At 29.4% G+C, this 124,932-nt stretch overlaps 9 protein-coding genes and 1 pseudogene across 9 annotated transcripts; 5 read left to right on the forward strand and 5 right to left on the reverse strand.

The window, feature by feature from the left end:
• The first annotated feature begins 43,751 nt into the window (after positions 1–43,751).
• LOC132923674 (uncharacterized) lies at positions 43,752–44,379 on the forward strand. The gene is made up of 3 exons (XM_060987597.1): positions 43,752–43,990; positions 44,077–44,150; positions 44,229–44,379. Exons 1-3 carry the CDS (start codon positions 43,895–43,897, stop codon positions 44,359–44,361), a joined length of 303 nt encoding a protein of 100 aa, XP_060843580.1. The 5' UTR covers positions 43,752–43,894; the 3' UTR covers positions 44,362–44,379.
• Positions 44,380–45,313: 934 nt separating this feature from the next.
• On the forward strand, positions 45,314–47,721 carry LOC132926482 (uncharacterized). The gene is made up of 7 exons (XM_060990849.1): positions 45,314–45,642; positions 45,764–45,895; positions 45,968–46,179; positions 46,266–46,443; positions 46,659–46,994; positions 47,075–47,415; positions 47,486–47,721. The coding sequence occupies exons 1-7, from the start codon at positions 45,356–45,358 to the stop codon at positions 47,641–47,643; spliced, it is 1,644 nt and encodes a 547-aa protein (XP_060846832.1). The 5' UTR covers positions 45,314–45,355; the 3' UTR covers positions 47,644–47,721.
• A 1,466-nt stretch (positions 47,722–49,187) lies between these two features.
• On the reverse strand, positions 49,188–54,110 carry LOC132925285 (uncharacterized). Its single transcript, XM_060989693.1, has one exon. It carries the CDS (start codon positions 54,108–54,110, stop codon positions 49,188–49,190), a length of 4,923 nt encoding a protein of 1,640 aa, XP_060845676.1.
• Positions 54,111–61,159: 7,049 nt separating this feature from the next.
• LOC132925287 (uncharacterized) lies at positions 61,160–61,948 on the forward strand. Its single transcript, XM_060989694.1, has 2 exons — positions 61,160–61,491; positions 61,567–61,948. Exons 1-2 carry the CDS (start codon positions 61,160–61,162, stop codon positions 61,946–61,948), a joined length of 714 nt encoding a protein of 237 aa, XP_060845677.1.
• A 13,329-nt stretch (positions 61,949–75,277) lies between these two features.
• Positions 75,278–77,142, reverse strand: LOC132925288 (uncharacterized; annotated as a pseudogene).
• Positions 77,143–78,295: 1,153 nt separating this feature from the next.
• Positions 78,296–79,882, forward strand: LOC132925289 (uncharacterized). Its single transcript, XM_060989695.1, has 4 exons — positions 78,296–78,392; positions 78,581–78,781; positions 78,824–79,777; positions 79,863–79,882. The coding sequence occupies exons 1-4, from the start codon at positions 78,296–78,298 to the stop codon at positions 79,880–79,882; spliced, it is 1,272 nt and encodes a 423-aa protein (XP_060845678.1).
• A 15,499-nt stretch (positions 79,883–95,381) lies between these two features.
• Positions 95,382–96,979, reverse strand: LOC132925290 (zinc finger MYM-type protein 1-like). Its single transcript, XM_060989697.1, has 2 exons — positions 96,124–96,979; positions 95,382–95,665 (listed from the first exon to the last, which is right to left on the reverse strand). The coding sequence occupies exons 1-2, from the start codon at positions 96,977–96,979 to the stop codon at positions 95,382–95,384; spliced, it is 1,140 nt and encodes a 379-aa protein (XP_060845680.1).
• A 4,037-nt stretch (positions 96,980–101,016) lies between these two features.
• Positions 101,017–102,657, reverse strand: LOC132925291 (general transcription factor II-I repeat domain-containing protein 2A-like). Its single transcript, XM_060989698.1, has 2 exons — positions 102,633–102,657; positions 101,017–101,483 (listed from the first exon to the last, which is right to left on the reverse strand). The coding sequence occupies exons 1-2, from the start codon at positions 102,655–102,657 to the stop codon at positions 101,017–101,019; spliced, it is 492 nt and encodes a 163-aa protein (XP_060845681.1).
• Positions 102,658–105,970: 3,313 nt separating this feature from the next.
• LOC132925292 (uncharacterized) lies at positions 105,971–108,844 on the reverse strand. The gene is made up of 8 exons (XM_060989699.1): positions 108,727–108,844; positions 108,230–108,325; positions 108,089–108,169; positions 107,957–108,025; positions 107,537–107,812; positions 107,112–107,350; positions 106,900–107,059; positions 105,971–106,080 (listed from the first exon to the last, which is right to left on the reverse strand). Exons 1-8 carry the CDS (start codon positions 108,842–108,844, stop codon positions 105,971–105,973), a joined length of 1,149 nt encoding a protein of 382 aa, XP_060845682.1.
• Positions 108,845–111,381: 2,537 nt separating this feature from the next.
• LOC132924023 (zinc finger MYM-type protein 1-like) lies at positions 111,382–112,163 on the forward strand. Its single transcript, XM_060988079.1, has 2 exons — positions 111,382–111,761; positions 111,851–112,163. Exons 1-2 carry the CDS (start codon positions 111,382–111,384, stop codon positions 112,161–112,163), a joined length of 693 nt encoding a protein of 230 aa, XP_060844062.1.
• The last annotated feature ends 12,769 nt before the right edge of the window (positions 112,164–124,932 follow it).

Here is a 124,932-nt window from a genome sequence, read left to right on the forward strand (position 1 = left end):
ATTTAACAATTTTCTTAACAAACCCCCCATAATAAATGATTAAACACCATAAATTTCCTTAAAATTAATTAAAAATACCATTAATTCATCAAAAAAACCGCTTTAAAATCCATCAAATAAATTAAATTTAACATTTTTCCTTAACAAAACACCCATAATAAATGATTAAAAAACCAGAAATTTCCTTAAAATTAATTAAAATTACCATTAATTCATTAAAAAACTGCTTTAATATCCATCAAATATAATAAATTTAACATTTTTCCTTAACAAAACACCCATAATAAATGATTAAAAACCAGAAATTTATTAAAAAATACCATTAATTCATCAAAAAAACCGCTTTAAATCCATCAAATAAATTAAATTTAAACATTTTTCCTTAACAAACCCCCATAATAAATGATTAAAAACCAGAAATTTCCTTGAAATTTATTAAAAAATATTATTAATTCATCAAAAAACTGCTTTATATCCATCAATTAAATTAAATTTAACATTTTTCCTTAACAAACCCCCATAATAAAAGATTAAAAAACCAGAAATTTCCTTAAAATTTATTAAAAATACCATTAATTCATCAAAAAAACCCCATAAAAAACCGCTTTAAATCCATCAAATAAATTAAATTTAACATTTTTCCTTAACAAACCCCCCATAATAAATGATTAAAATCAGAAATTTATTAAAAATACCATTAATTCATCAAAAAACACCGCTTTAAATCCATCAAATAAATTAAATTTAACATTTTTCCTTAACAAAACACCCATAATAAATGATTAAAAAACCAGAAATTTCCTTAAGATTAATTAAAATTACCATTAATTCATTAAAAAACCCCATAAAAAACCGATTTATAACCATCAATTAAATTAAATTTAACAATTTTCTTAACAAACCCCCATAATAAATGATTAAACACCATAAATTTCCTTAAAATTAATTAAAAATACCATTAATTCATCAAAAAACCCCATAAAAAACCGCTTTAAATCCATCAAATAAATTATATTTAACATTTTTCCTTAACAAACCCCCATAATAAATGATTAAAAACCAGAAATTTATTAAAAATACCATTAATTCATCAAAAAAAAACCGCTTTAAATCCATCAAATAAATTAAATTTAACATTTTTCCTTAACAAAACACCCATAATAAATGATTAAAAACCAGAAATTTATTAAAAATACCATTAATTCATCAAAAAAACCGCTTTAAAATCCATCAAATAAATTAAATTTAACATTTTTTTCTTAACAAACCCCCCATAATAAATGATTAAACACCATAAATTTCCTTAAAATTAATTAAAAAAAACCATTAATTCGTCAAAAAAACCCCATAATTATTGATTTAAATCTATGAAATAAATTAAATTTAACATTTTTCCTTAACAAACCCCCATAATAAATGATTAAAAACCAGAAATTTATTAAAAATACCATTAATTCATCAAAAAACCGCTTTAAATCCATCAAATAAATTAAATTTAACATTTTTCCTTAACAAAACACCCATAATATATGATTAAAAACCAGAAATTTCCTTAAAATTTATTAAAAATACCATTTATTCATCAAAAAAACCCCATAAAAAACCGCTTTAAATCCATCAATTAAATTAAATTTAACATATTTCCTTAACAACCCCCAATAATAAACGATTTAATACCATCAAATACATTAAATTTAATATTTTTCCTTAACAAACCCCCATAATAAATGATTTAAAACCAGAAATTTCCTTAAAAAGTATTAAAAAAACCATAAATTCATGAAATTTATTAAAAATACCATTAATTCATCAAAAAACCGCTTTAAATCCATCAAATAAATTATATTTAACATTTTTCCTTAACAAACCCCCATAATAAATGATTAAAAACCAAAAATTTATTAAAAATACCATTAATTCATCAAAAAAACCGCTTTAAATCCATCAAATAAATTAAATTTAACATTTTTCCTTAACAAAACACCCATAATAAATGATTAAAAACCAGAAATTTATTAAAAATACCATTAATTCATCAAAAAACCGCTTTAAATCCATCAAATAAATTAAATTTAACATTTTTCCTTAACAAAACACCCATAATATATGATTAAAAACCAGAAATTTCCTTAAAATTTATTAAAAATATCATTAATTCATCAAAAAAACTGCTTTAAAATCCATCAAATATAATAAATTTAACATTTTTCCTTAACAAACCCCCATAATAAATGATTAAAAACCAGAAATTTATTAAAAAATACCATTAATTCATCAAAAAAACCGCTTTAAATCCATCAAATAAATTAAATTTAACATTTTTCCTTCACAAAACACCCATAATATATGATTAAAAAACCAGAAATTTCCTTGAAATTTATTAAAAATACCATTAATTCATCAAAAAACCCCATAAAAACCGCTTTAAAAATCCATCAATTAAATTAAATTTAACATATTTCCTTAACAAACCCCCATAATAAATGATTAAAAACCAGAAATTTCCTTAAAATTAATTAAAAATACCATTAATTCATTAAAAAAACCCCATAAAAACCGATTTAAAAACCATCAATTAAATTAAATTTAACAATTTTCTTAACAAACCCCCCAAAATAAATGATTAAACACCATCAAATACATTAAATTTAATATTTTTCCTTAACAAACCCCCATAATAAATGATTTAAAACCAGAAATTTCCTTAAAAAGTATTAAAAAAACCATAAATTCATGAAATTTATTAAAAAATACCATTAATTCATCAAAAAACCGCTTTAAATCCATCAAATAAATTATATTTAACATTTTTCCTTAACAAACCCCCATAATAAATGATTAAAAACCAAAAAATTTATTAAAAATACCATTAATTCATCAAAAAAACCGCTTTAAATATCCATCAAATAAATTAAATTTAACATTTTTCCTTAACAAAACACCCATAATAAATGATTAAAAACCAGAAATTTATTAAAAAATACCATTAATTCATCAAAAAAACCGCTTTAAAATCCATCAAATAAATTAAATTTAACATTTTTCCTTAACAAAACACCCATAATATATGATTAAAAACCAGAAATTTCCTTAAAATTTATTAAAAATACCATTAATTCATCAAAAAAACTGCTTTAAATCCATCAAATATAATAAATTTAACATTTTTCCTTAACAAACCCCCATAATAAATGATTAAAAACCAGAAATTTATTAAAAAATACCATTAATTCATCAAAAAAACCGCTTTAAATCCATCAAATAAATTAAATTTAACATTTTTCCTTCACAAAACACCCATAATATATGATTAAAAACCAGAAATTTCCTTGAAATTTATTAAAAATACCATTAATTCATCAAAAAACCCCATAAAAACCGCTTTAAAATCCATCAAATAAATTATATTTAAATTTTTCCTTAACAAACCCCCATAATAAATGATTAAAAACCAGAAATTTATTAAAAATACCATTAATTCATCAAAAAACCGCTTTAAATCCATCAAATAAATTAAATTTAAACATTTTTCCTTAACAAAACACCCATAATAAATGATTAAAAACCAGAAATTTATTAAAAATACCATTAATTCATCAAAAAACCGCTTTAAATCCATCAAATAAATTAAATTTAACATTTTTCCTTAACAAACCCCCATAATAAATGATTAAAAACCAGAAATTTCCTTGAAATTTATTAAAAATACCATTAATTCATCAAAAAAACTGCTTTAAATCCATCAAATATAATAAATTTAACATTTTTCCTTAACAAAACACCCATAATAAATGATTAAAAACCAGAAATTTATTAAAAATACCATTAATTCATCAAAAAAACCGCTTTAAATCCATCAAATAAATTAAATTTAACATTTTTCCTTAACAAACCCCCATAATAAATGATTAAAAACCAGAAATTTCCTTGAAATTTATTAAAAATATTATTAATTCATCAAAAAACTGCTTTATATCCATCAATTAAATTAAATTTAACATTTTTCCTTAACAAACCCCCATAATAAAAGATTAAAAACCAGAAATTTCCTTAAAATTTATTAAAAATACCATTAATTCATCAAAAAACCCCATAAAAAACCGCTTTAAATCCATCAAATAAATTAAAATTTAACATTTTTCCTTAACAAACCCCCATAATAAATGATTAAAATCAGAAATTTATTAAAAATACCATTAATTCATCAAAAAACCGCTTTAAATCCATCAAATAAATTAAATTTAACATTTTTTCCTTAACAAAACACCCATAATAAATGATTAAAAACCAGAAATTTCCTTAAGATTAATTAAAATTACCATTAATTCATTAAAAAACCCCATAAAAACCGATTTATAACCATCAATTAAATTAAATTTAACAATTTTCTTAACAAACCCCCATAATAAATGATTAAACACCATAAATTTCCTTAAAATTAATTAAAAATACCATTAATTCATCAAAAAAACCCCATAAAAACCGCTTTAAATCCATCAAATAAATTATATTTAACATTTTTCCTTAACAAACCCCCATAATAAATGATTAAAAACCAGAAATTTATTAAAAATACCATTAATTCATCAAAAAACCGCTTTAAAATCCATCAAATAAATTAAATTTAACATTTTTCCTTAACAAAACACCCATAATAAATGATTAAAAACCAGAAATTTATTAAAAATACCATTAATTCATCAAAAAAACCGCTTTAAATCCATCAAATAAATTAAATTTAACATTTTTTCTTAACAAACCCCCATAATAAATGATTAAACACCATAAATTTCCTTAAAATTAATTAAAAAAACCATTAATTCGTCAAAAAAACCCCATAATTATTGATTTAAATCTATGAAATAAATTAAATTTAACATTTTTCCTTAACAAACCCCCATAATAAATGATTAAAAACCAGAAATTTATTAAAAATACCATTAATTCATCAAAAAACCGCTTTAAATCCATCAAATAAATTAAATTTAACATTTTTCCTTAACAAAACACCCATAATATATGATTAAAAACCAGAAATTTCCTTAAAATTTATTAAAAATACCATTTATTCATCAAAAAACCCCATAAAAACCGCTTTAAATCCATCAATTAAATTAAATTTAACATATTTCCTTAACAACCCCCAATAATAAACGATTTAATACCATCAAATACATTAAATTTAATATTTTTCCTTAACAAACCCCCATAATAAATGATTTAAAACCAGAAATTTCCTTAAAAAGTATTAAAAAAAACCATAAATTCATGAAATTTATTAAAAATACCATTAATTCATCAAAAAAACCGCTTTAAATCCATCAAATAAATTATATTTAACATTTTTCCTTAACAAACCCCCATAATAAATGATTAAAAACCAAAAATTTATTAAAAATACCATTAATTCATCAAAAAAACCGCTTTAAATCCATCAAATAAATTAAATTTAACATTTTTCCTTAACAAAACACCCATAATAAATGATTAAAAACCAGAAATTTATTAAAAATACCATTAATTCATCAAAAAACCGCTTTAAATCCATCAAATAAATTAAATTTAACATTTTTCCTTAACAAAACACCCATAATATATGATTAAAAACCAGAAATTTCCTTAAAATTTATTAAAAATATCATTAATTCATCAAAAAACTGCTTTAAATCCATCAAATATAATAAATTTAACATTTTTCCTTAACAAACCCCCATAATAAATGATTAAAAACCAGAAATTTATTAAAAAATACCATTAATTCATCAAAAAACCGCTTTAAATCCATCAAATAAATTAAATTTAACATTTTTCCTTCACAAAACACCCATAATATATGATTAAAAACCAGAAATTTCCTTGAAATTTATTAAAAATACCATTAATTCATCAAAAAACCCCATAAAAACCGCTTTAAATCCATCAATTAAATTAAATTTAACATATTTCCTTAACAAACCCCCATAATAAATGATTAAAAACCAGAAATTTCCTTAAAATTAATTAAAAATACCATTAATTCATTAAAAAACCCCATAAAAACCGATTTAAAACCATCAATTAAATTAAATTTAACAATTTTCTTAACAAACCCCCAAAATAAATGATTAAACACCATCAAATACATTAAATTTAATATTTTTCCTTAACAAACCCCCATAATAAATGATTTAAAACCAGAAATTTCCTTAAAAAGTATTAAAAAAACCATAAATTCATGAAATTTATTAAAAATACCATTAATTCATCAAAAAAACCGCTTTAAATCCATCAAATAAATTATATTTAACATTTTTCCTTAACAAACCCCCATAATAAATGATTAAAAACCAAAAATTTATTAAAAATACCATTAATTCATCAAAAAAACCGCTTTAAATCCATCAAATAAATTAAATTTAACATTTTTCCTTAACAAAACACCCATAATAAATGATTAAAAACCAGAAATTTATTAAAAATACCATTAATTCATCAAAAAACCGCTTTAAATCCATCAAATAAATTAAATTTAACATTTTTCCTTAACAAAACACCCATAATATATGATTAAAAACCAGAAATTTCCTTAAAATTTATTAAAAATACCATTAATTCATCAAAAAACTGCTTTAAATCCATCAAATATAATAAATTTAACATTTTTCCTTAACAAACCCCCATAATAAATGATTAAAAACCAGAAATTTATTAAAAAATACCATTAATTCATCAAAAAAACCGCTTTAAATCCATCAAATAAATTAAATTTAACATTTTTCCTTCACAAAACACCCATAATATATGATTAAAAACCAGAAATTTCCTTGAAATTTATTAAAAATACCATTAATTCATCAAAAAACCCCATAAAAACCGCTTTAAATCCATCAAATAAATTATATTTAACATTTTTCCTTAACAAACCCCCATAATAAATGATTAAAAACCAGAAATTTATTAAAAATACCATTAATTCATCAAAAAAACCGCTTTAAATCCATCAAATAAATTAAATTTAACATTTTTCCTTAACAAAACACCCATAATAAATGATTAAAAACCAGAAATTTATTAAAAATACCATTAATTCATCAAAAAACCCGCTTTAAATCCATCAAATAAATTAAATTTAACATTTTTCCTTAACAAACCCCCCATAATAAATGATTAAAAACCAGAAATTTCCTTGAAATTTATTAAAAATACCATTAATTCATCAAAAAACTGCTTTAAATCCATCAAATATAATAAATTTAACATTTTTCCTTAACAAAACACCCATAATAAATTATTAAAAACCAGAAATTTATTAAAAATACCATTAATTCATCAAAAAAACCGCTTTAAAATCCATCAAATAAATTAAATTTAACATTTTTCCTTAACAAACCCCCATAATAAATGATTAAAAACCAGAAATTTCCTTGAAATTTATTAAAAATATTATTAATTCATCAAAAAACTGCTTTATATCCATCAATTAAATTAAATTTAACATTTTTCCTTAACAAACCCCCATAATAAAAGATTAAAAACCAGAAATTTCCTTAAAATTTATTAAAAATACCATTAATTCATCAAAAAAACCCCATAAAAACCGCTTTTAAAATCCATCAAATAAATTAAATTTAACATTTTTCCTTAACAAACCCCCCATAATAAATGATTAAAATCAGAAATTTATTAAAAATACCATTAATTCATCAAAAAAACCGCTTTAAATCCATCAAATAAATTAAATTTAACATTTTTCCTTAACAAAACACCCATAATAAATGATTAAAAACCAGAAATTTCCTTAAAATTAATTAAAATTACCATTAATTCATTAAAAAACCCCATAAAAAACCGATTTATAACCATCAATTAAATTAAATTTAACAATTTTCTTAACAAACCCCCATAATAAATGATTAAACACCATAAATTTCCTTAATATTAATTAAAAATACCATTAATTCATCAAAAAACCCCATAAAAACCGCTTTAAATCCATCAAATAAATTATATTTAACATTTTTCCTTAACAAACCCCCATAATAAATGATTAAAAACCAGAAATTTATTAAAAATACCATTAATTCATCAAAAAAACCGCTTTAAATCCATCAAATAAATTAAATTTAACATTTTTCCTTAACAAAACACCCATAATAAATGATTAAAAACCAGAAATTTATTAAAAATACCATTAATTCATCAAAAAACCCGCTTTAAATCCATCAAATAAATTAAATTTAACATTTTTTCTTAACAAACCCCCATAATAAATGATTAAACACCATAAATTTCCTTAAAATTAATTAAAAAAAACCATTAATTCGTCAAAAAAACCCCATAATTATTGATTTAAATCTATGAAATAAATTAAATTTAACATTTTTCCTTAACAAACCCCCATAATAAATGATTAAAAACCAGAAATTTATTAAAAATACCATTAATTCATCAAAAAACACCGCTTTAAATCCATCAAATAAATTAAATTTAACATTTTTCCTTAACAAAACACCCATAATATATGATTAAAAACCAGAAATTTCCTTAAAATTTATTAAAAATACCATTTATTCATCAAAAAAACCCCATAAAAAACCGCTTTAAATCCATCAATTAAATTAAATTTAACATATTTCCTTAACAACCCCCAATAATAAACGATTTAATACCATCAAATACATTAAATTTAATATTTTTCCTTAACAAACCCCCATAATAAATGATTTAAAACCAGAAATTTCCTTAAAAAGTATTAAAAAAACCATAAATTCATGAAATTTATTAAAAATACCATTAATTCATCAAAAAAACCGCTTTAAATCCATCAAATAAATTATATTTAACATTTTTCCTTAACAAACCCCCATAATAAATGATTAAAAACCAAAAATTAATTAAAAATACCATTAATTCATCAAAAAAACCGCTTTAAATCCATCAAATAAATTAAATTTAACATTTTTCCTTAACAAAACACCCATAATAAATGATTAAAAACCAGAAATTTATTAAAAATACCATTAATTCATCAAAAAAACCGCTTTAAATCCATCAAATAAATTAAATTTAACATTTTTCCTTAACAAAACACCCATAATATATGATTAAAAACCAGAAATTTCCTTAAAATTTATTAAAAATACCATTAATTCATCAAAAAAAACCCCAAAAATAAAACCGCTTTAAATCCATCAATTAAATTAAATTTAACATATTTCCTTAACAAACCCCCATAATAAATGATTAAAAACCAGAAATTTCCTTAAAAATAATTAAAAATACCATTAATTCATCAAAAAACTGCTTTAAATCCATCAAATATAATAAATTTAACATTTTTCCTTAACAAACCCCCCATAATAAATGATTAAAAACCAGAAATTTATTAAAAAATACCATTAATTCATCAAAAAAACCGCTTTAAATCCATCAAATAAATTAAATTTAACATTTTTCCTTCACAAAACACCCATAATATATGATTAAAAACCAGAAATTTCCTTGAAATTTATTAAAAATACCATTAATTCATCAAAAAAAAACCCCATAAAAACCGCTTTAAATCCATCAATTAAATTAAATTTAACATATTTCCTTAACAAACCCCCATAATAAATGATTAAAAACCAGAAATTTCCTTAAAATTAATTAAAAATACCATTAATTCATTAAAAAACCCCATAAAAACCGATTTAAAAACCATCAATTAAATTAAATTTAACAATTTTCTTAACAAACCCCCAAAATAAATGATTAAACACCATAAATTTCCTTAAAATTAATTAAAAATACCATTAATTCATCAAAAAACCCCATAAAAACCGCTTTAAATCCATCAATTAAATTAAATTTAACATTTTTTCCTTAACAAACCCCCCATAATAAATGATTAAAAACCAGAAATTTATTAAAAAATACCATTAATTCATCAAAAAAAACCGCTTTAAATCCATCAAATAAATTAAATTTAACATTTTTCCTTAACAAAACACCCATAATAAATGATTAAAAACCAGAAATTTATTAAAAATACCATTAATTCATCAAAAAAACCGCTTTTAAATCCATCAAATAAATTAAATTTAACATTTTTCCTTAACAAACCCCCATAATAAATGATTAAAAACCAGAAATTTCCTTGAAATTTATTAAAAATACCATTAATTCATCAAAAAACTGCTTTAAATCCATCAAATATAATAAATTTAACATTTTTCCTTAACAAAACACCCATAATAAATTATTAAAAACCAGAAATTTATTAAAAATACCATTAATTCATCAAAAAACCGCTTTAAATCCATCAAATAAATTAAATTTAACATTTTTCCTTAACAAACCCCCATAATAAATGATTAAAAACCAGAAATTTCCTTGAAATTTATTAAAAATATTATTAATTCATCAAAAAACTGCTTTATATCCATCAATTAAATTAAATTTAACATTTTTCCTTAACAAACCCCCATAATAAAAGATTAAAAACCAGAAATTTCCTTAAAATTTATTAAAAATACCATTAATTCATCAAAAAACACCCCATAAAAAACCGCTTTAAATCCATCAAATAAATTAAATTTAACATTTTTCCTTAACAAACCCCCATAATAAATGATTAAAATCAGAAATTTATTAAAAATACCATTAATTCATCAAAAAACCGCTTTAAATCCATCAAATAAATTAAATTTAAACATTTTTCCTTAACAAAACACCCATAATAAATGATTAAAAACCAGAAATTTCCTTAAAATTAATTAAAATTACCATTAATTCATTAAAAAAACCCCCATAAAAACCGATTTATAACCATCAATTAAATTAAATTTAACAATTTTCTTAACAAACCCCCCATAATAAATGATTAAACACCATAAATTTCCTTAATATTAATTAAAAATACCATTAATTCATCAAAAAACCCCATAAAAACCGCTTTAAAATCCATCAAATAAATTATATTTAACATTTTTCCTTAACAAACCCCCATAATAAATGATTAAAAACCAGAAATTTATTAAAAATACCATTAATTCATCAAAAAAACCGCTTTAAATCCATCAAATAAATTAAATTTAACATTTTTCCTTAACAAAACACCCATAATAAATGATTAAAAACCAGAAATTTATTAAAAATACCATTAATTCATCAAAAAAAACCGCTTTAAATCCATCAAATAAATTAAATTTAACATTTTTTCTTAACAAACCCCCCATAATAAATGATTAAACACCATAAATTTCCTTAAAATTAATTAAAAAAAAACCATTAATTCGTCAAAAAAAACCCCCATAATTATTGATTTAAATCTATGAAATAAATTAAATTTAACATTTTTCCTTAACAAACCCCCATAATAAATGATTAAAAACCAGAAATTTATTAAAAATACCATTAATTCATCAAAAAACCGCTTTAAATCCATCAAATAAATTAAATTTAACATTTTTCCTTAACAAAACACCCATAATATATGATTAAAAACCAGAAATTTCCTTAAAATTTATTAAAAATACCATTTATTCATCAAAAAACCCCATAAAAACCGCTTTAAATCCATCAATTAAATTAAATTTAACATATTTCCTTAACAACCCCCAATAATAAACGATTTAATACCATCAAATACATTAAATTTAATATTTTTCCTTAACAAACCCCCATAATAAATGATTTAAAACCAGAAATTTCCTTAAAAAGTATTAAAAAAACCATAAATTCATGAAATTTATTAAAAATACCATTAATTCATCAAAAAACCGCTTTAAATTCATCAAATAAATTATATTTAACATTTTTCCTTAACAAACCCCCATAATAAATGATTAAAAACCAAAAATTTATTAAAAATACCATTAATTCATCAAAAAACCCGCTTTAAATCCATCAAATAAATTAAATTTAACATTTTTCCTTAACAAAACACCCATAATAAATGATTAAAAACCAGAAATTTATTAAAAATACCATTAATTCATCAAAAAACCGCTTTAAATCCATCAAATAAATTAAATTTAACATTTTTCCTTAACAAAACACCCATAATATATGATTAAAAACCAGAAATTTCCTTAAAATTTATTAAAAATACCATTAATTCATCAAAAAAAACCCCATAAAAACCGCTTTAAATCCATCAATTAAATTAAATTTAACATATTTCCTTAACAAACCCCCATAATAAATGATTAAAAACCAGAAATTTCCTTAAAATTAATTAAAAATACCATTAATTCATCAAAAAACTGCTTTAAATCCATCAAATATAATAAATTTAACATTTTTCCTTAACAAACCCCCATAATAAATGATTAAAAACCAGAAATTTATTAAAAAATACCATTAATTCATCAAAAAAACCGCTTTAAATCCATCAAATAAATTAAATTTAACATTTTTCCTTCACAAAAACACCCATAATATATGATTAAAAACCAGAAATTTCCTTGAAATTTATTAAAAATACCATTAATTCATCAAAAAAACCCCATAAAAACCGCTTTAAAATCCATCAATTAAATTAAATTTAACATATTTCCTTAACAAACCCCCATAATAAATGATTAAAAACCAGAAATTTCCTTAAAATTAATTAAAAAATACCATTAATTCATTAAAAAACCCCATAAAAACCGATTTAAAAACCATCAATTAAATTAAATTTAACAATTTTCTTAACAAACCCCCAAAATAAATGATTAAAACACCATAAATTTCCTTAAAATTAATTAAAAATACCATTAATTCATCAAAAAACCCCATAAAAAACCGCTTTAAATCCATCAATTAAATTAAATTTAAAATTTTTCCTTAACAACCCCCCAATAATAAACGATTTAATACCATCAAATACATTAAATTTAATATTTTTCCTTAACAAACCCCCATAATAAATGATTTAAAACCAGAAATTTCCTTAAAAAGTATTAAAAAAACCATAAATTCATGAAATTTATTAAAAATACCATTAATTCATCAAAAAACTGCTTTAAATCCATCAAATATAATAAATTTAACATTTTTCCTTAACAAACCCCCATAATAAATTATTAAAAACCAGAAATTTATTAAAAATATACCATTAATTCATCAAAAAACCGCTTTAAATCCATCAAATAAATTAAATTTAACATTTTTCCTTAACAAAACACCCATAATATATGATTAAAAACCAGAAATTTCCTTGAAATTTATTAAAAATACCATTAATTCATCAAAAAACCCCATAAAAAACCGCTTTAAATCCATCAATTAAATTAAATTTAACATATTTCCTTAACAAACCCCCATAATAAATGATTAAAAACCAGAAATTTCCTTAAAATTAATTAAAAATACCATTAATTCATTAAAAAAACCCCATAATAAAACCGATTTATAACCATCAATTAAATTAAATTTAACAATTTTCTTAACAAACCCCCATAATAAATGATTAAACACCATAAATTTCCTTAAAATTAATTAAAAATACCATTAATTCATCAAAAAAATCCCATAAAAAACCGCTTTAAATCCATCAAATAAATTATATTTAACATTTTTCCTTAACAAACCCCCATAATAAATGATTAAAAACCAGAAATTTATTAAAAATACCATTAATTCATCAAAAAAACCGCTTTAAATCCATCAAATAAATTATATTTAACATTTTTCCTTAACAAACCCCCCATAATAAATGATTAAAAACCAAAAATTTATTAAAAATACCATTAATTCATCAAAAAAACCGCTTTAAATCCATCAAATAAATTAAATTTAACATTTTTCCTTAACAAAACACCCATAATAAATGATTAAAAACCAGAAATTTATTAAAAATACCATTAATTCATCAAAAAAACCGCTTTAAATCCATCAAATAAATTAAATTTAACATTTTTCCTTAACAAAACACCCATAATATATGATTATAAACCAGAAATTTTCCTTAAAATTTATTAAAAATACCATTAATTCATCAAAAAAACCCCATAAAAACCGCTTTAAAATCCATCAATTAAATTAAATTTAACATATTTCCTTAACAAACCCCCATAATAAATGATTAAAAACCAGAAATTTCCTTAAAATTAATTAAAAATACCATTAATTCATCAAAAAAACTGCTTTAAATCCATCAAATATAATAAATTTAACATTTTTCCTTAACAAACCCCCATAATAAATGATTAAAAAACCAGAAATTTATTAAAAAATACCATTAATTCATCAAAAAACCGCTTTAAATCCATCAAATAAATTAAATTTAACATTTTTCCTTCACAAAACACCCATAATATATGATTAAAAACCAGAAATTTCCTTGAAATTTATTAAAAATACCATTAATTCATCAAAAAAAACCCCATAAAAACCGCTTTAAATCCATCAATTAAATTAAATTTAACATATTTCCTTAACAAACCCCCATAATAAATGATTAAAAACCATAAATTTCCTTAAAATTAATTAAAAATACCATTAATTCATCAAAAAACCCCATAAAAACCGCTTTAAATCCATCAATTAAATTAATTTAAAATTTTTCCTTAACAACCCCCAATAATAAACGATTTAATACCATCAAATACATTAAATTTAATATTTTTTCCTTAACAAACCCCCCATAATAAATGATTTAAAACCAGAAATTTCCTTAAAAAGTATTAAAAAAAACCATAAATTTATGAAATTTATTAAAAATACCATTAATTCATCAAAAAACTGCTTTAAATCCATCAAATATAATAAATTTAACATTTTTCCTTAACAAACCCCCATAATAAATTATTAAAAACCAGAAATTTATTAAAAAAATACCATTAATTCATCAAAAAAAAAACCGCTTTAAAATCCATCAAATAAATTAAATTTAACATTTTTCCTTAACAAAACACCCATAATATATGATTAAAAAACCAGAAATTTCCTTGAAATTTATTAAAAATACCATTAATTCATCAAAAAACCCCATAAAAACCGCTTTAAATCCATCAATTAAATTAAATTTAACATATTTCCTTAACAAACCCCCATAATAAATGATTAAAAACCAGAAATTTCCTTAAAATTAATTAAAAATACCATTAATTCATTAAAAAACCCCATAAAAACCGATTTATAACCATCAATTAAATTAAATTTAACAATTTTCTTAACAAACCCCCCATAATAAATGATTAAACACCATAAATTTCCTTAAAATTAATTAAAAATACCATTAATTCATCAAAAAATCCCATAAAAAAACCGCTTTAAATCCATCAAATAAATTATATTTAACATTTTTCCTTAACAAACCCCCCATAATAAATGATTAAAAACCAGAAATTTATTAAAAATACCATTAATTCATCAAAAAACCGCTTTAAATCCATCAAATAAATTATATTTAACATTTTTCCTTAACAAACCCCCATAATAAATGATTAAAAACCAAAAATTTATTAAAAATACCATTAATTCATCAAAAAACCGCTTTAAAATCCATCAAATAAATTAAATTTAACATTTTTCCTTAACAAAACACCCATAATAAATGATTAAAAACCAGAAATTTATTAAAAATACCATTAATTCATCAAATAAACCGCTTTAAAATCCATCAAATAAATTAAATTTAACATTTTTCCTTAACAAAACACCCATAATATATGATTAAAAACCAGAAATTTCCTTAAAATTTATTAAAAATACCATTAATTCATCAAAAAACCCCATAAAAACCGCTTTAAATCCATCAATTAAATTAAATTTAACATATTTCCTTAACAAACCCCCCATAATAAATGATTAAAAACCAGAAATTTCCTTAAAATTAATTTAAAAATACCATTAATTCATCAAAAAACTGCTTTAAATCCATCAAATATAATAAATTTAACATTTTTCCTTAACAAACCCCCATAATAAATGATTAAAAACCAGAAATTTATTAAAAAATACCATTAATTCATCAAAAAAACCGCTTTAAATCCATCAAATAAATTAAATTTAACATTTTTCCTTCACAAAACACCCATAATATATGATTAAAAACCAGAAATTTCCTTGAAATTTATTAAAAATACCATTAATTCATCAAAAAAAAAACCCCATAAAAACCGCTTTAAATCCATCAATTAAATTAAATTTAACATATTTCCTTAACAAACCCCCATAATAAATGATTAAAAACCAGAAATTTCCTTAAAATTAATTAAAAATACCATTAATTCATTAAAAAACCCCATAAAAACCGATTTAAAACCATCAATTAAATTAAATTTAACAATTTTCTTAACAAACCCCCAAAATAAATGATTAAACACCATAAATTTCCTTAAAATTAATTAAAAATACCATTAATTCATCAAAAAAAACCCCATAAAAACCGCTTTAAATCCATCAATTAAATTAAATTTAAAATTTTTCCTTAACAACCCCCAATAATAAACGATTTAATACCATCAAATACATTAAATTTAATATTTTTCCTTAACAAACCCCCATAATAAATGATTTAAAACCAGAAATTTCCTTAAAAAAGTATTAAAAAAAACCATAAATTCATGAAATTTATTAAAAATACCATTAATTCATCAAAAAACTGCTTTAAATCCATCAAATATAATAAATTTAACATTTTTCCTTAACAAACCCCCCATAATAAATTATTAAAAACCAGAAATTTATTAAAAAATACCATTAATTCATCAAAAAAACCGCTTTAAATCCATCAAATAAATTAAATTTAACATTTTTCCTTAACAAAACACCCATAATATATGATTAAAAACCAGAAATTTCCTTGAAATTTATTAAAAATACCATTAATTCATCAAAAAAACCCCATAAAAAACCGCTTTAAATCCATCAATTAAATTAAATTTAACATATTTCCTTAACAAACCCCCATAATAAATGATTAAAAACCAGAAATTTCCTTAAAATTAATTAAAAATACCATTAATTCATTAAAAAAACCCCATAAAAACCGATTTATTAACCATCAATTAAATTAAATTTAACAATTTTCTTAACAAACCCCCATAATAAATGATTAAAACACCATAAATTTCCTTAAAATTAATTAAAAATACCATTAATTCATCAAAAAATCCCATAAAAACCGCTTTAAATCCATCAAATAAATTATATTTAACATTTTTCCTTAACAAACCCCCATAATAAATGATTAAAAACCAGAAATTTATTAAAAATACCATTAATTCATCAAAAAACCGCTTTAAATCCATCAAATAAATTAAATTTAACATTTTTCCTTAACAAAACACCCATAATAAATGATTAAAAACCAGAAATTTATTAAAAATACCATTAATTCATCAAAAAACCGCTTTAAATCCAACAAATAAATTAAATTTAACATTTTTCCTTAACAAACCCCCATAATAAATGATTAAAAACCAGAAATTTCCTTGAAATTTATTAAAAATATTATTAATTCATCAAAAAACTGCTTTATATCCATCCATTAAATTAAATTTAACATTTTTCCTTAACAAACCCCCATAATAAAAGATTAAAAAACCAGAAATTTCCTTAAAATTTATTAAAAATACCATTAATTCATCAAAAAAACCCCATAAAAAACCGCTTTAAATCCATCAAATAAATTAAATTTAACATTTTTCCTTAACAAACCCCCATAATAAATGATTAAAAAACCAGAAATTTATTAAAAATACCATTAATTCAACAAAAAACCGCTTTAAAATCCATCAAATAAATTAAATTTAACATTTTCCTTAACAAAACACCCATAATATATGATTAAAAAACCAGAAATTTCCTTAAAATTAATTAAAAATACCATTAATTCATTTCATTAAAAAACCCCATAAAAACCGATTTAAAACCATCAATTAAATTAAATTTAACAATTTTCTTAACAAACCCCCAAAATAAATGATTAAACACCATAAATTTCCTTAAAATTAATTAAAAATACCATTAATTCATCAAAAAACCCCATAAAAACCGCTTTAAATCCATCAATTAAATTAAATTTAAAATTTTTCCTTAACAACCCCCAATAATAAACGATTTAATACCATCAAATACATTAAATTTAATATTTTTCCTTAACAAACCCCCATAATAAATGATTTAAAACCAGAAATTTCCTTAAAAAGTATTAAAAAAACCATAAATTCATGAAATTTATTAAAAATACCATTAATTCATCAAAAAACTGCTTTAAATCCATCAAATATAATAAATTTAACATTTTTCCTTAACAAACCCCCATAATAAATTATTAAAAACCAGAAATTTATTAAAAAATACCATTAATTCATCAAAAAACCGCTTTAAATCCATCAAATAAATTAAATTTAACATTTTTCCTTAACAAAACACCCATAATATATGATTAAAAACCAGAAATTTCCTTGAAATTTATTAAAAATACCATTAATTCATCAAAAAACCCCATAAAAACCGCTTTAAATCCATCAATTAAATTAAATTTAACATATTTCCTTAACAAACCCCCATAATAAATGATTAAAAACCAGAAATTTCCTTAAAATTAATTAAAAATACCATTAATTCATTAAAAAACCCCATAAAAACCGATTTATAACCATCAATTAAATTAAATTTAACAATTTTCTTAACAAACCCCCATAATAAATGATTAAACACCATAAATTTCCTTAAAAATTAATTAAAAATACCATTAATTCATCAAAAAATCCCATAAAAACCGCTTTAAATCCATCAAATAAATTATATTTAACATTTTTCCTTAACAAACCCCCATAATAAATGATTAAAAACCAGAAATTTATTAAAAATACCATTAATTCATCAAAAAACCGCTTTAAATCCATCAAATAAATTAAATTTAACATTTTTCCTTAACAAAACACCCATAATAAATGATTAAAAACCAGAAATTTATTAAAAATACCATTAATTCATCAAAAAACCGCTTTAAATCCATCAAATAAATTAAATTTAACATTTTTCCTTAACAAAACACCCATAATATATGATTAAAAACCAGAAATTTCCTTAAAATTTATTAAAAATACCATTAATTCATCAAAAAACCCCATAAAAACCGCTTTAAATCCATCAATTAAATTAAATTTAACATATTTCCTTAACAAACCCCCATAATAAATGATTAAAAACCAGAAATTTCCTTAAAATTAATTAAAAATACCATTAATTCATTAAAAAACCCCATAAAAACCGATTTAAAACCATCAATTAAATTAAATTTAACAATTTTCTTAACAAACCCCCAAAATAAATGATTAAACACCATAAATTTCCTTAAAATTAATTAAAAATACCATTAATTCATCAAAAAACCCCATAAAAACCGCTTTAAATCCATCAATTAAATTAAATTTAAAATTTTTCCTTAACAACCCCCAATAATAAACGATTTAATACCATCAAATACATTAAATTTAATATTTTTCCTTAACAAAACCCCATAATAAATGATTTAAAACCAGAAATTTCCTTAAAAAGTATTAAAAAAACCATAAATTCATGAAATTTATTAAAAATACCATTAATTCATCAAAAAACTGCTTTAAATCCATCAAATATAATAAATTTAACATTTTTCCTTAACAAACCCCCATAATAAATTATTAAAAACCAGAAATTTATTAAAAAATACCATTAATTCATCAAAAAACCGCTTTAAATCCATCAAATAAATTAAATTTAACATTTTTCCTTAACAAAACACCCATAATATATGATTAAAAACCAGAAATTTCCTTGAAATTTATTAAAAATACCATTAATTCATCAAAAAACCCCATAAAAACCGCTTTAAATCCATCAATTAAATTAAATTTAACATATTTCCTTAACAAACCCCCATAATAAATGATTAAAAACCAGAAATTTCCTTAAAATTAATTAAAAATACCATTAATTCATTAAAAAACCCCATAAAAACCGATTTATAACCATCAATTAAATTAAATTTAACAATTTTCTTAACAAACCCCCATAATAAATGATTAAACACCATAAATTTCCTTAAAATTAATTAAAAATACCATTAATTCATCAAAAAATCCCATAAAAACCGCTTTAAATCCATCAAATAAATTATATTTAACATTTTTCCTTAACAAACCCCCATAATAAATGATTAAAAACCAGAAATTTATTAAAAATACCATTAATTCATCAAAAAACCGCTTTAAATCCATCAAATAAATTAAATTTAACATTTTTCCTTAACAAAACACCCATAATAAATGATTAAAAACCAGAAATTTATTAAAAATACCATTAATTCATCAAAAAACCGCTTTAAATCCATCAAATAAATTAAATTTAACATTTTTCCTTAACAAACCCCCATAATAAATGATTAAAAACCAGAAATTTCCTTGAAATTTATTAAAAATATTATTAATTCATCAAAAAACTGCTTTATATCCATCCATTAAATTAAATTTAACATTTTTCCTTAACAAACCCCCATAATAAAAGATTAAAAACCAGAAATTTCCTTAAAATTTATTAAAAATACCATTAATTCATCAAAAAACCCCATAAAAACCGCTTTAAATCCATCAAATAAATTAAATTTAACATTTTTCCTTAACAAACCCCCATAATAAATGATTAAAAACCAGAAATTTATTAAAAATACCATTAATTCAACAAAAAACCGCTTTAAATCCATCAAATAAATTAAATTTAACATTTTTCCTTAACAAAACACCCATAATATATGATTAAAAACCAGAAATTTCCTTAAAATTAATTAAAAATACCATTAATTCATTAAAAAACCCCATAAAAACCGATTTAAAACCATCAATTAAATTAAATTTAACAATTTTCTTAACAAACCCCCAAAATAAATGATTAAACACCATAAATTTCCTTAAAATTAATTAAAAATACCATTAATTCATCAAAAAACCCCATAAAAACCGCTTTAAATCCATCAATTAAATTAAATTTAAAATTTTTCCTTAACAACCCCCAATAATAAACGATTTAATACCATCAAATACATTAAATTTAATATTTTTCCTTAACAAACCCCCATAATAAATGATTTAAAACCAGAAATTTCCTTAAAAAGTATTAAAAAAACCATAAATTCATGAAATTTATTAAAAATACCATTAATTCATCAAAAAACTGCTTTAAATCCATCAAATATAATAAATTTAACATTTTTCCTTAACAAACCCCCATAATAAATTATTAAAAACCAGAAATTTATTAAAAAATACCATTAATTCATCAAAAAACCGCTTTAAATCCATCAAATAAATTAAATTTAACATTTTTCCTTAACAAAACACCCATAATATATGATTAAAAACCAGAAATTTCCTTGAAATTTATTAAAAATACCATTAATTCATCAAAAAACCCCATAAAAACCGCTTTAAATCCATCAATTAAATTAAATTTAACATATTTCCTTAACAAACCCCCATAATAAATGATTAAAAACCAGAAATTTCCTTAAAATTAATTAAAAATACCATTAATTCATTAAAAAACCCCATAAAAACCGATTTATAACCATCAATTAAATTAAATTTAACAATTTTCTTAACAAACCCCCATAATAAATGATTAAACACCATAAATTTCCTTAAAATTAATTAAAAATACCATTAATTCATCAAAAAATCCCATAAAAAACCGCTTTAAATCCATCAAATAAATTATATTTAACATTTTTCCTTAACAAACCCCCATAATAAATGATTAAAAACCAGAAATTTATTAAAAATACCATTAATTCATCAAAAAACCGCTTTAAATCCATCAAATAAATTAAATTTAACATTTTTCCTTAACAAAACACCCATAATAAATGATTAAAAACCAGAAATTTATTAAAAATACCATTAATTCATCAAAAAACCGCTTTAAATCCATCAAATAAATTAAATTTAACATTTTTCCTTAACAAACCCCCATAATAAATGATTAAAAACCAGAAATTTCCTTGAAATTTATTAAAAATATTATTAATTCATCAAAAAACTGCTTTATATCCATCCATTAAATTAAATTTAACATTTTTCCTTAACAAACCCCCATAATAAAAGATTAAAAACCAGAAATTTCCTTAAAATTTATTAAAAATACCATTAATTCATCAAAAAACCCCATAAAAACCGCTTTAAATCCATCAATTAAATTAAATTTAAAATTTTTCCTTAACAACCCCCAATAATAAACGATTTAATACCATCAAATACATTAAATTTAATATTTTTCCTTAACAAACCCCCATAATAAATGATATAAAACCAGAAATTTCCTTAAAAAGTATTAAAAAAACCATAAATTCATGAAATTTATTAAAAATACCATTAATTCATCAAAAAACCGCTTTAAATCCATCAAATAAATTAAATTTAACATTTTTCCTTAACAAACCCCCATAATAAATGATTAAAAACCAGAAATTTCCTTGAAATTTATTAAAAATATTATTAATTCATCAAAAAACTGCTTTATATCCATCCATTAAATTAAATTTAACATTTTTCCTTAACAAACCCCCATAATAAAAGATTAAAAACCAGAAATTTCCTTAAAATTTATTAAAAATACCATTAATTCATCAAAAAACCCCATAAAAACCGCTTTAAATCCATCAAATAAATTAAATTTAACATTTTTCCTTAACAAACCCCCATAATAAATGATTAAAAACCAGAAATTTATTAAAAATACCATTAATTCATCAAAAAACCGCTTTAAATCCATCAAATAAATTAAATTTAACATTTTTCCTTAACAAAACACCCATAATATATGATTAAAAACCAGAAATTTCCTTAAAATTTATTAAAAATACCATTAATTCATCAAAAAACCCCATAAAAACCGCTTTAAATCCATCAATTAAAATAAATTTAACATATTTCCTTAACAAACCCCTATAATAAATGATTAAAAACCAGAAATTTCCTTAAAATTAATTAAAAATACCATTAATTCATCAAAAAAACCCCATAAAAACCGCTTTAAATCCATCAATTAAATTAAATTTAAATTTTTCCTTAACAACCCCCAATAATAAACGATTTAATACCATCAAATACATTAAATTTAATATTTTTTCCTTAACAAACCCCCATAATAAATGATTTAAAACCAGAAATTTCCTTAAAAAGTATTTAAAAAACCATAAATTCATGAAATTTATTAAAAATACCATTAATTCATCAAAAAACTGCTTTAAATCCATCAAATATAATAAATTTAACATTTTTCCTTAACAAACCCCCATAATAAATTATTAAAAACCAGAAATTTATTAAAAAATACCATTAATTCATCAAAAAACCGCTTTAAATCCATCAAATAAATTAAATTTAACATTTTTCCTTAACAAAACACCCATAATATATGATTAAATACCAGAAATTTCCTTAAAATTAATTAAAAATACCATTAATTCATCAAAAAACCCCATAAAAACCGCTTTAAATCCATCAATTAAATTAAATTTAAAATTTTTCCTTAACAACCCCCAATAATAAACGATTTAATACCATCAAATACATTAAATTTAATATTTTTCCTTAACAAACCCCCATAATAAATGATTTAAAACCAGAAATTTCCTTAAAAAGTATTAAAAAAACCATAAATTCATGAAATTTATTAAAAATACCATTAATTCATCAAAAAACTGCTTTAAATCCATCAAATATAATAAATTTAACATTTTTCCTTAACAAACCCCCATAATAAATTATTAAAAACCAGAAATTTATTAAAAAATACCATTAATTCATCAAAAAAACCGCTTTAAATCCATCAAATAAATTAAATTTAACATTTTTCCTTAACAAAAACACCCATAATATATGATTAAAAACCAGAAATTTCCTTGAAATTTATTAAAAATACCATTAATTCATCAAAAAACCCCATAAAAACTGCTTTAAATCCATCAATTAAATTAAATTTAACATATTTCCTTAACAAACCCCCATAATAAATGATTAAAAACCAGAAATTTCCTTAAAATTAATTAAAAATACCATTAATTCATTAAAAAACCCCATAAAAAACCGATTTATAACCATCAATTAAATTAAATTTAACAATTTTCTTAACAAACCCCCATAATAAATGATTAAACACCATAAATTTCCTTAAAATTAATTAAAAATACCATTAATTCATCAAAAAAACCCCATAAAAACCGCTTTAAATCCATCAAATAAATTATATTTAACATTTTTCCTTAACAAACCCCCATAATAAATGATTAAAAACCAAAAATTTATTAAAAATACCATTAATTCATCAAAAAACCGCTTTAAATCCATCAAATAAATTAAATTTAACATTTTTCCTTAACAAAACACCCATAATAAATGATTAAAAAACCAGAAATTTATTAAAAATACCATTAATTCATCAAAAAACCGCTTTAAATCCATCAAATAAATTAAATTTAACATTTTTCCTTAACAAAACACCCATAATATATGATTAAAAACCAGAAATTTCCTTAAAATTTATTAAAAATACCATTAATTCATCAAAAAACCCCATAAAAACCGCTTTAAATCCATCAATTAAATTAAATTTAACATATTTCCTTAACAAACCCCCATAATAAATGATTAAAAACCAGAAATTTCCTTAAAATTAATTAAAAATACCATTAATTCATCAAAAAACTGCTTTAAATCCATCAAATATAATAAATTTAACATTTTTCCTTAACAAACCCCCATAATAAATGATTAAAAACCAGAAATTTATTAAAAAATACCATTAATTCATCAAAAAACCGCTTTAAATCCATCAAATAAATTAAATTTAACATTTTTCCTTCACAAAACACCCATAATATATGATTAAAAACCAGAAATTTCCTTGAAATTTATTAAAAATACCATTAATTCATCAAAAAACCCCATAAAAACCGCTTTAAATCCATCAATTAAATTAAATTTAACATATTTCCTTAACAAACCCCCATAATAAATGATTAAAAACCAGAAATTTCCTTAAAATTAATTAAAAATACCATTAATTCATTAAAAAACCCCATAAAAACCGATTTAAAACCATCAATTAAATTAAATTTAACAATTTTCTTAACAAACCCCCAAAATAAATGATTAAACACCATAAATTTCCTTAAAATTAATTAAAAATACCATTAATTCATCAAAAAACCCCATAAAAACCGCTTTAAATCCATCAAATAAATTATATTTAACATTTTTCCTTAACAAACCCCCATAATAAATGATTAAAAACCAGAAATTTATTAAAAATACCATTAATTCATCAAAAAACCGCTTTAAATCCATCAAATAAATTAAATTTAACATTTTTCCTTAACAAAACACCCATAATAAATGATTAAAAACCAGAAATTTATTAAAAATACCATTAATTCATCAAAAAACCGCTTTAAATCCATCAAATAAATTAAATTTAACATTTTTCCTTAACAAACCCCCATAATAAATGATTAAAAACCAGAAATTTCCTTGAAATTTATTAAAAATATTATTAATTCATCAAAAAACTGCTTTGTATCCATCAATTAAATTAAATTTAACATTTTTCCTTAACAAACCCCCATAATAAAAGATTAAAAACCAGAAATTTCCTTAAAGTTTATTAAAAATACCATTAATTCATCAAAAAACCCCATAAAAACCGCTTTAAATCCATCAAATAAATTAAATTTAACATTTTTCCTTAACAAAACACCCATAATATATGATTAAAAACCAGAAATTTCCTTGAAATTTATTAAAAATACCATTAATTCATCAAAAAACCCCATAAAAACCGCTTTAAATCCATCAATTAAATTAAATTTAACATATTTCCTTAACAAACCCCCATAATAAATGATTAAAAACCAGAAATTTCCTTAAAATTAATTAAAAATACCATTAATTCATTAAAAAACCCCATAAAAACCGATTTATAACCATCAATTAAATTAAATTTAACAATTTTCTTAACAAACCCCCATAATAAATGATTAAACACCATAAATTTCCTTAAAATTAATTAAAAATACCATTAATTCATCAAAAAATCCCATAAAAACCGCTTTAAATCCATCAAATAAATTATATTTAACATTTTTCCTTAACAAACCCCCATAATAAATGATTAAAAACCAGAAATTTATTAAAAATACCATTAATTCATCAAAAAACCGCTTTAAATCCATCAAATAAATTATATTTAACATTTTTCCTTAACAAACCCCCATAATAAATGATTAAAAACCAAAAATTTATTAAAAATACCATTAATTCATCAAAAAACTGCTTTAAATCCATCAAATATAATAAATTTAACATTTTTCCTTAACAAAACACCCATAATAAATGATTAAAAACCAGAAATTTATTAAAAATACCATTAATTCATCAAAAAACCGCTTTAAATCCATCAAATAAATTAAATTTAACATTTTTCCTTAACAAAACACCCATAATATATGATTAAAAACCAGAAATTTCCTTGAAATTTATTAAAAATACCATTAATTCATCAAAAAACCCCATAAAAACCGCTTTAAATCCATCAATTAAATTAAATTTAACATATTTCCTTAACAAACCCCCATAATAAATGATTAAAAACCAGAAATTTCCTTAAAATTAATTAAAAATACCATTAATTCATCAAAAAACCCCATAAAAACCGATTTAAAACCATCAATTAAATTAAATTTAACAATTTTCTTAACAAACCCCCAAAATAAATGATTAAACACCATAAATTTCCTTAAAATTAATTAAAAATACCATTAATTCATCAAAAAACCCCATAAAAACCGCTTTAAATCCATCAAATAAATTAAATTTAACATTTTTCCTTAACAAAACACCCATAATAAATGATTAAAAACCAGAAATTTATTAAAAATACCATTAATTCATCAAAAAACCGCTTTAAATCCATCAAATAAATTAAATTTAACATTTTTCCTTAACAAACCCCCATAATAAATGATTAAAAACCAGAAATTTCCTTGAAATTTATTAAAAATATTATTAATTCATCAAAAAACTGCTTTATATCCATCAATTAAATTAAATTTAACATTTTTCCTTATCAAACCCCCATAATAAAAGATAAAAACCAGAAATTTCCTTAAAATTTATTAAAAATACCATTAATTAATCAAAAAACCCCATAAAAACCGCTTTAAATCCATCAAATAAATTAAATTTAACATTTTTCCTTAACAAACCCCCATAATAAATGATTAAAAACCAGAAATTTATTAAAAATACCATTAATTCATCAAAAAACCGCTTTAAATCCATCAAATAAATTAAATTTAACATTTTTCCTTAACAAAACACCCATAATAAATGATTAAAAACCAGAAATTTCCTTTAAAATTAATTAAAAATACCATTAATTCATCAAAAAACCCCATAAAAACCGCTTTAAATCCATCAATTAAATTAAATTTAACATTTTTCCTTAACAACCCCCAATAATAAACGATTTAATACCATCAAATACATTAATAATATTTTTCCTTAACAAACCCCCATAATAAATGACTTAAAACCAGAAATTTCCTTAAAAAGTATTAAAAAAACCATAAATTCATGAAATTTATTAAAAATACCATTAATTCATCAAAAAACTGCTTTAAATCCATCAAATATAATAAATTTAACATTTTTCCTTAACAAACCCCCATAATAAATGATTAAAAACCAGAAATTTATTAAAAAATACCATTAATTCATCAAAAAACCGCTTTAAATCCATCAAATAAATTAAATTTAACATTTTTCCTTAACAAAACACCCATAATATATGATTAAAAACCAGAAATTTCCTTGAAATTTATTAAAAATACCATTAATTCATCAAAAAACCCCATAAAAACCGCTTTAAATCCATCAATTAAATTAAATTTAACATATTTCCTTAACAAACCCCCATAATAAATGATTAAAAACCAGAAATTTCCTTAAAATTAATTAAAAATACCATTAATTCATTAAAAAACCCCATAAAAACCGATTTAAAACCATCAATTAAATTAAATTTAACAATTTTCTTAACAAACCCCCAAAATAAATGATTAAACACCATAAATTTCCTTAAAATTAATTAAAAATACCATTAATTCATCAAAAAAACCCCATAAAAACCGCTTTAAATCCATCAAATAAATTATATTTAACATTTTTCCTTAACAAACCCCCATAATAAATGATTAAAAAACCAGAAATTTATTAAAAATACCATTAATTCATCAAAAAACCGCTTTAAATCCATCAAATAAATTAAATTTAACATTTTTCCTTAACAAAACACCCATAATATATGATTAAAAACCAGAAATTTCCTTGAAATTTATTAAAAATACCATTAATTCATCAAAAAACCACATAAAAACCGCTTTAAATCCATCAATTAAATTAAATTTAACATATTTCCTTAACAAACCCCCATAATAAATGATTAAAAACCAGAAATTTCCTTAAAATTAATTAAAAATACCATTAATTCATCAAAAAACCCCATAAAAACCGCTTTAAAATCCATCAAATAAATTAAATTTAACATTTTTCCTTAACAAAACACCCATAATAAATGATTTAAAAACCAGAAATTTATTAAAAATACCATTAATTCATCAAAAAACCGCTTTAAATCCATCAAATAAATTAAATTTAACATTTTTCCTTAACAAACCCCCATAATAAATGATTAAAAACCAGAAATTTCCTTGAAATTTATTAAAAATATTATTAATTCATCAAAAAACTGCTTTATATCCATCAATTAAATTAAATTTAACATTTTTCCTTAACAAACCCCCCATAATAAAAGATTAAAAACCAGAAATTTCCTTAAAATTTATTAAAAATACCATTAATTCATCAAAAAACCCCATAAAAACCGCTTTAAATCCATCAAATAAATAAAATTTAACATTTTTTCCTTAAAAAACCCCCATAATAAATGATTAAAAACCAGAAATTTATTAAAAATACCATTAATTCATCAAAAAAACCGCTTTAAATCCATCAAATAAATTAAATTTAACATTTTTCCTTAACAAAACACCCATAATAAATGATTAAAAACCAGAAATTTCCTTAAAATTAATTAAAATTACCATTAATTCATTAAAAAACCCCATAAAAACCGATTTATAACCATCAATTAAATTAAATTTAACAATTTTCTTAACAAACCCCCATAATAAATGATTAAACACCATAAATTTCCTTAAAATTAATTAAAAATACCATTAATTCATCAAAAAACCCCATAAAAACCGCTTTAAATCCATCAAATAAATTATATTTAACATTTTTCCTTAACAAACCCCCATAATAAATGATTAAAAACCAGAAATTTATTAAAAATACCATTAATTCATCAAAAAACCGCTTTAAATCCATCAAATAAATTAAATTTAACATTTTTCCTTAACAAAACACCCATAATAAATGATTAAAAACCAGAAATTTATTAAAAATACCATTAATTCATCAAAAAACCGCTTTAAATCCATCAAATAAATTAAATTTAACATTTTTTCTTAACAAACCCCCATAATAAATGATTAAACACCATAAATTTCCTTAAAATTAATTAAAAAAACCATTAATTCGTCAAAAAACCCCATAATTATTGATTTAAATCTATGAAATAAATTAAATTTAACATTTTTCCTTAACAAACCCCCATAATAAATGATTAAAAACCAGAAATTTATTAAAAATACCATTAATTCATCAAAAACCGCTTTAAATCCATCAAATAAATTAAATTTAACATTTTTCCTTAACAACCCCCAATAATAAACGATTTAATACCATCAAATACATTAAATTTAATATTTTTCCTTAACAAACCCCCATAATAAATGATTTAAAACCAGAAATTTCCTTAAAAAGTATTAAAAAAACCATAAATTCAAGAAATTTATTAAAAATACCATTAATTCATCAAAAAACTGCTTTAAATCCATCAAATATAATAAATTTAACATTTTTCCTTAACAAACCCCCATAATAAATGATTAAAAACCAGAAATTTATTAAAAAATACCATTAATTCATCAAAAAACCGCTTTAAATCCATCAAATAAATTAAATTTAACATTTTTCCTTAACAAAACACCCATAATATATGATTAAAAACCAGAAATTTCCTTGAAATTTATTAAAAATACCATTAATTCATCAAAAAACCCCATAAAAACCGCTTTAAATCCATCAATTAAATTAAATTTAACATATTTCCTTAACAAACCCCCATAATAAATGATTAAAAACCAGAAATTTCCTTAAAATTAATTAAAAATACCATTAATTCATCAAAAAACTGCTTTAAATCCATCAAATATAATAAATTTAACATTTTTCCTTAACAAACCCCCATAATAAATGATTAAAAACCAGAAATTTATTAAAAAATACCATTAATTCATCAAAAAACCGCTTTAAATCCATCAAATAAATTAAATTTAACATTTTTCCTTAACAAAACACCCATAATATATGATTAAAAACCAGAAATTTCCTTGAAATTTATTAAAAATACCATTAATTCATCAAAAAACCCCATAAAAACCGCTTTAAATCCATCAATTAAATTAAATTTAACATATTTCCTTAACAAACCCCCATAATAAATGATTAAAAACCAGAAATTTCCTTAAAATTAATTAAAAAAACCATTAATTCATCAAAAAACTGCTTTAAATCCATCAAATATAATAAATTTAACATTTTTCCTTAACAAACCCCCATAATAAATGATTAAAAACCAGAAATTTATTAAAAAATACCATTAATTCATCGAAAAACCGCTTTAAATCCATCAAATAAATTAAATTTAACATTTTTCCTTAACAAAACACCCATAATATATGATTAAAAACCAGAAATTTCCTTGGAATTTATTAAAAATACCATTAATTCATCAAAAAACCCCATAAAAACCGCTTTAAATCCATCAATTAAATTAAATTTAACATATTTCCTTAACAAACCCCCATAATAAATGATTAAAAACCAGAAATTTCCTTAAAATTAATTAAAAATACCATTAATTCATTAAAAAACCCCATAAAAACCGATTTAAAACCATCAATTAAATTAAATTTAACAATTTTCTTAACAAACCCCCAAAATAAATGATTAAACACCATAAATTTCCTTAAAATTAATTAAAAATACCATTAATTCATCAAAAAACCCCATAAAAACCGCTTTAAATCCATCAAATAAATTAAATTTAACATTTTTCCTTAACAAAACACCCATAATAAATGATTAAAAACCAGAAATTTATTAAAAATACCATTAATTCATCAAAAAACCGCTTTAAATCCATCAAATAATTTAAATTTAACATTTTTCCTTAACAAACCCCCATAATAAATGATTAAAAACCAGAAATTTCCTTGAAATTTATTAAAAATATTATTAATTCATCAAAAAACTGCTTTATATCCATCAATTAAATTAAATTTAACATTTTTCCTTAACAAACCCCCATAATAAAAGATTAAAAACCAGAAATTTCCTTAAAATTTATTAAAAATACCATTAATTCATCAAAAAACCCCATAAAAACCGCTTTAAATCCATCAAATAAATTAAATTTAACATTTTTCCTTAACAAACCCCCATAATAAATGATTAAAAACCAGAAATTTATTAAAAATACCATTAATTCATCAAAAAACCGCTTTAAATCCATCAAATAAATTAAATTTAACATTTTTCCTTAACAAAACACCCATAATATATGATTAAAAACCAGAAATTTCCTTAAAATTTATTAAAAATACCATTAATTCATCAAAAAACCCCATAAAAACCGCTTTAAATCCATCAATTAAATTAAATTTAACATTTTTCCTTAACAAACCCCCATAATAAATGATTAAACACCATAAATTTCCTTAAAATTAATTAAAAATACCATTAATTCATCAAAAAACCCCATAAAAACCGCTTTAAATCCATCAAATAAATTATATTTAACATTTTTCCTTAACAAACCCCCATAATAAATGATTAAAAACCAGAAATTTATTAAAAATACCATTAATTCATCAAAAAACCGCTTTAAATCCATCAAATAAATTAAATTTAACATTTTTTCTTAACAAACCCCCATAATAAATGATTAAACACCATAAATTTCCTTAAAATTAATTAAAAAAACCATTAATTCGTCAAAAAACCCCATAATTATTGATTTAAATCTATGAAATAAATTAAATTTAACATTTTTCCTTAACAAACCCCCATAATAAATGATTAAAAACCAGAAATTTATTAAAAATACCATTAATTCATCAAAAAACCGCTTTAAATCCATCAAATAAATTAAATTTAACATTTTTCCTTAACAAAACACCCATAATATATGATTAAAAACCAGAAATTTCCTTAAAATTTATTAAAAATACCATTTATTCATCAAAAAACCCCATAAAAACCGCTTTAAATCCATCAATTAAATTAAATTTAATATATTTCCTTAACAAACCCCCATAATAAATGATTAAAAACCAGAAATTTCCTTAAAATTAATTAAAAATACCATTAATTCATCAAAAAACCCCATAAAAACGACTTTAAATCCATCAATTAAATTAAATTTAACATTTTTCCTTAACAACCCCCAATAATAAACGATTTAATACCATCAAATACATTAAATTTAATATTTTTCCTTAACAAACCCCCATAATAAATGATTTAAAACCAGAAATTTCCTTAAAAAGTATTAAAAAAACCATAAATTCATGAAATTTATTAAAAATACCATTAATTCATCAAAAAACTGCTTTAAATCCATCAAATATAATAAATTTAACATTTTTCCTTAACAAACCCCCATAATAAATGATTAAAAACCAGAAATTTATTAAAAAATACCATTAATTCATCAAAAAACCGCTTTAAATCCATCAAATAAATTAAATTTAACATTTTTCCTTAACAAAACACCCATAATATATGATTAAAAACCAGAAATTTCCTTGAAATTTATTAAAAATACCATTAATTCATCAAAAAACCCCATAAAAACCGCTTTAAATCCATCAATTAAATAAAATTTAACATATTTCCTTAACAAACCCCCATAATAAATGATTAAAAACCAGAAATTTCCTTAAAATTAATTAAAAAAACCATTAATTCATCAAAAAACTGCTTTAAATCCATCAAATATAATAAATTTAACATTTTTCCTTAACAAACCCCCATAATAAATGATTAAAAACCAGAAATTTATTAAAAAATACCATTAATTCATCGAAAAACCGCTTTAAATCCATCAAATAAATTAAATTTAACGTTTTTCCTTAACAAAACACCCATAATATATGATTAAAAACCAGAAATTTCCTTGAAATTTATTAAAAATACCATTAATTCATCAAAAAACCCCATAAAAACCGCTTTAAATCCATCAATTAAATTAAATTTAACATATTTCCTTAACAAACCCCCATAATAAATGATTAAAAACCAGAAATTTCCTTAAAATTAATTAAAAATACCATTAATTCATCAAAAAAACCCCATAAAAACCGCTTTAAATCCATCAATTAAATTAAATTTAACATTTTTCCTTAACAACCCCCAATAATAAACGATTTAATACCATCAAATACATTAAATTTAATATTTTTCCTTAACAAACCCCCATAATAAATGATTTAAAACCAGAAATTTCCTTAAAAAGTATTAAAAAAACCATAAATTCATGAAATTTATTAAAAATACCATTAATTCATCAAAAAACTGCTTTAAATCCATCAAATATAATAAATTTAACATTTTTCCTTAACAAACCCCCATAATAAATGATTAAAAACCAGAAATTTATTAAAAAATACCATTAATTCATCAAAAAAACCGCTTTAAATCCATCAAATAAATTAAATTTAACATTTTTCCTTAACAAAACACCCATAATATATGATTAAAAACCAGAAATTTCCTTGAAATTTATTAAAAATACCATTAATTCATCAAAAAACCCCATAAAAACCGCTTTAAATCCATCAATTAAATAAAATTTAACATATTTCCTTAACAAACCCCCATAATAAATGATTAAAAACCAGAAATTTCCTTAAAATTAATTAAAAAAAACCATTAATTCATCAAAAAACTGCTTTAAATCCATCAAATATAATAAATTTAACATTTTTCCTTAACAAACCCCCATAATAAATGATTAAAAACCAGAAATTTATTAAAAAATACCATTAATTCATCGAAAAACCGCTTTAAATCCATCAAATAAATTAAATTTAACGTTTTTCCTTAACAAAACACCCATAATATATGATTAAAAACCAGAAATTTCCTTGAAATTTATTAAAAATACCATTAATTCATCAAAAAACCCCATAAAAACCGCTTTAAATCCATCAATTAAATTAAATTTAACATATTTCCTTAACAAACCCCCATAATAAATGATTAAAAACCAGAAATTTCCTTAAAATTAATTAAAAATACCATTAATTCATTAAAAAACCTCATAAAAACCGATTTAAAACCATCAATTAAATTAAATTTAACAATTTTCTTAACAAACCCCCAAAATAAATGATTAAACACCATAAATTTCCTTAAAATTAATTAAAAATACCATTAATTCATCAAAAAACCCCATAAAAACCGCTTTAAATCCATCAAATAAATTAAATTTAACATTTTTCCTTAACAAACCCCCATAATAAATGATTAAAAACCAGAAATTTCCTTGAAATTTATTAAAAATATTATTAATTCATCAAAAAACTGCTTTATATCCATCAATTAAATTAAATTTAACATTTTTCCTTAACAAACCCCCATAATAAAAGATTAAAAACCAGAAATTTCCTTAAAATTTATTAAAAATACCATTAATTCATCAAAAAACCCCATAAAAACCGCTTTAAATCCATCAAATAAATTAAATTTAACATTTTTCCTTAACAAACCCCCATAATAAATGATTAAAAACCAGAAATTTATTAAAAATACCATTAATTCATCAAAAAACCGCTTTAAATCCATCAAATAAATTAAATTTAACATTTTTCCTTAACAAAACACCCATAATAAATGATTAAAAACCAGAAATTTATTAAAAATTCCATTAATTCATCAAAAAACCCCATAAAAAACCGCTTTAAATCCATCAATTAAATTAAATTTAACATATTTCCTTAACAAACCCCTATAATAAATGATTAAAAACCAGAAATTTCCTTAAAATAATTAAAAATACCATTAATTCATTAAAAAACCCCATAAAAACCGATTTATAACCATCAATTAAATTAAATTTAACAATTTTCTTAACAAACCCCCATAATAAATGATTAAACACCATAAATTTCCTTAAAATTAATTAAAAATACCATTAATTCATCAAAAAACCCCATAAAAACCGCTTTAAATCCATCAAATAAATTATATTTAACATTTTTCCTTAACAAACCCCCATAATACATGATTAAAAACCAGAAATTTATTAAAAATACCATTAATTCATCAAAAAACCGCTTTAAATCCATCAAATAAATTAAATTTAACATTTTTCCTTAACAAAACACCCATAATAAATGATTAAAAACCAGAAATTTATTAAAAATACCATTAATTCATCAAAAAACCGCTTTAAATCCATCAAATAAATTAAATTTAACATTTTTTCTTAACAAACCCCCATAATAAATGATTAAACACCATAAATTTCCTTAAAATTAATTAAAAAAACCATTAATTCGTCAAAAAACCCCATAATTATTGATTTAAATCTATGAAATAAATTAAATTTAACATTTTTCCTTAACAAACCCCCATAATAAATGATTAAAAACCAGAAATTTATTAAAAATACCATTAATTCATCAAAAAAACCGCTTTAAATCCATCAAATAAATTAAATTTAACATTTTTCCTTAACAAAACACCCATAATATATGATTAAAAACCAGAAATTTCCTTAAAATTTATTAAAAATACCATTAATTCATCAAAAAACCCCATAAAAACCGCTTTAAATCCATCAATTAAATTAAATTTAAAATTTTTCCTTAACAACCCCCAATAATAAACGATTTAATACCATCAAATACATTAAATTTAATATTTTTCCTTAACAAACCCCAATAATAAATGATTTAAAACCAGAAATTTCCTTAAAAAGTATTAAAAAAACCATAAATTCATGAAATTTATTAAAAATACCATTAATTCATCAAAAAACTGCTTTAAATCCATCAAATATAATAAATTTAACATTTTTCCTTAACAAACCCCCATAATAAATGATTAAAAACCAGAAATTTATTAAAAAATACCATTAATTCATCAAAAAACCGCTTTAAATCCATCAAATAAATTAAATTTAACATTTTTCCTTAACAAAACACCCATAATATATGATTAAAAACCAGAAATTTCCTTGAAATTTATTAAAAATACCATTAATTCATCAAAAAACCCCATAAAAACCGCTTTAAATCCATCAATTAAATTAAATTTAACATATTTCCTTAACAAACCCCCATAATAAATGATTAAAAACCAGAAATTTCCTTAAAATTAATTAAAAAAACCATTAATTCATCAAAAAACTGCTTTAAATCCATCAAATATAATAAATTTAACATTTTTCCTTAACAAACCCCCATAATAAATGATTAAAAACCAGAAATTTATTAAAAAATACCATTAATTCATCGAAAAAACCGCTTTAAATCCATCAAATAAATTAAATTTAACGTTTTTCCTTAACAAAACACCCATAATATATGATTAAAAACCAGAAATTTCCTTGAAATTTATTAAAAATACCATTAATTCATCAAAAAACCCCATAAAAACCGCTTTAAATCCATCAATTAAATTAAATTTAACATATTTCCTTAACAAACCCCCATAATAAATGATTAAAAACCAGAAATTTCCTTAAAATTAATTAAAAATACCATTAATTCATTAAAAAACCTCATAAAAACCGATTTAAAACCATCAATTAAATTAAATTTAACAATTTTCTTAACAAACCCCCAAAATAAATGATTAAACACCATAAATTTCCTTAAAATTAATTAAAAATACCATTAATTCATCAAAAAACCCCATAAAAACCGCTTTAAATCCATCAAATAAATTAAATTTAACATTTTTCCTTAACAAACCCCCATAATAAATGATTAAAAACCAGAAATTTCCTTGAAATTTATTAAAAATATTATTAATTCATCAAAAAACTGCTTTATATCCATCAATTAAATTAAATTTAACATTTTTCCTTAACAAACCCCCATAATAAAAGATTAAAAACCAGAAATTTCCTTAAAATTTATTAAAAATACCATTAATTCATCAAAAAAACCCCATAAAAACCGCTTTAAATCCATCAAATAAATTAAATTTAACATTTTTCCTTAACAAACCCCCATAATAAATGATTAAAAACCAGAAATTTATTAAAAATACCATTAATTCATCAAAAAACCGCTTTAAATCCATCAAATAAATTAAATTTAACATTTTTCCTTAACAAAACACCCATAATAAATGATTAAAAACCAGAAATTTATTAAAAATTCCATTAATTCATCAAAAAACCCCATAAAAACCGCTTTAAATCCATCAATTAAATTAAATTTAACATATTTCCTTAACAAACCCCTATAATAAATGATTAAAAACCAGAAATTTCCTTAAAATAATTAAAAATACCATTAATTCATTAAAAAACCCCATAAAAACCGATTTATAACCATCAATTAAATTAAATTTAACAATTTTCTTAACAAACCCCCATAATAAATGATTAAACACCATAAATTTCCTTAAAATTAATTAAAAATACCATTAATTCATCAAAAAACCCCATAAAAACCGCTTTAAATCCATCAAATAAATTATATTTAACATTTTTCCTTAACAAACCCCCATAATACATGATTAAAAACCAGAAATTTATTAAAAATACCATTAATTCATCAAAAAACCGCTTTAAATCCATCAAATAAATTAAATTTAACATTTTTCCTTAACAAAACACCCATAATAAATGATTAAAAACCAGAAATTTATTAAAAATACCATTAATTCATCAAAAAACCGCTTTAAATCCATCAAATAAATTAAATTTAACATTTTTTCTTAACAAACCCCCATAATAAATGATTAAACACCATAAATTTCCTTAAAATTAATTAAAAAAACCATTAATTCGTCAAAAAACCCCATAATTATTGATTTAAATCTATGAAATAAATTAAATTTAACATTTTTCCTTAACAAACCCCCATAATAAATGATTAAAAACCAGAAATTTATTAAAAATACCATTAATTCATCAAAAAACCGCTTTAAATCCATCAAATAAATTAAATTTAACATTTTTCCTTAACAAAACACCCATAATATATGATTAAAAACCAGAAATTTCCTTAAAATTTATTAAAAATACCATTAATTCATCAAAAAACCCCATAAAAACCGCTTTAAATCCATCAATTAAATTAAATTTAAAATTTTTCCTTAACAACCCCCAATAATAAACGATTTAATACCATCAAATACATTAAATTTAATATTTTTCCTTAACAAACCCCAATAATAAATGATTTAAAACCAGAAATTTCCTTAAAAAGTATTAAAAAAACCATAAATTCATGAAATTTATTAAAAATACCATTAATTCATCAAAAAACTGCTTTAAATCCATCAAATATAATAAATTTAACATTTTTCCTTAACAAACCCCCATAATAAATGATTAAAAACCAGAAATTTATTAAAAAATACCATTAATTCATCAAAAAAACCGCTTTAAATCCATCAAATAAATTAAATTTAACATTTTTCCTTAACAAAACACCCATAATATATGATTAAAAACCAGAAATTTCCTTGAAATTTATTAAAAATACCATTAATTCATCAAAAAACCCCATAAAAAACCGCTTTAAATCCATCAATTAAATTAAATTTAACATATTTCCTTAACAAACCCCCATAATAAATGATTAAAAACCAGAAATTTCCTTAAAATTAATTAAAAATACCATTAATTCATTAAAAAACCCCATAAAAACCGATTTATAACCATCAAATAAATTAAATTTAACAATTTTCTTAACAAACCCCCATAATAAATGATTAAAAACCAGAAATTTCCTTAAAATTTATTAAAAATACCATTAATTCATCAAAAAACCCCATAAAAACCGCTTTAAATCCATCAATTAAATTAAATTTAAAATTTTTCCTTAACAACCCCCAATAATAAACGATTTAATACCATCAAATACATTAAATTTAATATTTTTCCTTAACAAACCCCAATAATAAATGATTTAAAACCAGAAATTTCCTTAAAAAGTATTAAAAAAACCATAAATTCATGAAATTTATTAAAAATACCATTAATTCATCAAAAAACTGCTTTAAATCCATCAAATATAATAAATTTAACATTTTTCCTTAACAAACCCCCATAATAAATGATTAAAAACCAGAAATTTATTAAAAAATACCATTAATTCATCAAAAAACCGCTTTAAATCCATCAAATAAATTAAATTTAACAATTTTCTTAACAAACCCCCATAATAAATGATTAAAAACCAGAAATTTCCTTAAAATTTATTAAAAATACCATTAATTCATCAAAAAACCCCATAAAAACCGCTTTAAATCCATCAATTAAATTAAATTTAACATATTTCCTTAACAAACCCCCATAATAAATGATTAAAAACCAGAAATTTCCTTAAAATTAATTAAAAATACCATTAATTCATTAAAAAACCCCATAAAAACCGATTTATAACCATCAATTAAATTAAATTTAACAATTTTCTTAACAAACCCCCATAATAAATGATTAAACACCATAAATTTCCTTAAAATTAATTAAAAATACCATTAATTCATCAAAAAACCCCATAAAAACCGCTTTAAATCCATCAAATAAATTATATTTAACATTTTTCCTTAACAAACCCCCATAATAAATGATTAAAAACCAGAAATTTATTAAAAATACCATTAATTCATCAAAAAACCGCTTTAAATCCATCAAATAAATTAAATTTAACATTTTTCCTTAACAAAACACCCATAATAAATGATTAAAAACCAGAAATTTATTAAAAATACCATTAATTCATCAAAAAACCGCTTTAAATCCATCAAATAAATTAAATTTAACATTTTTCCTTAACAAAACACCCATAATATATGATTAAAAACCAGAAATTTCCTTAAAATTTATTAAAAATACCATTAATTCATCAAAAAACCCCATAAAAACCGCTTTAAATCCATCAATTAAATTAAATTTAACATTTTTCCTTAACAAACCCCCATAATAAATGATTAAAAACCAGAAATTTATTAAAAATACCATTAATTCATCAAAAAACCGCTTTAAATCCATCAAATAAATTAAATTTAACATTTTTCCTGAACAAACCCCCATAATAAATGATTAAAAACCAGAAATTTCCTTAAAATTTATTAAAAATACTATTAATTCATCAAAAAACCCCATAATAAACGATTTACTGAGGATACTGTACTTAGGATCGCCAAAAACGGTGTTAAATATTAACTCAGAACCATAGGTTTTAACCCAGGCATATTTCTGAAGGCACCGGATTTGGCGATCCTAAGTACATTTTACGATGTAATCCTGAACCAATATACCGTATTTTTAATGCATTATAAACCTATAGATATCTACCGGCATAGTGCAAATTGCGTTCGCCTGGCACTTATAATATGAAATGAAATTACTAGTGTGAGTCTAATGTATTTAACCGGATGAGTCTAATATATAATATACCGTAGGGATACGTAAACCCGCACAGTACCCCCCTCACCCTTCCGCCCGCCATGTCTATCGAACCGCCGTCGTCGCCATTTCGGCATGTCAATTATTAGTAATCCTGTTAATCTAACACGAAAAACCCATATACGTATTAGGATTATTATTAATAATTTTAATCTGGTGTTTGACTTTACCCCTCCACCGGTCTATGGCCGAACAAGCGATACTGTTACGCGTTGTACAGTGTGCCTATTTCATTTTCCATCGCGCGCTCCTCTGTGAAGTACCTATTATTACTACTTACACTCAAATTATTTTCAATGGCTAATAGAAGAAAAGCTAAATCACACATATTGTCGCTGGCAGACGATATTTGTACAGATGCAATTGTCGACAAATTGCTTGGTATTATTTTTATTCATATTTATTTAATATTTTGTAGGGTTCAGACAATTTGTAAAATTTGAAGAAATATTGAAAATTATAATATTCTAATTTTTTTTATTTATTTTTTTTGGTACTCATGATCCTGATTGTATTATTTTTATTCATTCAAATTTTTAACTTTTATAGGGTTCAAAACACATAAAACACAAGCAGAAAAATTTGAATTTCAAACAAGACTTGAAAAACAAATAGGTATACAAGAACCAAATGGATATGTATGAGAAATCTATTACAGACAATAATTATGCGTACAAAAAAAACTACAGTTTTAAAATTAAAGTGAATGATGTTAAAATTGTTGCTACTAGGAATATCGAAAATGGAAAACTGCTTAAAACACTATGTGGCCAGACAGTCACAATAAAACCTGAAAACATTAAAGTATGTTTTGCTTTACTAATATAAAGTTTCAACGTGATTTTAAACACATACATAATAAAATGTATAGTTGGTACATATCAAACATTATACTTGTAGACTACACAGTACGCGTGAATGGATAGAGCGTGTGCAACAACTACCATAGAAAAGTAAGTACCTATATAGAAAGAGGACTCCCAGTGGAGTGTTTGTAGAAGAAATAGCGCTCCCGGTGGTTGTCTGCCATAACTAATACTCAAAAATTATTCAACCGCTTTTTTTTTAAATTTCAGTCCATTTTATTTTTATTCTCCTTTTTAAATATATTTCTGTCGGTTATAATATTAGTTAATTACTAATACAATAAAATTTATTTATAAATTAATAAAAAATGCAATAAATATAATACTGATTACAGATGATTAAACACATTTTTTTTAATTAAAAATATTCAACACTTATAATACATATTACATTTTAATTTTAATTTTTTACATTGATAATGGGTATCTTATAGTTATAGGAGTTAGAACAAAATTATAATATTTCACATTATTGTTCTTACTATTTAAAATATACAGTTTGTGCCAATAGAATGACTTGATATTAAATTATTTACAAATATAGATTTAAATGAATACCATATATTAAAACAAGTAGGATAATCTTAACTATTGTATATTCAATTTGTTGCAACTTTTTAGAATTTTGTGTTTTTTCAATTTGAAATGTTTATAATAATTTTCGGCAAGATAAAGAATCGACCATTCCCACCTTCAGAACAAAGCATTTTTAATTTCTCTCCTCTTAATAGTCTTAGTTTTGGGGCCTGCCATCCTTAAACTTTCTAGAAAGTCCCTATCCCGGTCCAAGGGGTCTGGGAACCCAAACATAAAAAAGTGGCATATTCATCCTACTGATTGGGCTAATTTGAAAGTTTTGTCAAAAATCAAATGCACTATATGTCCAGATGCTATTCAAGATGGTAATCGAACATCTATTAATCTTTTGGATATAAAAAACAGGTGGACTAAAAAACCATCAAAAGATGTAATTTCTTTATGCAAAATTGGTGAACTGATTTTTTAAATACACAGACAAACTTCCAGCAAATAGTCCTATTGAATTTTTAATAATAAAATCAGCATCTAAAATAAATATCAACAATTAGTTATGAACATAAGATATAGACATTAGTCTCTATATCCATATTTTAGAACAGTCTCCTTTAAATAACCAAACTCTTCAGTTGATAAAAATTATTTTCAAAATTTTCTTTACTACACGATTAAACTATCACCTGAAAAATGTTAGTCAGCCGCAACACAGAATACGAAGCCATTTAACTAAAGTCATACATTTCAGAAACCAATAATAGAAAATAGAAAATACAATATATTTAAATTTACAAAAAAAAACTGATGCATTTTAAAACAATGTGTATATATAATTATATTTTTATGTACTTTCAAACATTAAGGGGATCGGTGGCGGACATTTATTTTAGCCAAAACATCCAATTTTTATTCCATCATACTGATCGATGTTGTAATGCTATAATACTTTTTAAAACTGATTTGAATTTGTTATTATGTCAACTTGAGATCGGCCAGTCTATTTTCCCCAATTTCACCCCCCTAACAACTAAAAATTTAGTTTGAATATTTTGAAATTTCGGCATTTTCAAACGTTGATTATTCGGAATATAAATCAGAAATCTTAAAATATGAACTGACCGATCTCAAATAGACATTATAACGAATTCAGATTAGTTTTCAAAAATGTTATAGCATTATTGGATCGATCGGTAGGATGGATCAAAAATACATAGTTTTAGTAAAAATAACACACATTCTGGATCGTTCATGCGCGCGACAGTGCGGCGGTGACTTGTGCTTGCGCATGCCGCGTGCGGAAGAGTTCTTCCGCCACTACCGTTCCATCACTTATATCGCATGCCGCCGTCTGCGATAGATTATAAATCATAATTATACTATTCTAGGTATTACTACGATATAATTATAAAATGTATAATAAGATATCTTGCGGATATTGATAATTTGGTATGAATGAAAATATAATATAATAATATAACATGAAAATATGAAATATTGTTCATTTGAGCTTCGCCTCACGTCATTATTGCACTTGGATTTGGTACATGTATTTTTTTGCTAGTGGAAAATAGTAAGATTTTTACGCACTTTTTCACTTAGATTTTGTTTTTATAAAACGTGATTTATTTTATTTATAATAATTTGGTAAAATGGGAAATAAAAAACAAAAACTATCCAAAGTGAAAAAAAATAGAGGAAATGTTTCATCACTTTTAAATTGGCAAACTCATCGCATACAAAAAACAGTAAGTGAATATACTTACTAACTTACTACTATATGTTTGTTTCATTACCAACTTTATTTTTTATTTTTGTTTAAATTATTTCGTAGGATAACACCGATAGTTTGACTATTCCAATTGAAGGTCAAAATAACGAGTATGTAGAACAAAGTAGTATTGAATTGTTCGTAACATATTTTATTTATTTTTTTTACATTTACACGTTTTGGGCTACTAATACAATTTTTTTTTTATTATTTAGAATAAATACCGATGATATAGAAATAGGTTGCAATATATTATCTCCGTCGACATCAAATATTAATCACAATATACTTGATTCGAAGTATAAATTGCTTGTGACAAATACAAATGAAAATAAACAAGTACAGTAAGTAAATAATCTTTATACCGAAGATGAAAATTTGTTTCTTACATAATATTAGGTCTAGGTTGTCCCCGTGCAATATTGTATATTAGACAAATAATTTTAATAATTTTATTTAGATGTTAAAAAAATCCAATAAAAAAATTTATTTTATAACATGAGATACCTCTTTACTAGTATAAATTACTAATTAGGTAACGATTTCATATTTTTTTTTTACATTTGTAAAAGTTTTGTTTTTTGTTTTGTTTTTGTAAGGTACAATTGTGAAGGTCGAAGATTTGTAGACATTAAACACTTCTTCAATTCTTTAAAAAATATTAAACACGAACCTTTTAGTTGTACATTTCAAAATTTAAATTTAATAAATGAAAGAAAAAATGGTTTTTTTTCGGAATTTATATTTAAATGTGCTTTATGCAATAAAATTGACATTATATCTAACGAGCCTAAGACAACTGACATTTCGTTATCTATTAACACGGCTATTGTAATGGCAACCATAAACTCAGGACAAGGATTTGCTCAATTAGATACCATGGCAGCTTTTTTAAATATGCCAAGTATGTCAAATATGACTTACCAAAAGCTTCACTTAGATGTATCAAATCACACCAATGATACGGCTATAGAAGCAATGATACTAGCGGGAAATGAGGAAGCTGAAATTGCTAAAAAAGAAGGTAATGTAAATGAAAATGGGGTACCACTTATAACTGTGATTGCCGACGGTGCTTGGTCGAAAAGATCATACAAAAGTGGTTATAATGCACTGTCTGGTGTAGTAAGTATTTTATTTTGTATATTTATTTTATTTTTTCGCTATCACTATTGTATTTTTTACTATCACAACAGGCGTCAATTATAGGTTATAATACAAAGAAAGTACTATATATGGGGGTGCGTAATAAATATTGTTCGATCTGTGATAAAGCAAAATTAAACGGAAAACCGCTTCAGCTCACGTGTGCTTCAAAAATTGGGATGGTACTTCCACAGCAATGGAAGCTGATATTATTGTGGAAGGATTTCGGCAAAGCATTCCAATGCATAATATTATATATAATAAGCTTATAGGAGATGGTGACTCAAGTGTAACTAAAAAATTATTTCTGGCTAAACCATATGGACGCGATATTTTTGTTAAAAAAATTGAATGTATGAATCACATTCTCAGAAATTATCTGAATCGAATCGTTGATTTGTCCGTCCATCGAAAAAGTTCTTCTGGAACAATTGTACCTGGATTTCTTAGGAAAGTTTTAAAAGATAAACGACTAAAATTACGGTATGTGTATATGCATAATTCATATGTAAATTATATAATATTAATACTGTAAGCCTGCAATTTAGATTGGTTTGTTAAAAATTATTAGAAAATAATCATAAATATATATATTTTAAAATAGGTGTGCAATAACCAAGGCAATAGTTTTTCGAAAAAATATGACGTTGCATCATAATGAAAAAGTTGAACTTTTAAAACAAGATATATTGAACAGCCCATACCATGTATTCGGAGATCATTCTAATTGTGCCAAGTATAAAAATTTTAAATGATTATTTTTTTTTACCTGCAATCGTTTAAAATTATGTATTTATATTTTATATAGTTACTTTTGTAATGGTCCTAAAGAAAGTGAGGTAAATTTAGTCCCTCAAATGGAAAATTGTGGACTGTTCAAAGATATTTTAGGAGCTAGAAATATTGTCGCTCATCATGCTCAAAGCCTAATATACAACGTAAACAATAATGCAGTTGAAGGCTTTAATAGTATTGTTGCCAAGTATGTAGGTGGAAAAAGAGTCAATTTTTCTTCTAGAGGTAAGTAATAACAGATACTTATAAAACTAAAAATTATATTTTCGTATTATATGTTTGACATATTATGTATAACTAACACTTTTTAGGCTCATATAGTGCACGATGTAATACAGCGGTAACATCGTATAATTGTGGACCAAAATATATTAGTAATTTACATAAACAAATTACGAATACTAGCCCTGGATTATTTACAAAACAATATATAAAAAGAGCAGAAAGATCAAAATTAAAACTAAAATGTAGACGTTTAAATTTCGAAAGGTATTATATAATAATTTAAATTTGGTTATATTAAACATATGGGGAGGCTAAATCTATATATAACTAGTTCTTATATAGCTTATATTATATAGGTAATCTTAGTCTTAGATTTGTAAATTGTTATATTATAAACCTAATAATATAATATGCTTAAAAACAAATAATATAATATATTATATATTCAACTAATTTTTTTTTCAATTATAAATTATAAGAACGTTTCCAAAGAGAACAAAAATTATTGACGGACCAGATGAAAATTATGGAGCTGTAAATGAATTAGAGTGTATAATAACTGATATGCCACATGACAAATATTTAAAAGAGAAAAAAATATTTTTAAATAATTTAAAGCTAACTATAAAAGAAACAGAAGAAGTGGAAAGAAAAACTGTAGGACAGCAAAATAATAATGAATGGCAAAAGTATAGGAAATCACGTCTCACAGCTTCAAATTTTGGCAAAGTGTGTAAGCTTAGAGCAAGCACTTCTCGGGCAAACACCGTCAAAAACATACTCTATGATATTTTCCAAGGAAACTCTGCAACTCGGTTTGTATTATAGTAATCAAGCATACTGCATAAGTACACTAAAATCTAAATAGTTAAATGTTATTTTATTCATACTATAGGTACGGCATTGAAAATGAACCAATGGCCAGAAGAGATTTTGAAAAAAAATTTAATGTTAAAATTGAACCAGCAGGGTTATTTATACACACAAAATTTAATTATTTAGCCGCAAGCCCTGATGGACTAATAGGCAAAGATGCAATAATCGAAATTAAGTGTCCTCAAAGTATAAAGGAGTATTCACCGGAAGAAGCTGTAAATAACAAAAAATTAAAATATATGATTTATAATAATGAAAAACTAATATTAAAAAAAAATAATTGTTACTATTTCCAAGTACAAGGACAACTTAATATTACAAAACGAAAATGGTGCTATTTTGTAGTGTGGACGCCCAAAGGTAACTTATACTTTTTACTTCATTTTTTATTTCAAATCAATATAATCTAATATTTTATATTTTTTTATAGGTTTTGTAGTTGATAAAATATTAAGAGACGAGGAATTTTGGAAAAATAATATTGAACCACAGTGCACAACATTTTATATGGAATCTTTAGTCCCAGAAATTATAGACTCGAGATTTGATCGAGGATTACCTATAAGATCTGGTTTACCGGAACCATAATATTTGTATATATATTTTTTAATATATTCTCTAAATTAATACATACAACGTGTATTATTATAATATATAATCCTTTATATCTACCTAAAATAAATATAACTCTTGTTTTTATAACAAATACATTTTTAAATTATTAAAAATTAAATTGTGAAGATTTTTGCAGTAAAGCTAAAAAGACGTGTGTAGAGTGGACATCGAACAATAATAATATAGAATGTAGAAGACAGCGTATGCGGGTATTTACGTAATTATTATAGCCGTGTATTACTATACAGTGTTGTTATAGTTATTTGACAATTAGCAGATGAGATGTAGAGTGGGTAGTACCTGGTGTAGGGCAGAGACCCGTACACATACTAATAATCATTTACTACGCAAACAGTCACAAATGATTCACGCACGCACTTTAAATATTGCCTATATCTAACTCCTTAAATATACACCATCACCGATCCCCTTAACATTTAATAAATAGTTACTTAATAAATCTTTAATTTTAATAATTAAACACAAAATCTACTATGTTTATTGTTAGTATTTTATACATGGGTAATATCAAATATTCTATATGAGTAAATACTACAAGACTAGTGTTTCGCCAACGCCGGACTTACCTTTGTTTTGGCTTGTGGACGGCGATGACTAGGGTTCTGACTATGACGAGGAGAGGGTAGGGTTAATAAATAAGATAAAACAACGATATATATAAGTCTTACAAATAATATTTCATATAAACAACATATTACTAACGGGCAAAGACAATCCGTCTTGATTATACTAACACATAATAATAATATAATAAAAAGAAACGGTACCGTAAAAGGAACAAGGAGAAAACTGGACCACTTCTTATGTTGATCAGGAACTGGACCGGAACTGGTGAATAATGAAAAATGTGCATCTGCAAGTGACCGGAGCCGGAACTGGTCACGGGATCACTCTCCGTGCCGAAACTGGCCACGGAAGATAACAGACAAAACCGGAGTAATAGAAGGAAAAAAACGTGCTTCTCCTCAGCTTTACAACAACATAACGTAACTTTCGTAAATAATAAATAAAACACATCCGACGCGAGCTAGCGCAAGACAAAGACAATGAACGGCGGCCATATTATTGTTTTTTTTTCTAACGTCGCGCATTATTGCCGGACGCCACACGTTCCAGCTGAACGGGCGGCGCTGCTTTCTCGACCAAGGGGACTGTGACATGTATGCCAACTTGCATAAACATACTCATTACTCCCCCCTTGGGAGACGTAGTCTCACAAAACTGGAACTTGTACTTCTTGGCCTTGATGTAGATGGCTGGTATTGAAGGAAAAGGAAACGGATAAAATTAAGGATTCGCTAGTTACATTATTTTTTTTTTCAACTTTAACATCATATAAAATCTCTTCAATACAAAATAAAACGTCCTAACATACATATCAGATACCTACAGTCGATATAATACAATATAATACAAAATAAAAAATATAATAATATAATAATAATAATAATGGCATAATGACAATATAATAATAATGATGAAATCCCCTCACCCAATCAGACCGAGTCACCGACGCCCATACATCGGTAACATAGCGAGTAGCAACAACAGTCCGAAACGTTGGGTTCGGGGACACACAGGAGTGGCTGACCTATCAGAAAATGGCCTGGGGTTAAACTTTCCAGGTCTCCTGGATTAGGTGACAACGGTGTCAGTGGCCTTGAATTTAAGACCGATTCGATGCGACAGATCACAGTGACGAGCTCCTCGTATGTTAAAGTATGGACCCCAACGACCCGTATTAATAACCTCTTCATAGATTTTACCGCAGCTTCCCAAATGCCCCCGAAGTGTGGCGCACTGGGGGGGTTGAAATGCCAACTGCATGGGAGGTGCGGGCTCAAGTGATCCTGGGTTTTCGCCTCCGAGAAAAACTTACGGAGTTGTTTTGACGCGCCTACGAAATTCGTACCGCAATCTGAATAGATATCTGTCGGTAGGCCGCGTCGTGCAACGAATCTATCTAATGCGGCCAGAAAGGCAGGGGTTGAGAGATCCGTGACGACTTCCAGGTGAACAGCCTTCACCATCATACAAATAAAGACAGAGATATAGACTTTGTATTCTCGGGCTTTACGGAGTTTAAGTTCACGCATAGTCAAAGGGCCGGCAAAATCTATCCCTACTTTTGAAAAGGGTCGGCATAGTATGACACGAGAGGGCGGTAAATCAGACATCACCGGTTGAGGGTTAACAGCTGCTAACCGAACACAGGTAACACACCTCTTCAATTCGTTTCCAACTACTCTTCGAATTGACAGGATCCAAAACTGTTTCGAAACGAGAGAAACAACTAAGCGTGTTCCTGAATGACAAGAGAAAATATGCCAATGACGTACCAGTAACATGGAGAGATACGATGTTTTTGCTAACAAAATCGGATGTTTCTGACGAATCGACATTTGAGAATTAAGCAGCCGTCCACCTACACGTATTATTCCAGCTGAATCAAGATACGGTGACAATCGAGCTAACTGTTTTGAGGAAACCTGGGACTTACGAGAGAGCTCACGATACAACAAATTAAAATGAACGAGCTGAGAATGTCTAACGACTACCGTTAAGGCTTCATTCAATTCAATGAACGTCAAAGTCCCAAGAGATGCCGGTTTCTTTTTACACAAGGCCACAAAACGTCTTACCCAGACTACTACCCGGAGCATGTGTTGATAGGAGGAAAACCGATTAAACCATTCGTGGTTTTGGTCAGAGCTAACCAATAACGAAGTTATTTTAATCTCTGGAAGTTTTTCAACAGGAACCCGCGGTAGATCCGATGGCCAACTATCAGCACTATTAGAAAGAAAACTAGGACCATTCCAAAATAATTCGTGATATCTCAGTTCTGGTGGTTTCAAACCGCGGGACGCGCAATCCGCAGGGTTTTCTTCAGACGATACATGCAACCATTTGCAATCGGGCAATAACTGGTTGATTTTATTAATTCTGTTCGAAACAAAAATTTTATAGGAAACCTGAGGAGTGGTGAGCCACGATAAAACGATGGACGAATCTGTCCATGCATACCAATCTGAAATCGTTAACTGAGCCGATAACGTTTCTCGAACTCGAGCCATCCAACGTGCCAGAAGACCCGCTCCACACAGTTCTAACCTAGGAACTGTCATGTCATGAAGTGGCGCTAACTTGGTTTTGGACCCTAAGAATCGAATTTTTATCTGACCGACCGGAAGAACAATGCGCAGATAAATAAGAGCGGCATATCCACGCACCGAAGCATCACAAAACCCACATAGATTATAAGTGGATCCCGACTGAGTTTCTACAAAACGAGGGACGCGAGAGGGTAAATCCGACACGAACTGTGACCATATTTCCTCAATCTCAAGTGGTAGTCGATCATCCCAAGCTACCCCTGATGACCATATTAGCTGCATTATGTGTTTTGCAAACAACAAGACTGGCGACAAAAACCCTAAAGGATCATAAATCCTAGCGATAACCGAAAGCACACCACGTTTTATGTGAACAAACTTTATAGAACTAAAATCATAACCTAATGAATCTTCTTCTGAATTCCAATTCAGACCTAAAACCCGGATAACAGTACTTTTATCGTCGAAGGACAGTGTGCCTGAGGCGCAATCCTCTTCTGGAATCCCTTCAAGAAATTCTGGAGTACTAGAAGACCATTTTTTCAGCTCAAACCCATGATTTTCCAGTGTCTTGACGGGATTATGTTTTAGCTCACGAGCTTCGTCTAATGTAGCTGCGTCAGTACAGATATCGTCCATATATGTTTGGAGCCGGAGAGCTTTCTGAACTGAAGGGGACTGTGTACCATAACGATCAGCGATGTCGTGTAATACTCTTAGAGCTAAGAAAGGAGCGCTGTTGACACCATACGTGACGGTATTAAGCTCATACTCTTTAAGAACATCCGTTGGAGTAGCTCTCCACAGGATATGTTGGTAACCGCGATAATCTACATTCACCTTAATTTGTCTGTATATCTTACAGATATCTGTTGAGAAGGCGAAGCTATATAACCGAAAACCGAGTAACACATCTACTATATCTCGTTGAAGCTTTGGACCTATATATAAGGTGTCATTTAGAGATTGACCTGATGCGCTACGAGCTGACGCATCAAATACCACCCGTAACTTTGATTTCCCAATTTCCTGTTTCCAAACGGCATGATGTGGGATAATATACTGGCCAGATTTTTCCGCAACAGCCATGTGCCCTAACGTCTCATATTCCTTCATAAAACTACGATAGGCCACCCCTAAATTCTCATTCTGCTTCAATTTTCGCTCTAAGTATTCGAAGCGTTGGACCGCAATTCTGTGCGTACCTTCGAACGTGGGATCCAGCTGATCCCGTCTGAACGGCAATGGAACGCTGTATCGACCCTCTTCATCGATAGTGGACTCCTCTGTAAATCTTTCTTCGCAGTATCCTTCGTCAGTAAATTGTAAAAATGCCTCTTCCGGCTCTTCTACCTTCCAAAACCGTTCCATCAAAGATTCCATTGAATCCGAAAGAGTTACTAACATACAATGTGCATTCGAGTTCCCCGCTTGGGAGACAGGACCGATTAACACCCATCCAAATACCGAGCTGTATACGGATTGGAGTTCGTGACCTAATGGCTGCTGTTCACCAATCCACACCTGTGGAAAGACGTCTGCGCCCAATAAAAGTTCAACCGGAGCTGGTGTATCAAACTGAGGATCTGCGAGCTGCAGATGGGAACAGCTTTCCCTGATGCCGGTAACTAATTGGCGATTCGGCATATCTGATGTGATGGCGGGTAGCACCCACGCCTTCATTGTTATGACCGGAGCGGTGTCATGATGCAGACGAACAGCTAAGTCCACAGTTCCTAGTACATCTGGAACACTTTGACCAGAGAGCCCTGTCACTGAGGCAGTCCATCTTGACCGCCTGAGACCTAACCGGTCTGAACATTTTGCCGTAATGACGCTAATCTGCGACCCTGAATCCAGAATTGCCCTAACAGGTTGGATGCCTCCTCCAGAATCCTTGATAAGTACGACTGCTGTACCGAGCAATACAGATGTAGGTAAATGTGAACCGAACAGTACCGCGGATGATTGTTCAACTGCCTTATCTTGATTCTGCTGGAAATCTCTATGAAGCAGCTGATGGTGACGTCGTTTGTATTTTGAACAGACTTCCTGGCATTTGTTCGACCAATGTAGGTTGCTAAAACATGACATGCACAACCTATGCTTTGAGACAACCTCATATCTACCATCCACTGACAGTTCTTTGAAGACGGGACAATTGCTCAGGTGATGCGACCCATTACAATCCGGACACTTATTAATTTTAGCAGGTGGGGCGCCCGTAGACTTAACAACCGTTAACGATGTAGCTGTCGTTGGCTTTTGTGGCCGCTTCTTTTGTGATTTCGAAGGTGTGACCTTCGAATCGGTTGAAGAAGAGGTCCCTCCTGCTAACTCAAGTAACTGGATCCGGCTCTTGACGAATTTAAATAACTCCTGTACTTTTGGGTATTCATCCTGAATGGTAGTTTCGAATAACCGACGTGATAAAACTGGAAGAGAGCGAAAGGCTACCGAAAATAGCAAAAAATCTCCTAAGTCAGGAATTTCAAGTGAATCGAGGATTGCGATATTTTCGTCGAATACATTGAGGAATTTATTTAAAGACGCAACAGACTCTTGTTGAATTATCGGAGCAGATAATATTGACTCTATTAGCAAAGACGCCAATCGACGAGGTTGATCGTATCGTTGCACCAGAGCAGCCCAAGCGATCGAATACGTGTCATTTGAAACTGTTATGCCTTTTACTACATCAGAGGCCTCCAACTCTAGACAACTTAACAAATAATAAAATTTTTCAATATTTGAAATGTTGGATCGACTGTCTACTAGAGCCATAAAACGATCACGAAACACTGGCCAATCTGCCAATTCCCCTTCAAAACGAGGTAAGGGAATTTCTGGTAGTCGTACTGAATGAGACGACTGAACAAAAAGGGTTACTAAAGACTGCCCCTCTGATGACTTCGATGGGCCGTCTGAACTGCCAGCTGCTTCAGACCCCATCGCACACCTGGGAGCTTCAGGTGGTGACTCGGTTTTATTTGAACTCGACGAGAAACGATTGGCCATAGCTTTGGCCGAAACTAACAGGTCATTTGTCTCTATCTCTGTCGAACTAGAAAATTGTTCCTCTTCGCCTAAATAGATTAATGCGTCCAAAACTGCATCGTTCTCGATTACGAATTTCCCCCACAAATCTGTGAGATTATTGACAGCTATTAGAAACTTCTGTCGGGCAATCAGATCTGATTCACCAGACACTCCTAAATCAAAGACCGATTTAATACGATCAACTACCGTTGCGCGTTTAGCTAACGCATGTCTTTTGGTTCGCTTCGCACGGTCTTCATCCATTGCGAAATAAATAAAATATTACAAAAAAATAATAATAAAAATAATAAATAATCTAAAGCGATTATAAAATTTTGAGAACCTAATAAAATAACAAATGACTAGCAGCCTTTCAAAATAACAACGAGTAATATAACAACCACTAAATACTACGAACGATTACCGCAAATAAAACCAAGTAAATAAAATAGTAAAGGTTGATATGAACGTATCACTACAATAAATAAATAACTAGGAGGAACTTTAACATACGAGAAACTCGACCGAATCCAATCAATCGAATGCTAATACCACGGCTGATAATTAATAATAATAAATACACTTTATTTAGTAACGTGTAGCGATCGCACCACCAATCACAACACACGTGCGCGCAGTATAAGGCAATATTAAAAAATAAACAAAAGGTAAATATAATAAAAAAACCCAACACAACTCTAATGTTGCAAATAAATAATTATCAACGCAAATAAATTATATAAAATAATATTATTACTATAATTAATATTAATATACACATAATATTATATTAAACGGAACAAAGTAATACACGCTACCGGTGCGGCACTGCAGCGTACTACGTAATAATAATAATTTACGTAATAATTACGCGATAATATTACGCGCTACGTCGCGACAACAACTTTGTACACGAATTCAACTAAATACCGTCAGCTAATACCGTCTTCTTCCCCTTGGGAGATGTACAGCCTTTCTCTACGTCAGCAGACAGTTTTGTCTACGGGATGGAAGGTTTCGAGGCAGCGGATTTTCGGGCACTTGCCTCAATGCCACATCAACCGGGAGGGTCCTCCGAGGATCCTACCCACTCCGGGGGGACAAACACGAATGGGGCCCCCAAAGGTGGCGGACCTGGAGAGACCAAACAAGAAGGCTCGAAGCAGGGCACTCCCAACCCACGGCAGCGACGACCGTTCCAACTGTATCTTCTTCGGATCCCAGTGCGACCAGTGTTGCGAGTGCAGCAGAGCCTGGCACTTCAGGTACGGCTGTAACCAATTCGCATACTCCGATTATTCCGACGTCATCGACAGGAGTAGCACCCAGTACGCCAGGGACGGCGACGGCGAAGGTAGATGTGGATCCCAAACAGAAGCCGAAACTCGGGTCGGACAAGAAAGCTGCCGATGCAAATCCCGATCACAGGGCAGCGCCCTCGGCAACATAGATATCACCGTCGACTGGCAGGATGTACCAAAACTCCTCAAGGACAAGCAGTGGTCATACCACTCATTTCTTACCAAGCAAAGAGCGACTGTCCAACGCATAAGAGCTGAGGGGAAGGCATCATGCGGCTGTAATAATAAGGCATTCGGTGGCCAATACACCCCCTTTACTTACGAACTCCGCAGGTTCAGGAATAAGAAGCACAGACTGTGCGGTGGATGCTCATTAGGGAAAGGAGTGTTAGAAGACGGACTCCACATCCTGTGGCGGAGTAGTCTGCCAGCCGGTAGGAAATTTATAATGAAACAGTAATCCACGCTCTGCTACCAAATGTTTCGCCAACGCCGGACTTACCTTTGTTTTGGCTTGTGGACGGCGATGACTAGGGTTCTGACTATGACGAGGAGAGCTGAACGGGCGGCGCTGCTTTCTCGACCAAGGGGACTGTGACATGTATGCCAACTAGTATTAAGTAATATCTAATAAAGAATTATACATAATGTTATTTTATTTAATTATCTATGATTTTATATTATTATTTAGATGTCATTATGATAACACTCCTGAAATACACGACTATTTGTTTCTCTCCTCCAGGATAATTTACTACCAAGTTGAGGGTGAATGACCTGAATGATGGCTCCAATGTATTGCACGTTAAGGTATAGGGAATGCGCAGTCTATTTAAATTATGTCAATGGAGACAACACATGCGGGTTCTACGTCCTCTTAATGAAATGACAAAATAACTGAATATTGGCTATTATGCGTGCTCTTTCCCTGCTGGTTCATCTGAATGTTGCACCTGTAACATGTAGTATCTATCTATTGTTTTATATCTTAATAGGTACATTTCTTTTAAATTAGAATAAGTACATTTTAATTATTTTATATAGTATATATTTAAAAAAAAGTATATAATACAATTAGTAATTCCATTTAAAATTTAAAATCAAAAAATATAAGCAATAATTTTTAAATAATAAATTTACCTTCAGCAAATATAGGTTTACTTAAATTACAAATATCACTAATAATGATCATTATGTCATTGGCTAAATTGAGCACACTGGAATTTATTTTGAAAAAAATTAAAAGTTGATATACTGATTTATGCGTTCAATATGAATACTTGCAATATTTAGAGATAGGAGAGCTCCTTCTTTAGAAAATTGTTTTTACCCCTTAAAAACGGATGTCTTTTTAGGATAAAATTATACTTATTGCAGGTATCATCAATTTGAAACTCTTTATCGATCATTATTGCATCATATTTATTCATGAATTAAACGTTATTACTTTGATTAAATATAACATTGTCAGAAGCTCTTCCTCCATAGGCTTTACTTATAAAGGTGATGGTGCCTCTAGGGGATACTACTAACATCAATTTTATTATATTAAAGTATAGTTGGATAGTTATATAGAAGTAATAAGTATACACTTAAATGGCTCGTCATATACCATACAACTTAACACTTCCAAATACATAAAAACAATCATCAACCCATATGATCCGGATCAACTATATTCCAAGAGGTATATTATTGCAAAAACCATAGTACTCGAAAACAAATTTCCCGTAAAGTGTATTACCATAATATATATATATATATATATAACACCGGACAAACCTACCGGACGTCATGGCAGGAAAATATATGAATGAGTTGACCGCTGTGGAGCTACGTTACGAATGTAGCCAACGCGGGCTAACGGAAGGTGGCGCGAAAGACGCACTCGAAATCCGATTAGCACAACACTTTGCGGATATGGGTATACAGGCAAATTCCGTCCGGTTTCAGCCCATGGATACCACTGGGCTAACCGAACTCGACTCGGACGTAAGCCAGGCATATGACGCTGGGCAACCCGAGCCGAGCACGGGCGACCGTATACCCACCCAAGAACCGTTGGATAAATCACGCAACACACACACACTACCCCCATATACCACACAAAATGCCACGGGCCTCATACAGGTAGCCCAAGGTATAATACAAGAGGTGAGGCAGTCGACGGAAAGCGTGCCGCAAAGGCACAGCTTGGAAGCACGACTAACCATGCTCGAAGACTGCATGGCCCGTTTCGGCGAAGACCAACGCCGGATAGCGGAGACAATGCGTCACCTAGAGATGGGTATGTCGCGCCCGACACCGAAACCACAACTGGAGGTCCCCGCACCGACCCGCCCTCAACGCGCAACGTCATCGGTGCAACACCGGAACATACCGGAGTCGCCGCCGACCGATAACGCGCACCACCACACACACATACACGCAACGAACAGCACGGCTTACGGAGCGAGTGGTCCCGCGGCACGCAAATCACCGGTCGTGGGCGACCACCGCGCAGACCGCAACGTGCACTTCGATAACGCGTCGTATACACCCCACACCACCGCCCACCCACAAACCTATATGACACAATTATCACTGATACCGTATGACGAGGTACGCACAGTGAGATACTCGCTGCCGGAGTTCCACGGAACGACATCCGAGGACCCGGTACGGTTTATACATAAGGCCGAATCGACCTTGTATAAAACATATATAGATAGGACGGGCTGGACAAACATTATCGAACCTCAGCTAAAGGGTGCAGCCAGTACCTGGTGGAACACCGTCAGGATACTGGACTACACCTGGGACGAGTTCCGTGCGGAATTTTTACAAAAGTTCAACAACATGGACATTCAGTCCCGGCTGCAGACAGAGATAGTGTCCGTCCGACAATCACCAACACAGTCGCTTACGGAGTTTTTTACAACAAAAAACCAACTCACGCGCCGCATCAACAACGGGCAAGTCCCGGTGCTAGCTGAACCACAGCTAGTACATACGATAGTCGGATTAACGCACAGTGAATACCGTATGCATATACGACTGCAACGCCCCAACACATTTGCGGACCTCCGACAAATCGCGGCGATTATGGACACACCAGATCACCCGCCCACACAATCGTTAACGAAACCGGAACGCGACAAAGGCGGACAGTCACGCGCACCGGCGCCCACCACACACACCGCGAACACGGGACGGTACGGCCGGAAGGCCGCTACTGCGCGACCCGTGCCGGTACTGTGGAGGGCCGCACTGGAACAGTGACTGCCCCGCGAACGCCCCGGCTTCGGGAAACGCCAGGTGAGTCGGCGGACAGTTGTCCGCACCGCCGCCTCTAATACACACACACACACACGCCATCAACACCAGCCATCGGCATTATCGACGGGGATATAACCATCGAACGCGCATCGACACGCTCGGCGTTCTCACATATATCACCCGTCCACACACCTGAAATTTCTTCAAGTAGTAGGTCATCATCACCACACACCACGACCCTCACTACGAAATTTACACGTGCACCATTGGGATGTAAACGTAGCACAGAGGTAACCGAAACGGATGCCATGGTAATGGCGGTGCAAACCGCCACCAAGGACTCCGAAATCGCGGTTAAGAACCAGTTATCCCGCTACTACACACACCCGATGTCGAATAGTGTTAAACGAACATGCCCCGACAAAATTCCGACCCCAGCGGTCGAGCTCGAATTTAGGTCAGGCTTCGTAACAGCACTACTCGACTCACAAGCACAAAAATCATATGTAAGCCCGAACATTGCACACACACACATGGCACACCACAACACGGACAACCCACCCACGTACGAATGGCGGACGGACACACCACGGTAACAAGTGGTACCGCCACATTCGAAGCCAGAATAGGAGACCTTACGGTCACTTTCACCGCAGCCATTCTGGAAAATTTATACTGCGACATGCTCCTAGGACACGACTTCCTTGTAACCAACGAAGTCACCTGGGACTACACCACGAGCACTATACATTTAGGTTCACATACGAGAACAACGGCGTGCTGGAAGGGCCGGACCACCACCCACCGCCCTACATCAGACACCGATAATCTGCTAATACACGGCGACCCACACACACGCGCGAAAATCACCGACGTAATTCGCAACTATCCGGACGTTTTCAGCGGTAGACTAGGTCGCACCAGATTAATCGAACACGACATTCTCCTTAAAAACCAAACACCAATAGCGCTCAAACCATACCCCTATCCACACACGAAACAGGCCATAATAGACACATGATATGGGATATGGAACAACAGGGACTTGTAGAACAAAGCACCTCTCCGTGGGCCGCACCCGTCGTCTTAGCTAAAAAGAAAGACGGCTCAATGATGTCACTGAGTCCGACGCTTACCCGATGCCGGACCTCAATAATTTGATTCGTCAAATGCGAGGTGCCAAATTTTTCAGCATTTTGGACCTTAAGTCTGGATACTGGCAAGTACCACTTAACCAAAATGCTCGAAAATACACGGCATTCCGGACGAGTCGGGGTCTATATCAGTTTTGAGTACTACCCTTTGGCCTCAAAAACAGCCCCATGACCTTTGTACGACTAATGAACGAAGTTTTGAGGGGGTATGTGGACGACTTCGTATGTGTCTACCTTGACGACATAGTGGTGTTTTCGAACACCACGGACGAACACCAGTGCCACCTAGACAAAATTTTGGAACGTCTACATAGACACGGGCTGACATGCAACACCGAAAAATGCAGTTTCGGATCAACCGAAATCTTATTTCTCGGACACCTAGTCACCTCCGACGGCATAGATAAACAACCGGAGAAACTAGAATGCATCATGAACTTCCCCACACCCACCAAAATAAGGGACCTACGGAAATTCCTGGGCGTCTGCAACTGGTACAGCCAGTTTGTTGACTACTACGCGGACACCATAGCACCCCTAACGGATAGGCTCAAACAAGGGACTAAGTGGTCGTGGACCGAAACGGAACAGGCGGCATTTATTAAAATAAAACACGCACTGTACGATTCGCCAAAACTGTCGACACCAGATTACGGAAAACCGTTCTGCCTACAAGCCGATACTAGCGAAATAGGAGCAGGTGCCGTTCTTTTCCAACGGGGTGACAGACCTGAGGAAAGACGGATAATCGCCTACGTGAGCAAAAAGTTTAGTGATACGCAGACTAGGTACGCCGCGGTCGAACGCGAGTGCCTCGCGATAATCTGGGCGACCGACAAGTTTAGACCTTACTTAGAAGCCCGCCACTTTAACCTATTCACAGACAACTCCGCCCTAACATGGCTCCACCGAGCCAAAAACACCAACTCCAAGTTGACCAGGTGGGCACTACAGCTGGCCAACCTGGACTTCAAAACCACGCACGTGCCCGGCGTACAGAACGAAGCGCTGGACATGCTGTCCCGCAACCCAGCCCCAGGACCCCCCGTAGACGAGGATCACTTCGAGGAATGGCTAGTAGGAGTACCCACCACCCAAATCACCACAACTACTAGCACGCCGGCCGACAACCTGTTCGCCACTACGGATCCGGGCAACACCACCAGCGAGCCCACCATAACACACGCTACGCTCGTGACGTGGCAGGCCAATGACCCCGACACACGTGACATAGTGAACAACGGTACACCGGACACGCCGGCGCGCAATACCAGGCAAGCCGCGGAAAAAAAGAACAAATATGTTTTTACCGACGGCCTCCTGCGAATAAATTTGCGCGACCACACACCCGTCATTATACCACGACAAAAAATCCGGAACGTGATTTGGACATACCACGATCACGTCCTAGCAAACCACTTGGGCTGGAAAGAAACTTACAGGGCGATAAAACAACGCTTTTACTAGAAAGGTCAAAAGAACGACATCCGACTGTACGTCAAGTCATGTCACATATGCGCGTGCACCAAACCACTAAACGCGCGCGCAGATGACCGCCAGAACACCCCGCCACCCCTGGGAGGTAATCAGCATAGACCTCATGGGCCCCTACCCGCGCACGAGTAGGGGAAAACAATATTTACTGGTTGCCACGGATATGTTTAATAGGTGGACCGAGGCATGCCCCCTAGGGACAGCCACTACAAAAACAATAACCGAAACGCTCGAAAGAGAATTCTTTTCACGTTACGGATACCCCCGTGTGTGCCTAAGTGACAACGGCCCCCAGTTCGTAGCAAACGATATGCGCAACGCGATCGAACGGTGGGGAGCCGAGGGCTGGACAACTCCGGTATATCACCCAAGGGCCAACCTTGTCGAACGGCGCAACCAGGAAATAAAAAAAAGGTCTACGCGCTTTACTCACCAACGGTAACCATAACACATGGGACACCAAAATACCCCCTATATTATTTTCGATCAGGAATAGACGCAACGTCCACACAGGATACCCCCCTCGGTACTCGTCCTCGGCAGAGAGGGCAAACGACCGGGTGATTGGGCACTGAGTAGGACAACTGCCGACCCGATTGAACACATAAATAGGGAGAGGGAAAAGCGTGAGAAAGACGTACTGGACATACCACCGATAACAGGTGGCCAGACGCAACCCACATTCAAAACAGGTGACGTCGTTTACTACAAAGCGCACGACAAATTTCACGCCGGTTTCGCACTAAAATGGTGGGGACCGGTAAGACTACACAAACGCGTAGGAAAAGGTGTATTCCTCACGGACCAACAACCACCGCGCAAAATTCACGTGTTATGTCTTAAACGCGCGCCAACCACAACACACCCACACTCCAACACCACCACAAACAGATAACGGCAGGTAACGCTAATTATTGGTTATTTTATTTTGTTTTCATCACCCGCAAACAGTCAACAACAGCACCGAAAAAATGAAGCCGCAGTCTACAACCACCACCCCCCTACAACAAGCCGCGGAACTGCTGGAACGCACCCAGCAGTTACTGCAGGTAGCTAACGCGGAGGCAGCCGCCCACGCGACTACGGCAGCACGGGTGCGCCGGATGTCCACGGCAGAGCTACGCCGGGACCCGGTACTGTGGGCAGCCTACACCCGCGGGTGGGACGACCACACGTCGGTCTTCCGCAAGGCGACCAACGTGGGTCCGACACCCGCGGCGACTGACAGGTCCCGGAGCCCAATACGGCACGTACAGCCGGCTGGCACACTGCGACCGCCCCCGGTGCCGCAGTCCGCACGGCTGATCCGCCCACCCCCCCCCCCCCCAAACCACTCATGGCAGCACCGGTCCCACGACCGAGAACGTCAGTGCTACCGCCCGCGTCAAAAAAAAGCGGAAGCAAAGACCACGACGCCGAAAACCACACCGCCGAAAACCACAACGCCGAAAACAACCACAACGCCGAAAACATCGCGGCAGCGCCGAAGCACTGCACGAAGGCGGCAATTCTGGGAAACGAGGAAGACCACCGACCCCACCACCTCCCAGCAATTCCGCCTGGAGAAACCGGCGCCCCCAACCCCACCACCGGCAACACATCCACGGTCACTGGAGGCGACCGACACACCTGTCCCCGAGGCCAAGGCACCGGAGGTAGCAATGCCTACCGGACAAACCAAGGCCACGGAGCAGCCAGCCATCGACTCCCCAAAACCGATCGATATAGAAATATCGCCGGATGAGGAGGCGGAGCTGCTGTGCGACATGGATGTCGGTCCACCAGACGACGTGGACATGGAAACCGTGTTCCAAAACATAAACCCCGCCCCCACGACACCACCACAGCATGGCTAGACAGGCCGGAGTGAGACCGCTGCACCCAGCCGAAATACCCCTCTTCCGGAATCTATCTACGCCAGCCACCCAAACACCCACACTGCCACCGGAAGCGGTCGGACAACCGCCGTCACTGGTGGTTTGGGGGGGAGGAGTATGACGCGGCCCCGCGCGAAGACCGTTTGAATTCAAACGGCATTTGCGCGGATAGCCTCGCCGTGGGCCCTCTCTCAACCACAAGTTGACGACGCGCGACGATCCACGTCGGAACGTCGGACCCGACGTGACCGCGAACCGGCCCTAGACTAATTAGTCATCTCCACCGCACCGTATGCGACACATCTCCTTTCGCCGTACCGTGCCCACCACATCATATACTATTTTCTTTTTTAACCCACTTTGGTGTTTTTTTTGTTTTTCTCATACCTCCTAAGAGGCGAATAAAACCACTCTTTGATACCCCAAAAAGACTTGTGTTGTTATTTCTTTTTCTCCCGTGCTCCCCGAGCAACATCCTTTCTCCCCCCCAAAGTGTGCCATTCAACAACTATCCGACGCTACCTCACCATCACATCGTGACAACCGCAGGTACGCGTCAACTGGTACTCAATAATTATGGATTAGTTAAAATGAAAAAAAATAAATACTTAAAAAATAAATCTTTTTATTTTGTGCATCCTAGGTCAGTTGAATCAAATTCAAGTTTTAAATAACTACCACAATTATTCAATGTATCCTTCATATTTTTCCTAATATATTTGTGATGAAAATAACTGTGGTTCCATACAAATATTATTACATTTCCTATGTGAGTATATTGCATTGTATGAAAATGTATTACATGTTTTAATAGCATAAGTTCCTGTCATAATATTAAATGATTTTTCAGTTTCTTCTACATTTGATGATACTAAACAATTTTGAAATGCTTTGTATAATACTTTTCTATCGTCCTTAAAATATCATGTTTTTTTTTCAAAAAGCCAACGCCATACTGATTGACAAATATAGAAACAACATAATAATGATTTTTACAATGGCCAAACATACTTAAGAGCTTGTCTTTCAGCTTCACTATCATCGGTCATGAACTGTTTAGGATATCCTTGGGAAAAAAATGCGAATGGTACACTCTTTCAATAATGTAAAAGGCTGCAATATAATCTTCAGTTGACTGTCCTTTAGTGATCTTAAGAGCTAATTATTTCCCGTTGTCTCTATTGTAATATCAATTTTTTCCGGAAAATTTGTATTTTTTGACTTTCCTTTTAAATTTTCTTTAACATTTTTTTTTTTTTGGAATGTACTATAATGACATACAAATACTTTCCTACATAGAAATAAATATACATATAATAATATATTTTTCAGTAAAATAGTTTTGATTATTATTATTTCTTAATAACCAATATTAAATAAATACAGAAACGATATTTATTAATATAAAATTAAAATTGTTTACCAACCGACAAACATATCTAGTAGACTTTTTTGAAGAAAAAATGCACCAACTAGTCTTTGTTTTCATACTGTGTGTGATGACGACAACGCACTCCACACACCTGCACGCTGCGAGGATTTCATCGGGACAGAGAGCGCCTGGTCCAAATGATTGGCATTTTTGAACTTATTCCCACGCATGCTTGAGTCCTAATCTGACCTAACCGAACCGATGCGATATTGTAGGGGACTTTGTGGAAACCGTAATAAGGCTGTAAAGTTTAATTTATAATAGACGATGGTCGATTGCGACCCGCCAGCTGAAGTAATGGCTCACGGGTAGTTATTGCCAATTTGAAAAAAAAAGCTATATTAAATGTTTATATTGAGTTAGTTTAATATCACCATATAAATTACCCCACTATACGTCAAGTGTATGCTGATTATTAAATAATTGTCTGCCATTCGAGAAAATATGAAATTTATTCAGCTTCTCAGTCAATACTAGAATGTTCTATAAAAACAGATTGTAGGAATCCTATTCATTTTATTCAAGCCAACGAAATATATATTGTTGATAAATGTGCTGCTGCCTGCTATTATTTCAGATAGAAATTTATCAAATATTTAGAAAAGTTTATTTTATACCGATTGTCTAAATTTTTATGTGAATTGTGCACATAAAATGTATAAACGATTTCTGTTTAACTCGACCGAAGTATCATGACTAAAAATGTTAGTTTAGAACCCAAAACAAATAAAAAGTATTTTTTCAATTGGACCGGCTGTAAAATATTTAGAAGAGAGACTTAATATTGATTTAAATGATCGATAGGTAATTGTGTCATTTAAGGAATTTAAACATGGACTTTGATGTTGAAGTAGGTATGTGAATTTTGGAAAAATATACCAAACGCTAAGGACAGTGATGCCAATACTATTTTTCCCTTACTCAGTAAATTAGTATAGTTTGTTTTAATTTTATCTCATTAAAACGCAACTCCTGAACGTCTTTTTAGTGTCATTAATTTGAATAAAATATCGACAGATACTGTTACAGGAATTTTACATTGTAAATATTTATTGAAAAATCAAGACAAATCATGTTTTAATTTTTATTTAAATCCTAAAATAATAAATAAAATGAATAGCTCAATAGATGATTAGTAGCTACATTGCATAAATTATTTTTAATTGTATACTATCTAACACAAAGTGTGATGTAAACATTAATACAGTTTTGTTATTTTATATTATAGTGACTCATAAGTCTAAAATAAAGGTTTAAATTGCATTTTTTTATACTAATATCTACCTAACTCAATATGATGTACCTAACCATTGTTAATATTTAGGTGGTAGGCGTTACGCCCGTCTTCCAACAAGCCGGTTCAATATTGTTCCCAATATTATATATCCCAACAAAATATTGTGTCCCAATAATCAAAAAAACAATCAGATGATGCGGAGCTAGCTACAAATAATATTATCAGACCCCATCAAGTCCGCACTACAGTTGCAAGCACGAGATACACCGAATGGGCCAATGGATCAATGCAGATTTTTCGACCGGTACTGAATACATGCAAGTACCGCATACATACACGTTGCATGCCTTCGCCGCAACTTTTTCGACGTGCTACACGGCGGGCAGAAGCATTTTTGTTGGCACGACATCAATCGCCAAGTCAGTAGATGGGTCAAGTATTGCGTCCAGTGTCAGGGTATCAAACAAACAAGCACACCGTGACGCTGATCGTACCATTTCCGACAACAGAACGCCGATTTGGTCACCTGTACATAGACTTCGTAGGACCACTTTCCCCGTCAAACGGTAACAAATATTTAATGACATGGGTTTGGTTACATGTCCCCACTGTACATGTTACACTGTCGCTGTCACCTTGGTGAGCCAATGGGCAATGGTTTTCGCGTTTCGACATACTGGACGGCAGAACTACAGACCAAGGGCGACAATTCGAGGCCGATATGTTCCGTATCGTCTTCTGTATCAGTGACGTTCGGCAATCAACTCATACTTACATCGGCATACAATTCGCAAGGGAACGGGAACACTGAACGTTAAAAGACGCGCTCACGGCCGCGACTTTGTCCAACGACGCGTCTAACTCGACACGAATTGTAAATTTATAATAAAATCAATTGTTAGTATAATACTAGTCTGCATTTAAACCTTCCGTTTCCGTTACACGGAACTAGTATCGTTGGCAAGAGCTAATCAACCACAGACCACCAAAACATAATAGATAAGCAACTCAATATTATTGAACCGCTTTAAGCGCTCTCGGTGTTTGTAAATAACACTAAAAGAGCGCGACAATCTAAAGCCAAACATTATCCATAGTTACCTTATTATCGATAATTACAATATTTACACCTTTTACTATCAATATATATAAATATTTCTTTTATATTAATTTAATTTATTAATTATTATACACAGAATAAAAAAAATATCAAGCTGTAAGGAGAATGATATAAAAATATTATAATAAAAACAATTTAATTAAATGTGTAAAAAAAATCTTTATTTAAATAACAACAATCATTAATCATTATTAACAACAAACAAAAATTATAATTTAAACACAACTTGAAATACCTATATTGTATATATAAAAACTGTGTGAGGATACGGATATATAAACTGAAACTATTAATATAGTATTCTACAATATACACAATATAAATAAAAAGTTATTTATGTTGTGTATATATTGGTATGTTTATAAATAGTATAACATATAGATACATATACATAATTTTAAAGTTTAAACATTATTAACAAAAACAAAAATTAAACAAAACATATAATATTATATGAAAATTAATAAATTACACATTAAAAAGTTCTTAAAGAGTAGGTCGTAACAAAAATTATAACAAATGGGTAGGTGCTAGAATAAAAACTATATATACAAAAAAATAACTGATATTACTTAGGTATAGAATGAGATAGTGTGGATACTAAAATATTATGTACTAGTAATTGTACCTAACCTAACCGGACGCATCTGTATCAGATTTCTGCATTTGCCTTATTCCATGAAGGATTCTTTTAATTTTAGTGCAATAATGATTTAGCATAATTTTAAAAATAATAGTTTAATGAAAATTATGTATCAACACTGTGAAACCATCAATATTGGAGAATATTAGCTGTTTAAACTTTGAAAACATAAATTTATAGCCTATTGGGGAAGTATTTATGGTGCAGAATGTCAGTCTTTATTGGACTCACAATCAGAAGATAATACTAATTTACTAAAAAAAAGTGCTAAAAACTATATACAAGAGTAGCAAGAGAAATTATGAAACAATTACCTATTAGTAATAATTTATTTGAAGAATTCAAATTTTTAGATCCTAAAATTGCATTAGATGCAAATAATCATGCCGGCTTTGCTAACTAGCCTCTATTTAGTGATAAATTTGGAAATTAATTGGACCAATTTGAACTTACAAATGAATAGTGACAACTTATATCACAATTAAAGAATTCTCAAATTATACATTTGAACAATAATCTTAGTAGGTTAACATTCCCTAAACGTGAAAAGAAATTTCCACATTAAAGAATTTTGTGAATGATTCTCCTATGTTTCCAAACATTAGCAAAATTAGTTTTCACTTTGCCTCATTCTAAAACGGTTAGGAAGCAGAACAGATTTTTCTATTGTTAATGATGTCAAGACAAAGAAAAGGAATCGAATTTGCAATAATATACTAAATTAAATTTCAATAATCCGGTCATCAATCTGGAATACAAATTAAATATGCATGTACTACTGATATAAATAATTATATCTAAGAAGGGATGCATTTTTTAAGAAACCAAACAACGGAATGTGCAACTCGTTCAAGAGAATCTTCAGAATATCACTGCTGCACAGATAGTAAAATAAAGAGAAATTTAATGTGTGAACTTTACAATACTTAATACTGTACTGTCTGTACTAATACCTTTAATATACATTGAAACATTTTAAATACTATTAATAAAACAGTATTAAGTTCTACTAAAAAAATTAAATATGATATTTTAACTAAAAGAAAAATAATAATACCTTGCAACTGCCCTTAATTAAGTAATATCACATTATTAAATTATATTTAACAAATATTCGAAAATGTACTTCTCTAAATATTTTGAAACTTGTATCTAACCCAAATGATTTTTTTTTAGTTTGATACGAATATTAAAATATTATTTTCATATGCCTCAATAAGGCAAAGCGTTTCTGACTTGGTCCAATTTTTAATTTTTTTTTTCATTACTTGTACTAAGCAATAAAAACATTTTCAATATCTTAAGTTGAAATAAATATTACTAACATGATTCCAATTATTCATTAGGTATCACTTTAATGAATAAAGTATTCAATATATTTACAAAAATATAATAATAATATCAACTATAAACTTATTTATCTAGTTTGGGTACACTAAAAATTTTCAAATATACTTGTTACTGATATATAATTTGGAATTAGATATATCCAATCATGGAACCTCGTGGATTTAGTCTTGCTAAAAAAGTATATATAATTATTAATTAATTAATGATAGAATGGACCAAAAAAGTATGAATTAAATATATAAAAAAAAACATGCGATAGAACAAATATGACAAGTGTATGTTGTTGGAAGTTAATTTGAAAAAAAAATTGGCACAGGCACTAATATTAATTTAATGAAAAGAGTATTAGTGATAATTAGAACAATAAATGTTCATTTTTTTAATAGAAAAAAGATAGAAATATCTGATAAATGCTAATATGTTACAAAATAATTACTTATTAGTTATTACATATTATTTTTACTTACTTATCAGTTTTGAGATGTCCAGCCATTTTTGATGCAAAAACAAAAGTATTGCAAATGAGACATTTTTTTTGAAAAAAGTCATATCATAATTAAAAGTACCTACTTACTAATTACTACTAGTATAGGCTAAATTAAAATTTGTAATGTTTTTTATACACTTACGATTGTGACTTGAAGAAACATTATTTTAGTAAATTATGTATGAATAAATTAATAATGGATAACAAATTATATACATTAGTATACAATCTAACTAGGTATCTAAGAAGAATTTTTTTTTTCGTTTATTTAAAATAATTTACAATCTATACAAAAATTAGTACAATAAGCAAATTTGATATTTTATAATGGTTAGTGACAGGAGATTAACATTTATGGGCAGGCACTCAGCAGTACCGCCCAACCGGGTACATTTTAAATATTATTATATTTTTTTTATTTTAGTAGGTCTCTAAGCCACTATCTTTTGAGTCTTCTTTATACATTACGAGGAAGTGAATAAGAGGATAGTTGTTTTATTAGTAGGTTACTGTGAAAGTAATATAGTTTTGCTAATTGATTGAGCGTAGACATTTTGAGGTCTTTATGAAGATTATTGTTTGTGAAGTACCAAGGGGAGGATGTTATTACTCGTAGGCAGATCGCAGATGGATTGAAATGCCTGAAGCGTTTTGGTATTGAAACTGGTCGGGTTATTGATTTATATATGATAAGTTTGGATTTTAAGAGTGGTCTAAGGATATGAAGTCTAGAGTTAACAGTTTAACGTTTATGTTTAATGTATGGGCTCCAGGTTAGGCGTTTATCTAGAATTAAACCAAGATATTTTACTTTGTTTGCCGTTGGAATTATTAAGTTATTTAGCGTAACAGGTGGAGAATCGAAGTTTCTTAATGAGAAGGTTACTTGAACAGATTTAGTTTCGTTTATTTTGATTTTCCACCTGTTTGCCCTCAAGCTGATCATATTTAAATGGTTTTGGATCATTTCACTAGCTGTAACGTGGTTTTTGTGGGAGGCAGTTATTAGTGTGTCGTCAGCGTATGTACCTAGAGAGGTATAGAAGGTTTTGGGTATGTCATGAGTGAAAATCGAGTAAAGGAATGGTGCGATGTCGCTTCCTTGTGGGACTCCAGCTAATCATATCGACTGTTCTGTGTAATGATGCATTGTTGAGTGTTTTGGTCTGAATCTAAATTGTGTGTGTGGTATTATATTTTTGGAGGAAGCGAAAAGGAGTAGTCTTTTAAAAAAAATATTTTAGAAAAGGTTGAGAGAAGACTTATAGGTCTGTATGAGGCATGATCTTGTGGCAGTTTGTTGGGTTTAGGGATTAAAATAACGACCGAGTATTTCCAAGTGCTTGGAAAGTACGATAGTCTGAAGATAGAGTTGAATATGTGTGATAAAAAAATAATAATTTTATTGGATAGGTTCTTTGTGATGACTAGAGACCGGATTCTCGTGCAATTGCAACTTTTTTTCCTTTGCTTTAAAACATATAAAAACAAATTATAAATCCGAATCATGAGAAGTAGATTAATTTAAACGTAGTTTTATTTTGCACGAAATTGCACGTTTTGCACTTTTTATTCTAAATTGCACGATTTTGATTTTCATTGCATGAAATTGCATATTCTGCATTTTTAAAATTAAACTAGATAATATTTCAGTTTTCAACTTTACAAAAGGAAAAAGTGAACTCAAGCTGATAATATATTCTTAGAATAACATCAATTTATTAGTGTTTCGTGGTAAAAATAAATGACAGCAAATACTAGTTAGATAATAATTTGGAATCCCCGGCCATTAGCACTTTAGTTCTGTCTGACTTAGTGTTTGATTGAGTGTTTCTTGAATCGGTTAGTGTAATTCACGTCGGTGTCGTGATTGTTTCATTACGAATAGTTTACGTAAAGAAATAAATTCCAAATTAAAAGACATATTGAGTGATAGAAGGCACAATTTTTCTGCAAACAATTTTGAAATGTATAACATTGTAAATTTTAACTCAATAAAAAAATAAATTTTTTGATGTATGTTTAATTTAATTATTTTTTAATTATTAATTGCTAATACTGTAATAGAGTAAAAAACTGGATAAATAAAGTATAATTTAAGGGTTTAAATCAATGTACTTTGAATGTTTACAATATGTTGGTAAGTATTAAGCGATTTTAGGCCAAAAATGCATTTTTGCACTATTAAGGCACTTAATTGCATGTTTTTGCAATTTTTAAGTTATTAACTGCACATTTTTTTGATTTTTACTGCATGAAAATCCGGTCTCTAGTGATGACATTACTAATTAGATTATGACCTGGTGATTTTTTAATAGGGAGCTGTTTGATAATGTATTCAATTTCTCCAGGAGAGGTGTATTTAGCAGGAAGTGACATAGGAAGGGGTGAATTGAGAGAGCTATCCACTATTTCTAGTTGTGATACATTAGACCGTATATCGTGATGAATAAAGCATTTAGATAGATGCTCAGCAAATATGTTAGATTTTTCAAGGTCAGTGATAGCCCAAGAGTTGTCTGCTTTGCGAAGAGGAGAAGGTTGGTTTAACCGTAGTAGGGATTTGGTTGCCTTCCATAGCGAGCAGTTGGTTGTAGTGAGAGCTTCAACATATGAGTTATAGGAGTCATTTTTATGTTTCCGAATTACCTTTTTAAGTTTGTTACTTAATTGATTGAGTTTAATCTTATCATTGGGGTACTTTGAATTTTGCCACTTGGCTCTAGCCTTACGTTTCTCTAATAATAAAATTTGGATAAGTTGCGGTATATTGTTATGCATAGATTGATAAGTTTTCGTAATGGAGGCACACAAAGCAGCTAACTGTATTGATGACGTTAGAGAATCCAACGCTTCATTTATTTCATCTATTGTTTTTAAGGAAATGTTTAGTTTTTATGTTGTCATTTAAAGTTTTTTTAAAGATTGACCAATTCATTCAATCAGGAGAAAGTGTTTCTCTTTTTGGTATAGTGGGGCTTAATCCAATTTCAAGTAAGGTTAGTGTGTGATCAGAGGATAGGTCATAAAGGTTGCTTATAGTGCTATGAATATTACTAGGCAGTTTGTAAACAAAAAAGTCCTGGATGTCGGGTAATCTATTGTTTTTGGAGGGCCAATAAGTAGAATCAGGGGGAGCTAATGTTGATAAGTTGTTATTGGTTATGCAGTTGAGTAAAACCCTACCTCTAGTGTTGGAAGAACGGTGCCCCCATTTTGGGTTTTTAGCATTAAAATCTCCACCTAAAATAAATCGGGCGGCCCCCTATTCGGCCAAAATGTACCGATTACTTTTCGGCCACTGTTCCTTTTCGGCCAGCACAGTTTTAACAACTTATGAGTTATGATTGTATCCAAAACTATGATATTTAAAAAAAAAATTATTATCTACCTAATACTTTATAAAAAAATAATAAAGTAAAATAATATAAAATAACAAAATGTTTTAATATAATATATTATTCGAATAAAAATTAATATAGTATTATAATACATATTATACAAAAATAATTATAATAATAAAATAAAATAATTGGCAATACAATAAAATGTTATAATATAATACATTAGTCGAATACAAATATAATAATAATAAAATATGCATTCAGAAGTTTTATTTTTTTTATTTATATGATATTTGTTTGACAAATTTGTAACGACATATTTTATTATTTTTATAGTCTTCAATGTAAGCTTCATTTCGTTGATTTTAGGTTAATACCTATGTCCTATATAGTTAATAGTTATATCAATTAATAAAGAATTATAATTAATACTTTATTAATTTTTATTCGAATAATGTATTATATTATTATAACATTTTGTTATTTTATCATGTTTTCATAAAGTATTAGGTAGGTAATAATTTTAAAAAAAAAAATCACATTTTTGGATATAATCATAACTTATAAGTTGTTAAAATAAAATTGTGCTGGCCGAAAAGGGAAGGGTACATTTTGGCCGAAAACGGTGATGCCCAATAAAGCGGTGACCTAGGGTTGAGAAATAATCTGAAAATTGGCCTGCGTTTATATCAGGATCAGGGAGGCTATATATAGAAGATATATTTATAGGTATATTGTTTTGTGTTATAATTAGAGCTCCTTATAATCCGTGAATTGGATAATCACGTGAATACATGATTTTATATAATCACGTTCGTCGCCATCGGTCCTTGTACGTAGTGACTAGTGATCATATGTAAACTAGGTCTAACATTAAGTACCTATAACTGTTTAGGTACGCTCTGTAAATAACATTAATAATTATTGTTTTGTTTATAATAATAATTTAATAATTTAATAAATAAATAATTTTGGATTATTAATATATATATATGTCGTAGCCACTTGATGAAATTGATCTTTTCATGAAAAGATGACCATTTCATGAAATGGAAACGGATTTTTTACACTTCGTGAAGTTCGAAAATATTTCACAATATGGTCACTTTTTCATGAAATGGTCACACTAATTTAACATCGTGTAATTTTTTTCACAATGTGGTCGTTCACTTTGTGTACTGAAAATTGAAATACAATATTTATTACACACGTAAATGTACAAGCTTTAATAAACATAAATGTAAGTTATTTCACATATATCACACAACCCACAATACTTTTGGAGTTTTATTAGAAAAAACCGCTCTTCTCAATCTATACCTTCATGTGTTTCACTACATGGTAAACAAAGTACATCTCTTTCCGATACTGCTAACCTTTTTGCTTCATATTTTTCTTCTATGTTCACCCAGCCTTCACAGACTCCATCCCAAACATTACATCCTATCTGCCTCTTTTCGCTCCCGTCTAATGCCTATTTTTCGATTAGTGACGTCCACAAATGCTTATGTTCTCTTCGCAATATTAAGTCTGTTGGTCCTGATGGTATCCAGGGTGATTTCTTGTACAAATTTCGATCTGTTCTAGCAGAACCATTATGGTTATTGTTTAGGCGTTCTATTGACTCGGGTATTTTTCCGTCTGCATTTAAACTTGGCTCAATTAGACCCATATTTAAGTCTGGTGATTCAACTGATGTTTCAAATTATCGTCCCATAACTATTCTCCCTCATTTATCCAAAATATTTGAAACGCTTGTTCTTAACTCGATTCGCTCTTCCTTGAATCATATCCTAATTGATGAGCAGCATGGCTTCCGTCCTGGTAGATCAACTATTACTTGTAACCTTAGTCTTCATTCATATATATATATGATTCTTTTCGCGATAACTGCCAAGTAGATGTAATCTACACAGATTTCTCCAAGGCTTTCGATCGTGTTGATCATAATCATCTTATGACAATTCTAGACTCTATAGGAATCGGCGAACCTACTATCCTGGTTTCGCTCTTACATTACAAATAGGATCCAATGGGTAACTGTTGATTCCACCTCTTCGGACCACTTTACCCCCTCCTCAGGTGTACCACAAGGTGCTGTTCTTTCTCCACTTCTGTTTGCCTTATTCGTAAACTCAGCGGACACCGTCCTCCAGCATGCCAAACTTCTTATCTTTGCTGATGATATGAAAATCTTTTTTCGTATAAAATCCATCTCTGACTGTCACCTTCTTCAAAACGACCTTCAGCGATTAGTTGCGTGGGGTGAATCTTTGGGGCTAGCTCTTAATATAACTAAATGTTCAGTAATGACTTTTTGTCGTATTAATGTTGTAATCGAGCATACTTACTCTGTAAACAATACCGCCTTAACAACCTGTAATAATTATGTAAAGGATTTAGGATTTACTCTCACACGGAACCTGTGCCCTAATATGCACATTCAGATAATATGTTGTAAAGCTCTTAAACTACTAGGTTTCATAAACCGTGTCTCTTCAGACTTTCACTTGCTCTCCCCTCTAAAAACTCTTTTCTGCTCCCTAGTCCGTCCCATCCTTGAGTATGGTTCTGTCCTCTGGGACCCGTCCACTGCTTCCGCACGTAGTATGATAGAAAGGGTTCAAAGAAAATTCCTCCGTCAAGCTGCTTACAAATTAAATGTAGTCTGTCCTCCTCACGATTACACGCCAATCCAACGCCTCTTTTCCTTGGAAAGTCTCGCCGATCGTCGTCATTCAGCTAACTTGACATTTCTATCTAATCTTCTTTCATCTAAAATGGACAGTCCTGAATCACTATCCCGTGTTTCATTTAATGTCCCCTCCCGCCGTGCACGATCATCTGTTCCATTTCATATACCTTTCTCTTCCTCAAACTATCTTAACTCACCGATCATCCGTCTTATGCGCATTGCCAACACTGACCCTTCATTCTCTCTCTAAAATTTGAGCCTCGTTTCCTAGACTTTTAAAACTATTATTATTATACTATTATATTCATGTATTAAAGGGTTCGTCCCGTATTTAAAAAAAATAAAAAAATAAAAAAATAAAAAATAAATTATTATACTAAATTACTAAATAATAAAAATTTACTTTTTAAAAATCGACCAGCCGTCAACAGTCGAAGCAATATGGGCACATTTGGACATCTCAAATTTCATTTTTAATGATAATTCTTGAAAATCATTTTCAATAGTTTTCATTAGTGTAGGTCGTATCATAATTTTTTTGTTTGGGAAACCTCTGCCAATTATTTCTTTCAAAACAGGATTTTCTATTATTCTGAAGGGTACATTAGCACTTACAATAAATTTTTGCAATAGTTGATCTAAATTCTAAAGTACCTGCAATCAAAATCATTAGTTACATAACTAATTGACAACTATATCTATATATAGTATATAAATTACTATTTTTTCATTAAATACTAAAATATATTTGTGTTTTAGTGTTTATGTTTGTTGAATTTTTGTTTAAATGTATAAATTATAATACATAGGTATATATAAAAATGAAAATTTGTTAAAGATACAACATAACAAATCACAGTTGAAAGTGGCCAGTGAATAGCTCATTGCCAATTGGTATGAATTTTAATTATATTATAATTATTCTAAAATATTTAAATATCTCAATATATTATGCACATTGTAAATCATGTAGTCATGTAGATATCAACTACTTTTGTTAATACTGTAACTAAAAACTATTTAAGAAGACAAAAAATAAAAATAAACAATACACATTCATACTTTGACTAGTTAATTTTTTGTTGTTCAAAAATTCTTCAAAAACTGGTTGTTTCATCTGATTGTTTTAAAGAACTACCAGCGTTATGCTTCAATGATCCATCATTGCATCTCTTTGTAGTGTTTTTGTTCACTGTATTATCAATGTGATCAATTTTCTTTAGTATAGTTGGATGTTGTGTCTAAATAAAATGAAATAATATAAATAATATAATATATGACTCGTGTAGAGGCCCAGTAAACTACAACAAATAAAATGATGAGATCTATGAATATCTTAAGCATTTGAAATTTGACTTTAAAAAGGCGTACGCCACTGTTTTTTATGTACTTTTGTACTATATTAGTATATTATGTATTTGTGTGGTATTTAAAATTAATTTAACACATACAAGACATTAGATGGGTCAACTGCCATAGGCAGGTATGAAATTAACATTGTACTTACGCTTAAATGTTTTCTTATATTAGAGTTTGAACGGAATCCACCTTGTAACACTTCGTACCGACACAACTTAAGCACTTCACTTCCACCTTCTTATAAAAAAAATTATCCTCAATGACTCTTAATACTTTAAAATATTTTTGATAATTTGGCCAAGGTAAAACTGGTTCTTCTGAATCTGCAACCTGATCAACCTGATCTACTTCGGTTGGAGAATCACAATCACTCATTGTATTACAATTTAAAATATGTTAAATAATGAAAACAAGAGTATTCAGTTGATGCAATAAAATTATTAACAATCTGTAGGAACGTCAAGCAGACAACAGCGAACACTATACGAATAAGACGAACACAAGTAATAAATATTACAATAGTGTAAAACAGCGTCGGGCTCCATAATCCATATGCAATATTGTAAAAGTGTATAACTGATTGTGCGCTAATGACCAATTGGAATCGTAGTTCGTTCACACAAAAATAATATTATTTTCTTATAAAATTATGAAAATAAGATAATATCATGTTTCACATATCATTATGGTGCTATATAAATAGGCAATAGCTATATTTAGATATTCCATACAGTCGACGATAAACGATAAATATAATAAATTAACAACCATTTTCTTAGTAATTAGGAATAGTACTAATAAGTAATAATATTTTTGTACAGCAGAATCAGTAATCAGTCAATATTAATGGGTATATGTTATATTATATTAGATTTATAGATTTTAATTAAGAGTTCGTCGTAACCGCATATGTTGTCTTCGTACACACGCACACACGTACGGGTACGACATACCTAATGTTCGTATTATATTTCGCTAATCGCTGTAATATATATTGGTAGGTACCGACAACGGCGACAACGTACCGTAAAGCTATTAATAGACGAAAACTAAAACCGATATCGAATTGTTCATAAACAGGGCTCATAACTTCTAGCATTTGCATATTTTTTTTGAGAGGTCCTAGAGATACCTATGTGAGCTATAAATTTGTTTCAGATACCCAAGAAGCTAAATTCGAAATTTTATGTTGCATATTTTTGCATATTTCGAAGTATAAGTGCTATTTTGCTTTTTTTGTATTTTCCAATATTATTTTTCCATAATATTTATTTATTTTTTTTTGTTTTCAGTTCCGTAGCTTTTAAAAAAATTTTTCTTAATAATAAAAAGTAATTATAGTCGTATTAATTATTTATATTAGTAATTAATTCGTGTCAATTAATTGTTCTTATAATATTATAAGAAAAAACTATATATAACTATACGAGTTTAGATGACGTGCGACCTAGCGAGAGTGTATGCTTGATACTTGGTAATCCCATCGTTAAAGAAATTGTAGCATATGCACTAGTATTTTATTTTTAGTTTCTAGGTATTCCGAAACCATTATCTAGATATTCCGATATCATTATTTTCAGATTATTTACAGATTATTACTCAGTCGTTTCCGATTGTTCGTATTGTATGCATGCTAGTTCATTTCGTGAATTCGCAATCTAAATTCTATAGTTTTGTTCATACAGAATTTATTTTACAATGCCTAAAGAAAAACAATCTGTTTCTAATAGTCTTAAAAATATTGTTCGCGAATTTGGTGAAAATACATTTGCAACCGATGCTAGTGTATTACTATGTAAGTTTTGTAATATTAAAATTAACCACGAAAAAAAATTTAATATCACACAACATTTAAAAACCGAAAAACATATGAAGGCCGTTAAACGTGCAGAAAATCAAAGTGAAAAAAAAAACAACAATTGGTTACCAACTCTACCAAAAAGTCCTCATTCAGTAAAGATTTGTGTTTTGCGTTGTTATCAGCAAATATACCACTGAATAAAGTTTCAAATCAAAGCTTTCGTACATTTTTGGAAACTTATACCGGAAATAATGTTCCTACAGAAACAAACTTGAGACTTGGATACATAGATGACATTTTTGACGAAACAATGAGTAAAATTAAACTTGAACTGTCTGGTAAAAAAGTTTGGGTCAGCATTGACGAAACTACCGATGTTGAAGGTAGGTTTGTTGCTAATGTAATTGTTGGTATACTTTAAGCAGATTACCCGGGTAAACAATATTTAGTTCATTCAAAACAATTAGAAAAAACAAATTATTCGACTATTTGCAGAGTATTCGACAAATCTATCGGAATCATTGGTATTCAACACGAGGATGTTTTATTGTTTACATCCGACGCCGCTCCCTATATGATAAAAGCTGGTAATACATTGAAAGCATTTTATTCCAAAATGATTCATATTACGTGTACAGCTCATGGACTCCACCGAGTAGCAGAGGAAGTAAGGGGCAAATTTAGTAATGTCGACAAACTTATTTCTAGTGTTAAGAAAATATTCCGAAAAGCACCAAACCGTGTTCAACTGTTCAAAGATGAAGCTCCTCATTTAAATTTGCCACCGGAGCCTATTATAACACGTTGGAGTACGTGGATCATCGCCTCGAATTACTATTGTGAAAACATTGAAATCATACGTAAAATTCTCGAAAAACTAGACGCCGATGATGCTGTTAGCATCAAAGAGGCCAAAAAATATATTTCCAAAGCTGGTATTGAAAGAGATTTGGCCTACATAAAGTCCAATTTTACAATTTTAACAGTTTCCATTACCAAGTTGCAAAAACAAGGGCTACCATTAGCTGAAGCTATAAATGTATTTGAAAATGTTGAAAAAGTTTTTGAAACCCTTCAAGGACCAATTGGAAAAGCTGTTTTTAATAAACTCAATAACGTCACCCACAAAAATGTCGGTCTTAAAATTTTAAAAAATATTTCAAATATATTATCTAGTGTAACTATGAACACAGAACTTGAACCTGGACTTCCTGAAGACTTTTCAACAGATGATCTCGTGTACTTTAAGTTTGCACCAATTACGTCAGTGGACATTGAGCGGTCGTTTTCAATGTACAAGACTCTACTAAGTAACAATCGAAGATCATTTCACTTTGAAAACTTGTACAAACATCTAATTATTCAATGTAACTTTCAAGGTAAATATATGTTTAAAAATATTTAAAACATATAGGTATCATTATTCATTATTAATTATAATTTATAATTTTTTTTTTATAACAGAACAATCGCAGAATAAATGAGTACCACAAGTCGTTTACCACAATAATTCCGATGTTATATTATTCAATTTTTTTTTTTAATAATAATAATAATTTTTTTTTCGCATATTTTAGTATTTTTAGTGCATATTTAAGCGCTTATATGAATATTTTTAAGAGCATATTATTGCGCTTATAATAACCTTTTTTAGAGCTATAAGTTATGAGCCCTGTTCATAAATAATAAATATATATAATATTATTATTATTTGACAAAAAGTATTCAATAAAATAGTATTCAATAGTAAAAAAATGTATTTAAAATACCGTTCAAATACTTCAAAAATAAAAGTATTTTAAAAAGTATTCAATACGGAAAAAAGTATTTAAATACTTTTACTCAAATACTTTACAACACTGTGTAGAAGTTACTGCACTGCGTCATTTTTTTCCTGGCTGAAGATTTGTTGAGCTACGATTCACACTATCAAAGAATTTATCAATAAAAAGACAAAATTGTGTAGTATCTGATGCTTCTTTGTCACCTTAAATAATTAATACGATATAAATATATAAATATTAATAATTATTATATGTATTACGATGTAATAATATAATATTTTATTGTTACTTACTTGCCCATTTGCAAAGTAAAAGCATAATGCTTCCAACTCTTTGGCTTAAAACTTGGGCTGCCACCGAAATTTTATTTTACACAACTTATCAGGATAAATATGAGAACCGGTAAGGTTTGGAACCATTCTTTCCCCAATATCAAAACGCCCTTGTCAATCTTATAGAAATCAATAATATGTTTCCACCTGGCTGTTCTCGTAGTACCATTTATTGAATAAAGTAGACCTTTAGTAACTAAGTTATTACGTATTCCCTTTAACAAGTAAGGTAAATCGTAAAGAGGAAATATTTCTTGATTGTTAAGGTCAACCAAAGGAAATAATTTTGTATTGGTAATAATAAATAATCTTACAAAATTTGTAAAACTTTATGCAGTAATACAAATGCTCAAAATTTACTACGCTGTATAAAACTATTTGTCTTGAGCCATGGATTACCACGAAGAATAATAAGTGACAGAGGAACATGTTTCACCTCTAAAATATTTGGTGACTTTTATACTGAGTCAGGCATACACATTCACTAATATCTGTTCGACATCCTCAGACCAACGGACAGGTCGAAAGAGTGAATGCTACACTAATGCCAGTTATTCAAGGTAATATGACTACAGAACGTTCGTGGGATCGAGAATTAGCTAAGGTAGAATGTCAACTGAATAATTCATATAACAAAACAATTGGAGATACGACTTATGCAGTTAATAATAAAGGTCTATAAAACACGTCTATGTTGTTAGGTATTCGTAGGAGTAATACTTAACAGTTATATTATGGAAGTTTCAGTGTATATTAAAAATGATGTTTATGTTAATATTTAGAAATGATATTTCACAAATAAAAGTACAACTACTGTCATAACAAAATTCTTACATAGTAAAATATTGTTTTTTTTTATATAACACTACAATTTTTTAAAGCCTATAATATTATAATATTATCCACGAAACTGAATGAATATGTTGCATTTCATACACAGAGCAAGCTTTTTTTAATTATATATATGTCAAATTTCAATTTTGGATGTCCATGATACTTCTAAAATATGTCCATAGTATCTTAAGCTCTTCCCGACCAATTTTATGGGTCCTTGTCGTATATGTACATAGAGGGCTATTTATCTCTGGTCCACGTATTTTCTATAGCATAAATGATAGCTATTAATTAGGCGATTATAACAAAAACAATATAAAGTTTCAACGTGATTTTAAACACATACATAATAAAATGTATAGTTGGTACATATCAAACATTATACTTGTAGACTACACAGTACGCGCGAATGGATAGAGCGTGTGCAACAACTACCATAGAAAAGTAAGTACCTACATAGAAAGAGCACTCCCAGTGGAGTGTTTGTAGAAGAAATAGCGCTCCCGGTGGTTGTCTGCCATAACTAATACTCAAAAATTATTCAATCGCTTTTTTTTTAAATTTCAGTCCATTTTATTTTTATTCTCCTTTTTAAATATATTTCTGTCGGTTATAATATTAGTTAATTACTAATACAATAAAATTTATTTATAAATTAATAAAAAATGCAATACATATAATACTGATTACAGGTGATTAAACACATTTTTTTTAATTAAAAATATTCAACACTTATAATACATATTACATTTTAATTTTAATTTTTTACATTGATAATGGATATCTTATAGTTATAGGAGTTAGAACAAAATTATAATATTTCACATTATTGTTCTTACTATTTAAAATATACAGTTTGTGCCAATAGAATGACTTGATATTAAAACAAGTAGGATAATCTTAACTATTGTATATTCAATTTGTTGCAACTTTTTAGAATTTTGTGTTTTTTCAATTTGAAATGTTTATAATAATTTTCGGCAAGATAAAGAATCGACCCTTTCCACCTTCGGAACAAAGCATTTTTAATTTCTCTCCTCTTAATAGTCTTAGTTTTGGGGCCTGCCATCCTTAAACTTTCTAGAAAGTCCCTATCCCGGTCCAAGGGGTCTGGGAACCCAAACATAAAAAAGTGGCATATTCATCCTACTGATTGGGCTAATTTGAAAGTTTTGTCAAAAATCAAATGCACTATATGTCCAGATGCTATTCAAGATGGTAATCGAACATTTATTAATCTTTTGGTTATAAAAAACAGGTGATCTAAAAAACCATCAAAAGATGTAATTTCTTTATGCAAAATTGGTGAACTGATTTTTAAAATACACAGACAAACTTCCAGCAAATAGTCCTATTGCATTTTTAATAATAAAAGCAGCATCTAAAATAAATATCAACAATTAGTTATGAACATAAGATATAGACATTAGTCTCTATATCCATATTTTAGAACAGTCTCCTTTAAATAACCAAACTCTTCAGTTGATAAAAATTATTTTCAAAATTTTCTTTACTACACGATTAAACTAGCACCTGAAAAATGTTAGTCAGCCGCAACACAGAATACGAAGCCATTTAACTGCAAAATGCAAAAATGCAAAATGCAAAAAAGTTACTTATTTTGAATATAGAATATAATTATTATAATGACGTATTTGTGATTTATATACCTATTGTGTACCCTCAGACTGTTGTAGTGATGGTAAGAAATAGCAATAGCAGCTATAATAGCACTGCTATTTTACTTAAGCAATCGCAGATTGCTATTTATTGTAAATACTAGCAGTGATTGCTAAAATTGATATAGTACATTTCAGTTTCTTGTGTTTACCTACTCTGTAATAAGCAGTATCAGACCAGTCCAGCTGTTGTTATAATAAAATAAATAGCATTTAGCATTTTAGCAGTATAGCAACATTAGAAACCATATGGCGTCATCATGCGCATTGCGTGCGCATACACATTACGCATATTATATTATATTATTATCAGAAAACAGCAATACCTATTGGCTGTTACCTAATCAGGACTAGATATGAGTACCTACCGTAGTACCTACTTTAGTTATTACTTATTATATAATCTGTGATAGCACGGTTTAAGTCGTTTAAGATAATTATATAGTAATATACATCAATACATTATAGTCATTATAGGTACTTAAATTGTGCTTAAATTAATTAGAATTAAAATACATTATCTTAAATCGCGGTCGTCATGAAAAAATAATCGTAAATGTTAATCTGAAATCAACTTATCTATGATACCTAACCTAACGGCTAACATAGTAAATATTACTACCTATTTAGTATTTAATGTCTATGCAACTTTATGTTTATCCTAGATCTGTAGCAGTGTAGTGTGGAATGGAATGTGGATACTGGATAGTATATAGTGATGAACTGTGGACTGATTACTGATGTGAATAATAAATAATACACCATACCTACTTGACAAATAAACAAATTGTAAGTACACCTAAAAAATATAATTAAGTGTTAAATGATAAAACAAAATACTGTAAACAAATTTCAACTTAATCTTAGAATCTTAAATAATATAAAATTGTATTAAACAATATATCCTTATTCTTTATGTATTTTGGTTTTAAAAAAGTAGCATTTCTACTTTATTGCTGCTAAGTCTACTTCGACGGTCACTGATAAGTAACCCAGCTTTTGAAAACACTCGTTCACAGGGCACCGATGTACCAAGACAGCAAAGTGTTTTTCTGGCAAGCTGACTTAAATATGGATAATTATACTTGTTATCCTTCCACCATTTTAACGCATCAGTAGTGCGGTTCTGTATGGCATCTTCTAAGTACCTCTGTACCTCTATAATAGCTCTAGAGGTGTTGGTTCCTGTAGGTTGAACTTGGGGCACTTTTGAGTCAATCGAACTCCAAATTGAAAAACCTTTTTCATTTTCTGTTGATGTAGCGGTAGATGTAGGTAGAACTTCATTGTCTGTCCTGTTATCTGATATTATTGATGCAGTTTTTTTCTATAATGTCACTTTTTATTATTTGCAGGAAATTTCCAGTGAACGGGATATTTTTAAAACGTGGATCGAGGAATCTACAGTGGGCCAAAGTCTTACTACTAATAATGCAACCCCAACGATCTCTATCCTGCATTCCAGACAATAATTTGTCTACAACTTTGTTTACTCTTGGATGGTAATTTTCTTTATGGAATTGGTTGCATGCATTTTTGAGCCCTTCTGGTAATATTATTACTAAAGAAGCTGTCATGTATTTATCTCCATTTACAGCTCTTGTAGCCTCTTCAAAAGGTCGTAACATTATGCAAAGTTCTCTTGTTACTTTCCATTCTTCGACACTTATTCCTTCATTAGGATTATCTAACAAACCTAGAGTTCCACGAATAGAGCTTTCAAGTTCAACCACATGCTCGATCATATATAGGGTTGAATTCCAGCGGGTACTGACATCCTGAAGGAGCTTTTTCGGTTCTTTTGCACCATTGCTTATTTGGTAGTTATGAAGTTTTTTTTTGCAGATGTACTTTTTCTGAAATGGGTCACAATCGTTTTAATTTTTTCAACTTGAATTTTACACAGTGTGAATTTTTATGAAGAGGCTCCTCTGTTATATTTTTGAAAATTTATAAAAATTTGTGGGACTTCAGTCCCCCCAAAACAATTGAGCTAGTTGCGCCTCTGAACACACTATATATTAGTTGCCCAGTGTAGGCCTTTTAGCAATTTTATAGCCAGATTTAATTTATTTAGAAACACATCTAGCCACAAATTATAGCTTTTAGCCAATAGCCTATATTCTAGCTTATTGAAACTGTTCATTGAAACTTAGCTTTTTCTAGCCATTAAACGTAAAAATAATATTATTTCCTTATCACCTTATTACGCATGCGCCAGGACTACATTTTGACAATATAGTTTCTTATCAATGATTTTTATACTTATCAAAAGCGTGAAGGTGGTATATATTCCGGACAATATTTGAAATATAAAATATTTTGTCATATGTATATGTTAACTAGTTAACTAATATTGGAAAGTATTATAAGAATTAATATTCTTCATTTAGTTTGTCGGTAAAAACACACTTGCGTTTAGGCATTTTGTGAAGACGTAGTACCAAAAATTAACAATACTATAATATTTAATATTTCAAGCAAAACACAACTATTATAAAAACAAATGACAACCACCTCTTCACTCATTAACAGAAAAGAAACTGACAAGTGAATTATACGAGTCGTTTTCCAGTACGCATTACACGTGAACAAATTAACACAATATATAATATATAATAATATTAGATAACTAACAATTTAGTAAGACTATATTTGATAATACTTTAATCTTTTATTTTATGGCAACAACGATAATAATAGCCAATAGGTAGTCGCATATCGTGACGTGCCGGGAAAAATATGTATGAAAATAGAAATTAGATATTATTCATTTATACAGAGTGTCCAGCAATGGATTCGACGAACAACACTACTACGGCGACAACATTAATTTCCGTCGACCAAGCAATACTGGTACGTATGCAAAATGAAAATGAAACATTGCATAAACTTGTAATGGAATTACAAGCGAGTAATGCACAATTACAGAGCCAACTACTAGACATCCAAGTGAGTAATACTATTACCAATAATACTAATACTACCACTGCTATAAGTAAAAACGTACATAATGGAGTTGGCCACAGCTCAGTGATTAGTTCAAACGCGCAGACAAAACACACCCAATTAACAGATAATGATGTCATTCAATCAGTACCAAAAATATACAAACCACCACCAATCACAGCATGTGGTGTTAACGATATACAAAACTTAGTTACTATTTTAACTCGCGAAGAAGTCGCCGGCCACGAACAGCAACTAAAAACTTTCGCTAACGGTGACATAAAAATCTCTACAGAGGACGAACAGCAGTTTAGACGAACACTAAAAGCTCTTGAAATCAACAAAATCGAGTTTCATAGATTTCAATTGAAAGCTGAAAAAAAATTCCGGGTCGTAATACGTGGATTGCACCCAGAAACTGACATATGTGAAATCAAAAGAGACCTATTCGACAATGGTTTCCTGCTTGTGATGTCTCAAACATTCAAATTAAAAAAAAACTCAATCCCAATGATAAAAACAGTGAAACCAAGCGTATAAGATTGCCTTTATTTTTCGTAGACCTAGTTCCACAAGGAAATAATAAAGATATTTACAAGTTAGATAGTCTATGTTATCATAAAATCAAAATAGAACCACCAAGGAAGAAAAAAGATGTGCCACAGTGTAAAAACTGTCAGTCTTTTGGCTATACACAAAATTACTGCCGCAAAAAACCAGTGTGTGTAAAATGTAGTGAAGATCATAGAACAGAAGACTGCCAAAAGTCAAAAAAATCAAAAGCTAAATGTGCTAATTGTGGTGAAGCCCACACAGCAAACTGGAAGGGCTGCTCTGCCTACAAAAAAGCAGAAGAAAGAGTACACCCAAAAAAGATCACTGCAGTACAACGCATTCAACAAAAACCAACGAAAACTGTCACAGCGGCCATCTCTTATGCACAGATGACAAGCTCTCCTAATATTAATACAACGCCTCAAACGTCCAATCAGCAACAACAGTCCAACGTAAACGACCCCTCGTTATTAGATATTTTATCTGCACTTACTAATATAACAAAATCGCTAGAAAAAGTCACATCTAGACTGGATAGATTAGAAAGTAATCAATCTAAGTCTAACAACAAAAGTCAAAAGAAAAAGTAATGAATCGCATATTGCGAATCATAGCATGGAACGCCAATGGGCTTGTTCAGCGCAAACAAGAACTCGAAGACTTCTTGCACAATGAAAACATTGATATTGCTCTAGTATCAGAAATACATTTTACACCTTGGACTGTTCTAAAAATCAGAAATTATAATATCTATACCACTCTCCATCCTAGCGGTAAAGCTCGTGGAGGTACAGCGATATTTATAAAAGAATCCATTAAACATTTCGAGTTGGAAGAACACTTGCAATTATATTTGCAAGCCACAACCGTTAGGGTCAATGATGGAAACAATGACCTTACGGTTACGGCTATCTACTGCCCACCACAGGGAGGTGCAGATGAAACTAAATTCACTGACTTCTTCCGCAAGCTAGGAAATAGATTCATTGTTGGTGGAGGGAGACTACAATGTAAAACACACTCACTGGGGATCAAGACTAATCACTCAGAAAGGACGTGCCCTGTTCAAGACAATTAATACTATCAACGCTGGAACTATCTCCACCAGAAAACCAACTTACTGGCCAACCGACCCGAATAAGATAACTGACCTACTAGATTTTTTCGTGGTTAAAAATATTTCACCTAACTACGTTGAAGTTGAGGGACTAATAGAATTATCGTCCGACCATATGCCTGTGTTACTTTCACTAAGTTCAAATGTCATTATGAAAGAACGGAAAATCTTTCTCACAAACAAAAGAACAGATTGGGACCTCTTTAGGACTACCCTCGAAGAAACCACCACGCTTTCAGTGAAGTTAAAAACACCATCAGACATTGAAGTGGTAGTACAAAAAATAACTAAGGATATCACGGAAGCAATAAAAGTGGCAACACCAATAATTCCAGGAGGAAATAACCGAGAGATCACCTACCCGCTTGAAATTAGAGAACTAGTTCAACAAAAGCGTAAGGCGAGAAGAACCTGGCATAGAACTCGACATCCAGAGGATAAAACTAATTGGAACCGTATTAGTAAAATATTACGTGACAAAATTAACGAAATGAAAAACGAAACATTTAAATCGTACTTGAGTGGCCTATCTGCAACGGATGATACCGATTACTCATTATGGAAAGCCACAAGACGCATTAAAAGACCTCATACCCACGTGCCACCTATTCGAAAAATAGATGGTACTTGGGCACGCAGTGAGCAAGACAAAGCTGAAGTATACGCCCAATACCTTGAGAATGTATTTCAACCAAATGATATCGCATCCGAACTCGATGTAATACAATGCCTACCACTCAACGAAATAAGAGAAAAAATATGGTTTTTCACACTTCTAGAAGTCGCCCATGAAATCGATAACAACATCAACCCAAAAAAGGCACCTGTTTCGATGAGATCAGCCCACGCATACTTAAAGAGTTACCAAAGAAGACTATTATCCTTTTGACACATATTTACAACGCAATCTTACGACTCGAAAGTTTCCCTATGCAATGGAAAAAGGCGCAAGTTATCATGCTACTAAAACCAGGTAAGCCACCAGAACAAGCTACCTCGTACAGACCAATATCGCTTCTCCCAAGCATGTCAAAGCTCTTTGAAAAACTACTTCTTAAACGCTTAAAACCTCTTATAGAAGCAAGACACCTTATACCAGACCATCAGTTTGGATTTAGGAACAAACATTCTACTATTGAACAAGTTCATCGAGTCACCAATGTAATAAGCAAGGCTTTTGAGGAAAAAAAATACTGCTGCGGAGTGTTTCTAGATGTAGCCCAAGCCTTTGATAAGGTTTGGCACAAAGGACTACTTATAAAACTACGAGAGCAACTACCACACACATGGTGTGCACTCTTAGAATCTTATTTGACCGAAAGACAATTTAGAGTTGTACACGAAGAAGCGATCACAAGTTGGAAAAACACACTAGCAGGAGTTCCACAAGGTAGTGTACTGGGACCAATCCTTTATCTACTCTACACAGCTGACATCCCAACCAATGGTAACTCAATGACAGCTATGTTTGCTGACGACACTGCAATTTTAGCAACAAGCAGTAATCAACAGACTGCGACCGAAAACGTACAGGCCTCAATCAATCACATCTCTAATTGGACAAGGAAATGGAAAATCAAGATTAATAAAGATAAGTCAATGCACGTTAATTATACACTACGTAAAACTGAAAATCTCCGAATTTTGCTGGATGATACGTCAATTCCACCAAAAGACTCAGTGAAATATCTGGGTATGCACCTTGATTCTCGCCTTAACTGGAAGCATCACGTCCGTCAAAAAAAACTTCAAATTCAAGAAAAAATGCGCAAACTATACTGGTTAGTTGGAAGACGTTCCACACTAGACCTGACGAGCAAACGGCTTTTATATATAGCTATTATCAAACCGATATGGACTTATGGCACACAACTGTGGGGTTGTGCCAGCAAATCCAACATCGAAGTCATCCAACGCTGTCAGAATATCGCCCTTCGTACCATTGTTGCAGCATACCGGTACGACAGGAATGAAATCATCCATCGAGACTTGAATATATCATCCATCCAAGATGAAATCAAAAAGTTTGCCAACAAACATGCGAAAAAACTCGAGCTGCATCCCAATGCAAGTGCAAAACAACTTCTTGACAACTCGCAAAACATCAGGCGACTCAAACGCTTAAAGCCATATGACCTAGTTTAAATAACGTAGGCTAAGGTAAGGGACTATCTCACCGGAGGTACAACCCCAAACATGTTAACGCATAATATATAAGTAATCATTGTCACTTACTCATAATATTATCGTATACTACCCTTTATGTATTGTATTTATAAAGACTTTCGGTCGTTTAAATAAAGATGCCATAGGCAGTTTAAAAAAAAAAAAAAAAAATTTATACAGAGTGAACCCAAAAATCTGCCACCTGATATAACTTTTATATCAATTTAACCACGTTAAACGATTACCTTTGTAAAATCCGGACATTTTTCAAATCCGGACGCCAATCCGGACATGTGTTTGAAATCCGGACTGTCCGGACGAAATCCGGACGTATGGTAACCCTATACCTAGGTATATGGATTATTAATTTTGAAATTTCCAGTGATATTTATATTTCAAAGGACAGGGGTATATTTTATTTATCTGTAGAAGGTACTATTTATTTACTTTTTATTGTGTTAAGTGTATAGTTTTTACTTTTCATTTTTAATTCTGTTATTCAGTAATACCATTGATTAAATACAAATAGATAGCCCACGCCTGTACGTTATTCGGCAGTGCTCTGGACCCGAAAATATATTAGTTTGGACCCCAGTCGATAGAGTTCGCATTGACTATTCTGCGTTATAGGAAAAAACGATAAAATTTCTAATTATTCCATGAAAAAAACTGAGTGCTATTACCAAGTTTTGATAAAACAAAACGCACAACTGCAACTACATAAATAACTGTCATAACTTGAAAATAGTAAATTATTTTTTGAACTTACTACTTAGTAATTATATTTTAATACACAATATATATTATAGTTAATAAGCAATAATTCTTTACCTCTTCCATTATAATGATTATTAATTAAAAATAACTAAATTATTCTATATTGCCATATTTTTTATTATGTTGATTGTAATAAAAAATCAGTCTTTGATCAAGGCATCAAGCATTCAAGCTCACACATATTGATTATTGAGGAGAATAAGTTTGGTCTTATTTATAAAAATTAGTGGGAGAATACTAAAACATAAAATTGAAAAAGGTAATACAAACTTATATTTAACATTGATAAAATACAAAATATGTAGGTACATGTTAAATTGTTGCTACTAAAAATCAAAATGAATAATATGTTTATAAATCATCCAACATATTATTCAATTGATGTTATAATAATATTTTTATCTCTACAATTAGCTGTATCAGCTGCAGCTAGCGAAACTTAGCAAAGAAACATAGAATATAAGATCCGTGAAACTTATAATTGGTTTTCCCTCTCAAGTCTGAGGCAAGTGCAATATAAAAATATGTTTAAAGCCATAAATGAAGGTCATGAACCATTAAATATTGTATAAGCTGGCTTTCTATTGAAACAGTTGTAAATATAATTTTAAATCAGTGGTTAGAGTTGAAAACTCTTTTTGACATTGCAAAGCTAAAAGAGAAATGTAATGCTGCAGATATTTTACATAATATGTTTGTAGATGATAGAAATCTCGCTTGTTTCAAATTTTTTCACCCAGTACTTGAAGTGGTTAAAAAGTTTGAATCGTTTGAATCAAACACAGCTGATCTATCAAAATTGTTAAATGATTTAATTAACCTTGTAAACTCAATAGCCAAACGGTTCATTATACCTGACTGCAGACAAAATGTATTAATTTGTAATATGGATCGAACGTTTATTTAGTTAAATGAATATAATTAAAACGAAATTAAGAAAGAGAATGGGAACTAATCTGATAAATTCCATTTTAACTATTTTTTTTTTTTTTTAATTAATCCGCGGAAACACAGGCGATTGGATGGTTTTTATTCATTTGTAGGGGGGAGGAACGGTAGGTTGAAACACGTTTGTATGTATGTGTGGCAAGGATTTGTCACTTAAATCCCGGGTGGTCACACATCCGGGAGCTAGCAACACCGGCCGATACATACATTCAGAGCGTTTCCGCAGTTGAGTGTTCGATCGCACCACACCAAGCCACATTTTAACTATTAACACGTTAAGTGCCATGCGGCCGCCGGCGGCCTTACTTTAGCATTATCTCGGGAAATATTTGGTCTAAAAATATGTTTCCGGAATTCAATTGTTCGGTTTATAGTGTATATTATTAATAAAGTATAAAATAAATAAGACCGCCGGCGGCCAAACGGGGCGCTATGGTAATTTTTGTTATCGCCATACGCCACTTGGCAGCCGGCTGTCTTAATAAAATGTTTATGTTTAGTAACAATCGTGATTCGTGTCAGCCATAAATTACATTTTTGTCATATTTCTGAAATACAATTTTTAAAATAAATACTCGTCCAAAGAGAATTAAACTCTCGGATGAAAATGTTGTAAGACAGTTACTAGAAGAGAGTGACGATGACAATAATAGTTTAAGTGATTTCGACGACGACTCAGATGTGGATGGACACTACGTACCTGAAGAATCCGAAAATTCGTCTAATGGTGAGTAAAATTACCTATTAATTTAAATCGAGCAACATTTATAAAGTTTGAAAATCGTAATATGTTATAAATTATAATAATATATTAATATGTAATATTGAAATATTAACAAATAAGTTAATAACGTAATATGTTTTGGGGAACCGATACTAAAGTCATGTCCATTTTATTTGAACGCAAATATTCCAAAAACAGTACACACTATGTGATGCACTACTATAAAAATAAAAAAATATTTTAATGTAAAAAATAAAATAAATAAATACTATAACAAGTATTAATTTTAATTTATAGAAAATAGTAATGCCGAAAATTTAGACGAATCCATATTTGCTCAACAACCTATTCCTTCCGTACAAGAATGGTGTGACGTAACTTGCAAAAACCAAAAAAATATTGTTTTTAATGGCAATCCTGGGTTAAAAATCGATATTTTGCCTAATGCAACGGTTTGGGATTATTTCAACTTGTTCATTACTAATGAAATAATTGATTTAATGGTAGTAGAAACAAACCGAAATGCTGATCAAATGCTAAATGGATGGAGAATAACTAAAGCCAGCAGGTATTCAAAGTGGACCCCTACTGACTCAGATGAAATTAAATTATTTTTGGGCTTACTTATATGGATGGGGTTGATGCCATTGCCCAGTTAAAAAATTATTGGAGTGTTAAAACTAGGTATAAGAATCACGTAACTAGTACGATTATGTCTAGAAATAGATTCGAACTTTTATTGAGGTTTTGACATTTTTCAAACAAGGCATTGTTAACAAACAAAGAAATTTTTAAACTTTTTATTATGTTCTTCTAAAGGAATGGTCTATGATATTCTTCTATATCAAGGGACATCAACTGAAATTGACCCTAATTTTCTTAAAAAAAATATGGTTTAGGCGCATCAGTAGTGTTAAAATTAGTTGAAAGCCTTAAAAAAGATAAACATCTTTTATTTTTTGATAATTTCTTTAGTTCTTATAATTTATTTAACTCACTTCACCATTTAGGAATAAAATTAGCAGGTACAATACGGTTAAATCGCTTTCCTAAAGTCCCAATAATAGATGATACAGAACTAACTAAATTAGGAAGAGGTTCTTCATATGAAGTTAGTTTTAAAGACAATAAAATTGTTTGTGAAACCAATCATCAAAACATATGTAAGTTATTTAAAGATTCTCTTTTACTTCTTTGGCCTGATAAAATATACCGGGAATAAGTTATATTATTTGTCACGGATGCTGCACCGTATATAAAGAAGGCAGCAAAAGTTTTACTTGAATATTTGCCCATTGATATTACTTCTTCTGTTGTGTTAGAATACATGCACAATATTTGTTTGGGTGTTATGAAAAGATTATTGGCATTTTGGGTAAAATGTAAAAAAAACAGTGCGCTTTGGGATCCTGACACTATTTCTAATGAATTAATTAAAATAAAATCATTTTTTCCTGTTGAATTTAATCGTTTACCAAGAACTTTAGAAGAATTTGAGTACTGGAAAGCTAGCGAATTTAGAACATTTCTCATTTATACAGGACCAATTGTCTTAAAAGGACGGATAAAAAACTCTTTTTATAAACATTTTATGCTTTTAAGTTGTGCCATAAGATTGTTAATTTCCTCTAAAACTGCATATACTTATAATAATGTTGCTAAAATGTTATTAAGACAATTTGTAAATGAATATTCAGAACTCTACGGTAAAGAATATGTAGGTTACAATGTACATGGCCTAATTCATATAACTGATTTTGTGTTACTGCATGGAAATTTGGATGCTTTTTCTGCATTTAAGTATGAAAATTATTTACAGTTTGTAAAACATAGTTGCAAAAAATCTAGATATCCTCTTCAGGATACGTATAATCGAGTAATAGAACAAATCAATACTATGTCAACTTCTACTATAAAAAAATATCCTATACTCAAAAATGAAATAGATTATGATCCTTCAGTAAATAATTCAATTAATGAAACACTTTATAAAGAAATTATTTTAGAAAATTTTACAATATATATAAGAAATTCAAAAGATAATTTAATTTGCACAAAATATCATGGTATAGTAAAAGTTATCAATATAATTAAATTCTTAAATGGTAACATTAAAATTAAAGTTATGAAGTATAATACATCTACAGTGTTTCAAAATCCCATTTCGTTTGATACTATAAAAATATTTTATACTCACGAAATTATTCCAAGGCCTCCTTTAATTTTAATTGATGTAGATTCTATAGAATATAAGTGTTTCTCATTTCCAATAAATGATCATAAGTCAATAGTATTAGCATTACTGCATTCTATATAATTAATGTTTCAAATTTGTTTTTATTTGCTTTTGTTGATATAGTAGCTAGGTATATCAATTAATATTTAATATGGTTTTTATCAAATGATTAAAGTATTTTTTTTGTATTATTAGATTTTAGACTTGAGTAGGTACCACAGAATAGCCGATAGGTATACCTAGTCGCATAATCTATCATATTATTCTTGTAAATATAGATTTGAATATTTTATTACATTACCTAGTTTTTGTTTACTTTATTTTATTATTATGCTTACATTTATCATTTATACATTAGAATTATTTTCTCTAAATTGTATAGTAGAATTTTAATTTCATGTTATTTATAATTCTACACGTTATTTTTAACTAAAATGTTTAGGTATAATTATTGTTTTAAATATAAGTTATATATTTGTGTTTCTACCGATCGTTTAATAATATATTTTCTTATTTTGAAGTTAAAAAATAATTGGTTATTTTATTTAAAATATATTTTTAAGGTGTAATATTAGATAAGTAGTGAATAGTAAATACCATTTACATTGGACATACCTATATACTATTATTATACACACCCATGGTTAACAATTAATGTAAATTATAATTTCTATTAAATTAAACAAATTGTATATTAATTTTATAATATACTTAATGTTAATTGGTGAACTATGTAAGACCTCAATGTAAAAGAATAAACAGTGGCGAAGCCAGGATTTCTAAAAGGGGGGGGGGGGCAACAAGAAAATTTAATTTGTACTGTTTTTATTATAAAAAATAATTGAAATTATTTGTATACTTATTATGTGACCACATATAATACTAAATACATCTGGCTAAAAAGTCATCCTCGTAAATAGAAGCAGCAGGTAAAATTGCTTGGTCATCATAATGTGACAAATTAGATGGTATGAATCCTTCTATTGGTATAATTGTTTCTAGTCTCTTATCAAATCTTGAATGCAACTGCAAGATTAAATTATCAAGAAATGGTATAAATATAACTATTTTATAATATTCCTCTGCATCTTTGGCATGAACGTTGTTTCGGGCAGTTTGTCTTCCACAAATTCGAGGTATGCGTCTTTCAATTTCAAGTTTAGAAGCTATTGTGGTAACATTTTTCATTATTTCCTTAAAGGATTTATCAGCATCTTCTCGAACGGCTTCTTAAGCTTCTCTAACAATCATTACATCATTTAAAGCTTTAGATAGGTCCTGCTGTTTACTTTGTAGTACTTGACTTAATTGTATTGTGTATGAAAAGCAAGTAACAGCTACTTCCAGAGACAAGAAAATCACTCTTAGTTATAGCACTCACATGTAACGACGCTTTGGTTGACGTTTCAGGATTTGAATCATATTTCTATATACATGTACAGTTCTTTAAATGTTATAAGTGAATCGTGTCGATCAACCCATCGTGTTTCACAGAGTTTTTTCAATTTTGTTTTTTTTGTATTATTAACACTTTTATTAGAATTACCTGCATCAATAAAATGTTTTAATTTATCCATACGTTTCGCTGAATAATAAAAAAATGTAGCAACTGTACCAATTATACCGTTCATATTTTTGATTGATGATACCTCGCATGCCTTTGAGAGACAGAGGTTTAAAGAATGACTAAAACAGTGGGTATAGAAAGCCAAAGGTTGTTCATCTAATATAAGTGCTTGAACCCCATTATATTTACCAGATATATTGGATCCCCCGTCGTAACCTTGGCCTCTAAGATCATCAAAATATAAGCCAACTTTTTCCACTTTATTCTTTAGTGTTTCTTTTATTGAAATTCCAGTAGTTGAAACCATTTCCACAAAACCAATAAAATCTTCTCTAATAATTGAACTGGATGTATCAACATAGCGAATGCATATAGTCATTTGCTCTTTAGTACTTATATTAGTGGTTTCATCACATAATATGGAGTAGTATTTAGAAGCTTTAATTCTATTAACAATTTTGTCTTTTGTGATGTCACCTATTGTTTCCATGATCTCATTCTGAATTGTAGGGCTAATCATAGTACAATTTTTAGCAGCTGTGTCGAAATGAGACTCAAGGTCTTTATCGCCGAACTCGATACGAAAAGATAATAAGGCACGTAAGAGTCCTTGTTTACCGGATAGACACTCTTTTCGTACATCACATTCACTCAATGATCCTAATTCTCTATGACCACGTAAAGCCAAATTGTTTTGAGCACAAAATAAAATTGTTTTGATTATTGGTATGAGTCTTTTACGATTATGTTCAACTATCTGTGACATATGATCACTTAGAACTACATCTATGCCTATTTTGCCTCCGCTTTCATAATAAGCTAAAAAGTCATATACTCTCTTACCAGATAAAATATGGTTATCTTTTTTACTATGTTCTAGAAGATCGGGCAAAGCATCTTTATATTTTACCATTGGTTATGTGACTAGTTTACCCAATTTTGTAAAAAAAAATTAGTATTGATTTATATCAATAGTCTAGTAATACATGGAATAGGCATGTTTATATTTAATTATAAATAAATTAAATACATTTACTAATTTAAATAATAGGTACCTGTTTCCCAATGCCTCCGCCAGAAAAAGCAAATAAAATACACCATTTACAAAATGCACCGTTTTTTATTTCACTATAAGCAAGCCACGGATACAATTCTAAGTAATTGTACTTAAACTTTCTATTGCGTTGATTCTTTCCTGACCCTTCAATTTTTTGTGGAAAAGCATAATCAGGTGAAGGACACCAAGCAAATTTTAAGCAATTGGCAATTTCAGAAGGTTTTAAAGCATGGTCAACTACAAAATTGGCAATATCATACAAATTCTGTTGTGTATGAGAAGCAAGTGATTCAGAATTCTATAAAGTTAATAATTAAGCATTATTATCATTTATAATATAATATTTATTATAAAACACTGTTATAAGTATCTCAAATAAATAAGTAGCATAGTTGACATTTTTTTAAATCATAAAGTTTTACATACCAAACTATTATCTTCTTTTACTATATTTATTTATGTTCAATTCTAGATGAAACGTTTTCCTTGCATATTGTATTTGAACAAGATGAAATGTTATCATTCTCATTCTTGGTAGCCTTTTGTGAACCAATACAATATATAATACATTATACATATACAATACGGTTAATACATATTACAAAAATTTATAATACATTTTACAATAATATAGATAGTTGAACTTACATCATTAAGTTTCTGTTTTTTTGAGCAATTGAAAATGGAAAATACTTGATTTTTTTCTGTCATGTTTAAGACGCCTGTAACGCTGTGTCGTTGTTGTAAAAGTGCCTTGTAGTTAGTATTTGTCAAAATATGTCAATTGTCAATCTTTTTGTAAATATGTTATCAATGCTTTTGTTGCCAGCGACTAATTTTGTCGAAGTCGTAAGAACAAAACTATACAAGAGATTAGAGAACTAGCTAGCCATAACGTGCCGGCGGCGTGATAAGCTGGCAGTGTGAATGTGATAAGCCGGCGGCATGTGGTTGCTAGGGAAACGCGAGCGCGGTCGGTTACCGCAAGGAACATCTAATACAATAAAATATTATATAAAATTCACTGCTGATCGCCTAGACAAAACAATTGGTAACATTGATACGCGTATCGTGTTGGTAAGTGGTGATACACTCACGTTTGTAACTGAACTAGGTACCATAGCGCAGCTATAGATAATAAACACCATTTGGCATTTGAGGAGACTATCTTAAATCGTGATAATGAATAACATTTCTACTTTTTTTATACTCTATGGACGTACTGATATAAAAACAATAATAAAAAAACACGGCCCATGGGGAGCCATGGCCCCTCTGACCCTCCCCCTGGCTTCGCCACTGAGAATAAATATAATTATTATTTTGCAATAAATATTTAATAGTATAACATACTGGCATAACATCACGAAACATAATATGATTACTAAAAGAGCTTAAGCCTTAAATGCACTATACTATATCATTAACAACATCTCAGTAGGTGTCCCGATAGGTGTTAGGCGTATGTATCATTAAGTAGGGGTAGCAGGATCCCTACTGCCCATGATATAATTAATATATCCCATAAGATTTTCCTAGATAATCGTGCATGTGTACTCTACGCGTAGTCAATGTGATAAAAATGAGTAGTCCCATATACATCTTGCGGGATTGCCTATAAACGTTACAATGTGATGTAACATAGACCATTATTTTGCGACGTCGCATACAGTAACTTCACAAGATTGGGCATTAAGCGTCTCTGGGTTTTATCAGTGTCATCTATGAGTTCAAATATCGAACTTCATATGTCTCAGTGTGACTACTAAGTTATAACTAATTCACTATATTTATATAATTATATATATATTATATATAATAATTAAACTAATAACTTTAATAAACTTATTTAATTTTTAGGAAAATAAACTTACTACTGCTTCTAATACAATTTCAAAAAACACAATGTCAATGGAAGGTAAATAAAAGATGTAATAAAATTAAAATATTTTTAATTTGTTTTATGATTTTTTTTTTTTTTAGACAAATCTTTGGATACTTTACAAGTAGAAACTCCCAACAAGTTAACATTAAGTAAACCTATTATTGATACAAATCGTAATCCTTGTCATGGTAAGGCAAATGCATAGTATTTGTTATCGAACGGTTTTGGTCCGTATCAACCTAAAAATTATGATTTTCCAAAACGTGGAGGTAGAAAGTTTCGATCAGAATGGTTCATATCTTTTCCTTGGTTAGAATACAGTCCTAGTAAAGATTCAGAATATTGTTTTTATTGTCGTGCCTTCCCATCTAATAAATCAGATATAACATTTATTAGCGAAGGTTTTCGTCAGTGGTCAAAGGCTTGTTTTAAATCTCTTTCAAAGCATGAACAATCAGTACCACATAAAGAATCTAGTACAAAAATAGCTAGATATAACGAAGCTAAACAATCTGGTAGTATAATCATTGATTTTATAATATACAGATAAGCCATAGCATAGGAGTTTTCGGTGACCAAAATATTGTTTATTTTAGTTGTCGGTAGGTATCGTTAGCTGTTCGGTGTCGTATTTGTAATTTGTATACAATAATATTTTCTATGAAATCAGAATCTATTTTTACTATTTATTGACTGTGGCGTCGCGTCATGGTGAACACGAACATGCGGGTACGGGCGCACGGCAGTCGACAGCTCGTCGTAATAATGTAATATCGAGTGCATCATAGTGATTAGTGAATAAAATATGCCATATAGGCCATATGCCCATAGAGCATAAAAATATTGTTTCGTACCTTCGCTTACTGAAGTAGTTAACAATAAAAATATTAATAATTATTATAAATATTAATTTTATCTAGAATAGTATTGAGTCTTATTTTTGATATTTCAAAATACATTTAAATATTGGATTTAAAAAATATCGAAAATCGGACTCTATACGATTCTAGATAAAATTCTTCTTACAATTTTTATAATAGGTGTTTTAATTGTGAACCCCTTCAGTAAGCCGTATTCCTGGAAGTAAGAAACTACGTTTTACAGGAAAAAAAGAATAACTAGGATGGAATTTGAACAATAAATAAACAGTTTAACAAATTATCATTGTTTTATAATATTATATAATAATTATAACCATAATTTAAATTAATGATAAAAACAAGTATAAATGAACATAATTAATTATACCTTAGTACAAATGTTAAAATATTGTTGTAATAAAAAATCATAAAAATTAAAATTAATAAAAAAATAAAAAAATTTATATATGATTTAAAATCTTTAATTTACTTATTTTGGCTAATTGAGACGTTGTGGAATGCGTTCGAGTTTTTTTAAATATCTTACAAATTAACAATAAGTCTATAATATATAATTTATGTTCCATACAAGATTCAAACTCATTTATCCATTTATTTACTAAGATATCATTTTTTATTTTTAATGTTAATTTGAATCGTATTTTTTTCTGGTGTTGAATTTTATCAAAATTTTTTTCAAAAATGTCCAAAACGTGATTAATTATTTTATTAAAATCAATTGATGGTGCCTTTAGGGCGATATCATTTTGATAAGAAGAATAATTTTTATTTATTAAAAGCAGTTGGTTTTTATCATTTAAATTTTTATTAGTTTGTAAATTATTTTGACAATGGTGGCAATTAAATTGTTTATAACATTTGTATATAAGATATCCAGCAAAATAAGTAACTGAACAATCTTCTAGGGCAGTGGTCGGCAACCTTTTTAGACTCCCGGGCCACATTCATAAATTAAAAAGAGTTCGCGGGCCAGACAAAAATTAAAATTTTATATTCCAAATTATTTACTAAGAAAAAAAATAACTGTTTAAAACTTTAAAATATTAGATTAATAGAACATAAAAATTACAGTTTTTAATAATATTATTATAATATAAAAGTATGGAAATTACAACTGCTTTATAGGCTTAATGTGATTTTTGTTGTTGGATATTGTTTATTATGTTTTCAATTTCCACATTAAAATTACTTGTGCTGGCTCTAAGTACATGGTGGAGATGATCATCAGTTAAGCGTGAACGGTATGGGTTTTTAATTTTTTTCATATGAGAAAATGCCTGTTCACATACGTAATTGGATCCAAACATACTGAAGTATTTCGCAGCTATATTTTTAATTTTTGAAAATGATGCAGGAAGTTCAGCGAAAAAAAGTAAAGGCGATGCTTTGAATGAGTCTTTTAAGATATCTTGTGGCTGCAAATCTATTATTTCCATTTGAAGCTCAACAGGTATATCTTCAACATCAATATTAAACGGATTGGCGAGTAGTTGAAAATATTGAGAATGTCGTTTGAAATCTTGAAATCGATTATTAAATTCTTGTTGAAGTATCGAAATAGCTTCAACAAATTTAACTCTTGATAATGAAATTTCTGACGATTCAAAAAGTTTTTTACAATTCGGAAAATGAAAAACGCAATGTTACTGAGCACAATCGAAAATTAAGATTATAACCCAAATACACTCGTCGTATCTACTCTATCTTATCGGTAACTGTCAAAGTGTCAAGGTATATCCACTATTATAAAATATGACTGATAGAAACGTTCAACTATATTTATACAACATGATTTTTTTTTATATGATATTCAATTAAATTTCGTTGTTATAGAATTTAAAGCGGGCCGTATTTAATAGACTCGCGGGCCGGATGCGGCCCGCGGGCCGCCGGTTGCCGACCACTGTTCTAGGGTGACCGTGACGATGTCTGTTTGAATTTTATCTACACATTTAAACTTGTTATCGGCAGATGAACTCGAAGAAATACTTGATTCGTCATCAGAATAAGTTTCTATAGTTTCTGTGTTAGTAGATATTTTATTTACATCGATTGATATAAATCATTTGTGTCTTGTAAAGGTTCACAGTTAGTTGCTGTCGAAGCACACAAGGAAAAAATACAGCTACTTCTAATAGAAGTCCTTATTGTCCTCGAAGTTGGATTTTTATTATAGCCTCCTTTTTGCCGAAAAATACTAAATAAATTTTCAAGCATATCTTGATTGAGTCGATTTGTAATTAAAAAAAAAAATGTCATTACATTTTTCTTCTTCAAAAAATTGTAAAATAGCATTAATAGTTTGCGTAAATCCTTTAAAGCATGGTGGTTGTGAAATTTTTCCGTTTTTGATTTTTTTCAAGTTTATAAAATATGTTGAAGCATTTATTAAAAAAGTTTTGACTATTCCCGTATGCGTTAGAGCAGAGTTATATGGATTATTACTATAAAGTGACCTACTATTTAAACAGTCGAATAAATTGTTCATAAATTCTACGAAATCTGCAGTATCAACTGCAGTTTTACTGCAAAGTTGACCAGTCTCTGCACATGTGCGTATAGCTGATGACATAGAATGGCTTAAAATTTAAAAATTTAAAAATTTAAAAAAATTTAAATTTCAAACCCCGGTAGAGTTTTTTTTACAGATATTTGAAGAAAAATTTATGGAGAACCTTGTACCAAATTTTCAAAACTTAGTTATAAAAGAAAAAATTTTACGATTTTTCAACCACAAAATTACTTGCAAATTTTCGCAATTGTGACATATTTCGTATAAATTCGAACTTTAAGCACTTATAAAAAAAAATTGTGACTAACGATTTCGGATTTTTTTTTATCACTTTAAGAACAGCTCATAAGAAACCTTGTATTAAATTTTCAAGATTTTCTGGCCGGCCAAAAAATTTTTATCGTTATTTAAAAAAAAAATACTTAGAAAAATTGAAAATTTCAATTGTCTATAAATAGATCAAAAAAAGTCAAAATTCTTTGAAAATTTAACTGTGTATGGAGAACGCTAATATAAACATTTGGTGAAAATTTCAAGTGTTTACGTCGATTAGTTTTTGAGTTATAGCAAAATAAAAAATTAAATTTTGTCGAAAACTGGTTTTGCGTAAAAATTCCCGTTTTTCTGTCACTTTTTTTTTGTTTTTCTCGATTTTTTTGAAAACTGTTGGAAAATGTTTATTTTTCACCTCTATAATGCACCAAGGATATCCACTTTGCCATCGGAAACCACCCCCAAAGTTTGAAATTGAAGCATTATTTCGACTAGTTATGCTGTACACAGGCACAAAAACAAAAACAAAAAAAACACACATCATTGTAAAATCAATACATTCATCACTCCGTTCAGAATCTAAAATTTTATATTCATAGTACATACTTATATAACTAAAAATAATTTAAACGTTATCAAAAATTTAAATATGACTCACTGGAACCCAGTCTTATATAATAAAATAATTAATTCGTACCAGATGACGTAGACGGTTGATTTTCATCTAAAGAATTAAATTTGAATGGAACTGCCTTTGGTTTTAATTTCTTTTTTTTATCGTACATATAAATAAAATCATCCGGGCTAAAATGTTCTTGGCAAATGTATCTACTGTATAGCTTTTCCACATCCAGTGATAGTAAACTAACATTTCCTATTATATAATTGGTAATAATTACTCAAGTTAGTACCTAGTTTAATATTTTAAAATGTATAATACATAATAAATAGTAACTTGTAAGTATATTATTTACCAGAATTTATTGCCCAGGTTTCAGATATTATTCTATCTTTTGGAAACCGAAACATGCTTAGCCCAGGATACTTGATTGTATTTTTAAAGCAATTAAAATACTGGCATTTATTGCCAGGCATTATTAAAAACAATATAAACCACAAATTAAAAATAATAAAAATGGATGGTACACGGAAACAATATAATATTATTCTGTTTGAGACCTTATACTACGAATGTCCATTCGTAAACTGTTCAACTTTATACAGTTGTCATATTATTATAGACAATAATAGGCATTATATTATTATAATATTCAATATTGTACTGTGCCGTTAAATTTATAATAATTTATTTATAAATATCGTGAATATTGAATAACAATGCCGTCGCCGGCGCCCGCGCCCCGCCATTCAAAACCAATACTATGGCAAGGTAAGTTCCCCACCGAGCTGACAGCAACGACAACAGCGCTCTGCAGCGGCTGACAGCACGGAATCGGTTGCCACTATTTTCTACGGCATGGCTTTATCTGTATATTGGGGACGGGGTGGCCGAGCGGTCTAATTCGTCGGCTGCGGAGCAGCTGGATCCGGTTCGATCCTCGGCCACTGGGCGGCATTTTTCTCCGGGTAAGTCACGGTGTCCGGAGAACAAGTGCTGCCATCCCCCCACCCCGGGGCATGGCAGAAACCTACGGGTGTCCCATTAAAAATTCTGCCAATCAGGCGCCGGGCTTACTCCCGAACTACATACGCCATACGAAAAAAAAAAAAAATCTGTATATTATAAAATCAATGGTATAATCAATAAAGTTAATACACAATATAATCAAGAAATTTCTGAAAATAGGGAATATTTAAAGTGTGTTTTAGAAACCTTGCTTTCCCAGATAGCAATAGTTTATCTAACAGTTATCTAAACAATATTGTAATTTTAATTTACATATATGTTTGATATCTGAAATAGCTCCATAGAAAATTTTTAAATATCTATGAAATATCCATGTGATTTCTTATGAACCAAAAATCAATATCTAAAATATGTCAAATAGGTTATATCTATTTGATATGTTATTAATAATATAATAATATCCCTTAGATATCTATAATAACTCATTTACATATTTATTTGATAAATCATTGATATCTCATAAATATCTCAATTACATATTTTTATATATCAATCCGATATCTAAACAGTATCTTTGTTGGTCATTTGTAGTATATTCATAAATAAATGATAATTATCATATTAAATATATACTAATTTAGTAGTAATGCATAGTATTATATATAGGTATAGTATAGTATTTATAACGAGACAAACAGAGTGTCCAAGGCAAGTGGCAAACTCTCTTGGCTCGTCACACACCAATATATATAACGCTACCGACGCGCGCTCTTGTGTACCATCGACGCAAACTACTAATCGCACGTATAACATTTCCAAATCACAACATAGATAGCGCGGAAGAGTAAATACGTTGGAAACATACGCCGCCTGACTGGAAAACCAGATTTCCCCTTTAAACCCGGGAATGTAGAACTAAATTATTTATCTAGTTAAATTCAACTGATTGAAATCTATAGGATTCACACAATCAAATAATGATATGCATCGAAGAAAATGATTAATTTCGTGAATTTGAAATCATCATACTGCTAAGGAAATCTGGGCTACAGATAGCACAAATAGGAGCCAGCAACCTTGGTTCGATACCCCCTTTTGCTCCTTGCTAATTGTAGTGGGATTGTGAGCCGGACGGTATTAAACCACCGTTATACACGGACACGATTCACTACAACTTGAACAGCTACATTATAGACTGCACAAGCCGGCCGGTATTCACACCACCGGCATACACGGAAGTGCTACAGTCTATCCACGACCATCATTGGCCGTCCCTCCTACATAACTACAAAGTGAGAAATTGCCACCATTCAGTGACGGAACACGCTGTATCAGACTTCTACAAGTCATAGCTACCACGAAGAAGTGCACCGCAAGAAAAACCGTGAGTTGTATGTTCAATGATTCCCACCCCTTTTATGTAAAGTCCCTATACCTTATTTTTAATGTACACTCTTAAGAGTATAAAATATTTTGTTGTAAAATTTTAATAATGAAACTATTGTATTATTTGGTGTAAAATAAATAAAAAATATATACAAATGTGATTCATTACATATTATAAATACAATGATAGAATGCAATAAAGTTTATTATTTTCAAATTATATTTATCTTATTATTATTATTATTATTATATATATATATATTACACTCGATATAATATTATTATAATAGAAATATGAAATTATTAAAATATTGAAATATTATTAATTGTCTTTTTTTAATAGTCTTCCTTTTGCTCCAGTTAACCACTTGCTAATAGTTGTTATGATATCATCATTGGAATGATTTTTGAATTTTGATTTCAAAACTGCTTCTATAAATATATAACAATTCTAAACTTAATTTAATACATTCATTTCTAATCAAGTAAAAATACATTAAACATTATTAAAATAGTTATTTTCTGAGTGTTATTAATAAAAATAAATATAATATAAACATATAGGGTACATATATATTTTTATTATTTATTGAGGTATATTAGGTTTTGAGGTACTTTTTTAATTAATTAGGAAAAAATTAAATTAAAATGTTAATAAATATTAAGATAAAATTATTAAATTTGATAGAATAAATTCAAAAATTTTAAAATAATAAAGGTAGGCAAGTTTATAACTACTTAGTTGGACATCACATCATTGTGCAGGTGTGTAATGTGTAATGTATAATGTATAATAGGTAAATTCAATGATACATTATAGTATGATGAAAAGATTCTGAGCGAAGACAGTATATGAATAATATTTTAAAACTATATATTAATTAATAAATTAGTATAGTTATACTAATATACTATTGTATAATATGTATTTGCATTATTATAACAAGAAGGAATGAATATTGTGGTATAAATTAGTTAAAAAAATATATCTTAACATTTTTGTTTTCATCAACTATTTACTGTTCTGAAATATTAAAAAAAAATTATTCTTCATGTTTTTAATTGTTTGGAAATTTTTAAGTGACATATTATAATTATTTTTCTGAACAAGATGTAATATAAATAAATATATTCACTATAATTCAAAATTAACATAATATAAAATTCACTATAATTCAAAATTAACATAATATAAAATTCACTATAATTCAAAATTAACATAATATAAAAATTCACTAATATAAAACTTACCAATTATTACTTTATTTATTGCCATCAAAGAAAAATTATCTTTATTTCTTAACCCATAATATGTGAATCCAAGTAAAATATGATCATCAAAAACTTTTTTTAAGATTTTATATATCATATTTTGTAACGACTTTCCTCCAATCCTTGCGAGTTCATTTACCTATAAATAATAACAAATAAAAATAAAAAACGATTTATAAATAAAACCGTACAACTTGTTTTCGAAAATTGGAATCACTTTTAATTTTATTTTCCATATCGTTGAGACCATCATGGTCAGATATTGGCCAACTAGAAACAAAATAATCTATTTCATTTGCCCATGAATCGTCTACTTGAGTTTTGTTTTGGATATTATTAACCAACTTAATAATCTCTTGTTGAGTATCCGAAATATTAGAAACTTCAACTTTTAAGGAAGTTAAATATTTCAAAATAAGTTTCTGAAAATCTTTAAAATCAAGCCATTATTAAAACATAAGTGCCTAGAATAATTCAAAACTACAATAAGATTATAATTTATAAAGTACTATATTAAATTAGTGTATTACTAATTGTATATTAATTAAATATAAGTAGGTATAAACTATACCTAGATACTAAATTATAGAAATAGTATAAAAAATATTTTGCTTACTTAAATGTTGTTCATTGCTGTTCACTAAAGGAGATACACTTGGTGTATTTGTTGCATCATTGGTTAAGTATGCAACTTGATTATTTTGAATATCTGCTTCATATTGGTGATTACTTGTTGAAGGTGTAACATTTTGTGTATCTTTAACTGCATTGGAAGACAAAGAATTAATTGAAAAACCATATAGATTAGGTAGGTATAGAATAGTATTATTAGTTTTATTATAATAGTAATAAATAGGTATCTTAAATTTGTATACCTTTCTGAAAAACAACCCTGTTCGGTGTAGTATATTTTTTGGAGATAGGCGTAATATTCAATGTTGAACTTTTTTTATGTTCATCTAACAAAAAATATGTAACTGGAAATATTAACATGATACTAGTTTAAATAAATATAATATAATACCTATACATATACCCTGTTGGTTTAAAGTTGCAGAATTAACTGCAGTCAAAGTATCATCATTTTGTTCATCGTTTTCAGAATCTAAACATACATATTTCAATATAATTAATGTCAGTTTTAACAGAGCTTTAATCTTAATCTTACCATAGTTAAGTATACTTTTTTTAGAACACTCAGCTGTTGGTAATTCATAATTTTTGTCATTATCACTATCATCAAATAAAGCTAAAAAATAATTAAATTTATACATTATTATATTATAATGTATTAATTAAAAAGTCTTACATTTTTCTGAGCTTTCGTCTGTATCATAATATGACAAGTTACTATTTGTGACATCTACTAATTTCAGTGCATTATCTTTTTTTACTTTTTTGAAATCTATGCAAATAAATAAATATGTTTGATAAACTATAAAGGAATGTGATTAAGCACCCAAAATATATTTAAATTAATTTAGTGTTTGAAGAATTGTACATACATTTTAAGAAAATTATATTTAATTAAATAGCTACTGCGTATAATATAATAAGATTGAAATTAAGATATTTTAGATTTTTTTTCACTATAATCAATATTAAATGGAGATCATAATTGAACATTAAGCTAAAATTTAATTTTTTTTAACTGAAAATAATAATTAATTTTAAGTAAAAGTAGCTTATTAATTTTATTTTAAGATAGTTTTAAATTTAACTTATAGTTAATTTTAGTTAAATACAGATCATCTTTAAAAACTAAAAGAATTTCTATTAGGTACATAGTTACAGTAAAAAGTTTACTTAGTTGTTCAGATGAGCTTTTAGATGATAAACTAATATCTTTTCTTTTTTTTTCACTTGTATGGTTATTTGTTTTAGTTTTCTTATCTTCTATATCTGATAAATCCGAAGTATACATGGCTAATCTTACTTTTTTTACAGCGTCAGCTAAGGAACCTAAATTTTTAAACATATAACAATTAGAATTATATATCAATATAAACACTAATAATAAAATCCATTATATTCAGGGGCGAACGCAGGGGGGGGGGGGGGGGGGTTTAGGGGTTTAAACACCCCCCGAAATAGTAGGTACAAAAAATAAATTATCTGACCTACAAATGTATTACTAATAATATCTCAAAAAAATTCAAATAACTTATTAGTTATTAAAAAGTTTCCCTTCTCCCGTGGTTTGTAAATTAATGGATACAGAAAAATCAGCAATAAAATGTATGATAATGCAGTTTCGAAGTGAGTATGACAGTATGTTATAACTTATTAATAACTGATCGACATCGAAGGCCGCCAATCCGATGATGTACGTAATGTTGACAGACGACGAGTGTAATTGCCGTCTACCGGAAATTCGCAATGACCCGTCTTATCTAGATTCTAGATTGTTTCAGAAATTGTATCATTGTTCAATAATCAATATAATATTCAATAATATACCACACCGTCAACGGACGTCGAACACGACATATTATCTCGCATTCTCGCTGTACCGCTATTCACTAAAGTATTGATTGTCGACTGTAGTTGTATACTCGTGTTTCGTATTATAGCCTGTATTGCTATATTAAAGACGTAATATTAAACGCAAATATTAAAAGTATATTAAAAATTAAAAATGAGTTCAATTTTAAAGTATTTTAAATCAGACAATAAAAATACTACCTCAGTTTCGAATGTTTCGATTGATGTAGATTCAGATGAATCGTCCGTAGGCAGTCCACCAATAAAAAGATTGATGTCGCAATTTGACGCAGATCGTAATATGTGAGTTTTTGACTTTTTGCAATAATAATATTATATTATTGTTATTTGTTATATATTTTATTTATAGATTTTTCCGAATGATATTGCAAATTTTTGTCGTAAGCAATTGAATGACATTGAAAAATATGAAGTTCTTGTGCATAATTGGATACCTGATGTAGACTTCAAGTTTCCTACTTCTGGCAAACGAAATTTGAAATTTCAACATTCTTGGTTACGCTCATTTGTGTGGTTGGTGTATTCTGCTGCAGAAGACGGAGCTTATTGCCGTTATTGTGTTTCATTTGGATCAAATTCTGTTGGTAAAGGGGCTCATCAGAACACAAATTTATTGGTTCAGACTACGTTTCAAGATTGGAAGAAAGCACTTGAAAAATTTAGAGAACACCAAAAAAAAATATATCACCTTGACGCCATGGAGGATGGACAAAATTTTAAGTTGATTTACGAAAAACGGAAGAGTGACGTGATCAGCGAAATTGACAAAGGGCGAAAAATACAACAACTCGAAAACAGACATAAGTTAATTCCGATCGTCCGAGCCGTTTTGCTGTGTGGCAGGCAAGGATTACCATTAAGAGGTCATCGAGATCAGGGCTCTTTATCATTGAAAATGCCGGTAGAAAACGACGGGAATTTCAGAGCGTTACTTCGTATTATGCCTTAGACAACGGCGATCAAGCTTTGGCCAATCATTTAAATACTGCGGCTGCAAATTCAACGTATTTAAGCTTTCGTATTCAAAATGAAATAATTGATGCAGCAGGGAAACAAATAACGACGAATATTGTGCAACGTGTAAACAAATCTAGATATTTTTCTGTCATTGCTGACGAAAGTACGGATGTGAGTGGCATTGAACAGTTTTCAATATGCGCTCGATTTGTCGATAAAATGGATGAATACAAAATTCGAGAAGACTTTTTGTGCTTTATCCCTGTTGAGGTCGTTACCGGAAAGGGGCTTGCAAATACGTTGCTGACCACGATGGAGAACATTGGCATAAACCTGGCCAATATGAGAGGGCAAGGTATGTGTTAATATTTATTAGATTCTAACTTTATATATATAATAGTTTATGTTATATTTTCTTTATAAAACTGTTTAGGCTATGATGGGGCGCGTGCAATGAGCGGAAAATTCAGCGGATGTGCTGCCAAAGTTCGAGAACTATATCCGGAAGCTATTTACGTCCACTGTGCTAATCATAATTTTAATTTGGCTATTACACATGCGTGCAGAATATCGTCCATCCGAAATTGCATAGGCACAATTAAAGAGGTTGTAAATTTCTTTCGTCTATCCAATAAGGCAGGTCTAGTTTTAAAACAAAAAATTCAAGAGTCTTGCCCAAGTGCGAAGCAAACACGTCTTCTTAAATTCTGCGAAACGAGATGGGTTGAGCATTTGAACTCACTCAGTTTGTTCAACGATGTATATGAACATATCTGCTTATCATTAGAGTACCTGGATGAAAATAATTTTAAAACCATCGGAGTCAAACCTCATGCCCTGCTTGCATCGATAAAAACCCCTCAATTTATTATGGCTTTAACAGTAGTAAAGCCGATTTTCAGCATAATGAAAAATCTCAGTGTGTTTTTACAAAAGGAAGATTGTGATCTTAGCTTATGCATTGATTATGCAAATAACGTATATGATGAAATCAATGAGATGCGTTGTGATTCGGAGTTGAAATTCAAAAGTTTGTATGCAGCAGCAAAAGAAATGGCGGACAAAATGGATATTAATTTAGCACCCCCGCGGAATATTGGAATACAAAAGAACAGAGACAATTATGAAGGCGGTCCAGAGGAATATTTTCGTCGGTCCATTTTTCATCCTTTTTTGGACCACTTATTAATGGAGTTAAAAATAAGATTTCTTGAACACCGGGAACTATTGTCAAAAATTCAAAATATTCTTCCAACTAAGTGTTCTGAGCTGAATACAAAAGAAATCAGTGAAACAGTGAATACTTTTGCAAAAGAATGGCCAAATGACATCAAGGGATCTACTGATGATTTTATAGCTGAGATGACCATGTGGCACAGGTAACAAAATATTAAATTTCTTATACATAAAAATATTTTTTGTGATCTATATTAAAACATAAAATGATTAAAATGCATTGTTGTTTCAGACATTGTTTAAATATGTCAAAGGATAAACGGCCTAGAACATTTATTGAGACTCTCATCAATTGTAATTCTGCATTGTATCCATCAATACACACATTTTTGCAGATTGGTGCAACTCTACCCGTTTCTGTGGCAACAAGTGAACAGTCTTTTTCTTGTCTTCGAAGATTAAAAACATATCTGCGCAACAGGACTGGTGATGAGCGATTAAATGGATTGATGCTATTAAACTTATACAGAGACGTGGAAGTAACTTGTGATGAAGTCATTGATATAATGTCCAAAAAACCAAGACGCATAGATCTCGTTTTATAATTTAAATTGACAAATTTTAATAATTAGTTATTATTATAATTATTAGTTATTATCTATAATATTATTTAATATGTAGTATGTATTTTTATTATGTAATTTAGTGACTAAAATAAAATATAGAAAAGTGTAACACAGTATGAATAATATGATATTTATGAATAAGTACCTACTTCAAAACCCCCCCGAAATTTTTTCCTGCGTTCGCCCCTGATTATATTAATGATATTTATTATTTTACATAATAGGACACATCAAAATACTTACTTATATTATTAGCCAGAACACGGCAGCTGAAATATGAAAAATCAAATTCATTTGGCTTTGCTCTATTATTCCTTAATCTATCAGCTGTTGAGTCATTGTTTGGCCAAGCACATTTGGATTTATTTTTATTTAACCAATGTGTTGGAATTGGTTCAACAGAGTTATCAGCATCAAAGTGAACTATTGACCACATATTTATGCTGTGAAGCGGGTAGAATCATTTTATAATTAAAACTGTCAGTGTAATAATATTGTTACAGTGTAACGGGTAGTGTATTTATGTGTAAAGAACAATATAAAATATAATAATAGGTATATAGATAGGTATTTAAGAATTTGAGGATAAGAAATCAAACTCAAAGCCTCTTCTTTAGGTGTTTATTGGAAAAAAAATAGTACCTATACCTATCCAATTAAAAATGTTTTGTTAAGCATTGTAAGTATATTAAAAATTAAAATAGGTAATAAAAATTTTGTTGGGTAAAATATGTACATAATATTATAGACTAAACTATTGATAGGTATAAAATTAAAATTATAAGTAAAACTTAATTATTAAAATGAATAATTGGATAAGCTATCATGCAATTTAAATCATGAGCTTTTAAAATCATGTATTTGGTAATTACATCGTCAATATTCCAAACACTAAGTTGTTTAGAAAAATGATTTACTTTGAAAATTCCTAATTTTTCACTCTTTATAGGTTTGGTAAAAAAGTTGTCCATTCTTTCAATTTTTTTACCTAATAAAACATTTTTTTTCAACTCCTGAGAATAGCATACATTTACAACTCTAACAATACTTAAAATTCCATTTAATTTCACTCCAACAAAAGAGTCAGCATTAGAGTCCACATTAATTTTAATTTTGTCTAACACAACAATTTTATATTGAGGAGAAGAAGTATGTGTGATTAAAGGCCCTTTGTTATGTAACTGTTTGAATTGAACTGTTTCTTTTAAATGTGTAGAAGAGTCTGTGGGTAGAATATATTTAGAACGCTCTTCATACCTTCTAACAACCTGCTGAAGAGGTTTATCACTTTTACGAACCATTTTTTTAAATGGCTCATGTAATTTTCAAACTTAAAACAACTAATATTATCTAGCATACCATAATTTTGATAATCATCATACAAATTAATTAACCCGTGGATGTTGTGTGATATAAAATGATCACCATATAATAATCCGAAATTTTTGACAAAGTCAAACATTAATGATTTAGCATATGTGGCTAGATGATTGTAATTTGGACTTAGAAATATTGTCATGGCTACATTCAGACATAAAAAATTTTGAAATATTTGCTTCGACACAATAGAATGAATAATTACAGGACCAACATACAATAAAAAAAAGCCTAAATTCAGTGGCCTTCCACCTTGGTAGTTCATCTAATGATCTTGGTTTTCGCACAAAGTCAAGGGGAATATCATTTTTTAATGACAAAAGACATTCAGACATTTTTTTAATTAATCCAGGACTTAATTTCTGTTTATTTGCATCTCCTCGACCAATATTATCACCTTTCCATAACATTAGCATTTTTTTCATTGTGCCAAGGCATACAGCATGCATGTAGTCCAAAGAAAATTGTTGGACAACATCAATACCAGGAATATTTAATATTTCTGTGATATTACCATCAGTGCTATGATATTGTCTTTGAACTTTATTTACAAAATCTACATGAGTTCTTTTTGAGCATTTTAATTCAGGAAAGCAAACCCGTCTCAATACATATTTTCCTTGTACTGTACATCTGTTACATGAGAAAAATCCTGTATGAGATTTTGTTTTCAGTAAAAATGCCTTAGCTGGTGCATCACAACAAAAACTGTCAATGGCAACTTTTTTATGAACTGTTTTTAACCCTTAAATTGACACTATATGAATTAATTGTGTGAAAATATTCAACTCATATTTTTCTTACTATATAAGAGTCCTAGAATCCAAATTTGAAGAAAAAAAATTTTTTTTTCAAACCAATTTTGAAATATAAGTTGTATCTCTGGGGATACATTATCAAAATACCCTTATTTTATACATGTATCTGACAAGATACATTTTCAAGATCAAGATTAAATATGAAAAAGGTTCTAACATAGTATAAAAACACTGATAAATTTTTATTTTAATAAACTTTGTTTTATTTTGAAAAACTATAACAAATTATAAATAATAAACTGACTATTAAAAAAAATTAATTATTTATAAATTAACAAAAAATAAAATAAAACATAAATATATATATATATATATATATATATGTATTTATATTATAACAATAACAAACAGTCTTTGTAATAATTTGTTATTCACCAGTCTTTTGGTTAAATTTAAATATTTAGAAGGTTTAAAATTAATATATAAAATATGATGCTCTATAACAACAAAGTATAAGTAATATACTTTAAAATATTAATAAAAAGTATTATATTATATATAATAATACTTATAAAAAAGGAACCATTTAGAAACTATTTGTAATGAAACTGTTGAAAACAGTTTCGTCCTTCAATCAAACACAATCTTACATTGCATTTCAAACATATTATTGAAGTTTGACCAGCTGAGCAATGGCGACATCTACCTTTTTTGGTAAAGGTAGGACAGTGATCTGTTTTATCATATCTTATTTCAGTATACGGTCTTGGAGCTATTTCATGTCGAATTTTTTTAACAGGAAAATTACTATTTTCCAAAGCTGGCCTACGCCCTAGCCGAGGTTTGTCCTTACTAGTTAGGGCAACTGCAATTTCATGTCGAAATTCTTTGAGCCTTTTTTCTTTTTCTTTATGCAGTTCACAATCTCTACGGTATAGTAGCCAAGCATTGTTTACAGATATATCAAGCATTTGAGAAAAAAAAGACATATACCATTTATGAGACTTTAAACCAGTTCTGTACAATGCAACTAACATATCTGCTAAATCGACACCACCCATGTGGGTGTTATATTCTTTAACTATATTAGGGTATGGAACAGGCACCCTTTTTTTTGCATCTTTTGAATATCACTGTATAATGTTAGTGTTCGATTTACTTTCCTGTGTATAGGAACTGGCTAAACTAACTACCTTATTATCAAGCCATTTTAAAATTATAACTTTTTTGGATTTATCACAAAGGTATTCATAAGTGCCTCTTGGTTGTTTCATTAACTTTTTATCTTCAATTAGAGGACATCCTCGTAGATGCTGTTTTCTAATAGTGCCTAAACTTAATATACCAAACTCAGATCTCAAGTAGCTTATTAACTCAGGAGTAGTAAAAAAATTGTCAAAATATATAACACTCATTGGTTTATCTGGTATTGATATCGATAGTGCAATGACCACTCTTGGTCCTAAGCCAAAATAACTCATTTCACGAGGAGAAAAAGTTATACCACGAAAAGTACAGTCACCAGAATAGACTAAAAAATCATAAACCATGCCATCTATGCCTGCCCTAACAAACATTTTATAACCCCATTTTTTAGGTTTGTTTTTCATATATTGTTTTCTAGATCCTGCCTTTTTGCCTTTGTAAGGGATCATCATTTCATCAACAGAAAATCTTTTACCTTGTGGTACAGATAAACAATTGTTACGAATTATGTTTAAGAGCTTGCGAACTTTAAAAAATCTATCAAAATCATCAGGGCAAGTATTATCACAAAAATGAAGACATCTCATAAGTTGTTGATATCTACGCAATGACATTACATTTGAAACTTGTCCATATTTTGTAGATGGAGCCCAGTAGTCAGTATATGCAGGCATTTTTACTATTCCCATTATTAATGAAATACCAACCAAGTCTTTTATTTCTTTAATATTTGTTCCCAACATTTTGTCAAATTTTTGAAAACAGTATAAATTGGACTGTTCAACGATTAGTTCAAATACATCATTAGAAAAAAAAATTAAAAAATATTCTAAAGGAGATTTGACATAACTATTAGTTGGATAAGATTGTATTATTGGTATATCAACACTAAACTTTTCACTAGTGCATTTTTTCCATTTAAAATCAAAATGCTTTAATGGTACTTTCTTGTTTACTTGAGTTGGATTTGAAAGACAAATATTAGGGCTAATAAGTTGGTCTGTAGGGGTAGGAAGAGTAACAGGAGTAGATGATTTAAATAATCTTTTTGACCGCCTAGAACCAGATGATTCAGTTCCTGATATATTTGAAATAGAATTATTATTAGATGTTGGAGTTGCAGGAAGTTCAATAACTAATGGTACTTCTAGATTCTGCTGTATTAAATCCTCACCTACTGTTTCAAAGTCTCTTTCAAATTCTTCATTCAACATTTTATTATACTCCTAAAATGTTTATTAAAATTTATAATAATTAAAAAATACATAGATATATGACTAAAATCATACAAGTAATTACTTCATCAACTAAATCCTCATCTAAAATCTCTAAGAGATGATCAATTTCTAAAGGATCAACTTCAAGTTCATCATCTTCCTCACTAGACCCACTATCTAATGGAGGATTTATAAGCGCTAACATCTTTTTACTTCTTGAAAACATGATTTTAGTTAATAAAAATATCTGAAATTTATAAATAAGTGATATTCATTATTCAACATTCAAAAAAAAAAAATATATATCTGCAGTACTTATAATTATTATGTACTACATTTGATACCTACATACATTATGATGTTTTGGTTTATAAAATATAACTACTGAAATAATGAATTTGTATCTTGTGAGATACAATACAAAAATAAGGGAATTAATAATTTGTATCTTCAGGGATACATTAAGTATAATGCGTTGGGAAACTTTAAATACTGCATGAAAACGAATATAGTTTGTATAATAATGATCTTTAGACTTACCTTAACTAATATTGCTATAATATAACTCCTTCTGAGCACAGAACTTAAAAAAAAATGAAAATGAAAATACAAAATTTTTCACATATTGTTTATTTGTGATATGACTGAAATCAAATGATCTCATCACTCAGCACTGTATACATTTTCCCTCCAAAAAATTATTTTACAAAATCAAGTTAAGGGTTAAAGTGTTATCAATTATAATGTCTACATAAATTCCATTGATTATTAAGCTACTAATTTCATCAACAAAATCTTTAATAAATAAATTGCCATCAACTGGTTTATTGTACCCCCAATATATTCCAATGAGAAATACAGTTTCAATATTTTGTCTAATGTAGCCTAATATAGGCCAAAAACAACTACCAGAGCTTTTTGTTAATGGCAAACCATCAACTCCTATAACTAATTTAATGGTTTCATCAGAAAAATGTTTGTCTATATATTTTTTAATGCTACTAGCCACTCCAAAATGATAGTAAATACCCGGTGCAATAGGTTTTACTTGAACAGGTTTATCGTATGAAACTCCAGAATGTATTTTATAAAATGTTCTACTCGTTGAAAACTCTTCAAAACATTTATGAGATTTTAAAACTTTAAGCAAATTATCAAATGCATTATTAGGTATATTGTGATTAGTTGCCCATTCAATTAAATCATTTGTGATTCGCTCTGGAATTCTTTGATCATTCATTTCATGAATACTATTATCATCACTTTCCTCAGGACTTTCAACTTCACTATGTGACATTATTTCATAATCTAAACCAAGTCCAACACTAACATCATTATTAAAGCCTTGATCAAAACTGTAAGCAGCAGATGAACTAGTAGAAGTTTCAAATGAAACAGTATTAACTTCATGTTTGTGATTATTTAGCTCAGATGAAACTAGAGATGGAATAATATTGTCAATATTATTATTTGGTGATATATCTAAATGAATATCATCAGATAAATATTCAATAAAATTATTTGCATCTAACAATCGTCTATGTTTGGCAGACTTACTTAAGCCTTTTTTACGAAACATACTTATAATAAATACTAAATAGTTGGGTGTTATCCAACTAATAATATTATAAATCAGATACAACATTACAACAGTTCCGTAACTTATAAGGAAATATGTCCTCATATTTTTGAACTTTTGGTCGTTATTTGTATTATTTTTCTAATTTTTGTGATATGTATTATTTTGCATTTGTATTTATAAAATTATTATATTATTATATATATATATATATATTTTTTTTTATTGCTTCTGTTTAAATTATTTTGTTATAAAATTTACAAGGTTTTTGAATTTTTTTTTTTTATCTCTTCCATAGAAATTGTGTGTATAGTTTTATTAATATTTTTTTTTATTTCTGGTTGTTCTGTAGATGTTCTGATCTTATTTTTCCGAGCTCTCCTGATCTTGTTTCTGTTGTATACTTCTTTTCCTTGTAGTCGATTTATATTGAATTGGACACTTTTGATCTGCTTTGCAAGTTTTGTAATGGTTTCCTTTTTGTCCATCTGTAAGAATGGTCGGGTGTGTTTTTCGTTTTATTTATTTACAATAACAGAGGTGCTTTAATATTAATCATGGATTGTGTGGTAATTACTATAATATTCTATTTTATTGGTATGTGTAGATATTTTTAATTTAATTTGATTTGTTTTAATTGTATTTACTACTGATAGTTAATTTAAAACATTTTTTTTTCTATCTTACATTTTTCTTATATATGTGTTCCTTAAAATGAATAATTAGTTATTCTAATTAAATTATATGTATATAATTATATATATTTATTACAATGTTTTTTTTTCTAAGCATAATGGTTAGTAGCGCTACTTTTTTTTTTTATTATTATTTTATTTATTTTATTATTATATTTTAACCCCTCTTATAAAATAATTGTTAATTTATTCTACTTAATCCTATTTTTACATTTTTTTTTTTGCTTTTAAACAATTTTGATTATTGTGTTGTTTCTGTGTTACCTTGAACTCGAAGTTGGTTGCTCTCAGCGTCGTATACCACTTTCACGGTGATAGGTAGTTGGTTTATTTTTATTTTTGTTTCTTCGTGATTTAATTATTTTGAATATGATTATTCCGATTAATATTAACGATACAGTCGATAATCCTACAGAATGTACCATTTTTATTATATCATTTGATTTTGAGCTTAGTTCCTTTGTTATTTGTTCATCTAACGCTGACATTGATTTCGCATATAGTTTTAAATCATTAAACTTCACCGCTGTGTTAAGTCTAATTTGATTGTCATCCTCTTTTTTTTATTTTTTTTATTTTATCGTCAAAGTCTTCGGTTAATTTTGATAAATGAATTTGTGGCACATAGTCTTTAGAAATATTGCTTTTCCCCGTATGTTTTGCTAATATAACAGTTTTTTTTGTGAAGGCTTTACAATTTGGTTCTAAACTTAATATTCCTGCTTTGTTTATTTCTATATTTTCTACTTCCTTCTGACAGCTTATGATTAACTCGGTAGGTTCATGATCGCGTATATCCAAAAATTACTATTTCCTAATTGGTGCCATATGTCATTAAAAATTGGAACAGTTTTTATTTCGCAATTTTCGTTCGGCATATTGTTTTCTTTTGTTAATTCACAATTAGATTTAATATTATTAAATAGTGGCATATTTGATTCACAAATTAATTTTTGTTTAATTGTTCTGCATTAATTAATTTGATTTTGTGTAGAAAATATGTAATACTGTTTACTTTTTTCTACTGCTAGGAATTCTTGTGTGGATTGGATAAAAACGAAATCGTTAAGAAAATGACATACATATATATTGTATGCAAGATATAATAGTAAATGAACCAATAAAGTACACTTCATTTCAAGATGTTAGTACAATGTATGGTTTTAATGAAAGTGAACTCAAGGCTGAAACAAAGATATTCAATAGGATGTACAAAAGCCTGAATACTGAAAATACTATCCAATCTAAAATAAAATATATGAGGTCAGGCGATAATGCTGTTGAGTTTCCAATTTTGGCAAAATTATTTAAACTTTTTTTAACTATACCATCAAATTCTGCAGCATGTGAAAGAAGCTTTTCTTGTCTCCGACGATTAAAAAACTATTTAAGAGGTACTTATTGTTATTCTTAAAATTGTATTGTTTATTATATTTTTCATAATATAAGTTATGAATGTATTAGTTATTAAGTACAAAAAGTAAAAAAAAAAATTGTAGTAACCAAGTGGTATATTAATAATTACTATAATTAGGTATTTAGGTACATTAAAATAAAGAACAACAAACAATGATACTACTATAGTTTTAAAATTATAAACGGTTGTAATTATTACTATTTATTATATTATAATTGTAAAAAATTTGTTACGGAATAAACTAAATGAGTTCATCATTAAAAAGGTCTTTTTCAAGACCAACAACATAGATTGGGTAAAACAAGTAAGACTGACAGATAAAAACCGCACCCGGTAAAGAGAAATAGCAAAACAACGGTGTGATTTTTATCTGTCAAATCCTACTCAGCGAAACATACCTCAAACCCACAGCGTCATTCAAACTCCCAAACTACCACATTTATAGAAACGATCGACCCACTCCTCCCGGCCAATCAAGAAGCGCCGGAGGCACAGCGATCCTAGTAGCCAACAAGCTCATTCACTATACGAAGTCCCCATCCAGACAAACTCTCTGGAAAACACTACCATCCACATTCAGTTAAACAACCGAGAGACCAGAATCTCGGCAATTTACAAAAGGCCTATAAACCCACTTATGCCATCGGACGTGGATAACCTCCTAGACACCGACCTTCCGACAATTCTCGCGGGCGATTGGAACGCTAAACACCCGCTCTGGAACAGCCAAAGAACAAATGCTGCTGGCCTGACACTTCTTAACCACATGGAGGAGAATGACTACCTCATTGTTGCACCAGATACTCCGACCCATCACCCAGACCAGCGCCATCATCAACCTGACGTCCTAGATATTGTAATACTGAAGAACAACCACCTACAATATGAACTTTGCAACTTCTCAGACGAACTCTCGTCTGACCACAGTCCGGTCATCCTAACCCTTCGAGGCAAGCCATCGTCCGACCCACCAAACCAACAGAGACATGTTACAAACTGGCCAAAATTCGCAGTCGATCTGCATTTTGCCATCCCAAGTCCGAATCCAACCATCAACTCAACATCGGAACTCAATCAAGTGATTGAGAACTTTACCACTACTGTCCAGGACACCTTGTCCAAAAATACTTCTATCCTCACCAACCAACCAAACCAAACACGCATACCAGACAATATCCAGCTCGAAATCACTAAAAAGAGAAGACTACGGAGGGCCTGGCAAAATACCCGGAACCCAGAAGCCAAACACAGGTTCAATAACCAGACATCAAAAGTCAAGAGGCTCATCCAACTTCATAGAGCCGCCGAATGGGACTCATTCCTTGGAAAACTAAGACCTGGAGACTCAAAAATATTCAATATCAACAAATCTCTAATTAACAGAAAACCTCCAAACCACCCATTAAACGGCCAACAAGGACCCGTCTTCGATCCCCTAGGGAAAGCTGAACTCTTCGCTGCTAACTTAGCCACACAATTCAATTGCCCGGATGGAACTCCAGCCACTAACTTACTAGTCGCCAACTCAATCCAAATTCTAAACACATCACCAAAACCACCAATTCAGCCGGTCTCTCCAGGAGTAGTTAAAGACATCATTAAGCGACTACCACGCAACAAAGCACCGGGACCCGATGGCATTTCCAACACGGCTCTCCGTCACTTCTCTGACAAAACCATCCTGGCACTGACCAAAATGTTCAACTGCTGCCTAAGATACCAACACTTCCCTACTCCTTGGAAAGCAGCCACAGTGATAATGATACCGAAATCAGGAAAAGATCTCAAAAATCCAAGCAGCCACCGACCTATAGCACTCATTAATTCAATGGCCAAGGTCCTAGAAATAATAATTCTGATTAATCTGAAAAAAGTCATATCTACTTCTATCCGACCTGACCAATATGCCTTCAGATCACAACACTCAACGACCAACCAACTGGCGAAAGTAATCGACCACCTGGCCAACACAACAAACCGAGAAGAGCGAACAGCGGCAGCATTCCTGGACTTCGAGAAGGCGTTCGACAAAGTGTGGCACGACGGACTACTGCACAAACTAATCCAGCTACACGTACCACCTTCGCTCGTCAGACTGGTGCAATCATTCATTTCCGACAGAACATATTCAGTCCGAGTCAGCTCCGACTTCTCAACACCACGAACACCGATTGCAGGCGTCCCCCAAGGTTCTTGTCTCTCGCCAATTCTGTTCATAGCATACATAAACTACATGCCTTCTACACCTGGAACCCTGACAAACCTCTTTGCTGACGATACCATGTTTATGGCAACCAGCATGGGCATGCAGCATGCAGTGGACAAACTTCAGGCACAAATCGACGTCACACTCCCTTGGCTCCAAAAGTGGAAGTTGACTCTGAACACCGACAAAACCCTGGCAATAAAGTTCGGGAGAAGAGGACTTAAAAGATCGACACCATTAAAAATTTACAACTAGGAGATCAGCTGGAAACCTGCAGTAAAATACCTCGGAGTTTACCTCGACAGTAGACTTCGATTCAACCGGCACGTCATGGAAACCGCCCAAAAAGCAAGACGCACCTGAGCCGCACTGTACCCTGTGCTCAACCAGCTGAGTCCAATTCCAGTTCGAACGAAGCTCAGCATATACCAGATGTACGTCAGAACAATAATCACCTATGCCGGTCCAGCATGGGCCGCACTTGTATCAAATGCAAATTGGAGACGCCTGGAAGCAGTACAAAACATTGCCTTTCGAACAATCACCGGTTTGCCCTGATTTGTCCGGAACACCGTTATTTCAAAATCCAGTCAAATTCCATCGATCCAATCAACCATAACTCAAAATTCAAAAAACATGTTCGTCAAGCTCCAACAATCTAACTACAGCCACCTACAAAATATAGGCAAAACGTCCGGCCCACCCGAGCGCAACAGAAACAGACCCGGTGAACTGACCAGGCGCACATAAAAACACCTCAACCAAATCACCTCCTACTCTGAGTCATGGGGCTAGACCCCCGAAACTCAGGCAAAGGACAATAAGTCCCTCCTATCATGCAATGCAAAAAAAAATCCATATGGTCAGTCTTTTCAAAACCTTCAAACTGTCAACTTCGATCAAGAATCCAGACAGAAGAGGACCCGGACCACAATACAGACCGCTGACCGACGACGATACGCCGCTCCATGGCTTCAAACATCGTTCAACAGCCGACTACGTACGAAACTACCGCTCCACGGTAGGAACCTGCAGTGCCCTGCTGACCAACGACAATACGCCGCTCCACGGCTTCAAACATCGTCCGACAGCCGACTACTTACGAAACTACTGCTCCACGGTAGGAACTTGCATTGCCCGGCTGACCACCGACGATACGCCGCGCCACGGCTGCCAGCATCGTCCGGAGACGACCGACCGGCGTTGATTATCCACGAGGCTACCGCTCAACGGCTATAAGACCCGTGTCGACATACAATCCAGCGATACTTCAATAAAACGGCCCTTTTCAGGGCCAATACTCGACCCACCCAGGCGCTTAGTTAAGCTGTCCTACCCGATCTAGGTTCGTCGTCGGAGTACTGCTTACTTAAGTTTGTACCGACGACGGCTGGTTCCCACGCCCAATGTTTGTAATAAAACCATACCCAGATTGTACAGCTAGAGCCCGGTAATTGCCCGGCTAAAAAATCCAAGCGCCCCCGATTGTGTCGACCCACTTATACAAGTCTGGTCGGCACAAATCGACGCTTTACTCAAACCCTTATTGTTAACATAAATATCACATTTTTTAGAAATAGAGACACCTGATACTAAAAAAGAAAACAAAAAAGTTTATTTATTTATGACGCGGGTCGTCCATTCGGACGAACCGTTTCAAATAATGTGATTTAAAGTTTAAATAAAAGTAATGTTTGTGACTATATATTAGTTATAAAAAAATTAAATTTATAGCTTTTAATAACTTGTATTTATATATAAAAAGAATTATATAGATTTATAATGTATTTTATGTTAATAAAATATAATAATATGGTTATAATAAAACATTTTTTTGTAATGTTGGGGGTGTGGGGGCAAAGCCCCCATGGGTTTGTTTATTCTGAGTAACTTTTGCAACCCTGAATATTTTTCCCAAATTACGCCACTACAATGAACAATTTATATATTTTTTATTTTTACTAAAAAAACAATTTATTAAATAACACAAATAAAAGTACAAGCCTACTGAAAACAATTTAGTTTAACTACCTTTTTTAAGCAAAGCTTGAGTTGAAGCCTTGAAGGTAGCAAGTTATTTTTTTTAGAGATCACGCACTATTTAAAAATTACAAAGATACAATATACGTAAAATCGAGTAGTTCATTTAATGAAAATGTTGAATCTGAAATCGATATAGATACTACAAATTAAATATACGAGTTGTGGAACTAAGTTATACCGAAGAACTAATTGTTGACCAAGTCAATCAAAACAATTGTCTACAAACACGCCTAATTATGAAAAAAGCCAA

Source organism: Rhopalosiphum padi, chromosome 3 (assembly GCF_020882245.1).
Source record: "Rhopalosiphum padi isolate XX-2018 chromosome 3, ASM2088224v1, whole genome shotgun sequence".
NCBI classification, from domain to species: Eukaryota; Metazoa; Arthropoda; class Insecta; order Hemiptera; family Aphididae; genus Rhopalosiphum; species Rhopalosiphum padi.

Bases quoted from the DNA above. Each gene is read 5' to 3' on its own strand.
- LOC132923674 (XM_060987597.1), top strand. From the start codon at position 43,895: ATGGGAAATAAAAAACAAAAACTATCCAAAGTGAAAAAAAATAGAGGA. The intron at 43,991-44,076 runs GTAAGTGAATAT...ATTATTTCGTAG, and splicing joins CTCATCGCATACAAAAAACA to GATAACACCGATAGTTTGAC. The intron at 44,151-44,228 runs GTTCGTAACATA...TTTATTATTTAG, and splicing joins GAACAAAGTAGTATTGAATT to AATAAATACCGATGATATAG.
- LOC132926482 (XM_060990849.1), top strand. From the start codon at position 45,356: ATGGAAGCTGATATTATTGTGGAAGGATTTCGGCAAAGCATTCCAATG. The intron at 45,896-45,967 runs GTATAAAAATTT...TATTTTATATAG, and splicing joins GATCATTCTAATTGTGCCAA to TTACTTTTGTAATGGTCCTA. The intron at 46,995-47,074 runs GTTTGTATTATA...TTCATACTATAG, and splicing joins CAAGGAAACTCTGCAACTCG to GTACGGCATTGAAAATGAAC.
- LOC132925285 (XM_060989693.1), bottom strand. From the start codon at position 54,110: ATGGATGAAGACCGTGCGAAGCGAACCAAAAGACATGCGTTAGCTAAA.
- LOC132925287 (XM_060989694.1), top strand. From the start codon at position 61,160: ATGGGCCCCTACCCGCGCACGAGTAGGGGAAAACAATATTTACTGGTT. The intron at 61,492-61,566 runs GTAACCATAACA...ACGTCCACACAG, and splicing joins ACGCGCTTTACTCACCAACG to GATACCCCCCTCGGTACTCG.
- LOC132925289 (XM_060989695.1), top strand. From the start codon at position 78,296: ATGCCTAAAGAAAAACAATCTGTTTCTAATAGTCTTAAAAATATTGTT. The intron at 78,782-78,823 runs GTAGGTTTGTTG...TACTTTAAGCAG, and splicing joins CGAAACTACCGATGTTGAAG to ATTACCCGGGTAAACAATAT. The intron at 79,778-79,862 runs GTAAATATATGT...TTTTTATAACAG, and splicing joins TATTCAATGTAACTTTCAAG to AACAATCGCAGAATAAATGA.
- LOC132925290 (XM_060989697.1), bottom strand. From the start codon at position 96,979: ATGGTAAAATATAAAGATGCTTTGCCCGATCTTCTAGAACATAGTAAA. The intron at 95,666-96,123 runs GTATAATTGGTA...TTACCACAATAG, and splicing joins ATCAATCAAAAATATGAACG to CTTCTAAACTTGAAATTGAA.
- LOC132925291 (XM_060989698.1), bottom strand. From the start codon at position 102,657: ATGTCACAATTGCGAAAATTTGCAA. The intron at 101,484-102,632 runs GTAATTTTGTGG...TTGAATCGTCAG, and splicing joins ACAATTGCGAAAATTTGCAA to AAATTTCATTATCAAGAGTT.
- LOC132925292 (XM_060989699.1), bottom strand. From the start codon at position 108,844: ATGTATACTTCGGATTTATCAGATATAGAAGATAAGAAAACTAAAACA. The intron at 107,813-107,956 runs GTATATGTATAG...TACACCGAACAG, and splicing joins TGCAACTTTAAACCAACAGG to GGTTGTTTTTCAGAAAGGTA. The intron at 106,081-106,899 runs GTAAGTTTTATA...ATATATTTATAG, and splicing joins AATAAATAAAGTAATAATTG to AAGCAGTTTTGAAATCAAAA.
- LOC132924023 (XM_060988079.1), top strand. From the start codon at position 111,382: ATGCGTTGTGATTCGGAGTTGAAATTCAAAAGTTTGTATGCAGCAGCA. The intron at 111,762-111,850 runs GTAACAAAATAT...TTGTTGTTTCAG, and splicing joins GAGATGACCATGTGGCACAG to ACATTGTTTAAATATGTCAA.